Source organism: Mus caroli, unplaced genomic scaffold (assembly GCF_978045245.1).
Source record: "Mus caroli unplaced genomic scaffold, Mus_caroli_1 scaffold_8, whole genome shotgun sequence".
NCBI lineage: Eukaryota > Metazoa > Chordata > Mammalia > Rodentia > Muridae > Mus > Mus caroli.
The window spans coordinates 126742099-126865876 of record NW_028227263.1 but is presented as its reverse complement, the minus strand read 5'-3'; the positions used below and the strand labels follow the sequence as shown (position 1 = coordinate 126865876).

General features: G+C 50.2%; 4 protein-coding genes across 6 annotated transcripts; 3 read left to right on the top strand and 1 right to left on the bottom strand.

Annotated features, from left to right (window-relative positions):
- Window positions 1-30260: 30260 nt before the first annotated feature.
- Slc1a5 (solute carrier family 1 member 5) lies at window positions 30261-47109 on the top strand. The gene is made up of 9 exons (XM_021166041.3): window positions 30261-31390; window positions 34586-34628; window positions 35285-35329; window positions 35813-35854; window positions 38380-38540; window positions 42711-42944; window positions 44794-44988; window positions 45082-45216; window positions 46432-47109. The coding sequence occupies exons 1-9, from the start codon at window positions 30816-30818 to the stop codon at window positions 46667-46669; spliced, it is 1668 nt and encodes a 555-aa protein (XP_021021700.1). The 5' UTR covers window positions 30261-30815; the 3' UTR covers window positions 46670-47109.
- Window positions 47110-59532: 12423 nt separating this feature from the next.
- Window positions 59533-66078, bottom strand: Fkrp (fukutin related protein). 2 transcript variants are annotated; one of them, XM_021166044.2, is made up of 3 exons: window positions 66029-66078; window positions 64400-64459; window positions 59533-61248 (listed from the first exon to the last, which is right to left on the bottom strand). In XM_021166044.2, the coding sequence occupies exon 3, from the start codon at window positions 61205-61207 to the stop codon at window positions 59723-59725; it is 1485 nt and encodes a 494-aa protein (XP_021021703.1). In that variant the 5' UTR covers window positions 61208-61248; window positions 64400-64459; window positions 66029-66078; the 3' UTR covers window positions 59533-59722. The 2 variants fall into 2 exon arrangements, with proteins under 2 accessions (XP_021021703.1, XP_021021702.1); XM_021166043.2 differs by having other exon boundaries at window positions 64400-64462; window positions 66029-66077.
- Window positions 65641-90524, top strand: Strn4 (striatin 4). 2 transcript variants are annotated; one of them, XM_021166040.3, is made up of 18 exons: window positions 65641-65963; window positions 72219-72322; window positions 72742-72815; window positions 73889-73967; window positions 76359-76556; window positions 78587-78728; window positions 80310-80466; window positions 81005-81118; window positions 81464-81558; window positions 82929-83104; window positions 83181-83228; window positions 83710-83831; window positions 87214-87384; window positions 87501-87641; window positions 87924-88022; window positions 88216-88302; window positions 89361-89592; window positions 89802-90524. In XM_021166040.3, exons 1-17 carry the CDS (start codon window positions 65682-65684, stop codon window positions 89528-89530), a joined length of 2259 nt encoding a protein of 752 aa, XP_021021699.1. In that variant the 5' UTR covers window positions 65641-65681; the 3' UTR covers window positions 89531-89592; window positions 89802-90524. The 2 variants fall into 2 exon arrangements, with proteins under 2 accessions (XP_021021699.1, XP_021021698.1); XM_021166039.3 differs by having other exon boundaries at window positions 81443-81558.
- Window positions 90525-92493: 1969 nt separating this feature from the next.
- On the top strand, window positions 92494-120705 carry Prkd2 (protein kinase D2). Its single transcript, XM_021166159.2, has 19 exons — window positions 92494-92609; window positions 93058-93439; window positions 95405-95543; window positions 97282-97413; window positions 98401-98555; window positions 98657-98882; window positions 99700-99777; window positions 99868-100021; window positions 102499-102616; window positions 103138-103215; window positions 104744-105002; window positions 105310-105362; window positions 105853-105925; window positions 106950-107056; window positions 107578-107739; window positions 113910-114008; window positions 115916-116183; window positions 119826-119911; window positions 120162-120705. Exons 2-19 carry the CDS (start codon window positions 93200-93202, stop codon window positions 120360-120362), a joined length of 2628 nt encoding a protein of 875 aa, XP_021021818.1. The 5' UTR covers window positions 92494-92609; window positions 93058-93199; the 3' UTR covers window positions 120363-120705.
- Window positions 120706-123778: the final 3073 nt, after the last annotated feature.

Genomic DNA, 123778 nt, shown 5'->3' with positions numbered 1-123778 from the left:
CCCAACCAACCCTCATATATATACCAAGCCGTTAATTTTCCTTCTTTTTAATTTTTAAAGCCACGTCTCAGTAAATATCCAGGCTAGCCTTCAACTCACTTTGTAGCCCTGACCAGCCTTGAACCTGTGAGCCTTATGCCTTAGCCCCTCAAATGCAGAGATTTTAGGCCTGCACCACCAGGCTTCCTGGTTGGCTTTGAGATGGAGTTTCACTGGGTAGCCCATGTTCAGTTCCCAGGACCTACATGGCAGCTCACACTACCTGCGACTCCAGTTGCACTAGATCGGACACCCTCGCACAGACACACTTGCAGGCAATACACCAACACATGTGAAATAAAAATAGGTCAGAGATTTTAGCCGAGCAGTGGTGGCTCCTGCCAAATTCTACATTCCTGTGCCTCAGCTTTCCCAAGGTCAGGATTTCTAGCTTAGCCCACCACATCTGTCTCACAGGATTCATTTGGGGTCTCGAAAGTTCCTATCGTCAAAGCCACGTCTTTCTGGGGACTGTTACAGAAATCCCAGGAAACAAAGACTCATAGGAAAACTAAGCCTCAAGGAAAGGCACCGTCATTTTAAGGCCAAATATAAGATTGCCCAACAAGAAGTTAAGATTTAGTCTTAGTGACCAAGAGAACGTGATGTCTGCATGGCCTTGCAGGAGGCTAGCACACACATTCAAAATGAAACTTTTTTTAAAAATGTACATGAGTACACTGTCACTATCTTCAGATGCATCAGAAGAAGGCATCAGATCCCATTACAGGTGGTTGTGAGCCACCATGCGGTTGCTGGGATTTGAACTCAAGACCTCTGGAAGAGCAGTCAGTGCTCTTAACCACTGAGCCATCTCTCCAACCCTGCTTTATTTTGTTTTGAGACAGGGCCTCTCTATGTATTCCTGACTGTCCTAGAACCGGCGCCGCCCCCCTTACCCCCCCCCCCCCAGGCTGGTCCTGAAGTCACAGAGATCCCCCTGCCTCCAGAGTGCTGGGATTAAAAAGTGTGCAACACATTTAGCTGCAGCCTCTCTTTTTTTGTTGTTTTTTTTCAAGACAGGGTTTCTCTGTTTGGCCCCAGCTGTCCTAGAACTCACTCTGTAGACCAGGCTGGCCTCGAACTCAGAAATCTGCCTACCTCTGCCTCCGGAGTGCTGGGATTAAAGGTGTGTGCCACCATGCCTGGCTGCAGACTCTCTTTTTAATTTTAATTTTTATCTATTATTATTGTGTGTGATTATGCATTTGTGTGTAATGCATAATGTATGTGTGTGCACTTGGGAATGCCCAAGTGTCCACCTGTCTGTAACTCAGTTCCCAGCACCCTCATTGCAGCTCACACCTGTCTGTAACTCCATTTGCTGGGGATCAGACACCTCACACAGACACGCGTGCAAGCAAAACACCAATGCACATGAAATAAAAATAAATCATTAAAAAAATAATTTTAGCTGGGCAGTGTTAGCGTACACCTTTAATCCCAGCATTCAGGAAGCAGAAGCAGGCAGATCTCTGTGAGCTCGAGGCCATCCTGGTTTACAGAGTGAGTTCCAAGGCAGCCAGGGCTACACAGAGAGACCCTGTCTCAAAACAGACGAACGAGCAAAAAAGAAATTCCTTATTATTAATTTAAATTGTTTTAATTATTGTATTTTATGTGTATGGGTGTTGTGTTTGCATGTATGTCTGTGCTTGGTGCCCACAGAGGTCAGAAGAGGGTGCGTTGGGGAGCCCCTAGAACTGATGTGAGCAGTAGGAACTGGGAATTCGAACATTCTTCTGAAAGAGCAGCCAGAGTGAGTAACCACTGTATCCCATCCCCACCTTCCAGGGAGGTGCATTGAATATTTGGCTAGATCCCACTTAACAGGGCTGAGGCTAAGACTTGTCTACAAGGTAGATGCCTGGTCTCCATCCTTAGAACAAAGGAGCAGGCCCGAACAGGAATGTCAGGGAGAGCTTCCCCACTGATAAGGTGAATTCAAAGTGAAGATGGGTGAGATTAGCTTTGGGCCTAGGGAACAGAGAATCCGGCCCAGCCCAGAGGGGGAATGTGAGACTGGAGATAAGGGTGGCCTCAGGCCAGACACCTGCTGGAGCCGTGTCAAGGTTAACCAGGGTCAGCCAGAGGCCTCTCACCCACGGTGCAATCCCCAAATTGGCTGCAACACCCACCAGAATTGATACATCAGCGGTAGGGCGCTCCTCGTGCCCGCTGCAGAGTTAGGGCCGGCCAGAGCCCGATTTCCGGAACTACAGAGGAACCACAGTCCTTTCTGGCCCTTAGCCTGGAGTCTCTAAGGGGATTCCTGACTCGAATTCCACATCCCATCCTGCAGGAAATCCTGTTGATTCAGCCATGGAAACATAGGCCAGCCCTGACAGCTACTCCAGCTCCATCATCTCCTGCGCGACTGAAACAATCACCTCCGTAGAGCTTCCGAGCCAGCTGCCAACAGCTGCCAGCACACCACCAGGTCTGGCGGACTTGGGAGAAGGAAGCCAGAAAAGGGTGCCCAGTGCCGCCCAGGGATTAGAATTGCAGACACTGTGAGCCACCTGAATGCTGGGAACCGAACTCCGGTCTTTTGTGAGAGCAATGCTGCTCTTAACTGCTGAACACTCCTCTCCCTCCCCCTCTCCCCCTCTCCCCCTCTCCCCCTCTCCCCCTCTCCCCCTCTCCTCCCCTCCCCCTCTCTCCCCCTCCCTCTCTCCCCCACTCCCTCTCCCCCACTCCCTCTCCCCCCTCTCCCTTCTCTCCCTCTCCTTTCTCTCCCTCTCCCTTCTCTCTCTCTCCCTTCTCTCTCTCCCTGTCCCCAAAGGAAAAGGTGTAGCCCACGATGGCCTCAAACTCATGATCCCCCTGCCTCCTCTCCTTCAGCATATTCTATGGTTGTGTACCAGCATGCCCGACTCTCTCATAAACACCATCTCTGCTTCATGGTTATTTGCTCTGAAATTTACTTCTCTGCTGAAGCTATGAATTCCAGTTTGATCAGATTCGAGGTCCCTGTGGGGAAAGTGACCTCTTCAGGCTGTGGTGGTCCAGGGAGTAGCTGTTCTATTGTCATGAAATGGCACCCCTACCCCGAAAGGAAAATGATCCCAGACAACCCCCCAGTAAGCATCTTGACTTCTCACCTTCTCGTTTCCTCTCGTCCTGTAAACTGATTTTTTTTCTACAGTCGTTATTATTCTGCTTTCCGAAGTTAAGTTATATAAACGGTACGCTCAGGCTGGAGAGATATTGCTGGTGTTGCTTTGTTTGTTTGTTTTGGTATTTTCGAGACAGGGTTTCTCTTTAGAGGAACTAGCTTTGTAGACCAAGCTGACCTTGAACATGTTTTGATTTTTTTTTTTTTTTTTTTTTTTTTTTTGGTTTTTGAGACAGGGTTTCTCTGTGTAGCCCTGGCTGTCCTGGCACTCACTTTGTAGACCAGGCTGGCCTCAAACTCAGAAATCCGCCTGCCTCTGCCTCCCGAGTGCTGGGATTAAAGGCGTGCGCCACCACGCCCGGCTGTTTTGATTTTTTTATTTGGCTTGTTTTTGATTCTTTGGGCTGGGAAAATGGTTTAATCAGCAAATTACCTGCTGTGCATGCATGAAGACAGGAGTTCAGATCTCTCACACCCATGGAAACAGTGGACATCACTGGGTAAAGGCATTTGTCCCCAAACCTAATGACATGAGTTTAATCCCCAGAACCTGCAAATGGGTGGAGGAAGAAAACCAATTCCTTCAAATTATCCCGACCACGGCACTCACGCCGAGGTACTCACATCATAGCACTCGCACCAAGTCACTCACACCACAGCACTCACACCAAGGCACTCACTCCACAGCACTCACACCAAGACATTCACACCAAGGCACTCACACCAAGGTACTTACATCACAGCATTCACACCACAGCACTCACACTAAGTCACTCACACCAAGGCACTCACTCCAAAGTACTCACATCACAGCACTCACACCAAGTCACTCACACCAAGTCACTCACACCAAGTCACTCACACCAAGGTACTCACACCACAGCTCTCATACCATGGCACTCACACCAAGGTACTCACACCACAGCTCTCATACCATGGCACTCACACCAAGGTACTCACACCACAGCTCTCATACCAAGGAACTCACACCAAAGAACTCACTCCAAGGTACTCATACCACAGCACTCACACCATGGTACTCATATCACAGCACTCACACCAAGGTACTCATATCACAGCACTACACCAAGTCACTCACACCACAGCACTCACTCCAAGGAACTCACACCAAGATACTCACACCACAGCACTCACACTAAGGTACTCATACCAAGGCACTCACACCAAGGCACTCACTCCAAGGTACTCACACCAAGTTACCCACACCACAGCACTCACACCAAGGCACTTACACTACATACACACACTAAATTAAATATAAGTGTACAAAAAGTTTTTTAAAGCACAGCGTGGTGATACATGCCTGTAACCCCAGTCACGGTGGTATTGGAGCATCAGAGACAGGTGGATGTCCTGGAGTTCACCGGCCATCTAACTGCTAATTCCTAGAAGCAGAGAGAGACCCTGTGGTGGTGGTTTGAATGTGCTTGGTGCTATTAGGAGGTTGGCCTTGTTGGAGTAGGTGTGGCTTTGGGGGAGGAAGAGTGTCGTGTGGGGGTGAGCAATGAGACCTTCCTCTGAACCACTTAGGAGCCAGTCTTCTCCTGTTTGCCTTTGGAGCTCCTCCAGCACCTTGCCGTTGACCAGAAGCACTGTGAGAAGGAAGGATTGGTTTTTATAGCTTACAATCCACCATCAAGAGAGTGCAAGGCAGGAGCCCTGATGCAAGCAGAGACTGTGGAGGAGTATGGCTTACTGGGGTGTTCCTCACTGCTTTCTCTTGATGCTTGCTTGCTTGCTTGCTTGCTTGCTTGCTTGCTTGCTTTTGGTTTTCTAAGACAGGGTTTCTTTGTGTAGCCCTGACCATCCTGGAACTCACTCTGTAGACCAGAAAGGTCTTAAACTCAGAGTTCTGCCTGCCTCTGTCTCCTGAGTGGTGGGACTAAAGGCGTGTGCGACCTCTGTCTAGCTTTAGCTTACTTTCTTAAAGCACCCAGCACTACCTGACCAGGGGTGGCACCATCCGCAGTGGGCTAGACTTTCCCACATCAGTCAAGAAAATGTCCCACAGTCTGAATTGAAGGCAATTTCTCAACTGAGATTTCTTCTTCCCAGATGACTCCAGCTTGTGACAAGTTGACAAACAAAGAAAAACAAAACAAACAAACAAACAAACAACTAACCAGTACAGGCATTTGCTATATAAACCTGGCAGCCTAAGCTTGGTCCTCAGAATTCATTAAAAGGTAGAAAGGGAGAGTCTACAAAATTGTCTTTCCTGCCAGGCGATGGTGGTGCACGCCTTTGATCCCAGCACTCGGAGGCAGAGGCAGGCAGATCTCTGAGCATTCGAGGGCAGCCTGGTCTACAGAGTGAGTTCCAGGACAGCCAGGACTGCACAGAGAAACCCTGTCTCGAAAAACCAAAAAAAAAAAAACACCAAGCCAAACCAAAATTGTCCTGTGACTACACATGATGGGCACACATACTCATAATAAATTATTATTTTTTGATAAATAAATTTTAATTGAAAAATAAGTTTCTGAAGGAAGACACTCAACGCTAACCTCTGGCCTCCACAGCATGAAAGCATGGACACACATGTAAATATGGGTATATCCACATACACACATGAACATTCACATGCACCACATACACACATGAGAGAGAGAGGGGGGAGAGGGAGGGGGAGGGGGAGGGGGAGAGGGAGGGGGAGGGGGAGGGGAGAGGGAGAAGGAGAAAAAGAAGGAGGAGGAGGAGGAGGAAGGAAGGAAGGAAGGAAGGAAGGAAGGAAGGAGGGGAGGGGAGGGGAGGGGAGGGGAGGGGAGGGAGGGAGGGAGGGAGGGAGGGAGAGAGGAAGGGAGGGAGGAAGGAAGAAGACAACAGTCCTTATCTGCATAGAGGCCTCTCCTTCTACCCTGTGGCTCTCTCCGTTTCTATGGAAATAGATGCCAGGCTTCATCATTCAGACCAAAGTGATAAACATGTGATTGCCATGACAACTCACATCCTCATGGTGTTTGGTCTGTACCAGCCAGAAGCCCCACTGGGCAGCATTAAAGCAATGTGAGATAAAAATAGAAGTGCAAGCCGGGCGTGGTGGCACACGCCTTTAATCCCAGCACTCAGGAGGCAGAGGCAGGTGGATTTCTGAGTTCGAGGCCAGCCTGGTCTACAAAGTGAGTTCCAGGAAAGCAGGGGAGAAGAAGAAGAAGGAGGAGGAGGAGGAGGAGAAGGAGGAGGAGGGGGAGGAGGAAGAAGAGGAGGAAGAGGAGGAAGAAGAGGAGGAAGAGGAAGAAGAGGAGGAGGAGGAGGAGGAGGAAGAAGAAGAAGAAGAAGAAGAAGAAGAAGAAGAAGAAGAAGAGCTGCGCATGCTTGGTACAGTCAGAGGCCCCGTTTCCCCCATCCACTGCCCCTCACTGCACGTCCCACTCCCACCCCTGCTCCCTGCTGTCCCTTCTGTCCTTCACAGGTCCCAATCAATTACTATTGGTCCACCTTTTCACCTCTCTGTCTCTCTCTCTGTCTCTGTCTCTCTGTCTCTGTCTCTCTCTGTCTCTGTCTCTCTCTCTCTCTCTCTGTCTCTCTCTGTCTCTCTCTCTGTCTCTCTGTCTCTCTCTCTCTCTGTTTCTCTCCAGCATTCTATGCATCTGAGACTGGCTTTGAACTTCCAACCCTCCTTCCTCTGCTGCTTCTTTCCCTATCATGGCAGTGACCCCTACAACAGATGGTCTTCTCAACCATCCCTTTTGTTTCCAGCCTTCCCGTAGGATGAGTAGGATGCAGGCTCTGCTTTCTCTCTTGGCAAGTTGCCTGAGGAGAGCGGAAGTCAGGCCACAGAGGTGAAATGTGCAGAAGCAATCATGGTAGGCCAGTAGGTAGGGAGAGAGGTCTGGCAGGGGAAACTGTGTGCTAAGAGGCTCAGGATGGGGGCAGGTGATGAGGACCACGCCCAGCTGGGGAGGGAGGTCTGGTTGACAGAAGGACGAGGAACAGACTGGAAAGCAGAAGAAATCTGGGCTTGGTAGTGCGTGTTGGTTACCCTAAGCCCTTGGGACTCTGGGGTGAGAGAATGGTTTCAAATCTGAAGCCAACCTCGCTGCCACAAGACTTTTTCTCTGAAAAGAGCTGGGGATTCTGGGGGCGGTGGTGGCACATGCCTTTAATCCCAGTACTCGGGAGGCAGAGGCAGGTGGATTTCTGAGTTCGAAGCCAGCCTGGACTATAAAGTGAGTTCCAAGACAGCAAGGGCTATACAGGCCTGTCTCAAAAAAAAAAAAAAAAAAAAATCAAAACAAAAACAAAAAAAAAAACAACAACAACAACAAAAGAGCTGGGGATGCAGCTTAGTTGGTAGAGCGCTTGCTTGGTGTGCAGGAAACCCTGTGTGTGTGTGTTGCGGCGGGGGTGTGACTCCCAGCACCTCAGGAAACCAGCTTTGGTCACTCATGCCAATATTCCAAGCACTGGGGAGATGCAGACAGGAAGAAGAGAAGTTGGAGGTCATCTGTGGCTACATAGTGAGTTCCAGGCTAGCTTAGGGTACAGAGGGTGGTCATACTTTATATTATGTTGTTTATTTACAAAAAAACATACATATAGTTGTTTTTTGGTTTTTCTTTTTTCTTTCCTTTTTAAAAATTTATTTATTTTTTATGAGTACTCTGTAGCTGTCTTCAGACACACCAGAAGAGGGCATCGAATCCCATTAGAGATGGCTGTGAGCCACCATGTGGTTGCTGGGATTTGAACTCAGGAGCTTTGGAATAGGAGTCAGTGCTCTTAATCACTGAGCCATCTCTCCAGCCCCCTTTTTTTGGGGGGGGCGGGTGTTTGTTTTGTTGTTGGGTTTTTTTTGGTTTTTTTTTTTTTTTTTTCTTGTTTTTCGAGACAGGGTTTCTCTGTGTAGCCCTGGCTGTTCTGGAACTCACTTTGTAGACCAGGCTGGCCTCGAACTCAGAAATCCGCCTGCCTCTGCCTCTCTAGTGCTGGGATTAAAGGCGTGCGCCACCACGCCCGGCAATAATTTTTTGATAAGTCTCATCATGTACTTTTGGCTCTCCTGGAACTCAGCACAAACCTGGCTGAACAGAGAGAGATCCAGCTGCATGCCTGTTTCCACCCCTCCCCCCAGAAAAGCTGTGCGAAAGAAAGTGGGGGAAGGAGGAAGGCGGGAGGAAGAAAGGTTAGACAGAACAGGGAGGAAAAGTTGGAAGGGCAGGAGCCACGGAGAAGGGCATGCTGGGAAAGCCGAGGGGTGCTGTGGGCCAGGGCCTCCCTCGCACACCCTGGGGCACGCACAGCTTTCATCCACACAGGACACTTGAAGGCGGCTGGAATGTTAGGGGATCTTTTTACTCTGGGATGGAGGGGGATCTGTATGCCCTTTTGAGAGACTTCAGCCGTTTCCAGAGGCCCAGCCTGAGGGACAGCCCTTGCTTCCCAGAGCCTTCTATGGGGCTGCTTGGAGAACATTCCATTGCAGGACCTTCTGGAACAAGTTGAGGAAGCTTGGCAGCCTCCACTGCCCTCGAGGCGGGGTCATTCTTTGCTCCAGCCGCCCCCTCCTTCTTCAGGACCTCTCTCTCTCTCTCTCTCTCTCTCTCTCTCTCTCTCTCTCTCTCTCTCTCTCTCTCTCTCTCTCTCTCTCTCTCTCTCCCTCTCTCTCTCTCCCCCACCCCCTTCTGCTCTCTGACAGGACCCCTTAGGCTGGTTCTTTTTATAGAACACTTTAATAGAACACATGGGAATTGATCATTGAAGGCACATGGCCTGCACCCGACAGGAAGAGGTAGTGAAAACCCACCTCTCTCTTTCCCTTCTTCCATGCCCTGAGGCTCTTCCCAGGAGGTACCCCAGCCTGTTTTATCCCATCCTCAAAGGCTCTTTTGGGAGGACTCCAGGCTCCAGCTGGATAGGCTGTGGGCTAGAGGTTGAGGCTCTGAAGTGCCCACATCAGAGACCCCCAGCAGGCTGGGCCTCCCTGCAGGAAGCTCAGAGGGCCACCGGTAGAGAAGGGCAGAGCCTGCATACTTGGACCAGGCCCAGTCCAGGGTCCCAGCGCCTTGTGTTTGTTCTCAAAGTAGACATTATGTAAGCACATGCAGAGAAAGTTCTACTTAGAACACTCACAGGCCCTAAGGCTCACTGTTTTCTTACTTAAGAGTGGATTCCTGGGTTTGAGAGATGGCTCAGCAGTTAAGAACACTTGCTGCTCTTACAGAGGACCTGAGTTCAATTCCCAGCACCTACACAGCAGCTCACAACCATCTATCAGTAATTCCAGTTCTAGGGGATCTAACAAAACACCCACCACACAAATAAAATAAGGATCTCTTCCTTCCATCTTTTCTCTTCTCTTCTCTTCTCTTCTCTTCTCTTCTCTTCTCTTCTCTTCTCTTCTCTTCTCTTCTTTTTCTTCAAGACAGGGTTTCTCTGTGTAGCCCTGGCTGTTCTGAAACTTGCTATGTAGACCAAGCTGGCCTTGAACTCACTGAGATCCACGTACCTCTAACTCCCGAGCTGGGGTTAAAGGTATGCCTTACCACTACCTGGCTAAAATAAATAACTTTAATTAAATTAAGATAAATAAAATAAAAGGGTGCATTTGAGTCAGACATGGTGACATACATACATCTGTTATACCAGTAGTTGGGAGGTTGAAGCAGGAGAATCAGGAGCTCAAAGCCAGTCTTGGTGCCATGAGTTCCTGATTTAAACAAAATATGGGCTGGCAAGGTGGTTTATTGAGTAAGGGCAATAGATCCCAAGGCTGATGACCTGTTTGATGCTCTTGGTGGAAGAGAAGAACCAGTCTGAACAAGTTGTCCTTAGACCTCAGTCTTTACAGAAAGTTAACCTCACCTTCATATAGCCGTGGGTCCATAAGTAGGTGTAGTAGATAGTGGGTGTGGTGGTTTGTATATGCTCGGCCCAGGGAGTGGCACTATTAGGAGGTGTGGCCTTGTTGGAGGAAGTGTGTCACTGTGGGCATGGGTTTTGAGACCCTCCTCCTAGTTGCCTGGAAGTCAGTAGTCTTCTATTTGCCTTTGGAACAAGATGTAGAACTCTCAGCTCCTCCAGCACCATGCCTGCCCAGACGCTGCCATGTTTCCTGCCATGAGGATAATGGACTGAACCTCTGAACCTGTAAGCTAGCCCCAGTTAAATGTTGTTTTTATGAGTTGCCGCTGGGCAGTGGTGGCTCACGCCTTTAATCCCAGCACTTGGGAGGCAGAGGCAGGTGGATTTCTGAGTTTGAGGTCAGCCTGGTCTACAAAGTGAGTTCCAGGACAGCCAGGGCTGTACAGACAAACCCTGTCTCAAAAAACAAACAAACAAACAAACACAAAAACAAAAACAAAAACAAAAAAGAGTTGCCTTGGTCATGGTGTCTCTTCACAGCAGTGGACACTCTAAGATAGCTTTTCAAACCTTTATCCTGGCACTTGAAGATGAACTCCAAATCATCACAGGATCAAAGCCAACCTCAGTCACTAGAGGGAGGTTGAGGCCCCCTGAGAACCTGTCTCAAAGCAACAGAAACAACAGCAATGATCCCTGTTTATCCACTGCCTTGAGAAGGGGAGCATGGTGGTGCACACCTACAATCTCAGCACTCACTTGGCAGAGGCAGGAGTATGGCCATAAGTTCATAGTTGGCAGCCAGGGCTACATAACACAACATAGGGGGAAAAAACCCAACGAGCTTGTGAAATTCCCGAAAGTTTAGCAATACACTCTAGAGAACTGAGGATGGATCCCACCCAGCACAAGCCGAGACACCAACAGACAGAACTCCAAGATGAAGAAGCAAACGCCAACCGTTTTTATTTTGTTTTCAGGATTAAACTCAGGATCTTATGCAAGCCAGGCAAGCATTTTTATTTTTTTTTTTACCACCCATCTATATTCCCAGCCCCCACCAAATGATCAAGTGGCCCTAGGACTGTGTCTTGATTCTTCACCCACAGTGCTCTGCTTCTGGCCTTTCCTGTCCAGGGCCTTTGCTTCTGACCATGGGCCATGTGCCCATCCTTACCCCAGATAACCCCATGGCTCTCTTCCTTGTGGCTTTTGTTCATATGACACCTTTGATTAAGCTTTCTCTAACTACTTTATAAAGCAAACCTCAGATTTACACCCCAACTCCTGTCTTATGAGTAACACTGCTCAAGCCAGGTCTTGGGGCACACATCTGTAACCCCAGCATTCTGGAGGCAGGAAGTCAGCCTAGACTACATGAGACCCTGTCTCCAAAAAAATAGAGAGAAAGAAAATAAAAAGAAGAACCCACTCTTCTGGTCACCTGATCTACAAATCCAACTCTGTGTGTATGCGCGTGCGTGCGTGCATGCATGCGTGTCTATGTGAGTATGTATGCATGTATGTATGTGTGTATATATGTAAGTGTGTGAGTGTCTGTGTATGTTTGCATGTGTGTATATGTGAGTGTGTGCAGGTGTGAATGTATGTATGTGTGTGAGTGTTTGTGTGTATTTCTGCATGTCTGCATATGTCTGTATGTGTGTGTGTGTATGTATGCATGTATGTATGTGTGTATATATGTAAGTGTGTGAGTGTCTGTGTATGTTTGCATGTGTGTATATGTGAGTGTGTGCAGGTGAGAATGTATGTATGTGTGTGAGTGTGTGTGTGTATTTCTGCATGTCTGCATATGTCTGTATGTGTGTGTGTGTATGTATGCATGTATGTATGTGTGTATATATGTAAGTGTGTGAGTGTCTGTGTATGTTTGCATGTGTGTATATGTGAGTGTGTGCAGGTGAGAATGTATGTATGTGTGTGAGTGTGTGTGTGTATTTCTGCATATCTGCATATGTCTGTATGTGTGTGTGTATGTATGCATGTATGTATGTGTGTATATATGTAAGTGTGTGAGTGTCTGTGTATGTTTGCATGTGTGTATATGTGAGTGTGTGCAGGTGTGAATGTATGTATGTGTGTGAGTGTGTGTGTGTATTTCTGCATGTCTGCATATGTCTGTATGTGTGTGTGTATGTATGCATGTGTGTATATGTGAGTGTGTGCAGGTGTGAATGTATGTATGTGTGTGTGTGTAAATGTGTGTGTATTATAAGGACTGAAGCCAACGCTTCTCAGAAATGCTACTGCGACAGAGTATTGCTACAGAGCATAGTTGGCCTTAATCTCAACGAAACCCTCCCGCGTCAGTCGCCTCTTCACATTGCAATTTATGATGTGTGGTGATGGAGCCCAGAGCTTCCTGCATGCTAGACAGGTAGGCACTCTACAAACTAAGCCCATTCCCAGAGCTCGTGTGTGTGTTTTAATTGTTGATTTAATTTTTTATTATATTTACTTACTTGTACATGTGTGTATGTTCAGTTACACGCATGCCCATGCATGCACATGCATGGAGATCAAAAGACAACTTTTAGGCGTTCATGTTCTTCTTCTACCATGTGGGACCTGGAGAATCGAACTCATGTCCTTAGGCTTGGAGGCAAGTACCTTTACCCACTGAACCACCTCGGTGGGAAGGGAGAATCATTCTTAGAACATATCACCACCAGTATGATTCTCGTGATCCAGCAAATGGCCCCACCCCCATGCACATATAGGCAGCATTAACTGGACTTAGTTATATTTTTTTAAAAAAGATAAATTTTGGAGGGGGACATGGGCAAAGTTGGAGGTGGAAATGGGGTAGATATAATCTTATTTCAGTCTATACATGTATGAAATTGTTAAAAATAAAAAAGTCTTTAATTTTAATTATGTGGGAGGTGAGGGTGAGTATGTGCACGTGAGCACAGGTAGCCAAGGATATCCCTGACCCTCAGGAGCTAGAGTCACAGGCAGCTGTGTCCCATCTGATGTGGATTCTGGGAATCACTCTCAGATTCTCTGCAAGAGTGCTCTTAACTGCTGAGCCGGCTCTCCATTCCCATGGCGACGGAGTGGCTTCAATTAAGTGGCTTCAATCCAGTTTTTAAAATGTATTATTTATTTTTACTACATTGTTTCGCAGCGTGCATGTACTCAGAGGGCAACTTGGGGAGAAGTCAGCTCTTGCCTCTTCTGTGTCAAAGTCAGGTCTTTCTTGTTTCTGCTACTGTACCATGCACTCCGGCCCCCACCCCACCCCAGCTTCTAGGCAACCCATCTCTGCCTCTCACCTTCGGGTGAGAATCCTGAGGATGTAGACTGCCTGATACATCATCCAGCCCCACCCTCATTTTCGTGTGTGTGTGTGTGTGTATGTGTGTGTGTGTGTGTGACCTGAGCTTGCTGTTGAGTATCATCCTCTATGGCCCCATTGAGACAGGGGCTCCCCTACAGGCCAGAGTTTGCTCCTATGGCTCGTCTAACCACCTTGCTATGGGCATCCCCATCTCTGCTTCCTAAAGCTACCAGTGTAAGTGGGTTACTTTACCCCCCACTGCCTTCACCACTGAGACACCTCCTTAGTCCGCACATCTAATCATTTACTGGTTTCTGGGAATCAAACTAGGATCATCAAGATTTCAATACTGCCTTTATCCTGATCTATCTTTCCATCACTACTGCTCCTTCTCCTCTTCCTTTTCTCTTCTCCTCTTCTTCTCCTCTTTCTTTTTCTCTCCTCTTTCTCCTCTTCCTCTCCCTCTTCTTCTCCTCCTCTCCTCTCTTCCTCCCCCTCCTTCCTCTTCCCCCCTTCTCCTTTTCCCCTCATCCTAGTCTCTTTCTCCTCCCTCTTCCTCCCTCCTCCTCTTCTTCTTTCTCTTCTTCCCCTTTCTTCCTTTCTTCCTTCCTTTTCTCCTTTTCTCTTCCTCTTCTTCTTCTTTGGTTTTCTTCTTGGGATATAGTCTCACTATATAGCCTTGGTTGGCCAGAACTCGCTACCACGATGGCCTCAAACATGAAGATTCACCTGCCTTTTACTTCCTAAGTGCTGAGATGAAAGGTGTGAGGCACCATGATCAGCATCCCCTAAGCTCACCATCCTCCTGTCTCAGCTTCCTGAGTGCTGGAATTTCAGGCGTGTGGCTTCACACTCAGTAGTTGGGTCCCTTCTTGACGTCCCTTGTTTCTAGTTTTCTGCTCCCACCAAGGGCTTCAGAAATGGCTCACACAACAGACTACAGCTGCAACAGGCAGACATCCTTCAAAGAACTGCTGGGTCAAAGGCTGTGGGAGGTCCCGCTGTGAACACCTGCCAGGCAGCCTTCAGTGTTCCAAGGAGGCTGTACCCATTTCCACGCCCACCAGTAACTGTGACAGAGGACACAGGCATCTCTTGAGGCCAACTTCACCGCCCAGACCCTTTGATGGGACAAAGCCTTTGGACAGGATTTCATAGCTCAACTTGAAAAGGTTGCAGTACAACATCTCATCATGACTCCTTATAAACTCCACATGGACAGCTCCAGTAGATGGCTGTCTGTTCTCAGAGATGGGTGGTGTCCTGTTACCCTCCCCCCAACCACTCTGACTGTTCATGTCTTTGTCCCGGGGGAAGGGGGGTTCAGGGCCTGACTTCCTGTGACCTCTCAGCAGGCTAACTCTGCTTCAACCCTGTCACACTTGGACCTGCTCATGAGGCTGCAAACCCTGTTGTAACTATGCCCAACCAGCTCTGGAATTGATTCGTTTGCCTCAATCAAAAAGTAGTTCAAGGCTGGGGAGGTGGCTCAGCTGGCAGGGGACCTTGCTAGCAAGCACAAGGCCTGAGGTGGACCCTCGTGGGGTGTCATGCATGGAGCCATGTTCTTGTAATCCCAGCACTGGAAAGTTGAAGGCAGGAGGATCAGAAGTTCAGGATGAAGTTGACTATATAGCAAGCTCAAAGCCAGCCAGTCAGCCACACAGGGAATAAAAATTCTTGAAAATAATATAAAATAGAGCCAGGGAGATGACTCAGTCAGTAAAGTGGCTGCCACTTAAGCAGGAGGACCTGAGTCCCAGAACCCACACAGAAGATGGGGATCTGTACATTCTTGGGGTGCATCTGTGCCCAGAGCTGCTCCCCAAAGCTCTTTGCTCGGTCAGCCTGGTAATCAGTAAGATCCAAGTTCGATGAGTGGCCCTGCCTCAAAAAAATAACAGTGGAGGGGCTGGTGAGATGGCTCAGTGGGTAAGAGCACCCGACTGCTCTTCCAAAGGTCCAGAGTTCAAATCCCAGCAACCACATGGTGGCTCACAACCATCTGTAACAAGATCTGGCGCCCTCTTCTGGAGTGTCTGAAGACAGCTACAGTGTACTTACATATAATAAATAAATACATCTTTAAAAAAAAAATAACAGTGGAGTGTGATTGTAGAAGACAACACAGAGCTCTGCCTTCACAGGCACCTACACCCATGAGTGCACTAGAACACCTGCATATACTACACACACACATATACACACTCATACACACACTCACACACACAAAGACATTTACACACACATACACACACACACAGAGACATACATATAGACATACGCACACATACACATATACTCACACACGCATACACACATACACACACACACACACACACACACACACACACACACTCATACATATACTCAAAGAGGAAAAAGGCCAGATAACCTAAATTCAGTCTCTGGAACCCACTTGGTCCCAAAAGTTGCCCCCTGACTTTGTGTTTGCCAATATTCACACACAACAATAATAACAAAATAAAAAAATTAAAGAGAGGAGAGAAAAAAACACGATACAATATAATAGTCAGAGGCCTCTGGTTCCAGGTACTGGGTAGGCTGACATGGGAGAATCACTTTAGTACCCGGGAGTTCAAGGCCAACGTGGGCAACTTGACCAGAGGTCATTTCAAATTAACAATGATGAGCCAGGCATGGTGGTGCACACCTCTAATCCCAGAACTCGGGACGGGGAGGAAGGTGGATTTCTGTGAGTTCAAGCCTGGTCTACAAAAGGAGTCCAGGACAGCCAGGGCTACACAGTGAGATCCTGTCTTGAAAAACAACAAAGGTTGGAGAGATGGCTCAGCGGTTAAGAGCACTGACTGCTCTTCCCGGAGGTCAAATCGCCCACATGGTGGCTCACAACCATCTGTAATAAGAAACAACAAAAAACAAAACAAAACAAACAAACAAACAAACAAACAAAAAATATGCGCCGGAGTGAGTGGGGCTGTAGTGAGAGGGAGAAGTAAGAGGGTTGGAGGGAAGAGTTGAAAAAAAAAACTAATAAATAAAAGAAAAAAAGAAAAACAACAAAAAGGTGAATGATGAGGATGATGATGGTGCTGGTGATGAGGAGGAGGGTGTTACGGTCCAGTGGCGGTGACCACTGCTGCTCTTTCCAGCATCTGCATGTCAATTCCTAATCTTCTGTGACTCCAACTCCAGGGGATCTGACGCCCTCTTCTGACCTCAGCAGGTGCTGGCTGTGCCTATGGTGCCACGTACATTTACACAGAAAATAAAATACAGCTATAATGATACCAACGGTGTGGAGTGTACGGATGTCCCGCTCAGGCTGTGTGACCTCTCTGTTATTCTCAGGGGCTCAAGCCCTTCCTGCTGTCCATCCCTGTCCAGGGCTTGTGCAGGCTGAAGAAGAAAGGCTTTGCGACTCATGGCTTCTCCTGGGCCTCTTTCTGAATTTGCTGTGGAATTTGGGACTCAGTTTCCCCATTTGTATGAAAACAGACTGTTGGCCCACTGGTTTGTATGTCCTCCCAGGTGACAAGTCTTAGGCTTCCCCTCCTTACTGTCCCCTCCCTATGCCAAAATTCTGACACTCTTCTTCTGTGGCTTGGAGAACCTTGCTCAGACCTCTCAGTTTGCACTGGGCTGTACCCTCCTCTGGCGGCGGTGAAAATGGTAACACTTCAAATCCACCCCCTATCTTCTCCTAGCCTTCCTCCCTCATAGAAAGAAAGATGGGAGCCGGGTTTACTGACCCAGGCCAGCACCTGGGAGGCTAAGGCAGGAAAACTTCAAGGTCAGTCTGGTTTATATAGTGAGTTCCCTGTCAGCCAGGCCTACAGGGTGAGACCCTAACTCAGAAAATAAAAAAAAGCTGGAGTCCAGTCTGGGATACATAATATTCCATATATTCACAGAGAGACAGAGACAGAGACAGAGAGACAGAAAGAGACAAAGAGACAGACAGAGACAAATAGGTTGACAGAGACAGGCAGAGGGACAGAGAGAATGAGGCAAGAGATGGAAAGACAGACAGACATACACACTATGCTGATACTGTAGCTCGGTCGGTAGAGAGCTTGCCTAGCATGTATTAAGTTCTGAGTTCCATTCCCAGTACTGCATACATCAGGGGTATTAGTCAAGGTTCTCTAGAGTAAAAGAACTTACAAAATGAATCTCTTTCTCTATGTAGAAAGGGAATTTATTACAATGATTTATAGGCTGTGGTCCTGCTATTCCAACAACAGCTACCTGAGATTTCTGTAGTCACTCAGACTACAAGGCTGGACGCATCAGCTGGTCCTCAGTATGTGCTGGAATAGCAACGATGTAGGCTGTAATGCCAGTGAAGGGATGGACTCACTAGTAAGGCAAGAGCAAGCAGGCAAAGAGGAAAAGCTTTCTTCTTCCATGTCCTTAAACATCTTCCAACTGAAGGTATGGCCCAGATTAGAGGTGGGTTTTCCCATTCCAAGTGATCTTGGTTAGAGCTTGTCTTCCTACTTCAAAGATATGGATTAGAAGTGGATCTTAGGGCTGGAGAGATGGCTCAGCAGATAACAGCACTGACTGCTCTTCTGAAGGTCCTGAGTTCAAATCCCAGCAACCACATGGTGGCTCATAACCACCCGTAATGAGATCTGATGCCCTCTTCTGGTGCATCTGAAGTAAGCTACAGTGTACTTAGATATAATAATAAAGAAATCTTTAAAAAAAAAAAAAAAGAAGTGGATCTTACTTCAACTTAAGCAAAAGCCCCGCAGGTGTGCCCTCCATTTGGGGATTTTAGTTAATTCCATATATAGTCAAGTTGACAACCAAGCATAGCCATCACACCAACCAGCTGTGGTGATGCACAGGGTTTGATACCGTAATGAGCAATGCAGCAGGGTCAGGAGTTCAAGGTCATCCTTAGCTACATCGAGAACTTCAGTTCCAGGGCAATCTGAGTTACATGAAACTTTGCTCAAAGAAAAAGAGGAGGCAGGAGAGACGGCTCCCTAGTTAAGATCACTGGCTGCCTATGCAGAGGACCAAGGTTCAATGTCCAGCATCCACATGACAGTTCACAACCACTGTAACTCCAGTTCTAAGGGATTTGGCCTCCTCCCACATGGCTCACAGGCACTCTCCATGGTGACTCTTTTTTTTTTTTTTTTTTTTTTTTTTTTGGTTTTTCGAGACAGGGTTTCTCTGTATAGCCCTGGCTGTCCTGCCACTCACTTTGTAGACCAGGCTGGCCTCGAACTCAGAAATCCACCTGCCTCCGCCTCCCGAGTGCTGGGATTAAAGGCGTGCGCCACCACGCCCGGCTCCATGGTGACTCTTATAAGGAAATCATTTATGTGGGGCTTTCTAACAGTTTCAGGGCTTTAGTCCATTGTTGTAATGGTGGAAACATGGCGGCATGCAGGCAGACAGGATGCTGGAGAAAGCTGAGAGTTCTGAGAGAGAGAGAGAGAGAGAGAGAGACAGACAGACAGACAGACAGACAGACTGGGTCTGGCTTAGGCTTCTAAAACCCAAAGCCCACCCCCAGTGTCACAGTTCCTCCAACAAAGCCATACCTCTTCCAACAAGGCCATGCCTCCAAATCCTTCTCAAGCATTGCCACTCCCTAATGAGCAAACATTCAAATATGTGAGCCTATGGAGGTCTTCCTTATTCAAACCACAACATAAAAATACAATTTAAGAGCCCGGCATGGTGGCGCATGCCTTTAGTCTGCACTTGAGAGGCAGAGGCAGGCGAATTTCTAAGTTTGAGGCCAGCCTGGTCTACAGAGTGAGTTCCAGGACAGCCAAGGCTACACAGAGAAACCCTGTCTCAAAAATAAATAAATAAATAAATAAATAAATAAATAAATAAATAAAAGTACAATTAAAAAAAATCTCAAAAGAAGTGTATGGTAGCCCATGCCTTTAATCTCAGCATTTAGAAGGCAGACACCAGCTAATCTCTGAGAGTTCTGGACCAGCCAGGTAATATAATAAGACCCAATTTCCAAAAGAGGAGGAAGAGGAAAGAGAGGAAAGAAAGAAGGAAGGAAGGGGCAGAGGAAGGAAAGAAGAGGATAAGGGAGGGAGGGATGGAGGGATGGAGGGAGAGGATCAGGGAGGGAGGGAGGGAGGGAGGGAGGGAGGGAGGGAAGGAGGGCCAGGTGAAGTCAGAGATATGGTTCAGCAGGTTAAATGTGCTTCCAACCAAGACTGACAACCCATGCTCAATCCCTGGGACCCAAAGAGTGAAAATCTAGAACTGATTCTTAAAAGTTGTCCTCTCTATGCGGTGCCCCTGAGTTCTCTCCGAGCCGGGGCCTAAGCCGAGCCAGGCAAGGGAACATACATTTATGGTGAATGGTCATTCATTGCGAATGGCCACCGCTCTTCTCGTTCTGCCAGCGGGCCCCTCATCTCTCCTCCCCATCCGTATGCCCGTGGTATGTGGAAGGCAGGGGTGCGGTGTGGGACCCCAACTTAGAGCGTTTCTCCCTAGAAGGTAAAGCCCCTGGATGGTCCCCAAGCTTGTTTTCCCTGATCTCTAAAAATACAGCCAGAAAGAAGCTCTTTGTTCTCTATAGTCAGCAAAAAGCCTTTTTGTTTCTATACTTTACAACCAGAGATGCCTGCCTTCCTGTGCTGAGGACACGGAGATAAAAATTCAGAAAGAAACCCTATAGGTGGAACAACATTATGAACTAACCAGTACCCCGGATCTCTTGACTCTAGCTGCATATGTATCAAAAGATGGCCTAGTCGGCCATCACTGGAAAGAGAGGCCCATTGGACATGCAAACTTTATATGCCCCAGTACAGGGGAACACCAGGGCCAAAAAGTGGGAGTGGGTGGGTAGGGGAGTTGGGGGGAGGGTATGGGGGACTTTTGGGATAGCATTGGAAATGTAAATGAGGAAAATACCTAATTCAAAAAAAAAAAAAGGAGGAAAAAAAAGAAATTTTATAATATGTACTTGGCAGGTTTATGTATGCATACAGTGTGACTTTCACATTTTTGAGATTGAGATATTACTTTACATAATGGCAGTGAATGAGAAGACCCAATTTCCAAAGTTACTTTCAGAGTACTTTTGATCCCTTTATTTATTCATTGGTTCATTTCTTTAATTTCTGTCTATTAAATTAAAAGTGACCCTTCCACCAACTAGGAATCTCATCAATACAAAATAAATAAATAAATAAATAATCAGAAAGAACTCACTCCCCACTCCTGCCTTGTAAATTTCACCAAGGACACCTGGAAGAGAAGAACTCTCCTCCCAACTCCTCCCAACTCCTCCCAATTCCTCAGCTAGCTGTTAAAAGCCCCCTACTGTCACCTCTCAGGGGGTCGGACTCCCTTGCCCTGCACAGCTAGCTGATAATAAAACCTCTAGCAGTTTGCATCAGGTGTGGTTTTCTCTCAGGTCACTGGGGTGCTGGCCAGCTCATCCCGGGCCTTGAGCGGAGGCCCAGCTTCTCCGGCCTGAGCGCTGACCCTTGTGCACTTCTGCACTTCTCGCAGTGGTTTGCATGGTTCTCGTGGACGCATCAGGCGCCCGGTTGCCCTTCCGTGGTTCACTTCAGTCGTGTCTCGCTTGACCCTCTTCCCCGAGGTGGGGAATGTGGCTGGTGGTGTTGCGCTTGCATACCCTTCCCGTCTGGTGTGTGCACGCGCTCTGCTTTTTGCAAGCCTCGAGGTGCTCCTGGAGCGTTCCAGGTTCTGCGTGTTTCGTTTCCGTTTGTGTCTGTACTGTCCGAGAAGCCCGTGAAAAGGCTCGAAGAGAGAAGAAAGGGCAGTAGGAAAAAAAAAAAAAAAAGTTGTCCACTCTTAACCCCAGCACTTGGGAGGCAGAGGCAGACCGAGTTCCAGGACAGCCAGGGCTGCACACAGAAACCCTGTCTCCAAAAACAAAAACAAACAAACAAAAATGCTTACTGAGTAAATGTAAGCCTTGAGTTTCGTGCTCAGTATCCACATAGCAAGCTGGACGTGGTCTAGCTCACTTCTATCAGCCCAGGTTCTGTGGGTCAGTGCAGGGAGAAAGCTAGGTTGGGACTTGCTGGGGGCCAATCTAGCCATAAAAATAACATTAAAAAAAAAAAAAAAAAAAAGGTGAACTCCAGGCTCAGGGAGAGAGATCCTGCCTCAAAGACAAACTTTGGAATAAAAGGACTTTCACACACACACACACACACACACACACACACACACACACACACACACACACAAGAAAGACAGAGGGGAAGAAGGAAGGAAGGAAGGAAGGAAGGAAGGAAGGAAGGAAGGAAGGAAGGAGAGAGAGAGAGAGAGAGAGAGAGAGAGAGAGAGAGAGAGAGAGAGAAAGAGAGAGAGAGAGAGAGCGCAAGCCCACAGTGGCAGTTGTATCTTATGCTGGTGTCTTGTGGCAGTTTAAGGCAAGTGTTTCCCAGACAGAAAATGATGTCCTGGTTATTCATTTAGGCCTGACACCCTCAGGGAGAACACCCACAGAGTTACTTTGAATTGGTTCTTGTCTACTCTCTGATCAACTAACTAGGTTATAGACCCACCCGAGTCCCCTCAGGGCAGATACCTGAGTTCCCTCAGAATCTCCAGAACAGAGCCAGGTCTTCCTTCACTCACACTTCTGCCACTGTGCTCTCTGAGTCCCCCAGGTATGGCCTGACTTGCTTCTGAACAAGGCTTCCTAGAGGAAAATGGCTCTCCGTTTCTTGGTTGGTTGGTTTGGGCGTTGTTGAATCAGGCTGGTTTCAAACTCACACAAAAACCAGGTTTACTCCACTTCCCGTGTGCTGGGATCACAGGCATGCGCCACCATGCCCTGCTCTCTAGAAGGAAAGTTAGACTGTGATTTCGGTCTCTTCTCCACAGCTTTCCAGTCTGTTCTCTGAACAGCGTCGAATGGGCGGAGCTGCAGACGTGAGTGAGTGAGGCTGAAGTGACGTCCTCATCACCGAAAAACTACTGAACCTTGTTTTTAAAAAAGGATGGATGACTTTGGATGGATGGATGACTGTGAACCTTGTTATTTTCTATTACAACTATTTATTTGTATTCGTGTGTTTGTGTGTGTATGTATGATAAAAACAAACATAATAACCATACTATAACAATAGAGTAGCTAAACTTGATGGCGAGGCTTTCCGTGAGAAAACAGCAAGTCAGGAGGTTGTGTAGATCATGCAATGGTTTTTGTTTTAAAGGTTTTCTTTTACATCTTTATCTTCCTTTTTCCTTTAAGTGGAGTTGGATTTTTTAATTAGATATTTTCTTTATTTACATTTCAAATGTTATCCCCTTTCCTAGTTTCCCCTCCAAAAATCCCCTATCCACCCCCTCCCCGGCTCCTCAACCCACCCACTCCCGCTTCCCGGTCCTGGCATTCCCCTATACTGGGGCATAGAGCCTTCTCAGGACCAAGGGCCTCTCCTCTCATTGATGACCGACTAGGCCATCTTCTGCTACATATGCAACTAGAGTCATGAGTACCACCATGTGTTTTCTTTGATTGGTGGTTTAGTCCCAGGGAGCTCTGGAGGTACTGGTTAGTTCATATTGTTGTTCCTCCTATGGGACTGCAAATCCTTTCAGCTTCTTGGGTACTTTCTCTAGCTCCTTCATTGGGGACCGTGTGCTCCGTCTAATGGATGACTGTGAGCATCCACTTCTGTATTAGGCACTGGCAGAGCCTCTCAGGAGACAGTTATATCAGGGTCCTGTCAGCAAAATCTTGTTGGCATCTGCAATAGTGCCTGGGTTTGGTGGTTGTTTATGGGATGGATCCCCAGGTGGGGTTATCTCTGGATGGTCATTCCTTCAGTCTCTGCTCTGAACTTTGTCTCTGTAACTCCTTCCATGTCTATTTTGTTCCCCCTTCTAAGAAGGATTCTGAGCTTCTAGGTAATATCCACTTATCACTGAGTGCATATCATGTGTGTTCTTTTGTTATTGGATTACCTCACTTAGGATGATATCCTCCAGATCCATCCGTTTGTCTAAGAATTTCATAAATTCATTGGTTTGTTTGTTTGTTTATGTTTTGGGGGTTTTTTTTGGGGGGGGGGTTCGAGACAGGGTTTCTATGTATAGCCCTGGCTGTCCTGGAACTCATTTGTAGACCAGGCTGGCCTCGAACTCAGAAATTCACCTGCCTCTGCCTCCCGAGTGCTGGGATTAAAGGCGTGCGACACCACGCCGGGCAAGGTTTTCATTTTTAATTGTATCTCTGTGGTGGGTATATACTCGTGAGTGCAGGTGCCCACAGAGGCCAGAGGCATCGGATTCGCTGGAGCAGGAGCCGTAGGCGTTTTCTTGAGCTGCCTGAACAGCCTTCCGGGAGCCTGACTTTTCCTCCTTCTGGGCTGGCACAGCCTACTCAAAGAACCACTGTCTACGCATGGCTGCAAACCCTGGCACTTGTGTGGCAGCCAGGGCCATTTTACATCCACAAAGTAAGCATTTGGACTTTGAACCAGCTGTTTCTTCTCATGGTTTTGCTTTTCCTCTTTCAGTGACAGATAGGCGGAGTACATCTCTAGCCAAAGGCACGATGGCAGTTTCACCAGTACTGACGTGAGGTGCTCAGAGCAAGTACTCAGCTATCTTGAACTTTTGTTCATTTAGTGTCTCTCTGTCTGTCTGTCTGTCTGTCTGTTGGTCAGCCTTTGTTTCTTTAGTTTGTATGTGTCTGTCAGTACAAGTGCATCACAGCATAAGATGTCAGATCAGATGACAGCTTGCTGGAGTTGGTTCTCTATTTCCAGCATATGGGTCCTGAGACTCGAACTCTGGCCCTCAGGCTTGGCGTCAAGCCCCTTTATCTACTGAACCATGTCTTCAGACCTGATGGCTGGGAGATTTGTAATGGGTTTTGCTTGTTTTGTTTTGTAAAGTTTTTCAATTTTCTGTGTGTGTGTGTGTGTGAGTGTGTTGATAGAGTCATATACACGCAAGTGTGGGTACCCATAGCAGTTAGAGGCATCAGATCCCCTGGAGCTGGAGTTACAGGTGTTTGTGAGCTGCCTGACCTGGGTGCTGGAAACTGAACTCAGGTCCTCTGAAATGCATTGTAAGCTTTCAACCACCAAGTCAGCTCTCTAGAGTCCTGGGTTTTCTGTTGTTTTGTTGTTAATTTTATTTTAATTTTGATTTGATAGTCTAGGTATGCATATTTGCCTGCATGTTTGTCTGTCATATTGCCCCTGAAGGTGAGAGAGAGTATCAGATCGGGCATTTCAGGCAATTGTGAGACATGTGGGGGCTGGCAACCAGAACCCTGGTCCTCTAGAAGAGCATCCAGCACTCTTAACCACTGAGTCATCTCTCCAGCCCCCAGGTTTGTTTGTTTGTTTGTTTTGGTTTTCTTTTTGAAGACAAAAGCATGTCACTATAGCCTAGGCTGCTCTAACCCTCCCAGGAATCCTCCTGCCTCAGCCTCCTGAATGGGGCAGGTACCGAATCCTCCTGAGTCATACGGATAAGAACCAGAGGCTAAGGAGAATCCCTGTTAACCTAAGTCCCTGCTGAGTCTGAGAGCCAGTCTCTCTGCCTGACCCCACTCCTCTACCATTCTACTGTCCTGTCTCAGAAGCATCAAATGTCTCTCTATTCAGGTCATCTGAGCCTAGGGACACCTACAGGGTCCAATCCTGGCCCTGGAGCGGTGGCAAGGGCATGCGCCCTAGGAAACTCTCCTCCTGCAGCCCGTGCTGGATGTGGGGTGAGAGGGAGGGCGATACCTGACACCCAGTGCTGGGCCGCTAGGGCTAGAATGGAGTGACAGACAGCTTGTACCACAAACCACCGGGCCTGACAGGCTATAGCTGGGAGAGGCCTGCAGGGCGCTTTACAAGCTAGCTTGTAAATAAGTAAGTAGGAGGGTAGGAAGGGCAGGCTGGGACCTTCTCCAGTTCCCAGGTGTAGAGGACAGCCAGACCAGGGGCAGGAAGCTCCCTGCATTCACCTCAAGTAAACCAAGGGTCCTCCCTACTGCCTCCGTTACTCCTTACTCCTGTCCTGTTTCTCTCTCTCTCTCTCTCTCTCTCTCTCTCTCTCTCTCTCTCTCTCTCTCTCTCTCTCTCTCTCTCCTCTCTCTCTCTTCCTTCTTTCTTTCTCCCCCCCTCCCTTTCTCATGACCTCCAATTTGTTATGTGGCCAAGGATGACCGTAAACTCTGGATCCCGCTGCCTCTATCTTCCAAGTGCTGGGTCTGGCTGTCCTGGAACTCACTCTGTAGACCAGGCTGGCCTCAAACTCAGAAATTCACCTGCCTCTGCCTCCCAAATGCTGGGATTAAAGGTGTGTGCCACCACGCCCAGCTCAAGAAATGGTCTTATTGTGCAACCTAGCCTGAACTTGAATTTATAGTAATCCTCCTGCCTCAGCGTCCAGAGTCCTAGGATTACAATTCTGAACCACCACACCTGGCCTTCCTCACTGCTGAGTCACACATCCCATGAGTCCCTGCTGTAGCTAGCCCACTGCTGGCCCATCTCAGGGACACAGAGGAGACAGAAAGAGCCTCTACTGTCAGACCTGCAGAAGGGGCGGGTGCAGCCTCTGAGAAGGGCAACCAGGGTGTGTAATGCAGGAGTGGGGGAGTCCAGGTTACTGGGGGAGGAGGGGCTGTAGGTTAGACTCTGGGAGACTCAGGATCCCTGAGTAGATTCTGAAGATGTTGAAGTAACAGAGAGTGGTGGGACCGGGTAAGGGGTGGCCAGGGGTGGTCTGTGTAGGATTGGTATGCCAGATGCATCTCTGTGCATGCTTGTGCGTGTCGACTGTGCAAATGTGGAGGCCAGGGGTCTGGCTCGTGTGTTGTTCCATGGGAGCCATCTATCTTGGTTTTTGGGATAGGGTCTATCATTGGCCTGAAAACCACTGATCTGTCCCCAGATGGGTTTTCTGCCTTCCCCGTAGCGGGATTACAAGTGGACATTACCAGTCCCATAAATTTTCTTTCCTTTTCTTTTTTAATAATTTATTTATTTTAATTTGTGCACATGTATGTCTTACCTGCATGATGGTAATGGATCCCCTGGAACTGGAGTTACAGATACTTGTGAGCTTCCATCTGGGTGCTGGGAATTGAACTCAGGCCTCATGCAAATGAACACCGAGCATTTTACCCACTGTGCCATCTCCTTAACCTTCTTACTGCATTGCCATTCATAGGTCTTTGGAGCCAAGGGCAGCAGCCTTGTCTGAAACAATAGCCTCTTTCTCTCTTTTTTTTTTTTTAAAGATTTATTTATTTATTATATGTAAGTACACTGTAGCTGTCTTCAGACACTCCAGAAGAGGGCGCCAGGTCTCGTTGCGGATGGTTGTGAGCCACCATGTGGTTGCTGGGATTTGAATTCTGGACCTTTAGAGGAGCAGTCGGGTGCTCTTACCCACTGAGCCATCTCGCCAGCCCCTCTTTCTCTCTTTATTTTGGTTCTTTGTTAGCTGTTTATTTAGCTGGTACCAAGGATGATATGGCTATCAGGGCCTTGCACATGCTAAGCATCCGTTCTGGCACTGAGCTGTATTTATAGGCCCTATTTTTTTTTTTTTTTAAATTTTAAACACTCACTGTATAGCCCAGGCTAGACTCGTTATAGCTCACTGTGTAGCCCAGGCTAGACTCTGTCAGAATCTCTTATGCATTGTATGGAAGCATCCATCACTTGTCAATAAAATGCGTGGTGGCCCACACCTTTAATCCCAGCACTTGGGAGGCAGAGGCAGGCAGATTTCTGAGTTCGAGGCCAGCCTGGGCTACAAAGTGAGTTCCAGGACAGCCAGGGCTATACAGAGAAACCCTGTCTCAACAAAACAAAACAAAACAAAACAAAACAAAACAAAACAAAACAAAAAAACAACAAAATGCTTAGGCAAGAAATGGGGAGGTGGAAGTTCTGTACAGAGAGAGGATTTCTGTCTGGGATAGAGTCAGACACGGGAGATCACCTTAAACTCTGAGGAAGATGGTCACATGACCCTGAGGAGAGAAAAGTAGCTACATGGTAGCACTTAGAAGATAAACAGTATAATTGAGTTAGGGGCTAGCGGGAACAAGCCAAAGCCTCTGGCCTGGGCAACTATTCACAAGAATTCAGTTTCAGAGCGTGGTTTGTGATCTGGGGGTGGGGGGTGGGGTGGGGGTGGAGCCTGCAGTCACATCCCTCCACGTGCTAGCCAGGCTGCTTCAGTGGGTATGGACTAGGTAGGTTCCACCTCAATCACAAAGGGTCCCGACTGCCTGCTGGGTTACAAAGAGGAGGGTTTAGAGACTGGAGAGCTGGCTGCTCTTCCAAAGGCCCCTATTTCACTTCACAGCACCCACATGGCGGCTCACAACCATCTGTGACTACAGATCTAACCAACTCAATGCCCTCTTTCAGCCTCTAGGGATATCAGACACATATGGCACACAGACACAGATGCCTGTGAAACACCCATACATGTAAAATAATACGATAAAAATAAAATAAAATGAAATCAAATACAGAAGCAAAGGTTTATTGCTCAGCCATTCGTGTTACGTCCAGATTCTAATAGATCTGTCCTGCCTCTCTCCTCCCTTGCTTCTTCCTTTCCTTCCTTCCTTCTCCCCAACTCTCTCCCTTCTTTGAGAAAAGATAATAATACATTCTTTTCCAGAATGTGTAGTTAAATTACTAAACAGTTCAAAATTGGCAAAATGGTTCAATATTGGTAAAAAATGGGTTCCTTCTGATTCCACATTCCAGTCTCATTCCTCTTTCCTCGGCTACTCTCCATTGTTGCAGAATTCAAATGTCTTATCTGTATGCAAACTCACCTAAGAGTTCTGCAGGAATCCTGTGGTTATGGGGGCATTCTGTCTCCCAGTGGGAGCTATTTGACCTTGCTAAAATCTCCTTCAAGTGAAGAGGAAGGTTTGAAAGGGCAGCAGGAAATGGGGTCATTTATGTCATTAGCTCCTAGCTCTCAGTGCTTTCGGCCACTGAAATCTGTATAGTCCCGTGGGTGGACGTGGGTTTAACTGTGGGAACCGAAACATATACATGGCAGAATCACGTGCGGCTGAGTGCTGGTTTTCGTAGTAAGCCAAGAAAACATGGTTGCTGGGAAGACAATACATAAACAGGGTGACAGAGCAGGCCCAATGAGTAAAGGTGCTTGCTGCTTGGCCTGAAGACCCGAGTTCTATTCCTAGGACCTACATGATAAAAGGAGAGAGCCTATTAATAATGTAAGTTGTTCTCTGGCTTCAACACATTCATGAGCATGCACACGCGCACAGCAAATAAATGCAATTAAACAAACCTTTTTAACAATGAAAAGATGATGTAATGTTCACATAAAACCTATACACATCCTCCACATAGTTTCTTGGCTTGAGACAGGGCGTCCCGGTGCCACTCACTACGGGTAACCAGGGTAGCCTCTTCTGAATTATAACAATATAACGGCCTCAGCCTTGGGAGTGCTGGGATTCCAGTGAACAACACTATCCTTCAAAAGCTATGATGGAGCCGGGTGGTGGTGGTGGTGGTGGTTCATGCCTTTAATACCAGCTGGGAGGCAGAGGCGGGTGGATTTTGGAGTTCAAGGCCAGCCTGGTCTACAGAGCAAGTTCTACGATAGTCAGAGTCACACGAAGAAACCCTGCTTCCTTCTCCAACAAGCCCTCCCTGTCCTCTCTCAGGCTAGCCTTTCCCACCAGCCCCTCATTCCCATCTTTACTCCTGATGTCTGTGGCCCAGGCTGGTCACGACCTTGGAATCCTTCCATAGTTGGGATTGCAGTCCTGAGAGCTGCGGGTGAGCTCCTGGTAGAACAGACTGAGCCCTGTAGTCTCCTCTGCTCCACCTCCAGGCAAGCACCAGACTTTCCAAAAGAGCCATTCTTCAGGGTTTTCTCAAGTGGTCAACAGAGTTCAGGAAGGGACTCTTGGCTGTCCTCCTCCTTCAGCCCAGCCTCTCACTGCCCTGCTTCACCTTTTGGGAAGCCCCAGACCTTTCTCCCACTGATGAAATCACAAGGAATCCGGGTAGGAGGTTGGGCCAAAGAGCTGGCTGGAACCAGTTTGAGTATTTCTCTTACTGGGGGCAGGCAATGGGGCAGAACGCTCCTAGCCAATCCTGATCCACAAATTTCAGCCTCATTTTCCCCACCCTACTTGTCCCAAAGATTCTGGATTCAGCAGGCCTCTTTCCTCCTCCTCCTCCTCTCTAAGTCTGTTATTCTTACAGTTGGAGTGTCTAAATTAAGAATGTTTGTGGTGAACTGGCCATTTAAATTTTTTTGCTACATTTTTTTTATATATTTGTTTATTTGTGTGTGTTGCATGTACCATGCTCCTGTGAGGAGCACCCAATCTGTGACTATCTGAGGAAAGAGACTGGGTTGCAGCTCAAGCATGAGGGCCTGAGTTCAAATCCCCCACATTCAATGTTGGGGCCTACTGGCCCCTCCTCCCTCCCTCTCCCCCATTTGTTTCTACAGACTGGGTTTTTTTTATGTAGCCCCGGCAGCCCTAGAACTCGCTCTGTAGACCAACCAGGGCTGATCTTGAACTCACAGTGATCTATCTGCCTGCCTCTGCCTCCTGAGAGCAGGGATTAAAGGTGTGTGCCACTCATCTGTCTGCCCTTTCTAGGGGTCCTTCTGTGGAATATCAGATATGACCCACAATTAGATTCTTTTGACCAGGAGTGAGGTGCGTATGGGTGGGTGTGGGTTGGATAGTTTCCCAACGCCCCGCCCCTTTTGGAGGCTTTGCACCCTCTCTGGCCCGGCGCCCTTTCCCCGGCCCCGCCCCTGGCTATGCATTGTTATTCAGCCTAGGTTGCCCACTGTGATCTTGGCTCCGCCCCTCGCTCGCCACCTGGCGCCGAATGTTCCATAACCAATCAGCGCTTGCGGGACGGCCTCCGCCTTTTCAAGTCACGCCCTCCGCCTTTTCAAGTCACGCCCCTCCGTCTTTAATCCTGGTCGCTTCCGTCCAGCCGCCTCAGAGACACGCGGCGCGGCCTGGGAGGTTTCTCCTTGGCTCCTTGGTGCCACTTTCCAGATCCCCGGGTTGCTTCCTATTTGCATCTGGAAATTTGATTTTTCTCTCCAGAGCCCGAAACGCTCGGTCCACTCCTAGGGCTCCAGTACCCAAGAGTCCGAGAGCCAGGCGTCCTAATCCTGGGATCACGGATCTCGGTCTCCCGGAGCCAGGCATCCCGGATCTATGCCACCTGGGTTGAGCTTCCTGAAGACCTCGGCTACCTGAGTTTCCTTACTCCTTCAGGGAGTCAAAGAACCCTCTGAAGAGCTGTTCCCTACCCCCAACAAAAAAGAAAATCTACCCAGGCGCTCTCAACTCCTAGTTTTCGGGGATTCGACATCACCAGGAAAAATAAAGGGATCTCCGCGCACAGCTCAGGGATCCTAGGACCCTCCAGTTTCCGAGATCCGGTGGACGCACAACTTCAAGGACCGCTGCAAAGTTTCAGCCTCCACTCTCGGTCCTAAGGACGTCACACCTAGTCTCTAGGCGCACAAGGAACCTCCCTGTTACGGCTCAGCATGGCAGTGGATCCCCCTAAGGCTGACCCCAAAGGGGTAGTGGCGGTGGATTCCACCGCGAACGGTGGTCCCGCGCTGGGATCCAGAGAGGACCAGAGTGCGAAAGCAGGTGGTTGCTGCGGTTCCCGGGACCGGGTGCGCCGCTGCCTTCGCGCCAACCTGCTGGTGCTGCTCACGGTGGCTGCGGTGGTGGCTGGCGTGGGGCTGGGGCTGGGGGTCTCGGCGGCGGGCGGTGCTGACGCGCTGGGTCCCGCGCGCTTGACCGCTTTCGCCTTCCCGGGAGAGCTGCTGCTGCGTCTGCTGAAGATGATCATCCTGCCGCTCGTGGTGTGCAGCCTGATCGGGGGTGCAGCCAGCCTGGACCCTAGCGCGCTCGGTCGTGTGGGCGCCTGGGCGCTGCTCTTTTTCCTGGTCACCACACTGCTCGCGTCGGCGCTCGGCGTGGGCTTGGCCCTGGCGCTGAAGCCGGGCGCCGCCGTTACCGCCATCACCGCCATCAACGACTCTGTTGTAGACCCCTGTGCCCGCAGTGCACCAACCAAAGAGGTGCTGGATTCCTTTCTGGATCTCGTGAGGTACGTTCCCGCCAGGCAGTGGGGTGGTTAGGGGCCAGTGCAAGCGTGCAATCTTTCTGCTTTACCCCCTCTGAGTACAGGGATTACCCGTGTGTGCCGCCACTAGTCACCAAGGTTAGGTCCTCCAGATTGAGACATGCCTTCTAGAATCTAGGAAAATAAGGTAACGGTGACAGGACCGCTAACATCTTGGAAGGGTGAACTTTTACGGAAGTTCTCTAAATTTGGGGGCGGGCCTAAACATGGAGGGCTTTTAGAGGAAGGAAAAATCATAAACCTTCTTAGTCTTGTTATGCTTTTTGGAGACAGTACAGGGTCTCGTACAGCCAAGCCTGCCCTTGAACTCCTTAGCTCCCTACCTCCATCACCCTAGTGGCTGGGATGAAGGAGCATCATTTAGCTTACTGAAAACAAGTCTGCTACAAGTAGCTCAGGCTGCTCTCGTTGCCTCAGCCTCCTTCCTTGGCTTGCAAGGGAAGTGTTATAAAAGATACAAGGCCTGCCCTAAGAAGAGCCACACCCCCCATAAAAGTTATGAAGAACCACAAAAACAAACAAGAACGTTGTGCAAACTTCTGGGGGGATTCTTTGGGTGGCAAAGGGGCAGAGATGAGGCTCCTGGATAAGGATTTGGACCCAGGGTCTGTGACCTTTTCACTCCTATGAGCCTTTAGAGGCCCAATGGTGATGTGAGAGGCTGCCTGATTCCCAGCGATAGGAGTGTGCTCACATGTCCCCGGGACACAGCTTCTTGTTCACTCTAACCCTACTTGGTTCACCTGGGCCAGGCAGCCAGACTTCCGGTGCCTTCGCCCTCCCAGCCCTACCATCTCATTTCCTCTTGTATGTCCCCTTCAGTGCCTTCCCCAAAGCGGAGAGAGACATTTTATCCTTGTACCCTTTCCACTTTGGAGGACTCTAGACTCCCGGTCCACGTGGTCCTGCCATGAGGGCCTCTGATTCAGTATCTTCAGATTGGGGACTTCCTGGAAGGAAGAGAGAAGTGGGGTGGGTGGGGTGGTGGGGATGTGGAAGCGGTGAGTCAGAAAACCGGGCATCCTCTGCTTCTGGGCCATCGTATGGGATGACATGAAGGGTTGTGCCCTTGGTGTCCGTATTGAGGATGCCTTCTGGCTGGTGGAGATTAGCTGGATCTTGGGCCCTGCCCTGGGCGGCAAGTTGGCACACCCACCTTCAGGCTGTTTGTGAGCTGAGGCTTTTCCTCCCAGGCAAGCTCAAAACAGCTGGAACTCACACTCTCTAGGCCAGGATACTTCACGCCCAGCTTTCAAGCATGTAAACCTAGGCACTGAGAAGCCCACGTGGCCTTAAACCAGCTGGGAGGCACACATACATACCCACGAGGGACTGGATACTCTTTACGCTGTTATTTTATGTGTGTGGGTGTCTTGCCTGCATGTATGTGTGTGCGTTACATGTGTGCCTGGTGCCTGCAGATGCCAAAAGAGGTTATTGGATTCCCTGGGACTGAAGTTAGAGGTGGTTGTAAGCTGCCATATGCATGCTGGGAATCTTCATCTAGCTCCCCCTGACCCCCCAGTCTCCCGCACAGGACCACTTTCTTTTAAGGTGTTTTGTTTTTTTTTGTTTTGTTTTGTTTCTTTCCCGGGCAGGGGGAGGGATTGTTGAGCTAGGTTTTCTCTGTTCCTGGGACTCAGAAATCCCTGACCTGCCTCTTGTCCCCTGAGTGCTGGAAAGGCATGCGTCACCACTGGCATGGTGCCACCTTCAATCCCACCCCTGGCCATGTGAATGCTTAAGCCCGTGTTCAAGAGGATAGGTAGTACAAGTCATACATGGCTGCCCCACACCGCCAGACCCCCGCACGGTGAGGCGGGGGGAAGAGGATCAGGAGTTCTAGGCCATCCCGGGCCACATGAGGACCTCTCTCTTCCCAAGAACAAGGACAATCTCTCTCGAGAAAGTTTCTTGCCTTAGTTTTCCTTTATTTATCCATGGGGTTTTAGACGGGGTCATACTGTGTAACCTTGTCCTTTCAGCTGGCCCCATGCCTGCACCCACACACCTGGAGTCCCCTTCAGTTAAAAAGGAGTTGGACGATGTAAAGCAGTAGCTGTGCCACCTGGCATAGGGCAAACACCTGCCACGCACGAGCAGCCGTGCAAGGACACATGCATATTCATAACCGGAACAGCGGTCCCACCCCGTGTGGCTTAGCCTTCCAGGCCACCATCCATTATGCCCAGGTCCTCCCCATGCCCTCCAACCCACCAGACCCACCAGCCTGCTCCTTAGGGATCACCCTGTCCTTAGCCCTCCAGGAAGGAGCTGATGCAAGACGCCCAGGGTATTAAATGGTTGCTGGGTGTGGAGCTGAGGTCTGGTGTGACCCTGCCCTTCCTTGCCTGCCTCTCAAAAGCCTTGTTCCCACCCCCACCCCGCCTTGGTTCTGAAACCTCAACTTCTTGGGGCCAGAAGAGGCCAATTGAAACTCCCACATCCTGGAAAAGGTGTGCTGGCCAGCCTGTGTTAGACTGTCTGTATCTCCAGCTACCCAAGGGACTGAAGGACCACAGGTCTGAGGCAAGCCTGGGCTCACACAGTTTAAGGCTAGCCTGGGTAACTTAGCAAGACCCTGTCTCAAAAAATAAAAGTAGCTCTGAGGATGTAGTTCAGTAGTAGAGTGGGCAAGGCCCTTGTGTTCTACCTCTATCATGGGGGGGAAAGATTGGTGGGGGTTAGGCTCAGGGCTTAAGGGGTTTTTTTGTTTTGTTTTTTTTTTTTTTGCCAAGCCTGATGACTTGAGGTTGCTCTCTGATCACAAGAGATGAAGAAAACAGACTCCTGCACACAAGTAGGGGCACACATGCTCTGCGCGCCGCCCCCCCCTCCAGTAATTAAATGTTTATGGCCAGGCACTATGGCACAGGCCTTTAATCACAGCACAATGGCATAGGCAGGTGGCTCTCCAGTGAGTTCAAGGCCAGCTAGGACTGTACAGTGAGACACTATCAAAAAAATAAAAATAAAAAAAGTCAGGTGGGGTTGTATGTGTGGAGAATGTGACTGCAGCACTTTCTGATCCCCTTCTTAAGCCACCAAGCGAGATTTCCATCGCCACCCTCCTGGAAGCCAGCCCCGTCCCTCTCTGCCTGCGCTGCCTCCTTCCCACCCTCCCATGACAGCATCTAACATCGGTGTCTGTTTCTGCAGGAATATTTTCCCCTCCAATCTGGTGTCTGCTGCCTTCCGCTCTGTGAGTCCTCTGGGGTGTGACAAGGGGCTTAGGGGTGGGATGGTGACCGATAAGAAAAGGGAAATGCATGTATGAGTTTGCCAAGAGCATTCTGGGTTTGCCACTGAGACTCATCCCTGCCTTTCTTACTAAGAAGTGAGATTCTGGGGAGCTGGCCAGACAGCCAGACAACAGGTGCTGTGTGAGCTGACAACCTCAAGTTTGATTCTCAGAACACGCAGTTGTCCTCTGACCTCCAAACACATTCGGGGGGCCACATGCGCCACACACACATATACACATACACACCAAGTTAAATTTTAAAAAGAAATGAGATTATGGGAGAGGCTTGGTGGGGCCTGTAATACTAGCTCAGAAAGGCTGAGGTTGAGCCGAAAGTTGAGGCTACACAAGGAGATAGCATCTCAATAAGTGAAACTGGCATGAATGGCTCTTACCTGTAATCCCAGGGCTTGGGAAGTGGATGAGGAAGGACCAGGAGTTCAAGGTTATCATTGACTGCATAGGGAGTTAGAAGTCAGCCTGGGCTACAAGAGACCTTGTCTTTAAAACGGGAAAGGATGGGAGGAATGAGGGATGCTTGGGGCTGGTTTGGAGCTTTGTGTAGCTTTGGTGACAACGGACATTGATTTTTTTTCCCCCCACCCCATCTGCAGTTTGCTACCTCATATGAACCCAAAGACAACTCATGTAAAATACCGGTGAGCTGATGTGTGCAGACCCAACAGCCTTGCCACTGGGCCAGTGTAGTCCCCCCCCCCCCTTCCCCTCTTTGTCTTTTGAATCTTCCAAAAGGTTAGTGTGAATTTAGATTTAAACTTGGGATTAGTGTGCAATCCTTGGGACTGCAGTTGTGGCTCGGGGGTGGGGGGTGGGGTGGGGGGGGGTAGAGAGTTTGCCTTAGCATGCTCAAAGCCCTGGGTTCCATCCTCAGTACTGCATAAACCAGACATGCTGGCTCACACCTGTGACTCCAGTAATAAATAGAATGACTACAAATATTTCAGGAGCCCAGGGTCACCCTTGGCTACATAGGGAGTTCTAGGCTAGCCTGGGCTACAAGAGACTATCTTAGAAGTTGGGGGTAGAGGGGTTGGTTGCCGGGGCTGGGGCATTGCTGTTTCTAGCATAGAAGTGGGAGCCATGATGACAGTTGGCACTAATCCTTCCAACCTTGCCTGCAGCAATCCTGTATACAGCGGGAGATCAATGCAACCATGGTCCAGGTAAGCAAGGCCAGGGCTGAGGAAGCTCCACACCACCGGCCCGTTGTGGCTTTTCAGTTTGCCCCCCACCCTCTGCTGTTTGAGTCTTCCCCAAAAACATAGTGTGAGGGCTGGAGAGATGGCTCAGCAGTTAAGCACTGGCTGCTCTTCCAGAGGACCTGGAATTCAATTCCCAGCACCCATGTGGCAGCTGGCAACTGTCTTTAATTACAGTTCCAGGAGATCTGATGCCCTCACACAGATAGACATGCAGGCAAGCACATTAAAAAAAAATAAGCAAGCCGGGCTACACAGGGAAACCCTATCTTGAAAAATCAAAACAGAAAAAAAAAAAAAAAAAGCAAAACACAGAAGTCTGCTGCCTTTGGAGCTGAGGCTATAGCTCAGTGTCTGGCATGTTTGTTTAGTGTGAGTGAAGCCCAGGCTTTAGTCCCCGACAGCGTGTAAGCAAGTCAGGTGGTGGTGTGTGCCTGTGATCCCACATTGAGGGTGTGGGGGTGCAGAAGGATCAAAGTTCAAGGTTATCTCTGGATACATTGGAGTTAAGAGGCCAGCCTGGGCTTTGAGAGACCCTATGGGATTCCATAGTTGTCAGTATCTCCTGAGGTTCTGGGATCAGCTGTTGCCCTAATGGGTACGAGGCAAGCCCCCAGTCCCAAGCCACACCTCCAGCCCCTCACTGGCTTCCCCTACCGGATCCCACCCACCCTTAACCTTATGCCCAGAGGGTCTGTCTACAGTGCCGATCTGATCCTGTCCATTGCCCAGAACCCCCAGTGCTATGAGAGATGTGTGTTGCTTTTGTGCACAGAGGCCAGAAGAAGAGGTTGATTCCTTGGAACTGGAGTCAGAGGTGTTTGTAGGACACTTGGCTCGTGATGTGAATGCTGGGGTCCAGCTTCCATCCCAGCCCCATCTACTCCGAGCTGACGCCTCCTCTCCTCACTTTGTAGACCAGGCTGGCCTCGAACTCAGAAATCCACCTGCCTCTGCCTCCCGAGTGCTGGGATTAAAGGCGTGCGCCACCACGCCCAGCTGAGTTTTGCTTTTTATTGCTGTGAGAAATGTGGCCAAAGCAACTTGGGAAGGAAAGGTTTATTTCACCTTAGTGATGTGTGTGTACAGTCCATCATGAAGGGACTGGGGCGGGGACCTGGAGGCAGAAACTGAAGCAGCGGCCACGGAGGGCTGCTGCTACTTATTTGCTTGCTCAGCGAGCTTTCAGAACCATCTGCCCAAGGTGGCGCTCTGACTGAAGTGGGCTGAACCCGCTCACATTTTTTTGTTTTTGTTTGTTTGTTTGTTTGTTTGTTTTCGAGACAGGGTTTCTCTGTGTAGCCTTGGCTGTCCTGGAACTCACTCTGTAGACCAGGCTGGCCTCGAACTCAGAAATCCACCTGCCTCTGCCTCCCAAGTGCTAAGATTAAAGGAGTGCGCCACCACCGCCGGGCTCTTGTTTTGTTTTTTTAAAGACATGATTTCTCTGTATAATCCTGACTGTCCTGGAACTTGCTCTGTAGACCAGGCTGGCCACAAATTCCGAGATCTGCCTGCCTCTGCCTCCTGAGTGATGGGATTAAATGTGTGCCTCACCACACCCAGCTCCCACATCAATTTTGTTTTCATTCTTTTATTTTTATTTATTTCTTATTCTTTTACTTTACATCCTGATTGCTGCCCCACTCCCTAGTCACCCCCTCCCACAATCCTCCCCCTACCCCCTTCCCTTCTCTGAGAGGGTGTAGGCATCCCTTGGGTATCCCCCAACCCTAGTGCATCAAATCTCTGTGAGGCTAGGTACTTCCTCTTCCACTGAAGCCAGACAAGGCAGCCCAGCTAGGAGAACCCATCCCACAGACAGGCAGCAGCTTTAGGGACAGGACAGCCCCTGCTCTAGTTGCTTGGGACCCATTTGAAGACTGAGCTGCACATCTGCTACATATTTTTTTGTTTAAGTCACGGTATCTCTTTGTAGCCCTGACCGTCCTGGAACTCAGAAGGATTGTAGGAGGGTGTGACTGGGAGGGAATCAGCGATTGGGATATAAAGTGAATAAATAAAAAGTAAATGAAAATGAAGAAAAAATGATGGTGGTGGTTTAACACATTTAACCCATCACTCGGGAGGCAGAGGGCAGGCAGATCTCTGATTTCAAGGCCAGCCTGGTCTCGGGGAGGCCTAGGTCTAGCCTGCGTATGCTCTTTGGTTGGTGGTTCAGTTTCTGAGAGCCCAAAGGTCCAGGTTGGTTGACTCTGGTCTTCCTGTGGGGTTCCTGTCCCCCTTCAGGGCCTGGAATCCTTCCCCCCACCACAGTTATCTACAGGCCAATCAGGTAGAGGCTTTTTCCCAGTTGAGGTTGTTCCTTCTTCCAAGAGGAACTTAGCTTGTAAGGTAAAGCTGACAAAACAAAACAAAAATAACCAGGACTGGCTAGTTCCAGCCCTGCTCGGCCACGCTGGGTACTCAGTGGCTGCACAGATGGGTTGGCACTCACTCTCTCCCCACACCTCTGTTCTTTCCTGAAGCTTCTCTGTGAGGTGGAGGGAATGAACATCCTGGGCCTGGTGGTCTTTGCTATCATCTTTGGTGTGGCTCTGCGGAAGCTGGGGCCTGAGGGTGAGCTGCTCATTCGTTTCTTCAACTCCTTCAACGATGCCACCATGGTCCTGGTCTCCTGGATTATGTGGTAGGTGTTGGGGACAAGGGGTGGACATGTCTGTTGTGTGATGTGGGGGAGCCTTCCAATGCGCTTCCTAGAGCCTGAGGGGTTCTGCATTCAGATCTGTATTCACCATTCACTGGCTGTGTGACATTGTGCTAGTGACTTGTCGTCTCTGTGCCTCAGTTTCCCCCATGTCAAGAGGTGACCATCCTGTAGTCCATGGGTGCTAGGACTGATACCTTTGCCTTCTTTTTTTTTTTTTTTTTTGGTTTTTCGAGACAGGGTTTCTCTGTATAGCCCTGGCTGTCTGTCCTGGAACTCACTTTGTAGACCAGGCTGGCCTCGAACTCAGAAATCCACCTGCCTCTGCCTCCCGAGTGCTGGGATTAAAGGCGTGCGCCACCATGCCCAGCTAGCCTTCTTGATCATACTAGAAGATGATGGAAGACAGCCAAACAGATGTGCCATGGCTTTTAATGTAATAGCACGGCTCCTCTTGAATTGAGGATCTGAGATAATGCCTGCCTTACCAGGTTGCCATAGAGGTTTATTTGGAGCCAGGGTATCACTCAGCCAGGGAGTGCTTGCCTCACAGGTGCCTCGAGCACCCTGCATTCTAATCCCCGTGCCTGGTTCTAACTGTTGAGCAGCCCCTGATGTGAGTACTGTCCTTTGGTTTTTCATAAATGACTTGAGGAAATGAAAGCGAAAACCACATTGCAGGAGCTCTCCTCCTGTCTATCTGCTCTCACACAGATAGGCTCCACCCACCTGGCCTGGATCTAAAGATCAGAAATTGAGAGAAAAGACAAGATGGCTACTAACACAAAACCAAATCAAACAGAAAAAAGAAAAGTAGGTGAAATGGCTCAGCGGTTAAGAGCGCTGACTGCTCTTCCTAAAGTCCTGAGTTCAAATCCCAGCAACCACATGGTGGCTCACAACCACCTGTAATGAGATCTGACTCCTCTTTTGGAGTGTCTGAAGACAGCTACAGTGTACTTACATATAATAAATAAATAAATAAATAAATAAATATTAAGAAAAAAGAAAAAAGAAAAGTAATAACAAGAACTCCCCAGATTCCACCATATAGAACTTTCCTGGGGCTGGAGAGATGCATCAGTGGTTAAGAGCCCTGCTGCTCTTCTCTGGACCCATTTCTGGGACCCAGCATCCACATAGTTTCTTGCAAGCATCTCTAACTCCACTTCCAGGGAGTCTGTTGCCCCCTTCTGGCCTGTGTGGGCAACTGCACTCACGTGGTACACAGCCATATAGGCAAAACCGCCACGCATAAAATATGAATAAACCGGGGCTGGAGAGATGGCTCCGTGGTTAAGAGCACTGACTGCTCTTCCAAAGGTCGTGAGTTCAAATCCCAGCAACCACATATGGTGGCTCACAACCATCCGTAATGAGATCTGACACCCTCTTCTGGTGTGTCTGAAGACAGCTACAGTGTACAGTATCTAAATATAATAATAAATAAATCTTTAAAAAAAAAAACTTTAAGAAAAGTAACTTTCCAATGGCTGGAGAGGTGGCTTGGGGGTTAGCAGCATTCATTGATCTTCCAGAGGACCTAGGTTTGATTTCAGACATCCACATGGTGGCCTCACAATTGTTTGTAATTCCAGTTCCAGGGGCAGACCCCTGTACTGGCATTGTACGGCACCAAATATGCACATGATGAGTAGGCATTCATGTAGCCAAAACACGTATACACATAGAATGAAGTGGAAAAATCTTAGCCAGACATGGTGGCACATGCCTTTAATATTAGAAAACAGAGGCAAGCGGATGAATCTTTGTGGGCTTAAGGTTAGTTTGTTCTACATAACCACTACCAAAGTAGTGAGGCAAACTGTAAGACACTATATTAAAAAACAAAGCAAAATGCACAGTTCTGTGGTGGTGCAACCTTTAATCCCAGCACTTGGGAGGCAGAAGCAGGCGGATCTCTGAGTTCGAGGCCAGCCTGGGCTACACAGAGAAACCTGTCTCAAGAAAAACAAAACAAAAAACAAAATGCTAAGTTTTTGTCTATGCCTTTAATGCCAGCATTTGAAAGGCAGAGGCTGGCAGATCTTTGTGAGTTCAAGGCTACACAAAGAAACCCTGCATCAAAAAGCCAAAACAAGGGGCTGGCGAGATGGCTTAGTGGGGAAGAGCACTGACTGCTCTTCCAAAGGTCCTGAGTTCAAATCCCAGCAACCACATGGTGCCTTACAACTACCTGTAATGAGATCTGACCCCCTCTTCTGGGGTGTCTGAAGACAGCTGCAGTGTACAGTGTACTTTTTATAATAATAAATAATAAAGCCATATCAAAGAACAGCTATGCTCATTGGGTATGCCTTTTTGTTGTAGATTTTTGGAACTAGGGTTCACTATGTAACCTAGACTTGCCTAGAACTCAGAATTCTCCTACTCTTGGACCCAAGTGATGGGAACACAGGCACCCACCACCACATTCAGCGCTGTTTGTGTGTGTGGCAGTAGGGATCTAGCCCAGAGCCATGTAATTGCTAAGCACTCTTTGGCTGAGTCATACACACACACACCCCGCCCCTCAGTGGGGCCTCGGGGGATGGGGTGTTTCTAGGCTCTACCATTGAGCCACGTCCCTGCCTTTTAGCGTGTCTTGATCAGTAAGAACATGGTCGGTGCTGCAGAGGCGAGGCTTCCAAGACAGCTTGGTTTCCCTCCCTGCTGCTGCTCTTCCCCAGCTCTGTGCACTACTCTAAGTTAGACTTAACTTCCTGTGCATCAATTTTTCTCTGCAGAAGATGGTGCCGTGACAGCGGCTTCAGAGGTCACAGCAGGGTTAACACATGTTCTCATGCCAGTGCCTGCTCTGTCCCATGCTCAGAGTAAACAATGGCAAATATTTATTTAAGCATTTGTGCTTATAAAATTCCTGGGCACTTCTGAGTGGCTGGGACTTGGCCAGCTGGCCCTCCCCTCCCTTATTGCACAGGTGCCTTTCTTTTGTGTAAAGGGCAAGGAACTGAGGAGACAACCAGCCATGGTTGCAAGGCATTGGGAAACCAGGCTAACAGCAAGTGCACCCTGGGAGTCTTGGCTGTAGGACAGACACAGGGAGGGTTGTTGCACCAGCAGTGGGACTGTGTACAAATGCCTCCCAGCTAGTGTCTCCCTTCATCCTGTTGTAGTTCCTGGAGGTTAGTAGCACTACCTTGCCTGGTTGGTATTTTCTTTATTCTGTGGTGAAGATTAAAAGCAGGTCTTTGAGCTACCATTGAACCACACTGCCCAGCCCCTCACTGGGAGATTCTAGGCAGGGTTCTACCACTGAGCCACGCCCCCAGCCACTCACTGGGGGATTCTAGGCAGGGGCTCTACCACTGAGCCACGCCCCCAGCCCCTCATTGGGGGATTCTAGGCAGGGGCTCTACCACTGAGCCATACCTGTCAGCCCTCTTTTTACTTTCTGAGACAGGGTTTTATTGCCTTGAATTGTGTGTGTGTGTATGTTTAAATTTTATGTGGATAAGTGTTTGGCCTACATGTATGTCTGTGCACCATGTATATTCAGAGCCTGTGGACAGAAGAGAGATCCCCTAGAGCTGGAGTTCTAGGCTGTTGTGAGCCACCGGGTGGGTCCTAGAAACGGAACCTGGATCCTGTATAAAAGTAGCCAGTGCTCTTATCTGCCGAGCCATCCATCCATCTCTCCAGCTCTTGGCTTTGGACTTTTGATCCTCATAGCTTAACTTACAAAGTGTCTGGTGGGCCGTCAGTCATCCAAGATCAAAGGCTTAGGTGGGGTATGTTGCAAGTGCTGCAGACCTGTGAGTTAGAGTGACCCAGAGACTTTTTTTTTTTTAACTGAGAGTGACAGCAGCTGCTTTAACAAACAAACCAGGCAGCAAACAACTCAGTGGTGGGTGCTTCTTTCCCTAATTCACGGTCAAGTCTACATCTGAGGTCGCCGTTCTGGTAGGGATGGTCACGTGTGCGCATGCGTGCGCTTTTATTTTATACCCGTGCTATCTTTGTGTCTACAATTTTATCTGAGGCTCTCACCAGTCTTGGAGTGGTGCTCTGAGTAACTCCAGACTTCTAGGAAAGGTTGGGAAGTGTGGTCAGCTGAAGTGTTGCGCACGGGGCGTGGCTGTGACAGTCCTGTGATCGGCGGCGGCAATATGTCTCTGTGATGATGATCAGGTACGCACCCGTTGGAATCTTGTTCCTGGTGGCCAGCAAGATTGTGGAGATGAAAGACGTCCGCCAGCTCTTCATCAGCCTCGGCAAATACATTCTGTGCTGCCTGCTGGGCCACGCCATCCACGGGCTCCTGGTTCTGCCTCTCATCTACTTCCTCTTCGCCCGCAAAAATCCCTATCGATTCCTGTGGGGCATCATGACACCCCTGGCTACTGCTTTCGGGACCTCTTCTAGGTGAGCCCTGTTACCAAATATAAAGGGAACTGGGAGTGGGTATTGGTGTTTGAAGACCTGTATTATGACTGGGGTCATTCGATGTGGACACATTTTTTTATTTTATTTTATTTTACTTTACTTTTTTGTCAGTTTTTCTTTTCTTTCTTTATTTTTTTAAAAATTTTATGTGTATCAGTGTTTTACCTGAACGCATGTCTGCAGTGTTCCCGGGTGCCCACAGAGGCCAGGTGTTTGATTTCCCCTGGGTCTATAGTTTCAGCTCTGAGCCACCATGTGGGTGCTGGAGGTTGAACCCAGGGGCTCTGGAAGAGCAGCCACCGTTCTTAATCACCGAGCCATCTCTCCAGCCTCCTTCACTCAGTCTTTTTTTTTTTTTTTTCTGTCATTTTTTCTTTTCTTTGTGTGTGTGAGGTGACAGTGCAGTGTGTGTGTAAGTCGGAGGACACCTGCAGGTGTCCCTCCTCACCTCCTACTTATTTGAGATTGTCTGTTTTTCCCTCCCGTCTCTCAGTAAGGGTGCTAAGGATTACAGACATTGTACTATGTGTCTGATTTTTACAGAGCTATGGGGAATTGAACGCTGGTCCTCATGTTGGTACAACTACAGCCTTCTCCCCCGGCCGTTTTGTTTTTGTTTTCTAAGACAGGGTTTTTCTATACTGCTCTGCTTGTCTTGGAACTCGCTCTGTAGAGCCGGCTGGCCTTGAACTGAAAGATCCGCCTGCCTCTGCTTCCAGAGTGCTGGGATTAAAGGCATGCACCACCGCTGCCCAGCTGTTTTGGTTTTTAAATTTTATTTTTAGCTAGGCAGTGTTGACATGGAGGCAATCAGATCTCTGAGTTCTAGACGAGTCTAGGTAGGCTAGAGAATGAGTTCCAGGACAGCCAGGGCTACACACAGAAATCCTGTCTAGAAAAACCAAACCAAAACCAACCAGAGTGGGGAAAACCCTTTTATTCTTGTATGTATTTGTACATCATGGAGAGCCTTCTGACAACACACTTGGGGAAATGGATCCTTTTCTACACTCGGCGTTGAACTCAGGCTTGCAGCGAGCACCTAAGACCACCCTTTTACCACCCTTTTCGGTTTTGTGGAGCTCTGGGTTGAAACCATGACCTTGTGCGTGCTAAGAATGAGCCCCACCACAGCCACACCCATCAGCCCTCATTGGTGGGCTCTAGCCACAGGCTTAACCACTGACCTACATTCCAGCCCTCTTTATTTTGAGACAGGGTCTCCCTGGGTTAGCCTAGGCTGCTCTCAAACTTGGAATCCTTGCCGGGGTCGGTAGTGCACTAAACACAGCTCTTGAGAGTCAGTGCTGGGTGGGTGTGGTCTCTATTTAAGCCAGACTGGTCTACCTAGCAAGTTATAGGCCAGCCCTACCTGCATACATAATGAGACCCTGTCTTAAAGAAAAACAAAACTAACCTAACAAAACCCCATATGCACGCAAAAAAAACTTGGTCCTCAGCCTCCCGGGTATTTACAAGCTCCTGTCAGTACATGCAGCTTGCTGTGAGTGTCTGCAGAGGGAGCAGTACATTACCAGTACTGATGAGGCTCCCTCTGTTTCAGCAGGATCCGGGGAGCCTGCTGCTTTGAGAAGGGAAAGACATTGGAGAGCTAGAAGCTCGGGGTGGTGTGAGGAAAGGAGGTCTGGGCAGGTGGGCAGGGACCGTGGATGTGGATCCGTGAGCAGTCAGTAACTACCTCAGCTGGGGGTGGGCTCCGTGCAGCTGTCGGGTGGGCGGGCCTAGCCTTTGAGGTCCAGGAGGGCTGGTCCCGGAGTGCTCACCCAGGCTCACTCACTGTGATGTTGTTCTCTGCCACCTTGATCAGCTCTGCCACCTTGCCTCTGATGATGAAGTGTGTAGAGGAGAAGAATGGTGTGGCCAAACACATCAGCCGGTTCATCCTGCCCATCGGCGCCACAGTCAACATGGACGGGGCTGCGCTGTTCCAGTGTGTGGCGGCAGTGTTCATCGCACAACTAAACGGGGTGTCCCTGGACTTCGTGAAGATCATCACCATCCTGTGAGTACCGGGGGGCTGTGGCAGGAGGGACTATGGCAGGAAGCCCTGCCCCCATGATTCTGCCATCTCCCCTCTTTCCTTCTCTTCCCCCAGGGTCACAGCCACAGCATCCAGTGTCGGTGCGGCAGGGATCCCTGCAGGGGGCGTCCTCACCCTCGCCATCATCCTGGAAGCAGTCAGCCTCCCTGTGAAGGACATCTCCTTGATCTTGGCCGTGGACTGGCTAGTGTAAGTGGGGCCTTGGGGGTTTGCTGGGGCTAAGGAGTCCTCTAGGAAAGGGCATGAGGACTCCTGCACACGGTAAGTAAGACAGACATGACAAGTTTAGATGGAGCACGTGAGACTTTAATCCTCCCATAGGGAGGGAGAGTTAACGACTTAGGGGTTCTATTTCTTTTTTTCTCTTAAAAAACAGGGTCTCCTCCTGAAGCCCTGATTAGCTCAGAATTGACTATCGACCAGGCTGGCCTCAAACTCAGAGATTCTCGTCTCTGCCGTCCCAGTGCTGGTATTAAAGGCCTGTATCACCAGGCTTGGTTGTTTATTTTTAACTTATGTATTGTTACGTGTGTGTGTGTGTGGGTGAGTGTGTGGGTAAAGGGGGATGGGACATGTTTCATGATGTGGTTGGTTCCTTTTTTCCACCTCCGTGGGTTCTGGAGATCAATTGCAGGCCTCCTGTCCTGTACAGTAAGCGCCTGTTGGACCATCGTACCATTGTTTTGTTTGTTTGGGGATGTGTCTTTTGTTTTGTTTTGTTTTGTTTGACGCTGGACCTCATGATGTAACCCTGGCCGTCCTGGCATTTGCCCTGTAGTCCAGGCAAGCCCCAAACTCTCCTACCCCAGACTCCGTGGTACTAGAAACACATGTATGAGCCATGAGCTGTGCCTGACCAATCTTTGGAGTCTTATAAGGAACCCTGGAAGAGCAGTGAGCCACTGTAGCTTGCAATCGTGACTCCTAGGCCTGGCAGCTTACGCTCAGTTCTGTCCTAGCTACCTTAATCCTCCTGTGTCTCAGTTTCCTCATCTGTACAATGGGGAGGTAGCAAAGGGCCTGCTACACAAGGATGAGGCCCTGGATTTGGATCTCTAACCCCATATGACCCCTAGACTGGGCAGACGGATGGATCTCTGAGCTTGTGGGCCTGTCAGTCTAGCTGATTGAGCTCATTCATGCTCAGTTCAGTGAGAGCTGCTGTCACAGAAAATAAGGATGTGAGGTGTAGTGCACACATCTTTCATTCCAGTACTTGGGAGGCCAAGGCAGGAGAATCTGAGTTTGAAGCCAGCCTGGTTTACATACTGAGTTCCAGGACAGCTATGTGGACTCCGACTCCTAAATCAACTCTTCTGGTGGGTGACGGCAGGTCACCTGGGCCCTGGCCTCCTGCCTCCTCTTCCTTCCGTCTCACATTATTGCTGTGTGCCTCCCTTTTAGGGACAGGTCCTGTACTGTCCTCAACGTGGAAGGTGATGCTTTTGGGGCCGGACTGCTTCAGAGTTACGTGGATCGAACCAAGATGCCGAGCTCAGAGCCCGAATTGATCCAGGTGAAGAACGAGGTGTCTCTGAATCCACTGCCCCTCGCCACAGAGGAGGGGAATCCCCTCCTGAAACAGTACCAGGGACCCAACGGGGACTCCAGTGCCACGTTCGAAAAGGAATCTGTCATGTGAATATCAGGAGAGATTTTCTACGCCCTGGTGACTTCACGTTAGAAGCCAGGGTCTTGCGAGCTGGAGAAATGGACTGGATAAGGGCTCTAGGGGTGGGCTGTTTACACACTCCAGGAATCTAGGGGTCCCTGTCTCCTTCCTGGAGAGGCTATTGCTGGGGTGCATGTGCTTATATATGAATGTGTCCACAAATCCCACCCCCTCCCCGTTCTGTCCCCCATTCAAGGAATGGCCTGCCCTCTCAGGAAATGGGTTGTCCTGTAGAGTTCTCTACCCTTTAAAGGCAAAACTATTGTGATGCAATACTATCTAAATGTCTCTGTCTGTAGTGTGTGTGCACTTGCTGTGACCTCCCCAGTAGTCCCTCCATGACAAGAAACACTCCCACGAGTCTCGAGGGAAAGCCAAGAATAAATGTCACTCCAGAACACATTTTTTTTTTAGCAATAAAATGGTGTCAAATGTATTGACCATGGCCCTAGAGTCTGAGTAATACCAGGTGTCTGGTCACATGTCTTTACTTTCAGCACTGGGGAAGGACACAGGCAGGAGATTCAGAAGCTAAAGGCCAGCCTGGGCTGTGACATTGTCTCAAACCTTTTTTGCTAGACACAGTGTCACACACCTTCAATCCTAGTACTGCAGGGCAGAGGAAGGCAGATATCTGAGTTCGACCCTGGCCTGATCTATCTCCACAGTGAGATTCAGGCCAGCCAGTGCTACATAGACCATATCTCCAAAAACATATCTTTAATATTTTGACTAAATATGAAAATCCACAGTAAAGTCAAGTTTTAGATGTCACTGAACTTTACAAATCAGAAATCATTGTGGCCGGGCAGTGGTGGCACACGCCTTGAATGCCAGCACTTGGGAGACAGAGGCAGGAAAATCTCTGACTTTGAGGCCAGCCTGATCTATAGATCAAGTTCTAGAACAGCCAACACCCCTCCCCGCAACCCTGCCTCAAAAATAACAACAAAAAAGAAGTTGTGAGCTGGTAAGACGGCTCATGGGGTACAGGTACCTGTGGCAAAGAATGGACTTGGGTTCTGTCCCTGGGATCCACATGGTTGCGAGAGAGGGACTAGAAATGTGGCTCAGTACTTAAGCGCACTGTGCTCTTCAGAAGGCAGGCTCCATCCCCAGCACCCAGCAGCACCCAGCTCCCGGGGATGCAGCACCTGACCTCTGGTCACTTGCACACATGTGGTGCACACTCACACAGATAAATAAGGGGATGGAAAGCTGACTCAGCAGTGCGGAGGACTGGGGTTAAGTCCCAGCATTCACATCGGTGGCTCACAGCCATCCATAGCACTCTGTGGGAACAGTAGCCCTCTTCTGACCTCTGGGTTGCAAGCATTCGTGTGATCCTGTGACACACATGTATGTGCAGGCAAAGCGTCCTTACACGTAAAGTAATCAATTTAAATAAACAGGGCTGGAGATAGGTCTCAGCAGTTAGGAGCCCTGGGTGTTCTAGAGGGCCTGGGTTCCACTCCCCGTTCACAACCATCTCTAACTCCAGTTCCAGACCATGTAAGCTTGGTCCCTGGATCCCAAGGAAGGTGGGAGAGACCTGCCAAGTTGTCTTCTGAACTCCACATACCCACAGCATTTTTTTTTAAAGATCTCACTATGTACCTCTGACTGACTTTACAGAAATCCGCTTGTCTCCTGAATGATGGAATGATGGACATGTGCCACTACACTCAGATTATACTTAAATTTTTATTTTATACTTAAATTTTTATTATTATTATTATTTTTTTTTTTTTTGGTTTTTCGAGACAGGGTTTCTCTGTATAGTTCTGGCTGTCCTGGAACTCACTTTGTAGACCAGGCTGGCCTCGAACTCAGAAATCCAACTGCCTCTGCCTCCCGAGTGCTGGGATTAAAGGCGTGTGCCACCACGCCCGGCTATACTTAAATTTTTATTGCTAAAAGTTATCATTGATCCTGGCTTAGTGTCATTAGTACTAGAGCCTTTTAGATAAGATGAATAATGCATTTCCATTGGAAAAATTAATGAACCTGTGCTTGTAAAAACTGGTGCATTTTGTTCTGTGTTCTATTTATAAATCTTGTACAGAGGAGAGGGTGACTCAGGTTCAGAGCCCCTGCCTAGAATCCCCCAGTGAGGTGCTGGGGGTGTGGCTCAGTGGTAGAGCCCCTGCCTAGAATCCCCCAGGGAGGGGCTGGGGGCGTGGCTCAGTGGGAGAGCCCTGCCTAGAATCCCCCAGGGAGGGGCTGGGGGCGTGGCTCAGTGGGAGAGCCCCTGCCTAGAATCCCCCAGTGAGGGGCTGGGGGCGTGGCTCAGTGGGAGAGCCCCTGCCTAGAATCCCCCAGTGAGGGGCTGGGGGCGTGGCTCAGTGGCAGAGCCCCTGCCTAGAGTCCCCCAGTGAGGGGCTGGGGGCGTGGCTCAGTGGTAGAGCCCCTGCCTAGAATCCCCCAGTGAGGGACTGGGGGTGTAGCTCAGTGGTAGAGCCCCTGCCTAGAATCCCCCAGTGAGGGGCTGGGGGCGTGGCTCAGTGGTAGAGCCCCTGCCTAGAATCCCCCAGTGAGGGGCTGGGATTAAAGGCGTGTGCCACCATGCCCGGAGCCTTTGTAATATGAAGTTGTTGGCTTCACCCAGGATGGTGTGAAGTGTCTTGTACAACTTCTAGAAAGTTCATTTACCACTATACCACTATGACTAACTGCTTGAACCCTCACTATCCAAATATTTCCCAGACAATAACTTTGCTCTTTTAGGTTTTTTTCTTAAAGATAAATTCTTTCTATGTAGCTCCAGCTGGTCCTGAACTAGCAGAGAACCTCCTGCTTCTGCTTCCTGAGTGATAGGATTAAAGATATATGACACTAAGTCTGGTTTAGCATTTCTTAATTAATTAATTAATTTGTCAGTTAATTTTTTTAAAGATTTATTTATTATTATATGTAAGTACACTGTAGCTGTCTTCAGACCCACCAGAAAAGAGTGTCAGATCTCATCACGGGTGGTTGTGAGCCACCATGTGGTTGCTGGGATTTGAACTCAGGACCTTTGGAAGAGCAGACAGTACTCTTACCCGCTGAGCCATCTCACCAGGCCCAGTTAATTAACTTTTACATCTTGACCACAGCTTCCCTGCCTTCCCCTCTTCCCAGTTCCTCCCTTCCACTGCCCCTCTCCTCCCTCCTCCCACCCTTTCTGCCTCTTCAGAAAGGGGCAGGCCTCCCCGTGGATATTAACCAGCCATGGCATTATCATATTGCAGTAAGACTAGGTACTTTCTCTCCTATTGAGGCCAGATGAGGCAACCCAGCATGGGGAAAGGGTCCCAAAAGCCGGCACCAGAGTCAGACAGCCCTTTCTTCCACTGTTAGGAGTCTGACGAGAAGACCAAGCTGCATAACTAACATGCAGAGGGCCTAGGTCAGTCCTCCGCAGGTTACCTGGTTGGCAGGTCAATCCCTGTGAGGCCCAGGTTAGTTGATTCTGTAGGTTTTATTGTGGTGTCCTTGACCCCTCCGCTCCTACAATCCCTTTTTAAATCAGGTTTTACCTGACTATATGCCTGTACCGTGTGCATGTTTGATATCTGCAGAGGCCAAAAGAAGGCAACCGATCCTGTAGACCTGGAGTCGCAGACAGTTGTAAGCTGCCATGTGGATGCTGGGAATTGAATCCAGGTCCTTTGGTAGAAAGAAGTCAGTGCTCTTAAATGCTGGGCCATCTCTAAAGTTTTGGATTTCTTTTTTATTTATTTTTATTTTCTTATTAGTTTTAGAATTTTGAAACAGGGTCTCTACATAGTTCTGGCTGCCTTGAATTAACAGAGACCCACCTGCCTCTGCTTCCATGTCCAGCCTAAGATTCATTTTTATTTATGTGTATCTGTCTGTGTGGATGTATGCTGTGTATGTGTGTGTGTGTGTGTGTGTTGCGTGCATCTGCAGAGGCTACCTTGGAACTGGAGTTACACACAGATGTTAACACTCTAAACGAGGTGCTGGGTACTGAACCTGTGTCTTCTTAAAGTGCAGCAAATGTTCTTAACTGCTAAGCCATCGTTTCTCCAGCCCCATCTTCTGTGAATTTTTTTTTTTTAGATTTACTTCATGTGTGTGAATGTTCTGCCTGCATGCATGCATGACGGCATGTGTGGCACCTACAGAGGTCAGAAGAGGCACTGGAGCCCTGGAAGTTGTAAGTCACCATGCAGGTTCTGGGGTCGGACCCTGTGTCCTCTGCACAAGCTGCAAGTGCTCTTAACTGCTGAGCCAGCACACCGAACCCCGTTTTAGGATTTTTTTTCAGGCAGAGTTTCCTACGTATCCCAGGATGCGCTCCGAGAAAGCAGCCCTCCTGCCTAAGCCTTCCCCAGTAGCAGGACCGAAGGCATCAGCCGCTTGCCTGACTTTGATTTGCTCTCTCATCCTCCTTTGTCTTGGAAAGCCCAACTCTGCTATGGCACTCTTGCTGTGTCTTGCTGTGTTTGGATCCCATGGCGTCAGCTTTCCGTGTGCCTAGATCCGTCAAGCCCTGCTGGGTGCAGGCTGTGAGCTCTGCTGCAGTCCAGCACCTGCTTTCTCCCCATCCTAGGCCGCTCTGTTGACTCATTCCTGGATCTTCCTGGGTCTTATCATGGAGGAATCTTGAGTCTCTTGAGCATGATTTTGGTTGCTACTCCCCCTGGTCATTATGGTCCTGACTCCATGGCCCATCCTGTGCCATACACAAACACTACTAATGAGCTTACTGTTGAATCCCTATGGAGCAGGTGTCTTAAATGCTTTCTGGTATGTCCTAATCCTTATTAAGTGGTAATAGAGTGTAAGAGGATTTTTTAAAAAACAGAGCTGGGTGTGGTGTGCCTGTAATCCCAGCATGTGGGAGGCAGAGGCAGAGAGGCAGAGGCAAGGATCCCCAGTACATGGGTGCCCTGGGCCACACAGAGAAAGTAGAGAAACACTAGCACTTAGAAGACTAAGCCGGGATTGCTATGAGTTTAAAGCCTTCTTCGGCTATAGAATGAAACTCCATCTCAAAACCAAAACTGTGGGCGGGCTGGAGAGATGGCTCAGTGGTTAAGAGCACCGACTGCTCTTCTGAAGGTCCGAAGTTCAAATCCCAGCAACCACATGGTGGCCCACAACCATCCGTAATGAGACCTGATGCCCTCTTCTGGTGCATCTGAAGACAGCTACAACAGTGTACTTAGATATAATAATAAATAAATATTAAAAAAAAAAAAAAGAGCACTGGCTGATCTTGCAGAGGACTTGGCAGCTCACATAAGTCAGTAACTCCAGTTTCAGGAGACCTGGGCCCTATCCTGGCCTCTGCAGGTACCACACACACATGCAGTGCACATACATACACATGAGCAAACACCCATACATGTAAAAGCTTTAAACTCAGAGGGGACAGGTATTTGCTGCTAAGCCCGATGATCTGAGTTCAGTCCTCAGGATCCACAGAATGAAGGAAAGAACCAACTCCTGCATATTGCCCTCTGACTGACACTCCCTCTGTGTGTGTGTGTGTGTGTGTGTGTGTGTGTGTGTGTGTGTACACATGGCAGGGCGCACTTATGATTCCAGAACTTGGGAATATAATTGGGACATGCAGGCAGGAGGATCAGGAGTGTTAGGTTTCCAAGTGAGTTCTAGGCCAGCCTACGCGACATCAGACCTTGCCTCAGAAGAGGAGTAGGCAGGGGATGTAGCTCAGTGGTAGCTTGCTTAGCAAGCCTGTGGTCCTGGGTTCAATCCCAAGGTTGAATCCTGTGATATGATACAAAACAATAGTTTTGTATCAGTGCTTTCAAAATCCTAGCATAGTGGGCTGCCTTTAGTTTGAGAAGGGAGCCCAGGTTGGTCTTGAATTTTCCATTCTTCTGCCTCCTCCTGAGTGCTGGGGTTACCGATGTCTATTACCATGCTTAACTCAGAGGGTTTTCTTTCCTTCCTTCCTTCCTTCCTTCCTTCCTTCCTTCCTTCCTTCCTTCCTTCCTTCCATTTTTTCTAGGACAAGATCCTATTTAAACAAAGTTTGTCTGGCACTGTGTAGTTGAGAATGATCTTGAGTTTCTTTCTTTCTTTCTTTCTTTCTTTCTTTCTTTCTTTCTTTCTCTTTCTCTCTTTCGTGTGTGGTTTTTATTTGTTTTTTTTTTCTAAAGATTTATTTATTTATTATATGTAAGTACACTGTAGCTGTCTTCAGACACTCCAGAAGAGGGCGCCAGATCTTGTTACAGATGGTTGTGAGCCACCATGTGGTTGCTGGGATTTGAACTCTGGACCTTCGAAGAGCAGTCGGGTGCTCTTACCCACTGAGCCATCTCACCAGCCCCTGTTTTGTTTTTTTTAAGATTTATTTATTTATTTTATGTATATGAGCACACTGTAGCCATCTTCAGACACACCAGAAGAGGGCATTGGATCTCATTATAGATAGTTATGAGCCACCATGTAGTTGCTGGGAATTGAACTCAGGACCTCTGCAAGAGCAGTCAGTGCTCTTAACCGCTGAGCCATCTCTCCTGCCTTTCTTTCTCTCTCTCTCTCTCTCTCTCTCTCTCTCTCTCAAGACAAGGTTTTCTCTGTGTAGCCTTGGCTGTCCTGGAACTCATTCTGTAGAGCAGGCTGGCTTGTACTCAGAGATCTGCCTCCCAAGTGCTGGGATTAAGGGCGTGCACCACCACTGCCCAGCCACCTTGAATCTCTGATCTTCTGAGTGGTATAACTACATGCATGTTACACTGTGCCCAGTTATATGTGGCCCTGAGGACCAAACCCAGGCCACTGTGCACTTTAGACAACCCTCCTCCACCTGAGCTGTAGTCCCTGCCCTTCCTGTCTCATAGTCAAGCTACCACACACCACGTTTTCCTGCTCTCGAAAGAACTTCACATCTGGCTCCTCTCGCCTCCCACACTGGCTGCTTCCCTGCTCCAGCTGACCCCTCACCATGTGAATGGCTTCTGAGACTCCCTATCTCTGCAAGTTCCTCATATGTCCACAAGAGGGCATCCGTTCCTACTTTGCCTTTTGCTCATTTGGTTTTGTTTTAGGGGCGAGGTCTCATTCCCTAGTCAAGGGGGCCTGAAGCTCCCGGTCTCAGCCTCCCTCCACTCCCTCCAGCGTTTACTGTTTCTTTCTTTGAAAAAAACAAAAAAAAAAAAAAAAGATTTTTTTTTTTAAAGGGCTGGATTGACGACGGCTCAGTGGTTAAGAGCATAGGGTAGTCTTCCAGAGGTCCAGAGTTCAATTTCTAGCACCTACATGGTGGCTCATAATTACGTGGGATCCAATTCCTTCTGGTGTGAAGACATACACGCAGAGAAAACATCCATATATGTGAAATAAAATAAACCAATCTTTAAAGATTTTGTTTAGAATATCTATTACTTACTCTGACAATTTCTTTCCTTCTAATTTATTAATTTACTTTTTTTAGTTTAGTTTTTGTTTTTCGAGACAGGGTTTCTCTGTGTAGCCCTGGCTGTCCTGGAACTCACTTTGTAGACCATGCTGGCCTCGAACTCAAAATTCGCCTGCCTCTGCTTCCCGAGTGCTGGGATTAAAGGAGTGCGCCACCACTGCCCGGCAACAATTTCTTAAATGTATACAATATATATTGATCATATCCATTTTTAACTCCTCTACTCTCTCTTCTTTTTTTTTTTAAAGATTTATTTATTTTTATTATATGTAAGTACACTGCAGCTGTCTTCAGACACTCCAGAAGAGGGCGCCAGATCTCGTTACGGATGGTTGTGAGCCACCATGTGGTTGCTGGGATTTGAACCTCGGACCTTCGGAAGAGCAGTCGGGTGCTCTTACCCACTGAGCCATCTCAGCAGCCCCCTACTCTCTCTTCTTAAAAAAAAAAAAAGTATGTGTGTGCATGCATGCTCCTGCACATACAAGCGCAGCTGTGTGTGTGTGTGTGTGTGTGTTTGTGTGTGTGTGTGTATGAGAGAGAGAGAGAGAGAGAGAGAGAGAGAGAGAGAGAGAGAGAGAGAATATGTGTTCTTTCCTTCTACCATGTGGAACCTAGGACTCGAATTCATGTCTTCAGGCTTGGTGGCAAGCACCCTGACCCCACTGTCTTGCCTGTTATGTCTCCCATATGCCAGGCTAGCTCTTGCCCCAGAACCCTTTGTCCCTTCCCCAAGACACCTTTGGCCCACATCTCTATCTGGGTCTTTCTTCATCTTGGACCATATTAATGCGATCTCCACGCTCCCCCATCCCCCCTCCCACCACTGTTACTAACCTGTCACCTATTTAGTTTTTTTTTTTTATACTTACTGTTTTTTGTGCATTTGGCACGCATGTACACATATGGAGGTCAGAGAACAAATCCCAGTTCTCTCCTTCCAGCCTATGTGGGCTGTGGGACTCAAAACTCAGGCCTAGAGGCTGAGCACCGGTATCTACCTCTATCTACCAGGTAGTCTCCTGGGTCCTATTTTGTTTTGTTTTGTCTTTTGTTTTTTTGTTTTTTGTTTTTTTTTTTTTTTTTGAGACAGGGTTTCTCTGTGTAGCCCTGGCTGTCCTGGAACTCACTCTGTAGATCAGGCTGGCCTCAAACTCAGAGATCTGCCTGCCTCTGCCTCCCAAGTGCTGGGATTAAAGGTGTGTGCCACCACTGCCCGCTCTTGTTTTTGTTTTTTGAGACAGGGGTCTTGCTTTGTAGCCTAGGCTGGCTAAGAACTCAACATGTAGCTCAGGCTGGCCTAGAATTTTCTATGTATCTAAGGTTTCCCTTGAGCTCCTGCTTCTTCTGCCACAACCTCCTTAAGTGATGGGAGCTGAACCTAAGGTTTTACTAGTGCTAAGCCAGCACTCTACTGCTCTTCCACTGACTGAGTCCCAGCCGAAAGGCTCGCCATTTGTAATACTATGCACATTTGCGGGTTCCCCTTCTTGATATGCCAGGAGGTAGTCTGACACTGGTACCTACTAAACTGGCAGCTCCAAATGGGTTGGAAGATGTTCTGGTGGCTAATTACCAAGTGCTGTGGGCAACAAGATTTTCCCGTGTGATAGGCAAGCCTTGGCCAAGTTTCTAATGAACGCTGACACAAGCTTCCCTCATTTTACAATGGCTGTTAGACTTCCTGGAAAATTCAGAGGCAGTTAGAGTCTCGAGGAAGACCTTCTGTTCATGAATGAGGGGTTCATCAACGTGGGGTGAAGATCAATAGTATTTCACCTGCAAGGCGAAAGGTATTAAAATGTAGAAATAATATCTCTTCTGGCTGGTAGTCAATTGGTAAAACGGTAAATTTACATATTCTTTATAAATTTACTGGGGACGGGCATTTATGCTTCATCCACCCAGTGGGACCTGGAGACCCAATGCAGCTTGTCAGCTGAGCCATCTTGCTGGCCCTATCATTGTGTGGGGCAGGGTTTGCTCAGTTGTGACCTCAGGGTATCCCTCAATAGTTCCTTTTACCTTATTCTTTTTTTGTTTGTTTTGTTTTCTAAGATAGGATTTCTCTGTGTAGCTCTGGCTGTCCTGGAGTTCTCTGTAGACCAGGCTGACTTCGAATTCACAGATATCTGCCTGCCTCTACCTCCCTTGTGCTGGGAATAAAGGCGTGCACCACCACTGCCCAACTTTTGTCTTGAAAACAATTTTGTTGTTGGTTTTTTTTTTTTGAGACAGGGTTTCTCTGTGTAGCCCTGGCTGTCCTGGAACTCACTCTGTAGACCAGGCTGGCCTCGAACTCAGAAACCCGCCTGCCTCTGCCTCCCAAGTGCTGGGATTAGATAAATGCGCCATCACTGCCCGGCAAAATATTGTTATTTTAAAATATTTAAAGGACTTCCCCCTCTCCTTTTCTTGAGACAGGGTCTCCTTGTGTAGCCCCGGCTAACCTGAAACTAGCTCTGTAGACCAGGCTGACCTTGAACTCACAGGGATCCTCCTGCCTCTGCCTCCTGAGTGCTTTTAGGAGGTTTGCCTGTGTGTATTTTCTGATGCTTTTGGAAACCAGAAAAGACATTAATTAGCAGCCGGGCGGTGGTGGCGCACACCTTTAATCCCAGTACTTGGGTGGCAGAGGCAGGCAGATTTCTGTATTCGAGGCCACCCTGGTCTACAGAGTGAGTTCCAGGACAGCCGAGTACTACACAGAGAAAACCCTGTCTCAAACAAACAAACAAACAAACAAACAACCTCCCCACCCCCAAGACATTAATTAGATCCCTTGGAACTAGGGTTGGTGATGGTTCTGAGACACCGTGTGGGTTGCAGGAACGGGACCTGAGTCTTCTGCAAGAGCAGCTTGTCTGTCTGTCTCTCAGCCCCTGTGTAAAGTCACCTGGGTGCTGGGGATAAGACCTCGAGTCTCGGAACTTGGAACTCAAGACTCATGCTTCAGCAGTATCCTAGGTCGGTCTCTATTGCTGTGATAAAAACCCAGGACCAAACGCAATCTGGGGACGAGGGGGCTTATTCCTTGCAACTCTCAGGTCACTGTCACTAAGGAAGTAAGTGTAGGAACAAAGAGGCGGGAAACGAAGCTGAAGCCCTGGAGGATGCCCCATTGGCTTGCTCCGCTTGCTTTCTTACCAAACCCAGACCACCACCTGGGGGCGCCACCGTTCAGAGTGGGCCAGGTCCTCTCACTAATGGATTAACCAAGAAAATGCTCCCGGACTTTCCTACAGGCCACTCTGATTTTCTCAACCAAGGGTCCTTTTCCCAGATGACCCTAGCCTGTGTCTAGCTGACAAACTAACCAGCAGTTAGCACTTTCCCCATTGGGACTGCCCCCTCCCCTTTTCTTGAGACAGGGTTTCTCTGTATAGCCCCTGCTATCCTGAAACTCATCTGTAGACCAGGCTGACCTCAAACTCACAGAGATCCTCCTGCTTCTGCCTCCCGAGTGCTAGGATTAAAGATATACGCCACTAAACCTGAACCAATAGAATGGTTTTCTTGAGACCCTTGTAGCCCAGGCCGGCTTAGAATTCTCCATGAAGTTGAGTCTTTAACTCCTGATCCTCTCGAGTGCTGAGGCTGGGCAGAGACCACCACTCCTGGTGGTTTTGTTTAGTTTGGTTGAGAGGACATCTCATCTGGCTGTGTTGAAGGCTGGCCTTAACATCCTGGGCTGGAAATAATGCAGCCTCAGTCAGCTGCAGTTAAATAGCTGGGATCACAAATGGATACAGCTGTGCCTGGCTTCCTGCGCTGCTGTAATCGTTAGCTATTATTATTTTGTGGCACAAGTGACCAAGCCTAAGCCCTGTGCGGGCTAGAAAAACCCGAGACCTACATCCCTGTTCCTGTGCTTTAAAAATAAAAAGCCAGGCCGGGCGTGGTGGCGCACGCCTTTAATCCCAGCACTTGGGAGGCAGAGGCAGGCGGATTTCTGAGTTTGAGGCCAGCCTGGTCTACAGAGTGAGTTCCAGGACAGCCAGGACTACACAGAGAAACCCTGTCTCGAAAAACCAAAAAAAATAAAAAAAATAAATAAAAAAAAATAAAAATAAAAAGCCAGGACAAGGGTGTGGTGGCACAGACCTGTGACCCTAGCACCAGGGAGACTGAGGAGGGAGGACTATGACTTGCAGGCTTGCCTAGGATCTGCAGCAAGGACAGAGGTTGGGTCAAGGACCACCAAGAAAAATCCTCCTCTTCCTTTGGACCAGATATTGTGGTGCACACTTGTAATCCCAGCGCTCCACAGGCAGAGACAGGAGGACCGTAAGTTTGAAGCCAGTTTGGCCTAGAAAGTTAGACACCTGCCTTAGACTCCTGCTCCTCATGGGGTTCGGGGTGCGGAGTGGGGTGGGGAGATTCAGGGAGTGTGTGGAACAAGCTGTAGAATGAAGCAAGGAAACAAACGGCTCTATTCATCTTGAATTTTTAAACTTTAAAGTAGCATAATTTAAGTCTTATTTAACAATATACAGACTGGTTTGAACATAATTTATATGCATAATTTAAATGAGAATTTTTTTTAAACCTGTTTAAGTGGCACAGCCATGGCAAGGCTCCACTTGGGTACTATTTCTACAGCAGAACCTAGAGAGGAAATGAAGTGTGGGCTTTGAAACGGTGATCTGAATTCAAGTCCCTTACTAGCCACTTCCTAAATATCTGACTGCTGGCAAGTGACTGTCATTTTGGCCTCAGTTTTCCTCCCCGGAAAATGGATGTAATAGCAGCTGTCACTTCCGAGTGTATGCCTGGGCCCGAAAGCTCTTTGTAAATGTGAGCTATGGCGAAGGTTTAATCCCTTCCTAGAAGGGAGGGGGGAAGGCGAGGAACAGGTGCAGAGAACTGAAATAAAGAGGTAATGCATTGGCCAGAGATCCCAAACCAGAGAGAGCCCAGTCAGTCCTCCAAGAGCAAGATGGGGTTAGAAGCAGCAGATATATCAAGCAGCACTCTCAAAGAAAAGTGCCACATTCAGGGAGGAGAGGAGGTGGCCAGTGCTGTCCCACCTCCCAGAGCCACTCCAAGAAAACCAGAGATGAAGGTGATGAAGCAGAGCCGCGAGCGGCCATCAAACACGAAATGAAGCGGGACAGAAGTGCCCTCTAGTGGAGGAAGCAAGCACTACACCCAAGCGTCCTGAGGATCCTAAACACAAAGGGAGGCAGGCATTCGGTATCTCAAATTAAATAGACTGGGTAACTAACTGGTCCAGGGATACCTAAGTTGTATGTGGTAGACTGAGGCTGGCTCGTCTGTTCTCCGGACCTCACTTTCCAAGGGCCTACAGCTCTTGGAATATAGGGCAGAGACTATGCAGAGCCCTAAAGACTCCCTGGGCTTTTCTATCAAAGGCCACCACTTTGCTCCCTCATGAGGATGAGTTACTCCAGTTTTTGGGTTCTGCTTCCTGCCAAAGCTGAAACTGTCCTGTGTGTTCCCTCCAATTTTCCTTGGCCAGTTCACTTTTTTTTTTTCCTCTAGTGCACAGCCCCACTACCCAATCACAAACTGGTTCAGATCCATAGAGAATCCGAGGCAAGAACAGACTCTTGTACCCTACTATTCACCTAGCCCCAGATGTGGGTACCAGGGCTTCAACCGCCTGTCAAGCTTAAGAGTGCAGGGTTGGGGTACTCTGGGTTCTCGATGACCCCAGGCCCAAACTTCAGCTCCAGGAAGCGGCGGTAGTTGTTAGGGGCCTGTGCCATGAAACCCGCAAAGGGCAGGGGGACCAGTGGCTGCAGGAAGTGCTCTGGGAACTCAACATCCTGCCGGTGGTCCAGCCAAGTGTCCTTGGTCATAACCCCATTGCGGGGGTAAAAGGGCCACAGGTCCACGTGCAGGTGGTTGCTCTCGCTGTACTGTACTCGGAAGAAGTCGCCCTCCACCGCCTTCTCCCACACAAAGCCGCGTTCATCCACTACCGAGCCAGCTTCGGCACCCCGCAACTGCTCGCAGTTGCCCACGTCCTCCAGGTAGATGCCCAGATCTACGTCGTAGTCCCATGGGATGATGTCGCCGTGGCGAGCTGCACCGAGCAGCGAGCCGCCCTCCAACCAGTAGCGCACGCCCGCCGCCTCCAGCACGCCCACCACGTAGCGCGCAGTCTCGCGCAGCGCGCGCAGGCAGCAAGGTGGGGTCCAGCGGCCCTCATACAGGTAGGCGGGTGTGTCGCCCGCCACCGTACCGAAGCAGCGCGCGCTCTCCTTGCTGCAGCCAAACCACTCTAGCCGCCCGCCTTCCCAGCTCACCAGGCGGATTCCCAAAGAACGCAGCAGCGCCGCTCTCCGTGAGCGCCCCTCACGTTCCGCCTTCCAGCGCGCGTGGGCGGTGGCTAGCGGTGGCTGGCGCGCCGCGGCGAAGGTCAAGTCCAGCAGCTGCACTGCCCAGCCGCGCAGGGCGGTCTGTAGGAAGAGGCTGGTGGCCAGCGGCCGCGCCAGGGGCACCGAGAGGTTGAAGAGGTCGCGGGAGCGCATCAGCAGCACAGCGTCGCCATCCAAAGCGTCGCAGCGGGGCGCGCTGGGCGCTGGGTCGTAGCGCGCAGTCCACTCCCGTAGGCTGACATTCAGAGCTAGGCACCGCGCTGGGTTGGCGGTGGCGACCGGGGCGGCCACTAGGCGCGCGCTGCTCCCTCGGAGCGCCTCCACCATTCGCTCCAGGTGGCCTGGTGACTCGGCCCGCGCTCCATCAGGCACTAGAGCCACAAACTCGGTGGCTACGTAGGTCTCCGGGCGCGAGGCCGCCGCTGGCCGGTCCAGGGCTGGCTGGAGCAGAGCCAGGCGAACGTTGGGGATGCGAGGCAAGGCCAGGGGTGGGTAAGGGAGTGTGTCGGCCACCACTACCACGGGCTGGGCTGGGTCCTGCTGCAAAAAGGAATCCACTAACTCTGGCACCGCGTTGTCAAAAGCCTCAAATTCCCGAATCAGGACGGTGACTCGGGGGCCAATGGCAGAAGTCCGGCGGGGACCCCGGGCCCGGGAGTTTCTGGGCTGATGTTGTAGCCATGACACATAGAAGAAGACTAGGAGGTTGAGGATGATGGCGGCTGCCAGGGCAGCCCAGCAGCGGGTGAGCCGCATGGGGCCTGATGTCAGACCCTAGCTGGGGCGTCCAGGGCATCCTGGGGAAGACAGGATGAAAAGGGAGTGTGGAGCAAGTTGTCAGCATTCCCTACCCTCGAATTCTCAGTTGCCCTTCCTGTATCTGATTTCAGGCCCTCCAGGAATTCCTAGGTTGGTTCATGCCCCTGCCCTAGGCAGACCACTTGAAGGCATCACGTCATCATCTGGGGGAAGGGGGGTTGTCACTGTTTCCCACTCAGTTACACAGTGAGTTCTTAAATTAATGTGTGAGGGCCTGTTTAAAACTAAAACCAAAAATTGAACCCATTACATCACCCCTGCAAATGAAAAAACAATGCTGGTCGCTGCCAGAGGGTGGAGGGAGAGCTGTGAACTGTCTGAACCTGGGGCCCTACCCACGCTAGACAAATGCTCTGCCACCAAGCCTCACTCCCAGCCCCTCACTGATGCATCCAGGAAGGTGGTTTAAGCACAACCCCAACACCCAGTTTTAGTTTTGTAAGGTGAAACACTTCTGACACCTTACTTGCCTAACAATGTGAGGGTGTTTCGAGGGCTGTAGTTTCACACATTATCCCAGGCTACGCAGCAGAGGCCAGTCTTGGACTGTTGGTCTTTCTGCAGCTACCTCCCGATGTGGGGTTTCCAGGTGTGGACACCACACTGTTGTAGATGTACTTAGTACTACTGAACTGTGTGTGTGCCAGTGATGCATTTGATTTTAGGAATATTAGATCACAAATTAAAAAAAAAAAAAAGATGTATTTATTATGTACACAGCCTGCATGTATGCCTGCAGCCCAGAAGAGGGCACCAGATCTTATTATACATGAGATATAGGCCACCATGGGAATTGAACTCAGGACCTCTGGAAGAGCCAGTGTTCTTAACCTCTGAGCCATTTCTTCAGTCCAGGATCACAGTTTTTAAAAGCCATAGTACATTCTGTAATCCAGCCCTTGGAAAGAGGAGGCAGGGGGATGGGAAATTCAAGGCAAGCATGTCTCAAAAATCTAAACCAAACTCAACCCAACCAAACCAAACCAAAACACAAAAATCCAAAAGTAGGAAAAGGAGGAAAGAAGCAACAGTGGCTTCCCTTTAACCCCAGCACTCAGGAGAGAGGCAGGTGGATCTCCATGAGTTTGAAGCAAGTCTGGTTTATGGGGTGAATTCCAGGATAGCCAGGGCTATCCGTGCTATTTTTTTTTTTCTTTTTTAATTTAAAGCAGGGCTGGAGGCATGGCTTTGCAACAGAGGGTGTGATGGTTTGTATATGCTTGGGCCAAGGAGAGGCACTATTAGGATGTGTGGCCTTGCTGGAGTAGATGTGTCATTGTACACCTCAGCCTAGCTGCCTGGAACTCAGTATTCTGCTAGCAGCCTTCAGATGAAGATGTAGAACTCTCAGCATCTCCTGCACCATGCCTGCCTGGATCCTGCCATGTTCCTGCCTTGAGGATAATGGACTGAACCTCTGAACCTGTAAGCCAGACCCAATTAAATGTTATAAGACTCGCCTTGGTCATGGTGTCTGTTTATAGCAGTAAAACCCTACCTAAGACAGAAGGTTAGTCTAAAATTCACCATCAAGGGGTCCCCTGGGGGTGTGTGGCTTTTAGCGGTATAATTGCATAACATGAAAAGTTATCTTATGTTTAATCCACAATACAATCAAGAAGAAGGGGGAAAAACACCAACCAAACAAAGCAGGGCTGGAGAGATAGATAGGTCAGCGGTGAAGAGCACTGACTGCTCTTCCTGAGGACTGGTGTTCAATTCCCAGCACCCACACCCATCTGGAATTCCAGTTCTAGGGACTCTGGTGCCCTTTTCTGGCCTCTGTGGGCATTGTGGGCACCAGGCATGCACATGGTGTGCAGACATACATGCAGGTGAAACACTCATACTCTTAATAAACTGAGGCACCGAGAGGTGAAGGCACTTGCTTAAAGTCATACATCTGAAAAGAGGGGCACGGGGGTTGATGCGAGAAGCTGCTTACTGAATGGTGCTTGCCTTTAACCCCAGCATTCTAGAGGCAGCAACAGGGGCATCTCCATGACTCTGACACCAGCCTGGTGTACAGAGACCTTGTCTCACAACCAAAAAACTGTTTGGTTTTGTTGAGAGGGGGGTCTCACTAAGTATTGAAGTCTGGCTTTGAACTAAGAACCTCTTGCCTTCTGACTGCTGGGATTACAGGCGTATACCACTGTCCACCCAGCTAATTCTTTTTTGCAATCACATATCCCAACTCTTACACTACAGCTAAGCTGATGGGTGCTCTTAAAGCTGAATATGGCATGTGATTTTCCAGCCAAAAGTCAGCTTATAGACAAGTAGATACTTTGTGCCAGGGTGTTTTGGGTTTGTTTGTTTTCGAGACAGGGTCTCAATGTGGGCCAGGTTGACCTTGCACTAGGTATGTAGCTGAGGGGTGATGCTGCTACAAGGCAAAGGCTGGGTTGGGATCACAGGCACACACTACCATTATCCACTAGCGATCTACCAACTGAGCTGTCTCCTCAGCTCCAACCCCAGCCTCTGTGTTCTGCAGATCTGAGAAGACAGGCACACCTTAGTGGTAAGGTAGGAGATCAGCAGGGAGCAGGAGTGAGTAACATGGGGCCTCGCCTAGGAAAAGTGGTCAGGGAAGAGAGTGAATCTGAGCTCATACTAGCTTTCCATTTCTTCCCCCACACATTATATACGCCGAGTCTGATGTTAAATGCTTGTATTCCCAGCACTTGAGAGGTGGAGGCAGGGGGATTGAAAATTCAAGGTCATCCTTGACCACTGCTTGAGTTTGAGGCCAGCCTGGGCTACATGAGACTGTCAGAAAAACAACAACAACAACAACAAAACCCACCAACAAACAACAACAAAACAGTGTTTAAAGATGGCCCAGCAGGTTATTGACACCAAGGCAGGCCTGAGTTTAGTCTCCAGAACCCAAACAATACAAGGAAAGAATCAACGCTGGCAACTCAGCCTCTGACTTCCACACATGCATACGCACACGATAAACAAACAAATGAAAAAAGTCTAAGCGTATGTGTCACTTGGAATTAGCCTTAGCCTTTTCAATCACAGTAGGTACAAAACGGAGACCTATTCAGGAAAGCCTTTAAGGACATAGAAAGGGCAGTTACCCATGTGGTTACTGTGACATCAAGGGACTCTTACCTCCCTAGGTTTCAGGCTGAGGGTGATCAAGAAGAGTGGCTTCACCTTGGGTCATCTGCCCTGCTGAGGGAGGAACCAGAAAGCATCAAATGAGCCAGCCCCTCACAACAAAGTGCAATTTCATTCCACCCGTGAAAGTAGCTTATGCAGTCATGGACTCTTTTGTCTATTTGAAGTCCGTAAGCCTGGTTACACCACTTCAGTCTTCTCAGGAGTGATGTGGTGGGTAGGAGTCATCAATTGTAAGCTATAACTATCCCTCTTCCATGATGGTGTCCAGAAGGGCAGAAGTGACAGCAACTGTTACCATGACAACCTCTTCCCTAGACTCATGCATCCTTTGGAGCTAATCCTAAACATCCCCTATCTTACAAGGACCTGATTGCTAGGATCATCAGATGTGGGAGATTGCCCTGTTATAGTAACCAGGGCATGGATTTAACTGTTTCTCATCTCCCTGGAAATGGTCCAGGCCCTGTAACCATAGCAACTGTCCCACAGCAGCACTTGTCTTCTAAATAAAAACACCTGGCTGGTTTGTCCATGGACTTTCCATATGGGAAGGGGAGATGGTTACCATGGTAATGCCAACTGGGTTGGCTGGGGGAGGAGTGGGGCAGAGGCATTCCTCTTAGAGGAATGTCTTTGGGGCTGGGTCTTTTTTCTACCTGAGCTCTAGGTGAGGGGAGGTTGCTATAGTAACTGATGAGGATAGGGTCAGAAGAACCACCAGGGACTTGGGTTACCTTAGCAACCTCCTCCTAGTGCAATGATAGTAGAGGTTTGGGACTCCACATATGCAAACTGGGAAGGGGCCTCCAGATTGGACAGGGTTATTATGACAACCGACTTCCTCTGGTCAGAGCCCACTCCCCACCCCAGGTCGTCTTTTTTTTTTTTTTTTTTCTTCACTAAGTGAAAGAGATGGGGGTGTATTTGCACCTAGAGGGGATAGGACTCTGACACTGGGGAGAAGGCAGGAAAAAAAAGTCCGGTCTGGTCTCACGACCGCAAAGGAGACAATTGCGAGGGACCCTGGGTCCTTTGCCTGCGTTGAGGCAGTCCCTCCCGCTCCCTGTCAGCACCCCCGTCCGCGCGCACCACCGGGGTCGACCCGGGTGGGTGGGCGAGGCTCGCGCCCAGCCCCGTGCTTGTCCCCGCTCCCCTCGCCCGCCCAGCGCGCGCGCGCGCGCACACGAGGCGGGGGTGTAGAAGTGTGAAGCTGCGCGTCCGCGCAGGCGCGCGAGGCACAGCGGGCGCGCGGGCCGGCCCCGGGGCCTCCATGATGGAGGAGCGAGCGGCCGCCGCGGTCGCATCGGCCGCCTCCTCCTGCCGCCCTCTGGGCTCGGGCACGGCTCCCAACCCGACGGCGGCGGCCCCGGCCTCCAGCCCTGCTCCTGGGCCCGGCCCGGTAGGAAAAGGAGGTGGCGGCGGAGGCAGCCCGGGCCCTACGGCGGGCCCGGAGCCCCTCAGCCTGCCGGGGATCCTGCACTTTATCCAACACGAGTGGGCACGCTTCGAAGCCGAGAAGGCCCGCTGGGAGGCCGAGCGCGCCGAGCTGCAGGTGAGTGCCGCCGCTGCCCTCCCGCGCTCCCCGCCCCAGTCCTGCCCGGCCCGGCCTCGCCTCACCCGCCGCCGCCGCCGCCGCCATCTTGGAGCAATGGCCGCCGGGACGGCCGGGAGGGGGCGGGCAGGGCCGGCGACGGGCCGGCGGCGGGGTCCCCGGGGCCTCGGGGCGGACGCGGGCCGGGACCGGTCGGAGGATCTGAGCCGGGCCGAGTCTGCCGGGAGCCGCGAGTGGGAGTGACGAGCCCAAGCCCAGAGAGCCTGTCTGGGCGATGCGACTCGGGGTTCCCGGGGGACAGAGTGCTGAGAAAGTGGATGGGGTCTGGGCGAATAAATATGCCACGCCTCGCCTCCGGATCCTAACCAGATGCTGGCTGTCAGGGTGGAATGGACTAGATGTCTAGCGGGGTGACACACTCTTAACATCCACTGGGTGCAGGGAGTGAAGAGAGGAAGACTGGAAGCTGGCATGGGGTACCTAGGGGGAGTGGCTGGCCCGGAGCAATTGAAAGGTGGCAATTGAAAGGTGGGAGGAAGCTTGATTAGGAGGGGGTCCCAGGATGAAGTGTGTGGCCTCCTGTCCAAGAAGGACACTTTGGGCACGTGTGGCTACAGTGTAGGGGAGGGATCGTTTGGGTGGAACCACGGAGAGGGTAGAGGACATGGTTTGGGCTCCCTCAGGAGAGCTTGAGAGTGGGAAGCGACATTTTGGGTGCTTGAAGGAATTAGAGTTCCAGTATGAAAGATTTGAGGATGTTAGGTAGAAAACCCTGAACTGTTAGGGCGTTTGTTGGGTATATTCAGTGGGAAGACAGGAGTGGCTGAGATGCTGCACACGGTGAAGAGGGATGGAGGTGCCTTTGGGTGATGAGCAGGGGGGAAAGACAGCACGAGGAGGGACTCCGTGAGGGAAGTGTTTGTGTAAGGGCCTCTAAGGGACTTGATGGTTTGTGGAGAAGAATGTGCCAGGTGATGGTTCGTGGAGTAGAAGTTGGGCTGGGCTCTGTGACCTTGAGCTAGGTACTGCTTGTGGGGAATCAGAAAGGTGAGCACTTCAAGGCCTTCAGGGATGGGCCCCCAGGAGTCAAATGGTTCCTAGGCTGGGATGTTATTAACAAAAACAGTCAGCGCTTGGTTTCTGGCAACCCATCTTTCTGTTTCCAATGTGCGCTTTCCTGTCAGCTTGAAATGGAGCCCCAAATAAGTGACTGATTCAGTTTTTGTCCATGGGATGAATGCCAAGAGCGTTTGAATTTTGTGTATGTAGCTCCCATCCCTGAGAGAGAAGTCCTTATGTAAGTGCTCCTCGTGCTGTGCCCAACTCTAACTCAGGCTCTTTCCCAGCATACATCTCATCAGATCTTCTCAATACCCCATTATGTAGGCAGGGCCAATGTCATTACCTCACTCAGCAATAACGACAGCAGCTGCTATTTATTCAGGGCATATTATGTGCCTGACACTGTATTAAGTATTATACATGCTATCATTTAATTCTTGTGGCATTCTGAGAGGGGAAATGGTATCTCTTCCTCTCTTTTTTAATAAGCAGGGGAGGGAGATGCTACGGATCCCAGCAGTGGTGGCAGTGCTGACTGTGTCTCTTCCCTCTCTGACACTGAGCACAGGTGAGAAAAGTCTCTAAGGAAGCTTAGAGACCTCACCAGGTCACCCAAGCCATCATAGCAGAGCTTGACAGGGGTACAGTTGACAGCATTCACTGTATCAGCCATGCTGTGTATCCCAGACTCCACTCAGAGTGTACAGTATGTGCTGCCTCCTAAGAAGAGGTCTTCCCACTCACTTAGTGACCTTCTGTGGAGTGACAGAGAATGCTCTGTAAGGCTCCAACATCACCAACTTCATGCTTTTGCTACTTATGTTACATTCTAAGTCAGACATCAGGGTGTGTGTGTGTGTGTACATGCCCAGAATGTGTTAGACTATACCACATTCGACACTTCATAAGTCATACATTTTAGTTCCCTTTCCCCATCAGCAGAGAGTACTTATTTTTGATAGCTTGGGTAGTATTCTCTTGGGTATTTACACCATAGCTTATTTATTTTGACCCTTGTCAATGGATTTTCAGGATTATTTCCACCTTTCCCCCTGCCCAAAATGGCCTTGAGGCCTCAAGAGCAGCTCAGTTGGTAAAGTTCGTGCTGCGAAGGCTGAGGACTTAAGTTTGATCCCCTAGAGTCCATATGAGAAAGCCGGGTCTGGTGGCACACGCTGTAATCCAGTATGGCAGGTTTCTGGCACTTGCTGGGTAGTCATCCTACCCACCAAGAGAGGGAGAGGGAGAAGGAGAGTGGTGGAGGGGGAGGATGCACATGAGAGAGAGCTAAGCTCCAGGGGAGGGTCCTGAGGAGTGGTGTGTATGTATACACACAACACAAGACATGACTTTGCTGGCAGTGTTTATCCTGTGAGAGAGTGACATGGAGTAGTGAAGTGGATGTGTTTATAAAATGGTGATTGCTCCGTCTTTTGTGCTCTTTACACTTTTACTTATTTATTTTACTTTATTGTTTTGTTTCAAGATAAGATCTCTCGCTGTAATCCTGGCATTCACTATGTCGAACAAGCTGACCTTAAACTCACAGAGATCCCTTTGCCTCTGAGTGTTGGGTTTAAAGGTGTGCACCATTGTGGAGATCAGATGGCAAATTGCAGACGTTGATTCTCTCCTTCTGCCATGTTGATCTTGAGATGGAACTCAGATAGCAGGCTTGGGAGCTGATATCTTTATTCCCTGAATCATCTCCTTGGCCCACACACCTCTATCTATCTATCTATCTATCTATCTATCTATCTATCTCTCTGCTTGCTTGCTTGCTTGCTTGCTTGCTTATTTTTGAGGCGGGATCTTGGTATGTAGCTATGGCTGTATTGGAATTCCATATGTAGAGTGGTAGGTTAGACTGGCCTTAAATTCCTGTTGGCTCATCCCCCATTCCCAATACTTCTGGCTCCTGAGTACTGGAATTAGAGGTGCCCAGTACCTCATCTGGCCCCTTTTTGTTTTTTTGAGTCAGATCTTTACTATGTATCCTAGGATGGCCTTGAACTCACAATCTTTGTGCCTCAGCCTCTGGAGGGCTAGAATTACAGTCTTGCACCATTACAGGAGTAACCCCATCCTTTGTAATGGGTGTGCACCAACACATCTCACAAGCAGCATCCCTTCTTACCTACCTTCCTTCTACCCAGCACTCACACCTTCTGAACCCTTCATGACTGGGCAGTGTCAGTACTGAGGAGCTGGCCTTGGCTGGTTTTGATAAGAGGCCCACTGTGCAGTCAGTGCCCAGGACACCGGTAGGGAGAGGGCTAGCCAAGAGACTCCAGAGATGAGAGCAGAGAAGAGGTGGAGGTGTGCTGTGATAATAAGTGGAAATGGGTTGGGATGGGTGGCTTCTGAGGAGTAGATAATGTGGCTCCTGCCCCTCAGAAGCTTCTAGACCAGCTAAGGAGATTGCAGAGAACTGTTTGCACTCATGCATAAAGTCGGTTGTGGGGCTCCTTTGTGTGCTTCTGAGAAGGGAGTCCTTGGGGAGAGGTCTAAACCTGATGTTCTTGAGGTGTGGAAAATAGAGAAGACGTTAAGGAAAAGGACTGTGCAGTCCCTTCGTCCCCTCCACCTCCTGTGGAAGTTCTCCCTGCTGGGAGCTGTGTGAGCTATAGGCTCCAGGCCACGCCGTGAATGGGAGCTTGAGAACTGGAAGGTCTGCAGCAGGAGTGGTTCTGTGTTCAGGACTTTGCCTTAGAGAGAGGAGCCGCCTGGGAGAGATGGCAGCCCCAAGTCAGAACTCAGGGTGTTGGGATCCTGTGTATGGAAGGTAGGGAGGACACTTCCAGCTCCCATGTAGGAGACTGACAGGCTACTGCCAGCACTTCCTGTTTTTGGTAGATTCCACTGATCTAATAAGACACTTCAGCCATGTCTTCCTGGTTTTCCTTCCTCTTCTCTACTAGAGGAACTGGGAAGAAGACAGCAGAATAGAGGGTGTTGGTGAGACCCCACTCAGTCATTCTCAGTTCTTCTGGGCTTTAAAAAAGTTTTCATTGCATTTTTGTATTCATGTGTTATTGGGTATTAATGCCACCGTACCCAATTTTATGTGGTACTGTAAATCAAATTTAGGACTAAATGCATGCTAGATCAACATGCTAACATGCTCAGCCCAGTTCCAGCATTTGTGTAGCTACCTCTTTTATTGGGGTGGCTCTTCTTTGAGCTTTGCTAAATTCACACTTGATTCTCCACATTGTAGCTGTAATGGCTTTGGTCATTACACCTAAACTTTGTACACCTCGTTGTAGTTTTCTTTTCTTTTCTTTTTTTTTTTTTTTTTTTTTTTTGGTTTTTCGAGACAGGGTTTTTCTGTATAGCCCTGGCTGTCCTGGAACTCACTTTGTAGACCAGGCTGTCCTCGAACTCAGAAATCCGCCTGCCTCTGCCTCCCGAGTGCTGGGATTAAAGGCGTGCGCCACCACGCCCGGCTCGTTGTAGTTTTCTTGTGTGGATTTCCTGTGGTCCTCCAGTAGACATCTTGTTCATCTCGATGGCCATGCTCCTCTCAGTCTAAGTTCACACTAAGCCTAGTTCACATTCTGATGCAGCCATGGTGATGCAGTTTTTTTTTTTTTTTTTTTTTTGGTTTTTTTCGAGACAGGGTTTCTCTGTATAGCCCTGGCTGTCCTGGCACTCACTTTGTAGACCAGGCTGGCCTCGAACTCAGAAATCCGCCTGCCTCTGCCTCCCGAGTGCTGGGATTAAAGGCGTGCGCCACCACGCCCGGCTGTGATGCAGTTTTAAGAGTGTCTTCAGTCTGCCCTGCCCTGTTGTTTCTGTCTTCTGCCTGCAACTCTCCCTCCCTCACCTAGCTTCTGGTAAGCCTCAGTTCTCTATTAGCCCCTAGTTAAAATGGAGATGAGAGCTAGCAAGCCTGGAGCACAGGGACAGGGCAGATAGGTCAGGGCCCTGCTGGCACAAAGAGCAACATTGCTAGACATCTGAACACCGCCTGGGGCCAGCCAGGTCAGCCTGTGAGCTTTTGGGAGAGCCCTGGAAGCACTTAAGCAGGTCTGTGATGTTCAGGAAGTGGGGCCCCAGGAAGACAGACATCTGCAAGGGCCTGCCATCCCAAGCTCTCTTCCTGATGATGGTTTTTTTTGTTGTTGTTGTTGTTGTTTTGTTTTTTTGGTTCAAGGGCTAGGTCCCCTTGGCTAGCTGGGCTTTGGAATTTGTGGACAGGGAGAGAAAATGAAGAGAGGCAGAGGCAGGAACTGACACAGCATCCCTCATGCAGGCTGCATATGAGGGACAGTGCCCACGATGCTCCATTCTCTTAGCAGAGGAAGACCCCATGAACTACTTAGTATCTGCAGGAAATCAGCAGCAGAGCCAGGCCTGGCTCTTAGACTTCCTTGGACTGGAACAGTAAAGCCATTCTGAGAAAACCTGCAAGAGTGCCAGGCTCTGGGTTTTGGTAGAAGACCTTCAAACATGATTGGGAAGCCACAGGATTCTGCCTTAAGGCAGTTGGTCCAGTGTCTCTAAATGACATGTTGACAGACTTGAGCCTATTGGGGCAGCCCAAGCTAGCAGACTGACAGACGAGCTTGACAGGAACCCGTAGGTCATGTCTGTGGCACATCTTCTCATGCCTTGGGCAGCATAAAGCTTGGAACAGCTTCTTCTGCATTGCAGTGGGAGCTGAGCCCAGCCTCCTACTCCTGTCCCTGAGTGCCAGAAGTAGCTTCCTACGCTTCCCAGCAACAGATGCTCTGAAGGAATAGTGGGACACCACCTCCACCAGCAACCATAGGGACAGCAGCTGATGGGGGGAGAGAGGAGTCCAGGGCTGTTAATACTTAATACCCCCAACACCATCCCTGACCTAACTCCTCAGAAGGCTACAGCCAAGTCAGGCCCTGCTGTCCCTGTTGGAACTTCATGGGTTAAAGGTGACTCCTCAGCCTTTTTTTTTTTTTTTTTTTTTTTTTGTAAAGGTAGAGTCTTAGCCCACATTGGACCTGAACTCATAGCAATCCCTATGGAATGCTGAGATTATAGACTGAGCTCTTTTATGGGTGACATACCTAGAGACCCTGGAGGTGGGTCCAGCATGTCATCTCTTCACACTGAACCCTGACATCGATGTAGGGGAGGGGTTGAAGCTGTATTTGAATATGGAGGGAGACAACCCCTGAACCTGTTGTCCTCCTTTCTTTTCTGTCCCAGGCTCAGGTGGCTTTCCTCCAAGGCGAGAGGAAAGGCCAAGAGAATCTAAAGACGGACCTGGTGCGGCGGATCAAGATGCTGGAGTATGCACTGAAGCAGGAGAGGTGAGCCCTGCCCCTGCTGGAGAGGTCACTGTTCTGACAAGGTAGCAGGCTGCTAACTACACTTCTGCCAGCAAAGGAAGTTTCTCTGCTGTCCTCTTGCCGTCATCCCTAGGAGTATAAAGGAGCTTCTAGTGGGTGGGATTCAAATGTCAGCAGCAGCATTATGGCTTGAGCACACCTACTATGTGCTCCAGGTCTGCACAGCAGCTACCTTGCTTATTTTTGCCATAGTCTGATGGTGTTGCTGTCTGTGGTTCTGGGAAGGAACTGAGGCTTCAGGAGGAAGGGAGGCAGCCTTGAGAATTCTAGAGCTGATGCTTGTGGGCAGGGAGCTGATGAAGGAGGCCCTGGGTTTCCTGAGGTGGTCCCTTATCCTGTCTGTTCTCCTCTCTCAGCTCATTTGTTATTTGTTCTTTTAGGGCCAAATATCATAAACTGAAGTTTGGTACAGACCTGAATCAGGGGGAGAAGAAGACAGATCTGTCAGAACAAGGTACCCACCCTTGCATCTTCCCGTGGCCACCCCCAGCAGAGCAGCTGGTTGGCATAGAGAAATTGCAGATGGCAATAGGGTGGGGTAGAGTTGCATCCTCAGGGGCTCTTCCCATCAGTCTGTGTCAGACTGTGTCCAGCCTTACCTGTCTGCCATCCTGCTGTCCTCCCAAGGACATGATGGATGGCCCAGCATCTCCTGCATCCTTCTGTTGTGAGAATGAGTGTAACTATTTATGGTGTGCTGTGGAAAGTCTAGGAAAAACTTCATTGAGAAGGTGGTGTTTGCACTGGGTTGTCATTCAGTCATTTACACTAACCTCCCCACCCCCTACCCCCCGCCTCAATTGATATATGAGGTGCTGGCTTCTTGTCACAGAGCAGGGCACAGCAGAGAGCAGAATAGATGTGTGCTTATTCTGTGGGCATTGGCAGCTTAAGCTTCTGGAAGGAGGAAACAGATGTCCATGGGAATGCGGGAATGTTTTCCGGTGACACACTAGTGTCTAGTCAGGTGGGCCCAGTGGCAAGGGCACCAGTGTGCACGGTTGTGCCAGTGATGTTTGGAGCTTGGTCCTGTGGCTCTGTGGAGTTCTTGCCTGCAGGGCTAAGGGAGGTCTTCCTTTCATGCCCTGCTACTGAGATGTAAGCTCTTGACTGGGATGGCAAAGGCACTCAGCCAGGCCTAATTGGATAGATGAGCAGTGCACAGAGTTAGCTTCCCAGCCAGCTCACCTATAGCCGCTACCCTCGGTTCTCTCCAGCCTGCTTGCTCGTTCTCTAGAGCCAGACTACCCACTCCTTGCATAAGAAAGCAGCAGCCAGCCGTGCATGTGGAGGCACAGCTCTGCTATTCTTGGCCGTGGTTGGCAGGGGCCAGTCAAGAGCCTAACAGTGAGGAGAGCTTCCAGGAGAGGAGTCACTCAGAGGGAGAGTGTGGGTGGAGAGGACTCAGGAAATGGGGACAGGCCTGTGATGGTGGCAGATTCATTCAGACTTGATATGAGAAGATGGAGGGGTGACTGGAGAGTGTCCGTGCCCTGACTGAGACATCTTCCTCTTCTCTCTTTTTAGTCTCCAATGGCCCTGTAGAGTCGGTCACACTGGAGAACAGCCCATTGGTGTGGAAGGAGGGGCGACAGCTTCTGCGACAGTGAGTGATGGGAGGGGAGGGACAGGATGGGACATGAGACTTCACAGCATACTTGGCTCAGGAGATAGGCCCAAGGAATCCACAGTCCTTCTTGTCCCCACTGGGACATGAACTATCTAAAACACTGAAACGCACAGTGTAGTACATAGTATATGAGTGAGTTTTACTGAAAAACCCGGATTACACGTAATGCACAATGTAGTACATAGTATATGAGTGAGTTGCACTGAGAAACTTAGAATATAAGAAACGCACAGTGTAGTACATAGTATATGAGTGATCAGTATTACCCAGTGGGAAAGAGAGGAAAGGCTTGCAGCAGGGGCACCCCTAAAACTCTTCCCCCAAAACTTGACCCTGTATGCCTCTTTGATATTTCCTTTTAAAAGAATAGTGTTGGGGTAAAATATTTTTAACAGAGTGAAGTTAAATGATAGCAGTAGTAGTACCTGGGTGCTGTGGGTTCAACCCAGAGAAGGTAAGCTCTACTGGCCTGCCTTCTGAGAGGTGAGCTGTCCTGCCTCCTGACTAGAGAAAGGCTTCAAACACAGAATCAGTGGGCCACCAGCCTCTAACCAAATCTGGATTTTTTCTTACTGTAAAGATTTTAGCATTTTAGGATATCTGAGAAGTAAATAATCTTATTTCTGAGGAAATGTGGCCCTGTTCACATTTGCATCTTTGTGTCAGTCTCTCTTTTTTTTTTTTTTTAAATTGTATTAGAGCTTTATTGTAGAAAGGCGGGGAGAAAGGAAAAAAGGTAGAGAGAGAGAGAGACGGGCCATGGCCACGTGGAGAGAGTGGGGAAGGGAGAGAGAGAGAAGGAGGACTAGAGAGTAAGAGAGGTGAGGCCTAAAGAGCTGTGTCAGTCTTAATATTTGGAGAGGTACTGTGAGTCCCTCGAGTGGTGTGCTCCATGCTGTGTAAGAGCCAGGACTGGTTGGTTAGTTTGTTTGTTTGTTTAAACTGTCTATGTGGTTTGTAATGCTTTTACTAAGTATTATCAATTCCCACATATAAATCAGTCAGATTACATAAAGTTAAGAACTTAAAGGAGTGGAGTGTATGGCTTAAGGGCTAAGCCCTTAGTAACTGTGGACCAGGCCCTGGGGTCCATCCACAGCACTACAGAAATCACCACTATGTAACAGGGACCCTGCTGGAAAGCCACAGATCTCCAGAGCCAATCCATCCTGAGGTGCTGTGTTGAGAGCTACTTTAAAACTTGAGTCTAAGACAATGATAGAACTCAGGAAGCCGACCTTCACTGTCTTCAGCTCAGTATCTGCAAACCACTGCTAGTTTAAGTGGGCACAAATAACCCCAGAGGGCTGTAAAACAAATACAATGGGAGCATGGGCCTGCCACTATACTCATGTCTCCCTGCCCTCTGGTTCCCCATAGTACCTGTACTGTGTAACTGCTGACTTGCCCCTGGTTCTCACTGGTGCCAAGAGCATCTGATAAACGCATGGAGGGCCACAGTGAGATCTCAGGCAGTCACCCATAGAGCCCGTTTTCCAGATTGCCAGGCTTCTCTGCCTCTTTTGTCCCCTGGGCCACATAAGGCATTGCAGAGGCAGGAAAGGCAAAGAAGGGCACAGGCATCCAAAGGGTCCTGCAGCAGAGCAGTGAGGCAGTGTTGTCCCTTAACCCTGGAAGCCGCACATACTCAGGATTGACTTTTTGATCTTCTCTTCTTTTTCTTTTTCCTTTAGGCCAGTCTCAGCTGGCTTCAGTTTTTTAAGTTGCAGAAGTAATAAATGCTCAGGTATAGAAGTAAGTAGACCGCAGGCTGCGGATGTAGCGCAGCGGTAGAGCGCTTGCCTCGCATGCTCAAGGCCCTGGGGTCCATCCCCAGTACTGCAGAAAAAAACAGTGTACTCTTGTGTCCTGTATCCTCCCCTGCAGAGGTCACTGTTGCTCAGTTTATGTCTGTCTTCTAGGCGTCGAGGAAGCAAGCATAAGGGTGTGTCTGTGTGTGATGAAAGCACACACAGACCATCACACTCTTCTTTCCATTTTATAAAACCCGGAATCACATGGGAACATGGAACATCCGCCATGTTCACTGTGCTGCTGATCATAGCCATCTCTCTGTGGCCCTCTGCCTTTGTCACCTTCTGCCTAGCGTCCATCAGTGGACATCTGGCTGCTCCTGCACGTGGGCTCTCTCCTACATGTTGGGGACACCGTGTGCCATAGCAGCGTGCATGGGGACCAGGGCTTCCATTGATAAGTATCAGAAGCCAAGCTGCTGCTCAGGGGCTGCTTCTGAAAAACTGCCATCTGCTCTTTGGTGGCTCCTGAGAAGGCTGCTGGCTTGTGCGTGGCTCAGCAGTCAGAAGCAGCTCAGCTCATGTGTTACCTGCCCTGGCTCTGCTCCCACAGGTACCTGGAAGAGGTGGGCTACACAGATACCATCTTGGACATGCGGTCCAAGCGTGTGCGTTCCCTTCTGGGCCGTTCACTGGAACTCAATGGGGCCGGTGAGCCAGCTGAGGGGGCCCCCAGGGCTTCACCAGGCCCTGGGGGACTTAGCGGTGGCGAGTCTCTACTGGTAAAACAGATCGAGGAACAGATCAAGAGGTGAGACCCTGAGTTATCAGGAACTCTGCTCTTCTTTCCCCGGGGAGGCTGGGCAGGAAGGCAGTGTTCCCAGCTGAGCTCCAGCCCTTCTAGATTGTGTTGAGTGCTTCCCCTTCAGGTTGCCACATGGCCTCTTTTTCTAGCTGAGGACAGACCTTGGTGGAGGTGGGGTAGAATGGTGGGGGAGGGGTTGGCTGCAGTGGTTAGCAACACATGAGACCTCCACCCTTGTCTTAAGGGCTCATTTAGTTTTAGTTCATCTCCCATCAGTAGTTGATACCCCTCAGAAGCAGAAATGTCATTAGGTGGTGCTAGGTAGAGCATGTGGAAAGAGTGACAGGAGACTGCCTGGTACTGTGGTATACCCCTGGGGTCACAGCTACTCAAGAGACAGAAGCAGGAGTTGCTTGAGCCCAGGGGTTAGAGACCAGCCTGGCCAAAAAGGAGGAAGAGGAGGAAAAGGGGGAGGACAAGGAGGAAGATGGGGGCATGAAGCCCTGGTTTCCATCTTTAACCCTGTGTAAACCAGACATGGAGAACAGACTCCTGCTTTACAGGCACGTACATCCCAGTACTCAGAAGGTAGATTCAGGAAGATCAGAAGTTCAAGGTCACTCTTGGCTACAGAGCACATTTGAGGCCAGCCTGGGCTACATGAGAAGTAACAGAAGTAGTGCCCTCTTGGTGGCTAGGAGGGAGGACCACTTTGTGGGGGTGACATGTGGCCAGAGAGTAGCAGGAAATAGTGTTCTCTAGGCAAGGGAAGTACTAGAGACAGAGCTCAATGCATGTGGGAAGCAGGAGACCCGTGTGGCATGGCTGCTGCAGTAAACACATGAGCCTGTGGCCTGTGGTCTGTGGTGAGGCCAGGTCTCAGGAGGCAGATCACAGAGTGCCTCCTAGGCCACGATAAACAGTGGATGCTTACCCACAGGGCTGTGGGAAGCCAGTGATTTCCAGCAGAGGTCTATCATTTGACATCTTAGTCTGCTTCGAGGAGAGATTGAGGAAGCAGGGAGACCAGGTGGGGCTTACTGTGTGATCCCGGCCAGGGCTGGTGGACATTAGCAATGGACAGGTAAGAAATGTGCTCTTGTGAAAGACTTAGGGGAGGGAGAGAGAAAAAAGTGTGAGGAATTGACTGGTACCTCCTAAGGTCAGAAACCCGAGGGGAACAGCAGGAGCTGATGAGCAGTAGTGCAGCTGTCTGAAGGGTAAGGTGCCGTGTGTCCTACAAGAGCCCTAAAGATTTCTAGTTTACCACCGCACTGATGTGTTTGGGAAGGGATCCAGCTGCATATCCTGAGGGCTCCAAAGGCAAGAGATTGGCAAAAAGAGCTAAAGGAGGAAACAGTCATCGAGGAGGCAGAGGTGGGTGTGGAAGAGGAAGTCCTCAAAAGACAGTGTTTGAGATGACCATAAAGGATGTTCTACACTGATTTTTCTACTGATTGGGAAGCAGTAACTGTGTCTTGGCAGTTGACAGCTGTGGTGTGACCCTGGACAGCAGGAGAGAGGGCATCTGAGTGTGTGTTACCTGAACTTGGTATTGGGGTCTGGATCCCCTGGGAGGCAGGAGGCAGGAGGCAGGAGAGTAGTTGCTGCTTATATGGTGGGCAAGGCTCTCTCTCCAGGTCTGTGTTAGTTGGTGGTTGAAGAGTTGGAGGTGACTGAGTGTTGCAGAGTGGCTGCTGCCTATGGCTGATTAGGGGAGGGGGCTGCTGGGCAGAGACATCTTCTTAGCCAGCTCATATCTGATTTGGCCAGATGTGGAGCAGGAATGTTCAGGGTCGGGGGCTTGCTCTGTCACCACAGTTGGAACTCAGTGCTATGGGAGGCACAGCCTCAGGTTTGTACAAGGGGTCCAGGGATGATGGATGGTACACGGCAGAGGCTTGATAGGAGGCTTTGCATGCTCAAAGCCAAGACTCCGTGGGGCTTAGGAGCTCAGCTGTGTCTGGAGTGTCTCGCTCTCTGGGTTCTGTCACCTGAAGCCTGAGTGTCGCGTGTGTACATCCCTATCTTGGCAGGAATGCAGCTGGCAAAGATGGCAAGGAGCGCCTGGGGGGCTCGGTACTGGAGCAGATACCCTTCCTGCAGAACTGCGAGGATGAAGACAGCGATGAGGATGATGAGCTGGACAGTGTGCAGCATAAGAAGCAACGTGTGAGGGTGAGCCTTCCACTGCTGACCTTTGCTCTGGCCCTCCCTGGCTCCAGATAATGCCCCATCCCACCTTCCCATGTATGGTTCTGCAGGCTAGCTCAGTGCCCTGACCCACTGAGTCTGCCTTTGTCCAGCCAGCCTGCCCACCCCCCTAAGTTGAATGTTTTTTCCAGTGACTCTTGCTTTCTGTCCCCATATCCTGAAAAGGGTGGGAAGCACAGGCCCTCGGTAAAGACTTGTAAATGAAATAAATGTGCCTGGGCCCAGGCCTGGGTGAGGCCTGGGGGGAGTTTTATGATCTGGGCATTCTGGTCTGCTATTGTGGTCAGGACCTTTGCCTGTGGACACTGACCTTGGGGTAGCATCCTGATCTTATCAACATGTCCTCACATCTGGCTCCCAACACCCAGTGTGGTTGTACCTTTTGGGCTCTGTACTTCTTTTCTTCAGAGTTTTGTCCTTGGTCATGAATGTGGCCTTAGTTGCCTATTGAGCATTTGCTGAGACCTTCAAAGCCCAGCTCTGAGCAGGTATGGGACAAGACGACGCAAGTCTAGACCACAAGTGGGTCAATAGTGGCTGGGGTGGCCACCTGTAGGATGTGCTGAGGTGGAGGCAGAGACATCAGCCGTGAGGAAGACCTTGGCTTTACCCAGATCCCACTTTCCCAGATGTAGCTTCTGTGGCTCTTTCCCACTCTATACAGGTACCCCTTCTCTGTCTTGCCTTGGGTCTCCTGGGGCCACCAAGGATCTATTTTGTCAGCCTTTAGAGCCTCTGGGTTCCCTTCTCCAGACTCTGACCACCCCTTACCGTATGTGTTGGGGAGGCTTGGTTTCCACTCTGTCTCTATGGTTCCTAGCATGACTTAGCATAGGGTCCTGTCCTGATGTGATTCTGATGGGAGCAAAATACACAGACCTGGAATCTTGAAGGAGGCAAAAGGATAAAGGGCATCTTTGAGTATGTGGACTCTGACTTGGCTTCCTGGGTCAGATGCTGGAGTCCTCTGTTCCTCCTAACCCCTACTCAAGACTGCCTCTGTGTGTGTGTGTGTGCGCGTGTGAGCATGAGAGAAGGGGGGAGGACACTGATACCCTGGGGCATCAGTTGTGGCCCAGTTTGAATTTGGGGACCTGGAGCAATTGGCTTTATTCTGCTTAGCTCGTTCCCACACACGTAGGATGGGGAAAAGGGCTGTACTTTGAATCTGTTCATAGGGCTGTGGGCAGAGTGAAGCCATGTCTCAAAGCTCCTTCCATGAGTCACTGACTGAGGCTCCTCATGCTCAAACACACTGCTTGTTGAAAAGTGTGTTATCACTGTTAGTTTTATGTCCAGATACAGGCTTCTGCTCATCTGCCTGCAATTGTGTGTCTCTGTATACCCCTAGGGGTTGTACCATATGCCTTCCTGAGAGCCGTGTGCTGGGGAGGGCCTCAGCAGAGGTGTGAGGAGAGATTTGTGAGTGCCCAGTGCCCACTACACAGTGTCTGGATCTAGGCTTTGGGAAAGGAGCTGGTGGCTTTCCTTTTTCTGGGAACCAGGTGGGTTTGACCCCTATCCCCACTTCTTTTCCCGTCCCAGCTCCCATCCAAGGCCCTAGTACCTGAAATGGAGGACGAGGATGAAGAGGATGACTCAGAAGATGCCATCAATGAGTTTGATTTCCTGGGCTCAGGAGAGGATGGAGAGGGGTCTCCAGATCCTCGACGTACTTCAGAGGGGAACCCCCATGAGCTGGGTGAGTGGAGGACTGACTGAGAGGCCTGGCTAGGGCAGGATCTGACCCTGCATGCTTCAGCTGCTTCCTGTCCAGGGCTCTGCCCGGACGGATATACTTCCCGAGGTGGGTCAAGGATAGCTCAAGCCCCTAGTCAGAGCCAGGCCCTTACTCTTCCCTGGAAAGTCCCTGGAAGCTGTATTCAAGCAGCTCTGCCAGAAGTCAAGCGCTGGTCCTTACAGCAGGTGACCAGTGCCTATCTAGCTCAAACAGAGGGCAGGATGAAAACTGATGGTGAAGGAGGGGCATGGGCTGTGTCTTCCTGTCTTGTGACTCCTGGCCAGAAGGGCCGTGGGGTCTTCTGGTCTAGGGCAGGGCCAGGATTTGCCTGCCACCTCTCACTGGGATCCTGCCAGTCTGTCTCCTCAGTCTGTCCCTTCCTGGGGTCAGGTCTTTACAGCTTCCCCTGTTGCAGGAAAGGCAGCGGCAGTGAAGGGGGCTTCCCTGAGAGATTGAGTAGAACTGGTGGCCAACTCTTGCTCATCCCTCTTCCATGCAGAAAGCCGTCGGGTCAAACTCCAGGGAATTCTTGCTGACCTCCGGGATGTGGATGGCCTGCCCCCGAAAGTGACTGTCCCACCTCCTGGCACACCCCAGCCCCGGCCTCATGAAGGTAATCCTCAGCCTCACACTCCATTCCCTTGGGGTCCACGACAGAGGGGGCTGCAGAGTAAGCCTGGGGTTTCTGTGTCCTCAGAGGTAAGGCCCAGCCTCCAGTCTGCAGCCTCCCTGTCCCAAAAGGTCGTCTGTCTGTCTGTTTCCCTCTCTTTTTGTCTGTTTTCCCTTGTCTGTCTGTCTGTCCCTGTCTTCCTTTCCAGCTGTGATTCTTGATCCTGTCTTTCTGCCTCTCTTCCTTGCTCCTCATCTTTTCCGCCTCTCTTTGCCTCTTTCTCTTTCCCTGGCCCTGTCTGCCCCACCCACCCCTCCCCCCTACCAGGTTCCTTTGGCTTCTCCTCAGACGTCTTCATCATGGACACTATCGGGGGCGGGGAGGTGAGCCTGGGGGACTTGGCAGATCTCACCGTCACCAATGACAACGACCTCAGCTGTGATGTAAGTTGTTGGGGTACCCCATCAGTCAGGCTCAGCTCTGACCGTGTTACAGGCCTGGGTTCTGTCCCTTTCATGTGAGAACTGTGAGAGGTCATTCCACAGCCCCTGGGCAGCTCTAACACATTGGGCCTCACTAGAGGGTGCAGGATCTTCCCCATGCCCTCCCTCTTGGGGGATGTGGGGAGATGGTTGGCGGCCATGCTCCCCCCACTCAGGGCACTGTGTTTTGGGTGGAGCAGCTGGGCTGGAATGAAGAACCTCATGCCTGGCATTCTGTGCTGTGCACCTTGCATGGGTCATTGGGACTTTCTGGTGTAGGGTCGGATGCATTTTCCAGGGCAGAGGATCAGGTTACTGACCCCAGTGAGGTTGGGGATATGTGGAGAAGAGAGGCTGGGCAGGATCTACCTGGGATTGTAGTGCAGCATCCCTCAACCTGCCCCACAGTGGTCCTTCAGAGAGGGGGAACCCACTTGAGCACAAATCTAGTTCCTAAGAATCATGGTGCAAATGTAGCTGATGGCAGGTGAACGGGTCTGGGGTGCTGAGGCTTGCCTGACAGCTCATGGTTTCTCCCAGACCGGGCCTTCCACTCAGAGTGAGCAGCCTCACCTTTTAGGACACGTCCTTTCAGAGTGTCTCTCCTGGGGTCTGAGGCTCAAGTCTCCAGACTCCCCTGTCCTAGAACTTGGTTCCCAAGTCATAGTAAGGTCGTTCCCTGTGACTGAGGCTTCGGGACCTATCTCTGCAGTTATGCTGACTTTCCCCAGAGAGGCCAGGACCGACTGTCATCCACTGCTCCGCAGCCCATGTGGCTTCTCATTACTCTGGGGCTTTGCCGGTTTCTAAGTGGGATCCACTGTCGTGCCTGCCATTGACCTTTCTGCCTTCCTCTTGTGTGTGTGGCATGTTTCTGAATTTGTGTATCCCAGCCTTGCTATCTCCTGCCCCAGGGCCTTGACATACTCGCCTTGTTCCTAAATTTCCTCTTCCCTGGTACTGGTTAAGTCCTACATATTTGCCACTCCCTCATGAGAACCTCTTGGTCCATGCAGAGGAGGCTAGGGTGTCTTGGTGTCTCTTTCTCATCCTTAAGAGTTTCCGGTTCTGTGTGTTTAAGAAAGACCTGCCTCTCTTTCCTAGAGGCCTCTGAACTGTGAGGCCCCAAAGAGTCAGGTTCCTCTGGCCCCTCCAGAGCCTCCCTTACTGCTAAAAACTGAGTATGTGTGAAGGGCTCTTCTGAGGCACACAGAAAGAAATGTCAGGCTGGGGACCATCAGTTCCAGTCTAGTCAGTTCATGGGTGGTTGTCAGTGTTTGTATGAGTGCTGGGGCATCCAAGAGGACACTGAGGCAGCTCCCCATCCCCAGCTGTCTGACAGCAAAGACGCTTTCAAGAAGACATGGAACCCCAAGTTTACCCTCCGCTCACACTACGATGGCATCCGCTCCCTGGCCTTCCACCACAGCCAGTCAGCACTGCTTACTGCCTCTGAGGATGGCACACTCAAACTGTGGAACCTGCAGAAGGCAGTTACGGCCAAGAAGTAAGGGTGCCACCCTGGAGGGTGCGGGGCCTTAGGACCTGGGGTCCTAGTGATGGGATTCCTCTTTTTCCCATAGAAATGCTGCACTGGATGTGGAGCCGATTCATGCTTTCCGCGCTCACAGGTAGGGAGATGGCTGAGCCTGTGGTAAGCCCTGCCACCCAGCAGCATAGCTGGGCTGCTGCTTCTTGCTGCCCTGGAGACCTGGAGCAGTGTAGGTTTGGTCCCAGGACTCAGGTGCTGGGAGGAGAGAACCAACCCCAGAACCAACCCCTGAAGTTGTCTTCTGACCGCCACATGCGCATTGTGACATATGACAAGAAGTACATTAAATGCTACTTAAAACTAGCTACAAGAGCCAGGCATGGTGGCACACATTTTGGATCCCAATACTTGGGAGGGACAGGCAGGCAGATCTCTGTGAGTTCAAGGTCACCCTGGTCTACAGAGCAAGTTCCAGGACAGCCAGGGCTACACAGAGAAACCCTGTCTTGAAAAACAAAAACAAAACTAAACTAAAAGCTAGAAGAAATCCTCAAGCTCCCATGAGCAAGGAAGGCTTGAGCCTTAGCTGCCTTGCATCACCTCTCCCTTGCACCCTGCAGGGGCCCGGTGCTGGCAGTCACCATGGGCAGCAACAGCGAGTACTGTTACAGTGGTGGGGCTGATGCCAGGATCCACAGCTGGAAGATTCCTGACCTCAACATGGACCCATATGATGGCTATGGTGAGGACAGACCCTGCCACTCCCTCCTCCTGTCACAGCTCTGGGAAGTAGCACTGTAAGGCTCCTGATTTCACATTGAGAGAGTGGGCAGAGGGAGATGAGGCATAATGGTGAGGGGAGAGTTGGGCTGCATTTGAGGGACAGTGTGAGCTGGCTTTTGGGGAAGCAGAGGCTAGCCTGAGTCAGGGCCAGAATGGGCTTGGTCAACTTGGTGGACTATGTTGGGGACCAGCTAAGGTCTTATTGTGGGTCAGGGGTTTGTTAGAAACAGAGGAGGTGAGCTGAGAAGCATTGGTGGGACCATAAATGGCAGGGAGCTGAGGCCTTGTCCTTCAGCCCTTTAAGAGTTAAGTGGAGGCACTGGAGCTGGGGATCAGTAGGTAGAGTGAAGCTCTGGGTCCCATCCCAGTACCACAGGAGCTGGGTGGGTCAGGATGCTAAGTTCATTGTTGGTTACATAGGGAGTTTAAGGCCATGAAATCATATCTCAAAAACCAACCAACCAACCAACCAAAAACAAAAACATAAATCTTTAATCGCACTCAGGAGGCAGAAGCAAACAATGCTCTGAGTTCAAAGCTAGCCTTGTCTACATAGCAAGTTCTAGGCCAGTTAGAGCTACATAGTGTCTCAAAAAAAAAAAAAAAAAATGCTGGTTCATCTTACAATGGAGTAGTAATGGCAGGAGGGATAACCACAATCACAAGTTCAAGACCAGCTTGATTATGTATTGGGTTTCAGGCCTGCCATGCCACATACCAATCAAGCTACTGCCCGGACATAGTGAATCCCTATTGGGAGGAAAAAGGTCTTCTCTACTCCAAGAAAAAGTTAAAGAGGAAATGATAATCTTAGTGCTCAGGAGTTTGAGGCAGGAGGATTTTAATTTAAGGTCCAGGTCAGCCTGCTCTACATAGAAAAGTCTTGTCTCAAAATAACACACTACATAGGACCAGCAAGATGGCTTAGCAGGTAAAGGCACCACTGATGCTCAGAGTTCAGTCCCTAGAACCCACATTAGAAGTAGAGAACCGACACCAGCGAGTCGTCGTCTTGCCGCCAGTTGGGTTCTCACATACTTGCGCGCGTGAACACACACATCCTTGCTGGGCAGCAGCCAGCAGGCGCAATGGTGCACGCCTTTAATCCCAGCACTTGAAAGGTAGAGGCAGAAGGATCTCTGAGTTTGAGGCAAACCTGGTCTACAGAGTACCAGAGTGGTCAGGACTACACAGAGCGACCGTGTCTCTGTGTAGACAAGACACGGGACGGGGAGTGGGGGGCGCAGTGGGGATGGACAGATGAGCAGGTGAGTGGGCAGGTAGATGGGTGAATAAGAGTTAACTAGGAGGAGGCTGGAGAGATGGCTCAGGGAGTAAGAGCACTGACTGCTCTCGAAGGTCCTGAGTTCAAATCCTACATGGTGGCTCACAACCATCTGTAATGGGATCTGACGCCCTCTTCTGGAGTGTCTGAAGACAGCTACAGTGTACTTACATATAATAAATAAATAAATATTTTATTATTATTATTAAAAAAAGAGTTAAGTAGAGGGTAACACTGTCTTGGGAACACCCTCACCCATGGTTAGATGTTTCTCACCTTCCTGAGGACCTCATTTTGTATTTGTATTTTGTTTATTCTATTTTGAAACAAGGTCTTAGAACTAGCTGTTTTTAAGAAGCCTTTTACCTGGCAATGGTAGCACACACTTTTAATTAAGGCCAGCAGCCTGCTCTACAAACTGTGTTCTAGGACAGAGAAACCCGGTCTTGAAAAACCAAACAAACAGACAAAAGTCTTTTACTAGGAGAAATGGACACCACGTCCTATCCCTCACCAAGAAGCTATTTGCAATTGATTTCTGTGAGGAAGGGAAATCAGCTGCCTCTGAGCCAGTGTCACTAGGTCTATCAGTGACACTCCAGGGCAGGCTTCATGCCTAGGGGTGGTTGACAACTCAGAACACACTCCATGTTGTTGGGGGAAATTTTATGTTTCTTTAATTTTTGGCTTTTTCTTGTTCTTTTTCTTTTTTCTTTTTTTTAAATCTTCTGCTTTAGATTAGTCTTTTAGAGAGAAGGAACATGAAGTTGCTTGGGCAGTAAGGAGGTGGGAAAATCTGGGAAGAGCTGGGGAGAGAAAGAGTATGATCACAATATAGTTCAAGAAAAATGTCTTATAGGCTGCATGTAGTCATGTAGACCTTTAATTCCAGCCCTTGAGGCAGAAGACAAGCAGAGCTCGGTGAGCCAGAACTGCTGAGTTCTTGGTTAGCTGGGGCTACACAGTGGGATCCTTTTTCAAAGGGGAAAAAAAAGAAAGAGAGAGAGAGAGAGAGAGAGAGAGAGAGAGAGAGAGAGAGAGAGAGAAAGAAAGAAAGAAAGAAAGAAAGAAAGAAAAGTTTTTTATTTTGTTTTGTTTTTTATTTGGGTTGGCTTCGTTTTTTGAGACAGTTTCTCTGTGTAGCCCTGTCTTTCCTGGAACTCATTCTGTAGCCCAGGCTGCCTTCAAACTCCACCTGCCTCTGCCTCCCTCCCAATTGTTAGAATTAAAGGTGTGTGCCACCACCATTGGTAACCATAAAAAAAATAGAATAAAAAAATTTTAAGTAGTTTTTTTTTTTTAAATGTGAAGAGATACCCAGAGTTGCCCTCCTACTCAGTGCCCTTGCCTAACTTGTTGATGCTTAGTGAGCTCTTTTTACATGTATCTCTGTGTTACAGATGGTCGTGAGCCACTGTCTGGGTGCTGGGGGGAGTAAAAGCAAATGCTCTGACCACTGAGCCATTTCTCCAACCCCACTCCCACCCCTCTTTTAAAAGATAGGATTTCACTATGTTGTCTTTATGTAGACCCAGGTTGGCCTTAAACTCATAGCGATCCTCCTGCCTCTGCCTCCTGAGTGCTGCTTACTCTTGAACATGGCTTTGTGCTAAATTGGTTGTGGCAGAATACAGAGTTGTATTTCCTGTCAAGCTAATGACCATTTGGGAAGGTCAGGCATCAATCCTAAGTGGACTTCAGGTGTCAGCAGGACTTGACCCAGAACCATGTGGAGTTAACAGCTAGAGAGACCACAGAAGGTCCTTTGAACAGCAGAGGCTGAGAAAGTAGAAAGAAAAGACATTGCAGGGACTAAAAGGGGAGCAGAGGCAGCTTTCCTTCATGCTCCACTGATCCCCTGAGCTGCTGACCTTGGCCCTGGAGAGACAGTGAACGTGGAAGCCTCATTTTCTAAGCTCTTGAGCTGTTCCTGAGCCCTAGAGTCAGAGGAGCTTGTGGGCAGTGGCAGCCACCCAGGTCCCAGCAAAGATGCAGCCCTTGGGCCAATCAGTGTAGCTGGTGTCTCTGACAATCTATTTCCTCCCGGCCTGCCCAGACCCAAGTGTGCTGAGCCATGTCCTGGAAGGCCATGGGGATGCTGTGTGGGGTCTGGCCTTCAGTCCCACCTCCCAGCGCCTAGCATCCTGCTCCGCTGATGGCACCGTCCGCATCTGGGATCCCAGCAGCAGTGGTCCAAGCTGCCTCTGTACCTTCCCCATGGCTGGAGGTGAGTTCTGACCCCAGTGTCTCACAAGCAGGATACAGAGCCCAGGACTCTGGTGGCTCCTCAGGAGGGCAGGACCAGCGCTCTGAGTAGCCTTCTCTCTTCCCCTGTGCTCTCAGAACATGGAGTTCCCACCTCAGTGGCCTTCACCAGCACTGAACCTGCCCATGTCGTGGCCTCCTTTCGTTCTGGTGATACCGTTCTTTATGACCTGGAAGCTGGCAGCGCCCTTCTCACATTGGAGTCTCGAGGGAGCAGTGGTAAGGGCCCTTAGCCAAGCAGGCCAATGAGACTGGGGGTTGAATGCCCATAGGACCCCAGTTCCTCCTGTGGTTCTGGGGACCTAGCCCTCAGTGAGATGAGAATGTTACCCATATGCCACAAGCAGGAAGGAAACAAGGCTCAGTGGTAGCCAGCTAGCTTGGCACAGAGGGCTGGGAGGCATGATCCCAATTGCAGAAGTGGCCTGCCCCTCCTGCCTCTGTCCGGTCCTGCTTCCCCCCTCAGGCCTGCCTCTCCCACTCTTCCCACTGACCCTCCAGGCCCCACACAGATCAACCAGGTGGTGAGTCACCCAAACCAGCCTCTCACCATCACTGCACACGACGACAGGGGCATCCGGTTCCTGGACAATCGAACAGGTGAGGCCCAGCCTTAATTGTCCCCTCATTGTGTTTTTTGGGGTACGGGCAGCATGGGACAGGGACATTCAAGACTACCAAACTCTGGTGTCTACCTTAGAGGTTTTCAGGCTTCCCGCTCCCAGCCCCTCAGCTTCTCAGATAAGGCTAGTAGCTGTGGGGGACTCCCAGCCACACTCTATCCTCTCTCCAGGTAAATCTGTGCATTCCATGGTGGCCCACCTGGACGCAGTCACCTGCCTAGCTGTGGACCCAAATGGCGTATTCTTGATGTCAGGAAGTAAGTTGAGCGCCTCTTGCTGCTCCTTCCTCAGGAGGGTTGGCGGCAAAGAGGAGGGGCTACAGCCACGTCAGGCAACTCTGCTCTTGAGTCAGCCTCTTTGACCCTCCTTGGGAGAGCGGGGCTGCTCTTGTGTTGTAGGCATGTGGTGATGGGATCAGAGTTTGAGTACCCGATCCGTCTCTGCCTTCAGATACAGGCTCAGCAGCCATCGACTCTAGAATGGGTAGATAGGGCCTTTAAACCAGTGTCAGCTGCAGCGAGGGTGCGCACATGTGTTTGTAGATGTACAGCCAGTGGTAGTGGAGGCTGTGGGGAGGCTCGGGGTAAATCAGCTTGCTCTGCCTGACGATGCCATGTACTGCTGGCTGAGCAGCCACACCCAGGTCTCCTTATTCTCTACCCAATGGTATTAGGCCCAGTTCTGATAGCATCTTAAGATCTGAGGCTCTGCTTTCTGGGCTGAGTCCTGGAGCTGAGCTGACTTGAGGAGCAGAGCCTCAGGCCAGTCAGGCCCTCTCCTCTCATGCCCAACAAAGGCCCAGCCTAGGCTGCTCTGCTGCTGTGGCGTCCACCTCAGTTCCCACAGCCATCATTCCTCACTGGCTGCCTGCTGCCTGCTGCCTGCGCAAGGCCCTTGGTGGTCATCCCTCTGTCTGGAAGGCTCGGGGTTGTTTATCCTATCACCTGGAGCTAGTGTCTGCTGTTTCTTTTTTGTTGTTGTTGTTGTACTGGGGATAGAACCCAGGACATTGGGCTGATCAAGCCAATACACAGCAACTAAGCCACACCCTACCGCTTCGAGCAGCTCTTGCTTGGTGTCCCTGCAGGCTGAGAGCTGCCTGTTGTGTGTAGCTTTCCTCCCAGAGTCCTCACATATACTTGACAGTTAGCAGGATGGTAGACACGATGGGGACAGAGAGAATATCCTTAAGGCAGAGGCACGGGAGAAAGAGAGCTGAGCTGCTTCTGCCCCAAGGACTTTCCATGAGGGCAGGTGAAGGGTTAAAACCCCAGGTCTGGGCTGAAACAGCCTCCTTTGCTCCACGCCTGCACAGGCCACGACTGTTCTCTGCGTTTATGGAGCCTAGACAACAAGACATGTGTGCAGGAGATCACGGCCCACCGCAAGAAGCATGAGGAGGCCATCCATGCAGTGGCCTGCCATCCCAGCAAGGCACTTATTGCCAGTGCTGGTGCTGATGCCCTAGCCAAGGTCTTCGTATGATCCCACCTGGCCTCGCCCTGGCTGCACAGTGTCAGGGGGCGGGGCCAGGCAGTGGGGCTGAGGTAAGGATCAGGGCCATTTGTGTTCTAGATAGGAATGCAGACACCCCTATACCCACCCCACCTCCATGATCCACTTGCCTGTCAGTTTGAGTTGTGCCAAAGCCCACAGTCCTGTGGGAATAAATGAGCTTCCCGGAGAAGATAGAGGGAGGAATTGGAGCTAGTGTGGTGCACTGTCCTAACCAGCTGCCTTCCCTTTGTCTCTCCAGGCAGCCCCAGCCTCACCTTCAGAGGCTCTGAGTCTTGGCCTCTTTCATCTTCCTGGAGCCTGGTGGTGCTAAAGGCCCTTTCCCCAGGAGTCACCCCTCAAGGATGGCCTCTGGGGTTTCTGCTCATGCCCCAACCCCAACTCCTGACATAGCTGTCGTCCTGAGTTTGACACAGACCAGGCTGGGTGTCCTTTGGGATCTGATTTTGTCCAAGATGAAAGAAGGTGCCAGGCTCCATCCTAGAGTGCCACCCTCCCTCATCCATCAGATGAAGGGCTGTGCAGAGAGGGGTCTCCTGGGGCCCTCCTATGTGGGCTCCAGGTTGTCCTTTTGGACCTCAGTCCATTCCTCTTGCTTCCCAACACTAACCAAGCCTCTGGGGCCAGGCCTTCCTGGGAAGGGCCTCCACTCCTCCGGGGCATTGTCCTAGCCACAGGCCCTCCTTGAGATGTAGAGGGTGGAGTGGGCCCTGTGCCCCTAGTTCTCTGTATATCTGTATAAAGGAATGGGATTTTAATGGCGCCCACCCCACGTTATCACTGTGTGATAGTCTGTCAGTCTCCTCCTTGCTCCACACTTTGGCCTCTATTTATTTCACTCTTTATTTGGGTCCCACCTTATGCCCTCGGTTCCCCTTTCAGGTTCCTGTTTATAAGCCCCTTCCTTTTTGCCCCAACTTGTATGTGAAAAAAATTGTCTCAATAAACCCTTTGGAGTAAGATAGATTTTCCAGGCTGTCTGTCCAGGGGATGGCGGACAGTAGGGGGAGGCCACTCCCTCTGCCTTGGCTGAGTGGAGTCTGGAGAGGGATATATGTTAGATTGGGGGTCTGTGGTCAACTGGGATGGGGAACGAGGTGACATGTCAGTGGAGGGGTGGAAGTGGAAGCACATGGCCACATCTCCATGATCCTCCCCTTCCTGTCCCTCAACTTGTGCTCCCCCCAGGCAGTGAGCTAGGGAGCAGATGCTGGGATGGAACAGTGAACATTTAGTTGAAGACCCCTTGCCTGCTCAGGGACTGAGAACAAAAGCCCCTTTCCTGCCCCATGCCCACTCTTGGACTGGCAGACAGCAGGAAGGTAGGCCCACCAGAGCCAGGTAGAGGGCAGGATGTGCAGAGCAGTACAGAGTTCCCTCCCCTTACCCACATTTAATGTCGGCTGATGGGAGTTAGGCCTTCATTGCCACAGTGGGGAAGGACTGGGAGTCCCATCATACAGAGCAGGAGAGTGAGCCGGTCTGCTGACGTTCCAAACAGCAGGCACAACATGCTCCACAACCCCCGCCTTCTAGACCTGCCACAAGGGCCACGGGGTAAAAGGGGCTGTGAGTCCCAGAAGCAGGCAGTCGAACATGCTGGGGACATGCCTGTCTAGGAGAAGCTACTTGTAGGCATGTGGTTTTTAGGGGCCACTCATCAGCCAGGCTGTGAGCTCCACGTGGCCTTGCCTCCCCCTGCCCCTCTTTGCAGCTTCCCCAGGTGGTAGTTTGCGTTTTCACTCCAGCCTCAGACTTCCTTCCCCAGCCTCTGCCCCCGGATGTGGTGACAGCCAGCACTGTACCCACCTCAGCTGCCCCCAGCAGCGCTGAACCAGTAAGGGGGGCCCTTGTGGACAAATTGCTGCTCTCTTAAAGCTCCAGCTACCTGGATGTAAAAACTAATTGGTAGCCACTGCCTGACTACTGGAGTAGCAGTCAGAACGGCTCTTGGTGGAGTTAGGGTTGACTACACAGACTCACAGGCTCTCAGTTGATGTTAGCTTTTTAGATTTCCTGTTATTGCTCTACTATTTATTTCGGAGAAGGGTGGAGGTCAGGACAACCCACAGTAGCTCAGCTGGTTCTCCTTTGACTATGTGAGTATACAGGATTGAACTCAGGCCAGTGAGCTTGGCTTCAAGTGCCTTTCCCCACCTGGCCATCTCACCAGCCACATGTTGGATGATTCCGTTAACACACCCATCCAGACGCCCCTGGATGTTTTCAGTGCCTTCCCTTTCCTCTGCAAAAGTCAAAGGCAGCCACATCAATTCAACTTTACCAGTGTCCAGGCACCACCTGTATTTCATTTCTGGAATACAGCCTCATGACAGAAAAACTAAGGCTCACAGTGGAGAAGTCACACAGCCAGAAAGATGTAGGCACTTGGTCTCACAGGAGGTCTATCAAGTGGTGGTGTCCTTTTTCATGCCACCTTGGTTGGGGGGGACAGGCTTCATACCCTCAACTCTGTGGAGAGAAACCTGAGACTTAAGCTCTCCTGTGCATCCTAAGGCCTCCTCGACTTCCCACCTTATATACTGGGCTCTGTGTGTGTGTGTGTGTGTGTGTGTGTGTGTGTGTGTGTGTGTGTGTGTGTTGGGGGCGGGGTGAATATGAGCAGAAACTGTAAAGCCACCGGACTTGACACCAATTTCCGACCCTTTCCCTGCGGCGGGCGCCGGATGCGTGCCAGTCTGACAGCTCACTCCTTCAAACAACAAAGCCCCTCCCGCGTGCCGCGGTGAACTGCGGCGAAAAGTCAACTTTCCAGGCTGGACTGTGCAGAGGAAACGCTGACCCTTCCGCCCTCCTACCCCCAGCCACCAAATTCCCCCCAACTCCCTGGTGCGGGGTCCCGCCTTCCCCTTCCGTCCCAGTAAGGCCCGCCCTGTGATGTCACGGTGCCCTGCTTTGATTGGCCAGCTGTGCCATCGCTCCTGAGACTTCCTTCTGGGCCGCCGCTGCCGACTTAAACTTTGAAGGGGGAAAATAGAGCTACCCGCGCTGTGCGACCCTCCCTTGTCCCCGACCCGCCCCGCCTTCGGTAACGCTCCCTCCTCCGCCGCCCCTGATCCAACTTTCCTCCAACTTTCGCGACCTGTGAGAGTCTCTTCTTTCAGCCCTGGCCCTGGAAACCCCTCCTCATCCCCGAGCCAGTCCGGTTCCTACGATCCACTAGATCCTTGGCCAGACTCCCGTTTTCTACCCCCAAGGCAGAGCATCTTCAGGCCTGCCCTGACTTTGGTCCTGTCGTCAAACCCACCGGATCCTGGCATTCCCTCTGCTTTGCTCTCAGCCTTCTTTCTCCAGGGGCCTTGGATCGCAGTGTCTTTTGATTCCAGGGACCCTGCCCTACCCGACTTTCTTTCCTGGTTTCTTCCAACCTTCCGATCTCTGGGTACCCTTCCCCAAACCACTGTTTTTCTTTCTGAACTCTCCTCTCTTGACTCCCGGCGTGTGACCCACTAGATGCCTTTTCTCTCATTGCCCAGGATCCCGCCATCCTCGAGTCTCTCAACCTGACAGATTTCTCTCTCAAATGCCTGCGTTCTTACCACCACCGCAAGAGAGCTCTCGGATCTAGGTCCCAGGGTCCTTGGTGAGCTTTGGGTGGCAGATCTGGATCTGGCCCCCATGGCCGCCGCCCCCTCCCATCCCGCAGGACTCCCGGGCTCTCCGGGGCCCGGGTCTCCTCCGCCCCCCGGTGGCTTGGATCTCCAATCGCCGCCACCTCTGCTGCCTCAGATCCCGGCTCCCGGTTCGGGGGTCTCCTTCCATATCCAGATCGGATTGACCCGAGAGTTCGTGCTGTTGCCGGCTGCCTCAGAGTTGGCTCATGTGAAGCAACTAGCCTGTTCTATCGTGGACCAGAAGGTGAGGGCATAGGGGGCTCTCATGATAAAGGGAGGAGGCTTTGGAGGTGGCCTGAGATTGTTGGGAGGGGAGAGAGGGGCCTAGGTGACAGACGAGGAGGGGCACTACACCCTAGTCGTGTCCTCACTTCACCACGGGTTTCAGAGAGGCCCGGATAGGGGTGGGGTGCCCAGAGGCCTCCCCAAATTGCGTGTTGCTGCTTGTTGTTTTCTGCAGCGAGCAGGGAGGAAGGGAGGGGCCTACCAGGTGTGGAGTTGGGAGGAAGGGGCAAGTGGGAGCAGCTGATCAGGAAGGCCTCCTTTGATGGGCCCATCCTGGGCCTCCGGTCTTTGGAAACAGTAGAAATTGAAGCCATACTGACCATGGTGATCGGGTGACATGTGTGAGTGGGTGTGTGGACAAGCTGCCAGGGGCAAGCAAGGTCTCTGGGTACAATCCCTATCCTTTCCCAGGCCTGAGATGGGGTGTGAAGGAGCAAGGCACTCCTGTGTACCTCCTTGGCACCCCCCAAAATCCCTGCAGACTCCCTCTCCCCGCCTAATCAATGCCCCTCCTGCTGCTCTTAGATTTGGCTATCCAGGTTCCTCGCCTTCAGTATCATGGTCAGAAGGAACCAAGTGGGACTAGATGCCCAAATCCTAGGAAATTTTACAACCCAGCTGGTAGAGCACTTGCCTAGCAAGCAAAACCCCCCTGGGGTCTATCCTCCAACCCCAGGAGGTAGAGAGGAGGATGCTTTTTCAGTAGTTCAAGTGCCTGGTGGTGAATATACGAGTTCTGAGTCTTGAGTGGTTGAATAATATGACAGTTACAGGTGGAACCCAGAATGTATAATCTTATAATGGGAGCACATTGGGATTCCCAAACATCCAGACTTAAGCTTTTCTCGGGCTCCTGGAAATAGATCCTTCCTCTCTAGAGAAACAGCAGGAACAGGGCCACCTCCCATTTTTTCCAGCAGATAAAAACTAGTTAGAAAAAAGTCAGCCTAGGCTACATATCCAAACCCTGTTCCAATGGGGTGTGTGTGTGTGTGTGTGTGTGTGTGTGTGTGTGTGTGTTACTAGATCAAGCCACCATCAGGGGCAAGGCAATAGTGATTTTCTACAGATCATCAAGGGAAGCTGAGCCCACCAACTCTCCAAGTCTATTTAGACCAGCCCCCTCCCACTCCTCAATCAGCCCAGCCGGCCTGTGGGAAGCAGGACTGGGGCTCCTGTACATTGCCCCTGGAGTGAAACTCTTTGTATTAGGGTTCAGATCCCCAGCCTCCCCTCCTCGGGCCCAACCTAGTTTGTTTTCTGCTCTTCTGGGGGCTCAGGTGCTGTTTTGGGCCCCTTCTTGCCTGCCTTCCTTCCTGGTGCCCCACCTGGGCAGTTTCACTTTCTGTTCGATGCTGTGTCATTTCCTGCCCACTTCCAAGCTGGGACCCGGACACCTGGGTCTTTGGAGCCTTGGATGAGAGGAGGCCTCCTTACCTCTTAGCTATCTTAAGCACTCCCCCAAAAGTCCCTCCACCCCCCCCTTTTTTCTTGTTTCATTCTGCCCCAATGCTGGGCTAAGAGCCAGGTAACAGGAACAATAGATTCAGGAAGGAAGCTGGGGTGGAGATGTGGCTGAAAGAGGAGGGGGTGATCACTCAGTGTCCCGCCAGCTCTGGAAAATTCGAAATGTTCACTCTGCTCCCGGAGCCTCTAAATCTCCTTTGCCCCTCAGCCCCTCCCCTGCCAGTCTCGCCGCCAGACTCTGGCCAGAGCCTCCCTCCTTAGCACACCTGGGGCGCAGGCATCCTGCTGGCTCAAACTGGGGTTGGGAGGGGACAGGCAGGAAGCGGTGGGCTGTAGGGTCTCAGTTTCCGGGGGAAACAACCGGCCCTGCCCTTAGAGGGTTCCAGTAGGCTGCCGCTGTTGCAGCCTGTATTTAGCTTTTCCGTTGCCACTCCACCCCTCTTCTCTTGCCCCTCAGTTCCCAGAGTGTGGCTTCTACGGCCTGTACGACAAGATCCTGCTCTTCAAACATGACCCAACATCAGCCAACCTCCTGCAGCTGGTGCGATCAGCTGCAGATATCCAGGAGGGTGACCTGGTGGAGGTGGTTCTGTCCGGTGAGAAGCGGCCGTCACCCCGGAGGCGGGGCCTTGTTGGGGGGAGGGGGCGGGCCTCTGGGAGAGGGACAGAGGAGCAGTCTGATGGGGCTTGCCCTTGATCCCAGGCAGTTTAAGTACCACAAGTTTAAGACTAGCTTGGGCTAAAGAGTGAAACATTTGCGCTGGACAACTGGTTCAGTGGTTAAAAACACTTGTTGCTGTTTCAGGGCACTGGGGTTCAGTTCTCAGCACCCACACAGCAGCTCACAAACTGTAACTCCAGTTCCAAGGGATCTGACTCCCTCTTCTAACCACCACAGGCACAAGCAAAGGGCCATACACATAAAAAAGAAAAATCAATGCATCTTTAAAAGGTGTGCCTCCAGCCGGGCGTGGTGGCACACGCCTTTAATCCCAGCACTAGGGAGGCAGAGGCAGGCGGATTTCTGAGGTCAGAGTGAGTGCCAGGACAGCCAGGGCTACACAGAGAAACCCTGTCTCGAAAAACCAAAAAAAAAAAAAAAAAAAAAAAAAAGTGTACCTCATAGAAACCTTGGGGGGGGGGGAGTAGCTTGCTTATTTATTTATTTAAGATAAGACCTTACTGTGAGCCAGGCAGAGGTGGTGCACACCTTTAATCCCAGCACTTGGGAGGCAGAGGCAGGCAGATTTCTGAGTTTGAGGCCAGCCTGTTCTACAGAGTGAGTGCCAGGATAGCCAAGGCTACACAGAGAAACCCTGTCTCCAAAAAAAAAAACAAAAACAAAAAAAATCTTACTGTGTAGCTGTGGATGGTGGCCTGGAACTCACAGTGATCCCCCTGCCTCTGACTTTGGACCACTGAGATTAGAGATGTAGACCCTGACACTCAGCTAGCTAGCCTTCTCCCTTTGTGATACCCAGCACATTTAAAAAAAAAAAAGATTTATTTATTATAGACAAGTACACTATAGCTGACTTCAGACACACTAGAAAAGGGCATTGGATCCCATTACAGATGGTTGTGAGCCACCATGTGGTTGCTGGGAATTGAACTCAGGACCTCTGGAAGAGCAGTCAGTGCTCTTAACCACTGAGCCATCTCTCTAGCACTTTTCACATGCTAGGCAAGCACTGTCCCTACCGGTGAACTATACCCTTAGCCACCACGACTGTTTAACATTTAGTGTGTGCGTGTATGTGTGTGCATGCGTGCGTGTAAAGATTAAAAGACAACTTGTGGGACTTGAGTCACCAAATCGCGTCTGTGTATTGAACTCAGGTCATCAGTTGTGGCAACCTTTTAACTGCTGAGCTGACATACTAGCCCCAGGATTATTTTATCTTATTGATTATTTATTTTTGAGACCGTCTTGCTATGTAGTCCTGTCCTGGAACTCAATATGTAGACCAGGCTGGACTTGAACTCACAGAGATCTGACTGCCTCAACTCACGGGGATGCTACTGCCTCTGCCTCCTAGTGCTAGGATTAAAGGCATGTGTCACCACTGCCTGGCATTATGGGCTGTTTTAATATTGCAACTGCAACAAAATAACAACAACACATTCTTTACCCATTTAAAAACTCCCCACTAACTCCCACTTTATCAGGAGGCACATAGGTGTTTTGCTTAGTGGGAAGATGGTGTGTGTGTGTGTGTGTGTGTGTGTGTGTATGTGTGTTTCAAGACAGAGTTTCTCTGTGAGCCCCAGCTACCATAAGCCAGGCACCCATCCTCTTGGCTCAAGTGTATCCACCCTCCTTGCTGTCCACAGCCTCGGCCACCTTCGAGGATTTCCAGATCCGACCGCATGCTCTCACTGTGCACTCGTACCGCGCGCCCGCCTTCTGTGACCACTGCGGGGAGATGCTTTTCGGCCTCGTGCGCCAGGGCCTCAAGTGCGATGGTGAGAGCCAAAGGGGACTGGGCGGAGCCTGGGAAGGTGCAGCATGGTAGGCGAAGCTAGGAAAGGCATACGGGGACTGGGTTAAGGTCAAGGAATGGAGCTTAGAAGTAAGTGACTGAAGCTCTGAGAGAACTTGGGAGGGGGTTGGGGTTCAGGTCTGTGGGCAGAGCCCCCCGAGGCATGGAGCTGGTGGGCTAAGTTAGGACTCCAGGCAAAGTTTGAGGGGCCCTGGAATGGGTACAGAGCCTAGGAGGTGATCCTTGGTATAAGTGAGGTTCAGGGTTCCTGGACAGAGGAGCAGAGCCCTTTTCAGAGTTCAGGTATGGGACATAGAGCATAGGAAGATAGGGCTCTTATGAAGGAGATTTATTTAGTTTTGTTTATTTTTACGCTTTGCGCATTGGTGTTTTGCCTGAATATGTGTCTGTTGGACCACAAATGTTGCATGGGGGTTAGGAACCGAACTCCTGTCCTGTACAAAAGACAAGTGCTTTAACTGCTGAGCCATCTCTAGGGAGATCTTGAGGTGTGGTGATGGAAATGAGCTCCGTGTCAGAGATGAAGCAAAGAAACAGAACAGAAGGAGAAAAATAGCAACAGTTTATCTGGAGGAGCTGGCCAGGCAGCTGCAGAATCCTCAGGGCAGGCAGCCTGTTGGGGATCTCAGGTGCAAGCTGCCTGGCCACAGGCAGAATTCCACCGTCTGGGAATCACCTGGGAATCTTGGTTGGTGCTTTAAAGCTTCCGGTTTCGTGAAAACTCAGGCCCATTATCAACCAAGATAGAAACATAAGATACAGACTCAAATCCAGTGGCACAAATTTCCATCAGCAGCAGCACCGAATCTTGGGGTGCTACATCCACTTTTGCTGATGTGGATGCTTGAAGCGGGGGGTGGGGGTGTTCTTAAGACGGGAGTGGGGGCGTGGGGGGAACACCTAATAGGGGCTGCAGGCTTTGGCACTGATGGTCTTGCGCCCCCTATAGGCTGCGGGCTGAATTACCACAAACGCTGTGCCTTCAGCATCCCGAACAACTGCAGTGGTGCTCGCAAGCGCCGCCTGTCATCCACATCTCTGGCCAGTGGCCATTCAGTGCGCCTTGGCAGCTCCGAGTCTTTACCCTGCACTGCCGAAGAGCTGGTGAGGGGCTGGAGAGTGGGAAGGGGTGGAGGCTGAGGGCTAATGGCGCCAGGCAGGTGCTAATTCGCTGATCTGTTCCTTCTGCCTTCCCTGCTGGGTAGAGCCGTAGCACCACCGACCTCCTTCCTCGCCGACCACCCTCGTCGTCCTCCTCCTCCTCTTCCTCTTCCTTCTACACAGGCAGACCCATTGAGTTGGACAAGATGCTGATGTCCAAGGTCAAGGTGCCACACACCTTCCTTATACATAGCTACACACGGCCCACCGTTTGCCAGGCTTGCAAGAAACTGCTCAAGGGTCTATTCCGCCAGGGCCTGCAGTGCAAAGGTTAGTGGGACACACTGGGAAGACTGTGGGTCTAAAACTCCCCCCAGAGAAACACAGGATCTCCGATCCATGGCCTGAATCCCAGCCATTATGGAAGTTTCTGGAGTTCTGGAACCCTAGACCCTTGGAAATCTAGATCTGTAGAACACAATATAACTCCCACTATAAAGGCCAAGACTCCGACTTAGGAGTGTGAGTGCCAAGACTTCTGGAATTGTCTGAAGCTACACACAGATAATCCCAGCCTTCACTTGAGATACTAAGGCAGGGGGTCAGGAATTTAAGACTAGCCTCTGCTGGGCAGTGGTGGCGCACACCTTCAATCCCAGCACTTGGGAGGCAGAGGCAGGAGGATTTCTGAGTTTGCGGCCAGCCTGGTCTACAAAGTGAGTTCCAGGACAGCCAGGGCTACACAGAGAAACCTTGTCTCAAAAAAAACAAACAAAAAAAAAAAACAAAAAAAAGAAGTTTGACCTGGTGGACCATGCCTGTAAAACTGGCACTGGGAGCTGGAGAGGGAGGGATCATCCTTGGCTACGTAGGTTCTGGGCCAGGCTGAACTACCTGAGACCCTGTCTGAAGCAACAAAGAAATCAAGTGAACAAGCCATCCTTTATTGTGTTACCCACGGGGCCATCTCCTCAACCTTTAGAGTGCACATTTAATGCTAGCACTGTTGAGGCTGAGGCAGGAGGATTGCCAGGAGTTAGATGCTGGCCAATCTAGGCTCCATAGTGAGGCCAAGTCCTAGAGGCACATATCCATGCACATATTAACTCTCCTGTCCTGCCCATCCCTCTGTCCCCTGTCCCTTCAGACTGCAAGTTTAACTGTCACAAACGCTGTGCTACCCGCGTCCCTAACGACTGCCTGGGGGAGGCGCTCATCAATGGAGGTGAGGTAATTAGCATCTAAGAGGGATGAGGGGACAGGGTGGGACCAGGGAGGGACGGATGGAGGCCCTTCTGACGCCCTGTTCCCACAGACGTGCCGATGGAGGAAGCCGCTGATTACAGTGAGGCTGATAAGAGCTCGATCTCAGATGAGTTGGAGGATTCTGGTGTCATCCCTGGCTCCCACTCAGAGAATGCTCTCCATGCCAGTGAGGAAGAGGAAGGCGAGGGACACAAGGCCCAGAGGTACCCAGGGGCCCTTCAGAAGGCTGCAAGCCTGGGCTTCCCTGTCTTTAAGATGGGCTAATATCAGTGTATGATTGTAAATGTTCTAGATTCCTGAGCCCCAACTTTTTTTATCTTTGGGTCCTCTCTCTCTTGCTTCTCTTCTGTTTTTTAAAAAAAAAAAAGTGTATGTGAGCTGAGCAGGCCTTTAGTCCCAGCACTTGGGAGGCAGAAGCAGGCAGGTTTCTGAGTTCAAAGCCAGCCTGGTCTTAGAGTGAGTTCCAGGACATCCAGGGCTACACAGAAAAACCATGGGCTTTGGGAGGCAGGGGTGATGTATGGATGTTTTTGTGTGTGTATTCAGCTGTGTACTGCATGTCCTCTCCCTCTCCTCTTCCTCTCCTCTCCTTTTCCTCTCCCTCTCCCCCTCCTTTCCCCTTCCCTCCTCTCCCCTCCTCTTCCCTCTCCTCTCTTCTTTCTTCTCCTCTCTTCTTTCTTCTCTCTTCTTTCTTCTCTTCTCTTCTCTCCCTCTCCCTCCACTCCCCCTCCCCCTCCCTCTCCCTCTCCTCTCTTCTCTCTCTTCTCTCCCCTCCCCTCCCCTCTCCTCCCCTCCCCTTCTTTTGTTTGTTTGTTTGTTTGTTTGTTTGTTTTGAGGCAGGGTTTCTCTGTGTAGCCCAGGCTGTTCTCGAACTCAGAAATCCGTCCGCCTCTGCCTCCCAAGTGCTGGGATTAAAGGCGTGTGCCACCACTTTTTCAAGACCATATTTCAAGTCGTCTGGGCTGTCCTTGAACTCATGCTTCTGCCTCTATCTCTCAAGTGCTTTGATTACTGGTGTGCCACCATAGCTCGTAAATTGCCAACTTAAAATTGAATTCTTCCTCAGTCATTGAAAAGGTCTTGTTTTGTTTCCTTTCTTCTCAAAGTTCAAGGGCAATTTACTGGTGTTTGAAAGAAAAACAACACAAACTGCGAATCTCAGCCGCTGCTGTGAGGTATAGATAGATAGATCCATTGGGTAGAGAAGATATAGTGCCATGCCAATTTGAGCTAGGCTCCCAGAAAGGTGGCCGGTTCTGCAACAGATGTGAAAGTGCAACTGTGTGGCCAGATGGGAGCTTGGCCTTCAGAGCTGTTAAGTCACTGTGTCCCACAGTTGCTAGATTAGCTGCTGTTTAGCACTGACCACAGGTCCTCCGTAAGCCAGGCTCTGTGCCTCGGTCCTTGGAGAGCTAGAGACTGAGGCACAAAGAGGTTAGGTACTTGCTAGGCAGCCTGACTTAATCATATAGTATTGGGGTTGGAACCCAGGGCCTTTTGTATGGTAGGCATGTGCTCTGCCTCCAGGCCAGAGCTAAGTCTAAGCCTATAGGTAGCTTCACACCCTGGCCCTTTCCAGAGTCATCTTCCTGCTGGGGATGTGGCTCAGTTGGTACAGTGTTTGTCTGGCCGGCAGAAAGTCCTGGGCAACCTCTAGCACTATATAAACTGAGTGGTGCAGAGCCCACCTGAAGTCAAGTACTCAGAAGGCTGGGCCGGGAAATCAGTACTAGCCTAGGACACATGAGACTATCTCAGAAAGCAGAGCCAGGGGCTAGAGAGATGGCTGCTTTTGCAGAGAACATGGGTCAGTTCCCAGCACCCACGTGGCCCAACCATCCACTTCAAGGGATCTGACACCCTCTTCTGACTCTTTTAGGTACCATGCTATACAAGCAAAACACTCAGACACGTAGTATAAGTAAATAGGTCTTTTTTTGTTTTGTTTTGTTTTTTGTTTGTTTTTAAGACAGTCTTTTTCTATACATATCCTGGAACTTGCTCTGTAGTCCAGGCTGGCCTCGAACTCAGAGATTCACCTTCTGAGTATTGGGACTAAAACCATGAACTCCTATGCCCAACTAAAATAAATAATTTTTTAAAGATGTATTTATTTAATGTATGTATGTACACCGTCCCTGTCTTCAGACACACCAGAAGAGGGCATCAGATCTCATTATTACAGATGGTTGTGAGCCACCATGTTGTTGCTGGGAATTGAACTCAGGACCTCTGAAGAGAAGTCAGTGCTCTTAACCATTGAGCCATCTCTCCAGCTCATAAACAAATCTTAAAAAAAAAAAAAAAAAAAAAGTGTAGCCAGGTTATCAAGATGGCTCCAAAGGTAAAGGTGTTTCCGAGAAAGCTGACCCGAGTCTGATCCCTATAGCCACGTTAAGGTGGATGGAGAGGACTGACTCGCAGTTGCCCTCCTCCGCCACATTCCAGAGGTGGAACAGAGCCTACAGAACCCACCACCCCCTACACACACGCACACGCACGCGCGTGTGCTCCATATTCACACAAACACTGAAAAAAATATCTTCCTTGCTATGAAAGTCTGTAAACCCAGTGGGAAAAGAAGCAGCATTCTCACGTGACTGCTCAAAGCCGTCCCTGTGGCCCCAGGCAGGATATCAGTTTTGCATGTGACTTGTAACATCTCACCCATTCCCTGCAGCTCGCTGGGATACATCCCCCTGATGCGCGTGGTACAGTCTGTGCGACACACGACCCGGAAATCCAGCACCACCCTGCGGGAGGGCTGGGTGGTCCATTACAGCAACAAGGACACACTGGTGAGTCTGAGGGATGCCTGTGTGGATGGACAGGGCTAGTTCCGGGTGGGTGGTGACAAGTGGGCGGGGTTAGACCTCTGGGTGGGCTGGAAGAACTTGAGTTGGCATGGACTCATAAGTCTGGGTGGGCGGGGCCAGAGTTATGGGTGGCCCGGGAAAGTGGGCAGCTGAGGCCAGTTGGGTGTGACTAGATTTAAAGGTCTGCTGAAAAAACTTGAGCAGACGGAGTCCTCAGAGGCCAGATGGGCGAGGTCTAGGTAGGCGGGGATAGAGAGGGGAGGGCCGGGAAAGTCCAGGTATCTTAGGTCTAAGGAGCTGGGGTTCTGTAGGCAGTGATAGAATAGAGGGTGTGTTAAGTGGAAGGGGACTGGGCAGGATGTACAGCCCGGCGGGTTGAGGGTGGGGCTGCTGCCGGGTGAGGCCAAGAAGAGCCACAGCCAGCTAGGGAAGGAGCTAGGCTGGGTTTTGCTCTTGCAAACCACCTGGCTGTCAGCCTCACCCTGTCCCTGTCTTTCTAACAGAGGAAACGGCACTACTGGCGTCTAGACTGTAAATGCATTACCCTCTTCCAGAATAACACGACCAACAGATACTACAAGGTGGGCCTCCCTCCCTCCTCCTCCTCCCTCTTCTCTGAATGCCACCCCAAATCCTTACAACTCCCTCAATCTCCCACCCTGCTGACTCCCTGCTGCTAGCCATGAGGCCAGTACCGCCCACTGGTCCACCTCCGTGCTTTCCAGTCAGGGGAGCTGGCAGGTGCCGTAGCCTCTCCGTGCCCCTTTATCTCACTTGTAAAAAAGGCCTCAAATACTAGCTCTGCCCTAAGGCCGGTGTGAGAGCTCAGAAATCATCCGTAGAAAGCAAAGAGCTCAAGGCCTGATATGTACAAGGCTCCCAATGATGTAGCTGCACTGGCCTAGAGCTCATAGATCTGCCGACCTCTGACTCTTGAGTGCTGGGATTAAAGGCACGTGCCATGCCCAGCAAGCCTGTTATTACTTTCAAATTAATAGGTGGCCTATAGCTAGTCTTTTCTGCGACTTCCCCGTGGGGTAATGTCTTACCCTCACTGTTTCTGGTTCTCTACGGAAGTCTATGTAGTGTGACTTTGCACCTCTCTGGAGCCCGGAAGACCTTACGTAAAACTCTAAGTCGGCCAGACATGATTTCATGCATCTGTTGTCATGGCACTCCGCGAGGTATAGTTCAAGGCCAGCCTGGGCTACGTGAGCCCTGTCTCCAGAGTAAAATACACACATACATAAAGTCATCAGAGCTCCAGTGACTCCATTAATCTGGGAAATAGGGATCAGGTTCCCCAGCCACCACCATGTCTTCCTTGACGTGCCCAGGCCTGCTTCTTTCTTACCTTTCCATATCTCTGTCTCACCACAGAGCTTGTTGCATAAGTCACTTTTTCAAACCCCGGGGCCAACTTAGGCCTGGAAAGTACACTACCACTGAGCCACGCCCCCAGCCCCTCACTGGGGGATTCTAGGTAAGGGGCTCTACCACTGAGCCACGCCCCCAGCCCCTCACTGGGGATTCTAGGCTATAAAGCCATCCCACCCCTCTTTCTACTTTTTTTTTTTTTTTTTTTTGAAGGAGAGTCTCACCAAGTTGCTTAGGCCAGCCTTGAACTTATGATCCTTCTGCTGCAGCTTTCCCTGTGTACTTTGCCTGCCCCATAGTCCCAAACTTCCTCTTCCACAGCCTCCTTTGTGTCTACTGCTTTGATCTAATTCTGTCTCATGGACTTTCCACACAGTGCCATGAACTTGCACCTCCTTGTTCTAAGCCTTTTCGTGGCTCCCTAGGGCCTGCACGCAAAATCCAGCCTTCTCTGTGTGGCCCCTGATGTCCTTGGGTAGACTCATGTCCTTCATTTATCAAGTGCCTTCAGTGTGCCAGGCGCTGTCCCATGTGATGGGCACAGCAGCCTTCCGTGCTGTTCCATATTCTCCTTGCTAGCTAACTGCTCTCATGGTTAGCATGGGTACGGCTGGGAGGCCTTTCCCCACCTGTCCATGTAGACCAGGTCTGTCCTTATTGACTCTGAGAACAGGGGAGCTGCAGGGATGGCCCAATAGATTTGCCTACACTGACAATTCCATCCCTTGCCAGGAAATCCCGCTGTCTGAAATCCTCGCGGTGGAACCGGCTCAGAACTTCAGCCTCGTACCTCCGGGCACCAACCCACACTGCTTCGAGATCATCACGGCCAATGTCACCTACTTTGTGGGCGAAACCCCTGGCGGGGCCCCGGGAGGGCCGAGTGGGCAGGGAACAGAGGCCGTTCGGGGTTGGGAGACAGCCATCCGCCAGGCACTGATGCCCGTTATCCTCCAAGATGCGCCCAGTGCCCCCGGGCACACACCACACAGTAAGTCCCTACCTGGGTTGCTAGAGGTGGTACTAAAGAGGCTGAAAGGCATCCTGGATAAGGAACAAGCCTGGAGGAAGGCAGGCTGCCTTCTTTCTACGGCACTGAGGATAGCGGGTATAATGCCAGGCATAGAATTGTGAGGTCCCATATGGAGCCTCTGGGTACATCTGGTCAACTCCGTAGTGGTTCTTGTATTCCATTTCCCAGACAATGAAACTAAGGTTCCAAGTGTAGCCTTTGGAGGCACAGGTGACACCTGTGCTGAGCCCAGAGCTCGCTCACTTCTCTCTTCCCCTCTTCCTAGGACAAGCATCTCTGAGTATCTCCGTGTCCAATAGTCAGATCCAAGAGAATGTGGTAAGTCAGCCGGTGCAGGACCCCTTCCTCCTGACTTGGCGGGCTGCACAGATGGCTCGGCAGTTAAGAGCACTTGCCTTGAAGGAGATCTGAGTTGAGTTCCTAGCACTCATATTAGGTGGCTCTCAACCCCCTGTAACTCCAGACTGAGGAATCCACCCAGGTTGCAGTGAATCACTGCAGATGGCTCTTGTGGCGGGAAGCAGCTGGCCACATCTGCAGTCGATAGCAGAGAGGAAAGCTTGTGTGTCATCTGTTCAGCTCACTTGCTCCTCTTCTGTACAGTCCAGGACCCAGAGCCAGGGAATGGTGCCACTTACTGGCAGCCTGGGTCTGTCCACATCCATTACAAGACAACCTCTCCCAGGCCAGCCTGACCCGGACCATCCCTCAACCAACAAAACTATCTCACCTGCCTCCCAGTCTCCAGTCTCCTTGACCCTCTTTTTTTTCCAATTTGCACCATAACCTTGCTGTCTCCGCCTCACAGGATATCGCTACTGTCTACCAGATCTTCCCGGATGAGGTGCTGGGCTCCGGGCAGTTTGGAGTGGTTTATGGAGGTAAGGGTGCCGCAGGCCTGACTCAGAGGCTGCCCGGGGTCAGGGGATATCATCCCCTCCTTGCTACCCGTCTCCTGGGTTGTTTGATGCAGTGACTTGCAGGCTCCTTTGCCCATCAGGAAAATCAGTGGGCTTCTTGACTATTATCAATAGGAGATGTACATTCTGGCTTCCGATTGGTTAGGAGTATAGTTGTCCATGTTATCCATTGCCCTTCTTGAAGCTCTCTCTATAGCTTTAATTTGCGGCACAAGGTGCCCTCAAGCTTGTGATCCTCATGCCCTGGCCTTCCGAATGCTGGGATAATGGGATTGCATCACTATGCCAGGCTTGTTTAGTTCTCTTCTTTCTTTTTCTAGGGGTGAAAGCAATGGCAGTCTGCATGCTAGGCAGGAGCTCTACCACTGAGCCACACCCCCAGCCCCTCACTGGGGGATTCTAGGCAGGTGCTCTGCCACTGAGCCACGCCCCCAGCCCCTCACTGGGGGATTCTAGGCAGGGGCTCTACCACTGAGCCACGCCCCCAGCCCCTCACTGGGGGATTCTAGGCAGGGGCTCTACCACTGAGCCACGCCCCCAGCCCCTCACTGGGGGATTCTAGGCAGGGGCTCCACCACTGAGCCACACCCCCAGCCCCTCACTGGGGGATTCTAGGCAGGGGCTCTACCACTGAGACACGCCCCCAGCCCCTCACTGGGGGATTCTAGGCAGGGGCTCTACCACTGAGCCACGCCCCCAGTCCCTCACTGGGGGATTCTAGGCAGGGGCTCCACCACTGAGCCACACCCCCAGCCCCTCACTGGGGGATTCTAGGCAGGGGCTCTACCACTGAGCCACACCTCTGGCTTCTCTTCTCCCACTTTTATTCCTTAGCCCTGCTATTCCACCCCTCATGTTGAGAGCTCTTCAGAGAAACCTGAAGGCCTACAATATTTTTTCTCAATTCCATGTGGGTCTCCGTAGAGGAGAAGGAAGTAGGTCTTCTAGATCTCTGATCCTTTATCCTTCCTGTGCCCGCCCTCAGGAAAACACAGGAAAACTGGCAGAGACGTTGCAGTCAAGGTCATTGACAAACTGCGCTTCCCCACCAAGCAGGAGAGCCAGCTCAGGAATGAAGTGGCCATTCTCCAGGTGACCCGAAGGGACAGTGACTCAGCCGTACCCCTGCTTACTCCTTTTAAGTACAACCTGGGGTACAGTCTAGGGGTGATCAAGTTAGTCTTTCTGGAAGAGAAGTTACACATGCTGGAACTGAGGGGTATTCTGAGCAGAGAGGAACAAGGACCAGTCTGTGCAGGTGACAGGGAACCCCAGAGCCATGGAAGAAACGAGGCCAGGGAGGAGGGTGGCAAGACACTCAGTGGGCTTTCTCCTAAAGGTATCTAGAGTGCCAGAGGAAGATCTTGTGGACTAGGTCATCAGCTTGCCTACCATGAGCAAGCACCAGAAGAAAAGCAATCAAATAGAAACCAAAGCTACACACATACAGTGCAAGCTTGCTGTTATCCCACGCTTCCTGCTATCCCTTTCTGCCACCCCAGCCTTCTCCATTAGTTCACAACTCCATTAGTTCACAAGACTTCTCCAGGCGCTTGCCGCCTCTCGCCATACTGATCCTCAGTCCTGATCCCTCTTCCCCCATTCCCGGACAGAGTCTGCGGCACCCCGGGATTGTGAACCTCGAATGCATGTTTGAGACCCCTGAGAAGGTATTCGTGGTGATGGAGAAACTGCACGGGGACATGTTGGAGATGATCCTCTCCAGCGAGAAGGGCCGGCTTCCTGAGCGCCTCACCAAGTTCCTTATCACGCAGGTGCGCTGCGCGCCGTGACTTCTGGCTCCCCCTGGCGGAGGCGTGGAGAAAAGGCTGGTGCCCTAGGCACTCAAGAGGGCAAATTAGAGAAATAGATGGAAATCTCATTAATAACATTAAAAAATAAACAATAGGCCGGGCGGGGAGGCGCCCGCCTTTAATCCCAGCACTTGGGAGGCAGAGGCAGGCAGATTTCTGAGTTCGAGGCCAGCCTGGTGTACAAAGTGAGTTCCAGGACAGCCAGGGCTACACAGAGAAACCCTATCTCAAAAAATCGAAAAGAAAAGAAAAAAAAAGAAATAAACAATTGCGGGGCGTGGTGGCGCACGCCTTTAATCCCAGCACTCGGGAGGCAGAGGCAGGCGGATTTCTGAGTTCGAGGCCAGCCTGGTCTACAAAGTGAGTGCCAGGACAGCCAGGGCTACACAGAGAAACCCTGTCTCGAAAAACCAAAAAAAAAAATAAATAAATAAATAAATAAATAAACAATAGCGGGACAAGAACCGGGTGTGGTGGTGCATGCCTAGCTTTTGGGAGGCAAAGGCAGTGGATCTCTGTGAGTTCAAGGCCAGCCTGGTGTATGTAGTGAGTTTCAGGAGAGACAGGGCTACATTATGAGGCCCATTTCAAAGAAGAAGGAGGAAAAAGAAAAGAAAAGGCAAAAGAAAAGAAAAGGATAGCCGGGCGTGGTGGCGCACGCCTTTAATCCCAGCACTTGGGAGGCAGAGGCAGGTGGATTTCTGAGTTCGAGGCCAGCCTGGTCTACAAAGTGAGTTCCAGGACAGCCAGGGCTATACAGAGAAACCCTGTCTCGAAAAAACCAAAAAAAAAAAAAAAAAAAAAAAAGAAAAGAAAAGGATAACTGGGGCTTAGTAAATACTGTGACATTATTATCACAGTCTCTGTGTGTTAGCCCTGCTCACCATCCAAGGCGGATGGCTATCTTTGTCACCACCGTGTCTCCTGTCTCCAGTACTTCCCAGCCTGGGAAAAGCCTGGAGCCGATGTGGGGGAGCCTTGATCAAATAACCTAGTGAAGGACTGAGAGACTACTTCCCCTTTCATGGTAATGCCTAGTATTGGCCCTGGTTTAATAATCTTCCCGAGTGCTGGGATTAGAGGTGTCTACCACTACTCCTGGTTTCCTTGCCTTTTTTGAGAAAGGATCTTGTGGAGCTCAGGCTGGTCCGGAACAACTCACTATGTAGACGAATATGCCCTTAAACTTGGGATTCTCATGACTGTATTTCCTGAGTGCCAGGATTATGGACTTGTACCACCATGCCCAGTTAAAGCAGTGCTGGGATTCAAACCCAGGGCTTCCACAGAGAGAACAGAGCCGAATCCCCTGGTGTGTGGTGTCCTCCACCAAGCCCAGCTTCTTACTGGCTGTGAGATGCGGGACAGTTTGCATACACCTTTAGGCAGCTGACTCTTTGACTCCATTGGTAGAATCCTTGCCTGCCTAGGGTGCATCTAGCCTTGGGTAGGCGCTTCAGCACTGAATAAACTGGGCATGGTGGAACAGCCTGTTATGGGAGGCTGGAAGATCAGGACTTCAAGGCTGTCCTTGCCTATGTAGTGAATGTAAGGGCAGCCTGGGCTACGAGAGACCCTGTCTCAAAAACTAAAAAACAACTTTTATTGTCTAAAACCTTTTCTGTCTTTTTCCACCAACTGAGTGGGAAGATGCGTGTTTTCACACTTCTTACTAATGCTGGATAAAAATAATTACCAGCTCAGAAAAAAAAAATTTTTACAAGATTTATTAAATATACAGCTTTCTGCCTACATGTATGCCTGCAGGCCAAAAGAGGGCATCAGATCCTATTACAGATGGTTGTGAGCCACCCTGTGGTTGCTGGGAATTGAACTCAGGACCTCCTGAAGAGCAGGCAGTGCTCTTAACCCCTGAGCCATCTCTCCAGCCCCATGAACTTTTGTACTTATGGCCTTTTGTCTTTTTGAGACACAGGATCTAATGCACTCAATGCTGGCCTCATGTGTCCTGCATTATCCTTTCCGATGCTGGGGTCACAAGTGCCACACACTCAAGTTATTTGGTCTATATTTTATGTTAAATTTTGTACTTTTAAAAAAAACTAATGTTGAGACTGGTTCTCACTATGTAGACCAGGCTTCCCTGGAACTCATGGAGATCCGTTTGCCTCAGCCTCCCAAGTTTTGGGATTAAAGACATGTGAGATTTATTATTTTCTATGTGTATGAGTATTTACCTTAATGCATGAAGATGAACTGCGTGTGGTATATGCAATACCAGTGGACGCCAGAAGAGGGCATCAGTTTTCCCTCGGAACTGGAGTTGTGAAGCACCTTGTATTGTATTGTAATTGTATTGGGAATTTCACCCTGGATCTTCGGAAGAGCAGATAGTAGTCTTAACTATTGAACTGTCTCTCCAGCCCTTGTTTTGGGGTTGGTGTTTGTTAGTTTGGTTTGGTTTGGTTTGGTTTGGTTTGGTTTGGTTTGGTTTGGTTTTGGACACAAGGTCTTAATATGTATCCCTGGCTGGCCTGTAATTCTCTACTTAGACAAAGCTGGCCTCACACAGCAATGCCTCAGTCTACACCTTCAAACAACTGGGCTTGCAGACCTGGGTCACCAAGCATGCTTATTGCATTGCAAGTGCTCTTTATATATCACAGATGTGAGGTCACCTGTCCTTTATGCTAGTTAGTATTATATTATATTTACTGTGTGAATTTCTGTATGTAAGTGTATGCTGAGTGCCACAGCCCATGTATGGAGCTCGTAGGACAACTTGTGGGAGTTGATTCTTCCTTCCCACTGTGTAGGTCCCAGGAATTGAAGTCAGGCTTGCTGGCCAGAGTCCCTTTTTTTTTTTTTAATTAATTTATTTATTTATTTTTGCTGGCCAGAGTCTTTACCCACTGAGCCATCTCTGCAGGCTTCTTCCATCCTTTTTTATTCCAATATTTGTTTTCAGCTTGCCTTCCTTGCTTTCTTTTGTTCTTCTTATCTTTGTTGTTGTTGTTGTTTGAGACCTGGTCTTCTATAGCCTAGGCTGGCCTTGACCTTGCCATCTAGTCAAGAGGACCATGAATGCCCTAATCTGCCTACCACTACTTCCCCAGTGTTAAGATGGAACATTTCTGTGCATGCTAGCTAGGCCATCGCTCCACCCTGGCTTTCATTCTCCGTAGAATTTTAACCTCTGCGGTGTTGGACATTCCCTGGTGTGGTCTGAGTTTCAGTCCTCCCTGGAGAGGCTTCCCGTCCCTGCCCCTCCCCCCCGCCCCCCCCACCCCCCCCCCCCACACACAGCCGGGACTCTGCTCACTCTGGGGTGTTTCTGTTGGCTGCAAGGCATGCCTGCTGTACTTTGCTGCCGCTGCTCTGACCCCTTCCAACCCCCAGCAATATGCCTGGATTTGCCGGGCATGCTGGGAGATGGGACAGGGGTCCCCTGAGGTAGCTACATCCTGACTGCATGGAAGAGGGAAAGCTGAGTACTTTTAGCAACCAAAGCAGTTTCTTTCTCTGGTCTTCCATTTCATCCTGCTCCTCCCTCTCTCCCTCTCTCTCTCTCTCTCTCTCTCTCTCTCTCTCTCCTTCCTCTCTTTTCTCTCTCTCTGCAGATTTTTTCTGTCCTCTGGGCTCTTGCCTGCTCCACCTCTAAGTACTGGACCCAGTTCTTTGCCTCAGGAACTTTAGTCCTCACCAACTACCCTTCCAGGTAGGTACCATTAAGTCCTGTGCTCAAAAGGCCATGGTAACACAGGCGTGTAACCCTAGCACCCAGGAGGAAGATGTACCGGGGTCAGTTCAAGGCTAGTTCAGCTTCATAATGACTTTAGGTCTAGCCTGGGATACATAAGACCCTATCTTAAAAATTAAACAACAGAAAGCAGGCATGGCGCTATATTATATGCTTTTGACCCCAGCACTCAGGAGAAAGGCAGATGGGTCCCAGTGAATTTGAGGCCAGTCTGGTCTACATAGTGAGTTCCTGGTCAACCAGGAATACATAGAGAGACAGTGTCTCAAAAAAACAAAATGAAATAAAAATGTATAAAATTAAAACAAAGTTTCTAGATAGCATGAGCTAGGGTAAAACCCTGTCTCATAAAACCAAGGGAGGGTCTTGGGATATAGCTCAGTTGGTTGCCTAACATGCACGAAGCCCTGGGTTCAGTCCCTGGCACAACAAAAACTAGGAATCATGGCACATGCCTGCCAGCACTGGGGAAGTGGAGGCAAGGGAATCAGGAGTTCAAGGTCATTTTGAGCACCACAAAGTCAGCCCAGTCTTTGAATTTGAAACCTTATGTAAATAGGTAGCTAAATAAATATCATAGAACCATTATCGCTCCCATTTTACAGAATAACAAACTGAGACTTAAAGATGCAACAATTTGCCTAAATCCACTTTAGTAAATATGGATTCAGGTTTTCTGCTTGAGCAAGTAGCTGCTTTGTGACCTCTCGACCAGTGGTTCTTTTTTTAAAGATTTATTTATTATACGTAAGTGCACTGTAGCTATCTTCAGACACTCCACAAGGGCATCAGATCTTGTTACGGATGGTTGTGAGCCACCATGTGGTTGCTGGGATTTGAACTCTTCCTTTGGAAGAGCAGTCAGTGCTCTTAACCACTGAGCCATCTCTCCAGCTCCACCAGCGGTTCTTAAACTGTGCGTTGCAACCCCTTCCAGGGTCCAACAACCCTTTCCCAGGGGTCACATAACAGATATCCTGCATATCAGATATACAGTAGCATAAGTACAGTTGTGAAGTAGGAACAAAAATAATATTATGGTTGGGGGGGAGGGGAGTGTCACCACAACACGAGGAACTGTATTAAAGGGTCACAGCTGCTGCAGACAGAGCTGGATACATTTGATGCATTACCCATGACTTGCTTACATTGTTTATTGATGGTATCGTCTTCTATTTTAAGATTTATTTCTTTGGTTTTCTAAGACAGTGCACACTGTCTCTCCTGGGTGCTGGTGCTACATGTCTTTGATCCCAGCACTTGGGAGGTAATGGCAGACAGATCTTTGAGTTTGAGGCCAGCCTAGATGATAGAGCAAGTCCCCGGACAGCCAACTCCTCCACCTGTTCCGCCATCTTGCTAACAAAACAAATTTTGCTGTCATTGGTTATTGCTTTATTTTGATTTTGAGATGGGGGTCTTAAACTGTAGCTCTGCCTGTCATGGAACTCGCGTTGTAGACCAGACTAACCTCAGATTCACTGAAATCATGGAACTCCTCTGTAGAACAGACTAGCCTCAGAATCAATGAAATGGTGATTGGTGCATGTTGCGGCCTGCCCGCAGTCCACAACACAAACGGTTCAACTGAGAATGGCAGTTCGAGCTGAAAAGAGAGGAATCTAGACGGGGCGGAAGAATGAATGGAGCTAAGACAAGATCCTGATCAAAGCTCAATTTTACTATTTTCAGACACTCAGTTATAAAGGAAGGGGGAGGGAACCCAATTTCCCGCCAAGTAACTCAGGGTCCAGTAGCAGGACGAACACGTGTGTGCCTCCAGGCAGCAAAGGCAGGGTCCAGCAGTAGGCGTGGCAGGACGAATGAGCAGGTAGCTCCACCCTTGAGCAAGCAGGTTCCAGGCTGGGGGAAGGGAGGCCACAGGTGCACACCTTTAATCCCAGCACCCAGGGAGCAGAGGCAGGCAGATCTCTGAGTTCGAGGCCAGCCTGGTCTACAGAGTGAGTTCCAGGACAGCCAGGGCTACACAGAGAAACCCTGTCTCAAACAAAACTAAACAAAACAGAAAACAAAAACCCACCGAGGTCCCCCTGCCTCTGCCTTTCAAGTGCTGGGATTAAAGGCGTGTGCTATCACATCAGACCTAAAAATGGTTTTTAATTATACCACATGAAGGAAGTGTCTTGGGAGTCCCTGCTGTTTTAATAGCTCATTAGGGTTCCAAGCTCTGTCTTCCCACCCTCCCCACTGTAGCCCAGTCTTTCTAGAGTTCTATATCGAGCTCTTGAGAGTAAGTGGCTCTGCTGTTTTGGGATCCCTTCCTTAACGACTGCCTCACCTAGGTAACATCCTTAGGGATGCAGAGAAAGGCCTGGGTGGGCCTTGGAGGTGTGGACATCAGCTTGATCCTCCCCTTCCTTTCTCACTTGGCCCTGCCTCCTCTGCTCAGATCCTGGTGGCGCTGAGACACCTGCACTTCAAGAACATCGTCCACTGTGACTTGAAACCAGAGAATGTATTACTGGCATCAGCCGATCCGTTTCCTCAGGTTCGTTATGTCCCCTCCTAGACAAGGACAAGTCCCAACAGAAGGGGGGTGGAGAGTGACTAATGGTCTCGATGCAGGTGAGCTTCCCACCCTCGGTGACCCAGCTTCATAAGACAAGGGCTTGATCTCTCACCCAGACACATTCTGGGGCTACAAAGTTACTACATACTGGGCACCCTCTTCCTGCTGTTACATTTAAGATAGTTTTGTTGTGTCACTGGCTTTAGTGGCCCATAGTCTAGCTAAACAAAGGAAAAAAGACAAGAGGTACAAGAAATACATGCATCCCTTTCCTTCACTGAAGTAGTAGGGATAGTGGTCCACATCACTTCTCTCACATCTCATTGGTTTGTCTCACCTTCTAGGGATGGAACCTAGGGCCTTGCTTATGTACTTTACCACTGAGCCATGCCCCCAGCCTCTCACTGGGGGATTCTAGGCAGGGGCTCCACCACTGAGCCACCCCCCAGCCCCTCACTGGGGGATTCTAGGCAGGGGCTCTACCACTGAGCCACGCCCCCAGCCCCTCACTGGGGGATTCTAGGCAGGGGCTCTACCACTGAGCCACGCCCCCAGCCCCTCACTGGGGGATTCTAGGCAGGGGCTCTACCACTGAGCCACGCCCCCAGCCCCTCACTGGGGGATTCTAGGCAGGGGCTCTACCACTGGGCCACGCCCCCAGCCCCTCACTGGGGATTCTAGGCAGGGGCTCCACCACTGAGCCACGCCCCCAGCCCCTCACTGGGGGATTCTACACACGTACTCTACCATTAAGCTTTTAATTCTTTTTTTTTTTTTTTTTGGTTTTTCGAGACAGGGTTTCTCTGTATAGCCCTGGCTGTCCTGGAACTCACTTTGTAGACCAGGCTGGCCTCGAACTCAGAAATCCGCCTGCCTCTGCCTCCCGAGTGCTGGGATTAAAGGCGTGCGCCACCACGCCCAGCTCCTAAGCTTTTAATTCTTATTGGTGGCAAAGTCGCAATGGTTCTTTGTTGGAACCTATCTCGTGCTCAGGTTTTCTTTACTTTTCTTAATCTGTATTTGTTCTGCATTAAAAACTAAATAAATCTGCCAAGCACATGCATTTAATCCCAGTACCCGGGAGGCAGAGGCAGGCGGATCTCTGTGAGTTTGAGGCCAGCCCAGTCTACAGAGAGAGTTCTAGGACAACCAGGGCTACACAGAGAAACCCTGTATCAAAAGCAAAAGAAAACAAAGCTAACAGATAGATAGATAGATAGATAGATAGATAGATAGATAGATAGATAGATAGAATCACTCTGGCTAACCTTGAACTGTCTATTGTCTGGGCTAGCCTTGTATTTGTGATCCTAGCTCAGCCTCCCCAGTAGCTGAGATCAAATACCTGCACCAGCAGGCCCTGCATACCTGGTCCTCTTTAATCCCCAGAAAGTCTTAGACGTTAACCCATCCCCTGTGTGGTGGAATCAAAGTCCTTGTTGGAAATCTTGGGCCCATTCTGACTGGGCAGACTTCTAGAATGTTGACTCTGTCCCCCCCTTCCAGTCCATAATCCTCCTGTCCTGTAGGGACCATTAACAAAGGGCGAGGTGCAGACTGTAACCCATCTTAGGAGGCAGACAGTTGGCTATAGAGAGCATTTAATAGTCTTCATACTGGACCCAGTCCAGGAACTGCATGCGGATTAACTCACATCATCCTTATAACAGCCCTTTGAGACAGGTGTTAGAGATGGGGAAACTGAGGTACAGAGAGGGGAAGCCACTCACCCAAGACTACACCGCTAGGGAGTGGCAAATCCTCGATTTGAACCATCATTCAAGTATTGTTTGGAATACTGAGGTGGTGTTGGTGTGGACGCACAGTGGCAAGCAGGGGAAGGTGGCGTCATCATCCCGCACAACCTTCCCGTGTCACCATTGCAGGTGAAGCTATGTGACTTTGGCTTCGCTCGCATCATCGGCGAGAAGTCCTTCCGGCGCTCAGTGGTGGGCACGCCTGCCTACCTGGCACCCGAGGTGCTGCTCAACCAGGGTTACAACCGCTCGCTGGACATGTGGTCCGTGGGTGTGATCATGTACGTGAGCCTTAGTGGCACGTTCCCCTTCAATGAGGACGAGGACATCAATGACCAGATACAGAACGCGGCCTTTATGTACCCGGCCAGCCCCTGGAGCCACATCTCATCTGGAGGTGAGCCACTGTGGACAGACCAGGAGGCAAGAGGGTGGGGAAGAAGCCAGGCCGCAGATTCATGGATTAATAAGTGTGGGGACAGAACAGTGGGCAGGAGAGTAGAGCATGGCAAGGCCACACCTGGTAGGTGAGGCTGTAAGGGATTGGGCAAAGCTGGGCCTGGGTGGGCGGGACTATGAAGGGTGGGTGTGGACCCGGGTCAAAGTGGGTGGGGCTGAAAGAGAAGGGGAGTCAAAGAGGCTGGGCTGTGGGAGTGGGTAGACCGAAGGTTAACCCTACAGGGTCTGGTAGGTAGACCCTGGTACCCAGGGGTGTCATGGTGGCTTAACACTCTAGGACACGTCAGAACCAGGGTAGACTCTTTCTTTTTCTTTTTCTTTTTAATTTTGTTTTGTGCTTATTTTATTTCGTGTGTATGGGTATTTTGTCTGCATGTATGTATGTGCACCATGTGCTCCTGAAGGCCAGAAAAGTATCCGATCTCCTGGAACTAAAATTACAGGCAGTTGTGAGCCTCCGTGTAGGTGCTGGGAACTTAACCCAAATCCTTTGGAAGAGCAGCCAGTGCTCTTAACCACTGGCCATCTCTCCAGTTCCAGGTCAGCTGTTCCATCTGTCTTCCTTCCTTCCTTTATTTTATTTTATGTGTGTCAGTGTTTTGCCTGCCCTGCATGTATACATGTGTGCCTGGTGACAGAGGAGGTCAGAAAAGGGCATTAGATCCCTTACAACTGGTTTTTACTAGTTATGGTTGTGAGCCACCATGTGTGTGCTGGGACTTGAACCCATATCCTCAGCAAGAGCAGAAAATGGTATTTAGGGGGCTGGTGAGATGGCTCAGTGGGTAAGAGCACCCGACTGCTCTCCTGAAGGTCCAGAGTTCAAATCCCAGCAACCACATGGTGGCTCACAACCATCCATAACGAGATCTGGCCCCCTCTTCTGGAGTGTCTGAAGACAGCTACAGTGTACTTACATATAATAAATAAATAAATCTTTAAAAAAAAAAAAGAAAATGGTATTTATTTATTTGATTGTTTATTTATTTATTTATTTATTTATTTATTTATTTATATAAGTACACTGTAGCTGTCTTCAGACACACCAGAAGAGCATGACAGATCCCACTACAGATGGTTGTGAGCCACCATGTGGTTGCTGGGATTTGAACTCAGGACCTCTGGAAGAGCAGTCAGTGCTCTTAACCTGCTGAGCCATCTCTCCAGCCCCAAGTCTGGTCCTTGGTATTGTTTTTCTTTTGCAACAGTAAGACTTGAGCTTAGGGTCTGATGCATGATAGATAAGTTCTCTTTGACTAAGCTGTATCCCCAGCCCCTTTGTTGTGTTGTAGTTTGAGGCAGGGTCTCACTAGATTGCCCAGGCTGGCTTTGAACTCATCTTGTTGTTCAGTTAGGCACTGGACAGTAGCTGGGATGGCAGGCCTAGCTGAGACTCAAGTTTTAACCACGGTGTGTAGTTTGGAATTCCTGAGACAGGCACATGGGGCCTTGGAGATAGGATGCGACATGTCTGTGTAGGACCTGAGAGGAATGGGTCCAGAGGAAGCCAGAGCGGCCTGCATGGGGGTAGAGCCTCTCTAGAAGGGGCTGGAGCCTAACTCTGTGAACGGAGCAGAGGTGAGCCTGCAGCTTTAGAAATATGTCCAGAGAGAAGGCAGTTCAGTCTAGGGTGTAGCTATGGGGTGGTCCAGAAGAGAGGTGCTTTCTGGGGATCCAGGACCTGATGGAGATGGGAGGAAAACAGAGTCAGGGCTGGGCGGACAGTTTGATATTTTCATCAGAGGCTCAACAGTGGCCCTGGGTCTTAAGACAAGGATGTCACCTGGTGACTTGTCCTGGGAGATTGGGGTCAGGTGTGGGGTGGTCCTGTGAGAGGCTGAGTTGGGGCGGTCTTGTTTGATTTGTTTTGTTTGCCTGGCTTTGGATGCTGTAGCTGAGGATGCGCTTGTACTTCTGATCTCTGCCTTCACTTCCCAAATGCTGGGGTTACAGGCTGATACGAGCAAGCCTGGTATTGTTTCCTGAATACAATGTAACAGCTTTTCACTAACATTTCCACTGTGTTAACATAGGAAGTCTATTGTGGGAGTATAGGGCAGTGGTAGAGCCTCTGTCCTGAGTTTCCAAGAAGGGGCTGCAGGCATGGCTCAGTACAAGAGCCCCTGTCTAGAACCCCACAGTGAGGGGCTGGGGGTGTAGCTCAGTGGTAGAGCTTCTTGTCTTAGGATCTTCCAGTGAGGGGTTGGGGAAGGTGGCTCAGTGTTGGAACACATGTCTAGAAAACTATCCTGAGAAGCTGAGGCCTGGTCAATGGTAGTAGTCTTGGTGTCATGGTGGCTTGAGACTCTAGGAGAAGTACAGAACCAGGGTACTAGGTTCCCTCTATAGCCATGTAACAAGAACACCATTATAAATTATCTAAAGCCAGACAGTGGTGGCGCAAACCTTTGATCCCAAGATCTTGAGAGGCAAAGGCCGGTGGGATTTCTGAGTTTGAGGCCAGCCTGGTCTACAGAGTGAGTTCCAGGACAGCCAGGGCTATACAGAGAAACCCTATCAGGAAAAACTAACTAAAGAACTAACTAAATAAATAAATAAATAAACTATCTAGAAATGGTTCAGAACAAGCGGGGGGACTATGTGTGGCCATATGCACTCTGCTGTCTTCTATACAGGACTTGCATCTATGGAGTTTGGTATCCATGGAATCCCTGCAGACCTTGCCCCTAGGCTAGCACAGGCCCACATAGTGACGCTCTGTCCCTCAACATGTGCTGCCATTGACAAAGCCTCAGCGGGGCTTTGGCTTGAACGCCTGGTGCTAAGTAACCGTCCCGGCTTCCTTCTCTGGGTCTCCTGCAGGCAGCAGTGGCTTCAGAGTGTGGCCTTTTTGTCAACATGGCACATCACTGTTAGCTCCCTCCTGATCAGAGTAATGTCATATTCCATTTGAAATAAATGTGTTTTCACCCAAAAAGGTATACTGTTCAAAGCTGGAGGTAGAAGGGCTGGACAGATGTCTCAGGTGCTATGACAGCTTGCAGCTCTTTCAGAGGATAAGGGATAGGTTCCCAGCATCTGTGTCTGGGAGCTCATAAGCATCTGTAACTTTAGCACCAGGGATTCCAATACTTGCTTCTAGCCTAAGAGGATACCTCCATTCACATGCACGCACACAAATAAAAATATTTTGTTTGTTTTCATACAGTGTCTTATTATGTAACCTTGACTGTCCTTGAACTCTCAGAAACCCATATGCTTCTTGAGTGCTGGGATTAAATATAGGCTTTTTCTACCACAGTCAATCCAAAATTAAATAATATATTTTTTAAAATTAGAGCTGATCATACCACCACATACTTAAAAACCCCAGTAATTGCCAGGCGTAGTCTAGGCTGGCTTTGAACTCCTGATCTTCCAGCTTCCGCCTCCCAGGTACTGGAATTACCAGTGCTGCCACCATGAGTAGCAAGATTTGCAATTTAATGAGAAAAGCAAGCATAGAGTTTGGTACCCTGGGCCAGTGCTAGAGGTTTGCCTTTGTGGCAGTCAGGATGGGGTGACCTTCTGGAAGAGACCGCCTATCCATCAGAGCTTCATCTGTCTCCTTCCCCCACAGCCATCGACCTCATCAACAACCTGTTGCAGGTGAAGATGCGCAAGCGCTACAGCGTGGACAAGTCTCTCAGCCACCCATGGTTACAGGTGACGTAGGGAGGGGGCCTAGAGGAGGCGGCAGAGCTAGGTCTCTAATTGGCTGGGTGAGTGGGAACGTTATTGACTCGCCTGTTGCTGTGCTGTGGTTGGGGATGGGGCTACACCGCTATTGGCTGAGCAGGTTGTGGGGTGTGGTGCTTTGCCATCATTGGTCCTAGCAGAATCCAGGCTGTTGCTGAGATTGCTGTATTCTGCCCAGCTTGTGGTCCCAAAGCTAACCCAGTTTTTCCCGGCTCAGGAGTACCAGACGTGGCTTGACCTCCGAGAGCTAGAGAGAAAGATGGGCGAGCGATATATCACCCACGAGAGCGACGACGCACGCTGGGAGCAGTTTGTGGCAGAGCGCCATGGGACGCCTGCAGAAGGGGACCTGGGTGGCGCCTGTCTGCCGCAGGACCACGAGATGCAGGGGCTGGCTGAGCGCATCAGCATCCTCTGAGGCCAGTGTTCCCCCTGGGCAGCTTGCTTTCTTTGGAGTCCTGCACATCATCCCCAAAATGAACTCTTGTAGAGGAAGCAGCTTCCTGCGCAGACTGGAGGGGCCAAGGGAAATAGACTCTTCCCAGGGCCATGATCTTAGTCCCTGATGCCCCAACCTTGGAGCGATAAGGCAGGAGAGTTGACTCTGGGGGTAAAGGCGCTTGCAACCAAGCCTAACAGCTTGAGTTTGATTCCTGGGATGAACCGGTTTGGAGAATTGACTCCTTCCGTTTGTCTCCTGACCACCATAAGTGCCCACACAAACACAGGCAATAAAATGTATTTTTTCTTTTTATAACAAATGAAGCACCCACTGGCCATGGTGATAATATAATCCCAGCACTTGGAGAGGCTGAGGAAGGAGGGTCGATTTAAGTTCAAGGTCAGCCAAGGCTGCTGAATCTACCAAAAAAAAAAAAAAAAAAGACAAGACTTTTTCTGAGCTGGGAAATTCCAGCGCTTGGGAGGTGGAATCAGAAGAGCCAGGTGTTCAAGGTACTTAGGTACGCGGTGAGTTCCAGGCCAGTCTGGGCTGTTAAGACCCTGTCGCAAAAACAAAGTAGGGGCTGCAGAAGGCAGGGAAGATGGGCGAGGGTGGAAGGGGAAGAGTTTATGGAGGATTTCATGGAGAAGAATATAAGGAAGGGATAAAGTGCCTGTAGCCTAGAGTGCACAGCTTTAATCCCAACCCTGATCACTTCGAGTGCTGGAGGATGAGAGGGAGGGGGAGAAGGGGAAAGGAAGGAAAGGGGAGGGGAGGGAGAAGAGAAAGGGAGGAGGGAGGAGGGCTGAAGAAGCACCATGACAGATGAGCGGGTACAGTTCTCAAGATGGAGAATCTTAAGTCCTAAATGCATTTAAGGGGCAGTGGATAGCCCTTACCTACAACCCACCAGTGAGGGGCTGGGGGTGGCTACTGGATATTTGTCTAGTATGCCAGGGTCACTGACCCAACATCTCATACTATGAAAAGAAGAGCAAGTTGGGTGTGTCGCACACCTGCAGTCATAGAACACTGCAGTTGTAGAAGCAGGAGGATTAGAAGACTGAGATTCACGGGCAGATGAGACGGCTCTGTGCTTGCAGAGGAAGTCGGAGCCAAGTTCAAGCCCCAACCCAGATGCCTTGGGGGCGAGAACAGACTCCAGGAAGTTGTCCTCTGACCTTCAGATCAGTATAGCACACACATGCCAGCCACCCCCTACTCCTACACACACACACACACACACACACACACACACACAGGCAAAAAAAAAAAAAAAAATTCAATGCCATCTTTAACTATATGCATTATTTTTAAATTATATTTTAAGACCAGTCTGGGATATATCTGCCATGCTTTTTTCCTCCCTCCTTCCCTTCCCCCCACCTCTGTTTTTCAGGGTCCTAGATGGAACTCACTCTGTAGACCAGGCTGGTCTCCAGTTCAGAGATCTGCCTGCCTCTGCCTTCCAAGTGCTGGGACTAAAGGTGTGCACCACCAGCCTCCTTTCAACACAATACTGAAAGGAGAGACAGCTCAAAAAATAAAGGTCCTACCACCAAGCCTGACAACCTGAGTTCTATCCCCAGAACCCACACTGAAAGGAGAAAACTGGCTCCCAAAGGTAGTCTCCTGAGCTCCACGTGAGCTTGGTGGCACATGCCTTTGCCCGCCGAGTCATCTCTCTAGCCCATAGGCATAGATAGGCAGGATGTCCAGAGCCTATCTAGCCAGCCTTGTCCAGGGATCCTCTGTCGTTGCTTTCCAAGGTGCTGAAGTTACGGGCGGGCTTCTGTGCACATCATTTACATTGGGGATCCAAGTACCAGTCCTGTGTTTGTGCAGCAAGTTCGTTTTTGTACCATGATGATGTCAAAAACTCCCCTTCCTCCTTTTCGTCCTTCCATTTGAGGTTCTGGGGATGGAGCCTAAGCCCTTACAAATACCAGGCAAGGCCCGTACCACTGAGAGCCACCTAGTACAGCCTGTGTGTGCACTCATAGAGACAAAAAGTCTATATCATGCCAGACAGTGGTGGCGCACACCTTTAATCCCAGCACTCAGGAGGCAGAGGCAGGTGGATCTCGGGAGTTCGAGGCCAGCCTGGTCTACAGAGTGAGTTCCAGGACAGCCAGGGCTACACAGAAAAAAACCCTATCTTGGAAGAAAATGAAAATGTCTCTATCATGATTGTTCCTCTGTTACCCTCTACCTTCCTTTTTATTGTATTTAATTTTGGGACAGGGTGTGTTCGGTGTCATGCCTGCAGAGGTCAGTTATCTCTGTCCGCCATGTGGACATGGGCACCAGGAACAGAACTCAGGTCCTTGGCATCAGCAGCATGATCGCCTTCCCACTGAAAGCCATCTTGCCGGCCTATCTGTCCACTTCGTTTTTGAAACAGGGTCTCTTGGTGACCCTCAAGCTCACTGACCGGCTGAACTGGCTGGCCATTAAGCTCCTCCTGCGTCCATTCCCCAGCACTAAAAAGACAATCGTGGAACCATTGCATTTGGCCTGTTGCATGGAGCCCAGGACTCTGAGTTCACTCATGTTTTCACAGCGAGCAATGGGCCTGTTGAGCTGCCTTCCCAGCCTGCGTGTTTTCTATTGCAATGGCTTCTTGACACACTGTGGGTGCTCCTTCACCCCTGCCCATTTCTGTCACTGTGCTCAGTGATTCGGGGTATGCGGTGGTGACCATGACACCTTGGGCCCTGCTACCATTGCATGGACATAGAAATGAGTCCTGGAGACAGTCCTGAGTAGGCAGGGAAGGGATGGAAATAGGGCAGCCTGAGGCAGTCTGAGCATGGGCAGGTGTGGCGAGGGGATCAGAGCATCGAAGCTTCCAGCTTTTCCTTCTTGGCCCTGAGGCTGTGGGGAAAGGATTTTTTTTTTTTTTTAATTTCAATTTGTTTTAGAGACTAAGTCTCTCTACCTAGCTCTGGCTGTCCTGGAGCTCACAGACCAGGCTAGCCTAGTACTCACTACCCACCTGCATTTGCCTCCTGACGGTTCCTGCCATCATGCTGTCCTTTCTAACTCTGGATCCCTGCCCAGTTCTCCAGTTGCTTGGTCACCCCGACTTTTAGCCCTCAACCCTCCAACAGCTGAGAGTAAACTGAGGCCTCATTTGCCATGACTGTTCATGTACTGGGGGCTGAAACTAGTAGGATTCTAGACAAAGCCTCAACTACTGCACCTCATCCCCAGTCTTTTGTTTGGTCTTGCCATGTAGTCCAGGCTAGCCTGGACCTGCAGATCTTCCTGCCTAATCACTTAGAGCACTAGAGTGGCAGACCTGAGCCACCACTCTTGGCACCATGAAAAAAAATTTTTTTTTTTTAATATTTTGAGACAGGGTTTCTCTGTGTAGCCCTGGCTGTCCT

Excerpts from the sequence above, each read along its gene's own strand:
- Slc1a5 (XM_021166041.3), top strand. The coding sequence starts at position 30,816 with ATGGCAGTGGATCCCCCTAAGGCTGACCCCAAAGGGGTAGTGGCGGTG. Across the intron at positions 34,629-35,284 it reads TGTCTGCTGCCTTCCGCTCT|TTTGCTACCTCATATGAACC; the intron begins GTGAGTCCTCTG and ends CCCCATCTGCAG. Across the intron at positions 35,330-35,812 it reads ACAACTCATGTAAAATACCG|CAATCCTGTATACAGCGGGA; the intron begins GTGAGCTGATGT and ends CCTTGCCTGCAG.
- Fkrp (XM_021166044.2), bottom strand. The coding sequence starts at position 61,207 with ATGCGGCTCACCCGCTGCTGGGCTGCCCTGGCAGCCGCCATCATCCTC.
- Strn4 (XM_021166039.3), top strand. The coding sequence starts at position 65,682 with ATGATGGAGGAGCGAGCGGCCGCCGCGGTCGCATCGGCCGCCTCCTCC. Across the intron at positions 78,729-80,309 it reads ATAAGAAGCAACGTGTGAGG|CTCCCATCCAAGGCCCTAGT; the intron begins GTGAGCCTTCCA and ends TTCCCGTCCCAG. Across the intron at positions 87,642-87,923 it reads GGAGTCTCGAGGGAGCAGTG|GCCCCACACAGATCAACCAG; the intron begins GTAAGGGCCCTT and ends CTGACCCTCCAG.
- Prkd2 (XM_021166159.2), top strand. The coding sequence starts at position 93,200 with ATGGCCGCCGCCCCCTCCCATCCCGCAGGACTCCCGGGCTCTCCGGGG. Across the intron at positions 95,544-97,281 it reads GGTGGAGGTGGTTCTGTCCG|CCTCGGCCACCTTCGAGGAT; the intron begins GTGAGAAGCGGC and ends TGCTGTCCACAG. Across the intron at positions 98,883-99,699 it reads CCAGGGCCTGCAGTGCAAAG|ACTGCAAGTTTAACTGTCAC; the intron begins GTTAGTGGGACA and ends CTGTCCCTTCAG.